Source organism: Bos mutus, chromosome 5 (assembly GCF_027580195.1).
Source record: "Bos mutus isolate GX-2022 chromosome 5, NWIPB_WYAK_1.1, whole genome shotgun sequence".
Taxonomy (NCBI): Eukaryota; Metazoa; Chordata; class Mammalia; order Artiodactyla; family Bovidae; genus Bos; species Bos mutus.
Genome location: NC_091621.1, coordinates 100219756 through 100355841, shown reverse-complemented (window position 1 = coordinate 100355841; position 136086 = coordinate 100219756). Strand labels below are relative to the sequence as shown.

General features: G+C 55.7%; 6 protein-coding genes, 1 long non-coding RNA gene and 1 other non-coding gene across 15 annotated transcripts; 4 read left to right on the top strand and 4 right to left on the bottom strand.

Moving 5' to 3' along the window:
- Positions 1-1176: 1176 nt before the first annotated feature.
- On the bottom strand, positions 1177-9558 carry CPT1B (carnitine palmitoyltransferase 1B). Its single transcript, XM_005903406.3, has 19 exons — positions 9315-9558; positions 8698-8857; positions 8227-8366; positions 7746-7920; positions 7433-7534; positions 7107-7244; positions 6932-7009; positions 5980-6087; positions 5822-5906; positions 5017-5212; positions 4529-4714; positions 4344-4449; positions 4138-4254; positions 3561-3725; positions 3350-3484; positions 3107-3259; positions 2500-2613; positions 1891-1983; positions 1177-1706 (listed from the first exon to the last, which is right to left on the bottom strand). The coding sequence occupies exons 2-19, from the start codon at positions 8836-8838 to the stop codon at positions 1623-1625; spliced, it is 2316 nt and encodes a 771-aa protein (XP_005903468.2). The 5' UTR covers positions 8839-8857; positions 9315-9558; the 3' UTR covers positions 1177-1622.
- Positions 9559-9929: 371 nt separating this feature from the next.
- Positions 9930-13514, bottom strand: CHKB (choline kinase beta). 2 transcript variants are annotated; one of them, XM_070371369.1, is made up of 11 exons: positions 13009-13514; positions 12729-12837; positions 12339-12452; positions 12015-12148; positions 11651-11746; positions 11395-11453; positions 11226-11307; positions 10989-11097; positions 10741-10844; positions 10373-10467; positions 9930-10226 (listed from the first exon to the last, which is right to left on the bottom strand). In XM_070371369.1, exons 1-11 carry the CDS (start codon positions 13230-13232, stop codon positions 10051-10053), a joined length of 1302 nt encoding a protein of 433 aa, XP_070227470.1. In that variant the 5' UTR covers positions 13233-13514; the 3' UTR covers positions 9930-10050. The 2 variants fall into 2 exon arrangements, with proteins under 2 accessions (XP_070227470.1, XP_070227471.1); XM_070371370.1 differs by having other exon boundaries at positions 10386-10467.
- A 6291-nt stretch (positions 13515-19805) lies between these two features.
- TRNAW-CCA (transfer RNA tryptophan (anticodon CCA)) lies at positions 19806-19877 on the top strand. Its single transcript has one exon. It is a non-coding gene; the product is annotated as a tRNA-Trp (tRNA).
- A 9793-nt stretch (positions 19878-29670) lies between these two features.
- Positions 29671-39733, top strand: MAPK8IP2 (mitogen-activated protein kinase 8 interacting protein 2). The gene is made up of 12 exons (XM_070370066.1): positions 29671-29919; positions 30884-30989; positions 32298-32582; positions 32709-32802; positions 32898-34112; positions 34422-34497; positions 34624-34796; positions 34878-34987; positions 35740-35844; positions 35968-36038; positions 38577-38675; positions 39070-39733. The coding sequence occupies exons 1-12, from the start codon at positions 29855-29857 to the stop codon at positions 39140-39142; spliced, it is 2472 nt and encodes an 823-aa protein (XP_070226167.1). The 5' UTR covers positions 29671-29854; the 3' UTR covers positions 39143-39733.
- Positions 39734-54922: 15189 nt separating this feature from the next.
- On the bottom strand, positions 54923-58134 carry ARSA (arylsulfatase A). Of its 2 annotated transcripts, none has more exons than XM_070370064.1 (9): positions 58017-58134; positions 57405-57642; positions 56977-57217; positions 56678-56896; positions 56434-56603; positions 56017-56141; positions 55797-55924; positions 55431-55533; positions 54923-55340 (listed from the first exon to the last, which is right to left on the bottom strand). In XM_070370064.1, exons 2-9 carry the CDS (start codon positions 57620-57622, stop codon positions 55021-55023), a joined length of 1524 nt encoding a protein of 507 aa, XP_070226165.1. In that variant the 5' UTR covers positions 57623-57642; positions 58017-58134; the 3' UTR covers positions 54923-55020. The 2 variants fall into 2 exon arrangements, with proteins under 2 accessions (XP_070226165.1, XP_070226166.1); XM_070370065.1 differs by having other exon boundaries at positions 57405-57656; positions 58017-58122.
- A 596-nt stretch (positions 58135-58730) lies between these two features.
- LOC138987853 (uncharacterized) lies at positions 58731-69302 on the bottom strand. Its single transcript, XR_011464134.1, has 4 exons — positions 68462-69302; positions 60729-60840; positions 59084-59271; positions 58731-58923 (listed from the first exon to the last, which is right to left on the bottom strand). It is a non-coding gene; the product is annotated as an uncharacterized lncRNA (long non-coding RNA).
- Positions 69303-69595: 293 nt separating this feature from the next.
- On the top strand, positions 69596-120712 carry SHANK3 (SH3 and multiple ankyrin repeat domains 3). 6 transcript variants are annotated; one of them, XM_070371364.1, is made up of 22 exons: positions 69596-69747; positions 70991-71659; positions 71980-72183; positions 72953-73024; positions 74955-75063; positions 75139-75290; positions 75383-75550; positions 75626-75742; positions 76102-76179; positions 76838-76904; positions 82571-82841; positions 85661-85860; positions 86868-86981; positions 91933-92008; positions 92245-92327; positions 92693-92817; positions 92909-93041; positions 93934-94014; positions 101351-101481; positions 102103-102187; positions 106550-108803; positions 118186-120712. In XM_070371364.1, exons 2-22 carry the CDS (start codon positions 71375-71377, stop codon positions 118778-118780), a joined length of 5400 nt encoding a protein of 1799 aa, XP_070227465.1. In that variant the 5' UTR covers positions 69596-69747; positions 70991-71374; the 3' UTR covers positions 118781-120712. The 6 variants fall into 6 exon arrangements, with proteins under 6 accessions (XP_070227465.1, XP_070227463.1, XP_070227466.1 ...); XM_070371362.1 differs by having other exon boundaries at positions 72911-73024; XM_070371365.1 differs by lacking the exon at positions 118186-120712 and adding an exon at positions 117156-117947 and having other exon boundaries at positions 72911-73024.
- Positions 120713-125762: 5050 nt separating this feature from the next.
- Positions 125763-133174, top strand: ACR (acrosin). Its single transcript, XM_070371368.1, has 5 exons — positions 125763-125833; positions 126803-127009; positions 127227-127510; positions 131847-131992; positions 132515-133174. Exons 1-5 carry the CDS (start codon positions 125766-125768, stop codon positions 133052-133054), a joined length of 1245 nt encoding a protein of 414 aa, XP_070227469.1. The 5' UTR covers positions 125763-125765; the 3' UTR covers positions 133055-133174.
- The last annotated feature ends 2912 nt before the right edge of the window (positions 133175-136086 follow it).

Genomic DNA, 136086 nt, shown 5'->3' with positions numbered 1-136086 from the left:
CCAATCTTTCCCAGCATCAGGGTCTTTTCCCATGAGTCAGTTCTTCTCATTAGGTGGCCAGAGTATTGTGCCCTACTTTGTTCTAATATTATTCTGGTTAGCCAAAATGATCCCATTAAAATTTACAACCGATTATATCATCCTCTGCTCAAACCCCAGTGGCTTCCCACATCATGACAAGAAGCTAGAGCCTGGCCTACGAGGCCCCCGCTGCCCCTCCCCTGACCTAACGCCAGCCACAGGCCTCGGGGACAGTTCCTCTACCCCAGCAGGCTCCTCCCACCATGAAGCATTGACTCTTGCCACCCTCTTGGCCTGAAATACTGTGCCCTCAGGTATATACATGGATTGCACCCTCCTCTCCTGCTGGTTTGAGTCAAATGGCCCCACTCGGGAAGGCCTGGCTCTGCCACGCTGTCTGAAATTGCCACCCATCCCTTCTTTGTTCCTCCCCTCACTTATTTTTCTCCTTAGCACTGATTACCATCCGACTTACTATGTAATTTGCTCATTCTTCTTGGTTATTGCCTTTCTCCCTCACTAGACTCTGAAGCCCCACAGGGAGGGATTGTTTTTGCTGGTTCTGCTCACTGCTGTGTCCCAGTGCTTAGCACACTGAGTGCTCAGTAAGCACTTGCTAAATGGATTACTCAAAAGCCTCCTGGTGTCCCTGCCAGCCGCTCCGTCCCCGGACCCATGCCTGCCTCACTGAGTGGTGACATGCTCGTGGGCACGTGGTGCCTTGCTCACCACGGAGTCTCCCGCATGGAGCCAAGGAGACGGTGGCTGCTCAGCAGAAACTGGCTAATAAGAGAAGGCCGAGGACTGTATCTAATGCACATTTGGTTCTCAGCACCTAGCGGAGCAATGAGATCTAGATTTGTTCAGGCTTGTGGTAATGGTAACTGAGTACCTCCTTATACTTTCATATTAATTTTTTTGTTTACTCGTAATATTATTTTAATAAAAAGCCGGCCTGAAGGAAGGAATGCCTGTTGCTCCAGATTATCCTATGCGCCCTCACAGACATGACTACCTGGCACCCAGACTCAGGCCTGGGACTGCAGCTCCTCCCTATGCTGAGGCCTCCACAGAGCTGTGCTCCCGCCCAGGGAGGTACAGAGGAGGCAGGTGGGCCCTAGCTCCAGCACACAAACAGCGGCACCAGCGAACGGGTGGAAGTTCTAAAGCAAGAATTTATTCCAAGTGCATGTGTGGGTGTGGACAGCAGAGACCCATATTTAAAGCAGGTCAGAAGCCTCTCACAGTCTCCAGCCCTAGCCCTTCCCTGGCCACCTTGCTGGCCTGAGCTAGAGCAAGGGAAGGGACTCCTAGTCCCCCACCCCCCAAAAAAACCTACAGGTACTTAAGGGCTAAAACAGAACCATACAGCCTTATTTTTATTAGCATCTAGCAAGAAAAAAAAAAATCAAGATTCCCTCTAGCCCTACTTCCGCCACCTGAGCCCTCAGGGAGCAGTGTCAGCTGGGGGAGCACTTGTTTCCGGAGATGTTCTTGGAGCCTGGGCACCTATGCGCTGCCACCCCTGTGCCTGCAGGCCGACCACAGGCCCCCTCCTCCACTCTGTGGGGACAGAAGGGCAGCTGGCATCTCTCCAGCCCTTAGCCATCAGCCTTGGGAACTTGGAAAAGATTGGCGATGTCTAGCAGAGCTTGGCGGATCTGGTTCCCAAAGCGCTGGGCATTCTGTGGAAGTCAAGAGTTCAGACCAACCTCCAGGCGAGCCCCTGCCCCCTGGCCCCACGAGCAAGGACCCTTCCAGACGTGCCCTGGGGGCGAGCCCCCGACCCCTGGCCCCAGGAGCAAGGGTCCTTCCAGACGCGCCCTGGGCCGACCCTCCTCAGGCAGAGTAGCAGCAGGGCAGACTCACTGTCTCTGAGCTGGAGAACTTGCTGGAGACGTGGAAGAAGATGGTGTTCTCACCCGCGATCATGTAGGAAACTCCATAGCCGTCATCTGCCACCTGAGGCAGTGTGGAGGGTAAAAAAGGAGAGGTGAGCTGACCTTGAAGATCTGAAAGCCAAGCTGATGTTATCCTTGTTCTGCGGACAAGATTCACAGGAAGGGGCCCACCCCCAGGAAACCGTGGGAAAACAGAGGAGCTCTGTGCCCCAGGGTTGCAGACCCCACCAGGGGACCCACAACCTTGCGTCCCCTCAGGAGGTTCAAGAGCACCGCCTCTCTCCACGGCGTCTCCAGCTCCCTGACCAACTAGCCTGTGTGAATCTCAGTGGCAGAGCTGGACTCTCTGTAAGCCCCCTTCAGAGAGCGCATCAGCTCCAGGCAGGGTCACTCCAGCAGGGGTGAGGTCCCATCCACTTTCCTCCCCACAGGTCGACAGGTACCCATTCTGTTCCCATGCCAGGCAGGTCCAGGCCTGTGCTCTTGCCTCTGGTCTGACCCCCTTTAGTCCCTGCACTCCCCAATGATACGCCCGTCCCCTAGTCCTGCCCACCTGCCCACCTTCAAGGGCACTTACAGGGCCAAAGCCACCGCCAGCACCAAGGTGTTTGGGGTACTTGTTTGGGTCGAACATACGGATCTGGAATTGAGCGATCTGGCTAGTGGAGAGGCGCCAGGGTTCTGAGAGCACCTGTGACAGGGAGGCCCTGCAGTCAGATGCTCTGCACACCTGCAGACAGTGGTACCTGAGCACCTGTCCCGGCTGAGGATGCAGAAGGGACGGATGCAGGGCCTTCCTGACTGTGGCCCTGGTCCCCGGTCTGTTCCCACTGTCACAGCATCTGCACAGAACCCTCCATCATGGGACCTGCCTGTCCCGCCCCTGCCTCTACCCGCACCCCGAGCTGTACCTCCTTATCCCACGCCACGGCCTTGGTGGCTGTCTGGGCACTGAAGGCTCCCTCCGCCCGGACACCCCAGTCCCCCTGAGCCTCTGCATTTCCCTCATGGGCGCTGCCACCCCCTGACATGTCACGTTTGTCCGTCCATCCCCACTCACGCCAACACCCACTCGCCAAGGGGAAGGCTGCTGCTTGGGGCCAGTCCACAGGCCTGGGCGGGGCATGGAGCAGGCAGAGCCACCGAGAGCGGGCCTGCGGACAGACATGCCCGTCCACACTGACCTCAGCCAGGAAAGGGGATTCGACTCCCAGGTACTTGGAGACCACGTAAAGGCAGAAGAGGTGCCTGTCAATCCCCGCCCCTGTCATGGCCAGGCGGTACATATTCTGGTGCTTCTCAGCAGCCTTCCGGAACAGACGTTGGAGGTCTTCGTTCTGGGGGCAGAAACAGGGCCGTGAAGAGTAGGTCTGACCCCGAACCCGCAGAGGCCGAGCGGTCGCCAGCACGAGGCCACGGGGGCTTACCAGGTGGTGCCCCTGCACCATGGCCTGGACAAAGGCTGTGGACTCGCGGGTGCAGGAGCGCACGGTCTCCGTCCGGCCCTCTCGGAACATTCTAGTCATTGAGGCTTCATAGGTCAGGCAGAACTTGCCCCTGTCCTGGGGAACACAGAAGGGTGAACCTTGGGGTGCACCCGGGTGCCACCCCGCCTGCTCGGCGGCCCGGGGCTCCTACCCGGAAGTGCGCCAGCTGCAGGGCGATCTGCACGAAGGCGTCAGGGCTGGTCCGGCACTTCTTGATGAGGCCTTTGCCAAAAGGCAGGAACTGGAAGCAGTACAGCTCCACATCGTCCGCCAGCGCCTTGGCCACCTGGTAGGAACTCTCGATGACCGCCTGGCACTGCCAAGACACGGAGGGGTCAGCTGGGGGCAGAGCTCTCCAGCAGGACTCTGGGGTCATGTCCAGAAGGCCTGAGGGCTGGTAACGGAGGAAGGCAAGGCTGGGCAGGCCTCAATGTCCTCAGGAGGAGATGCCACAGACAGGCCGGGGGCGTCAGCACAGAGGCCCCGCTGGGCTCTGGGGGGGAGGGAGCACTGACAGGTGCTTCCCAGACATGAGCTCACACCTCACGTATTTCTCCAACCCCCAGACGGTCCTGGGATCTTTGTTCTCCCTGGAGTCGGTCTGGACCATGAGAGACACTCGGACCTTTCCCCTGAGAGTGGGGCTGGGACAAAGGGGAGGCCTGCAGGGCATCTCAGGCCCTTGTCACTCTCACACAGCCACCCCTGCCCCTTCTCGGCCCGCACACCTGCTTAGGAATGTCCCACTGGAGTCGCTGAGGTGGGGGCAGCACAGGGTTGGGTTTGCCCAGACAGTGCCCCGTCTCTGTGTAGCCCAGATGGAAGGAGTCGGTGCCCAGGACAAACTGCAAGGGAAGGTCAGGCTGAGAGGCCGTCCTTGCCCTGCCACCCCGCCTCGAGCCTGCCCTGCAGGGCCCCTCCCGGGGCCTGTTACCTCCCAGAGGTGCCCTATGATAGGGGCGTCTGCCCACGCGTGCTCTGTGTTGAGTCCCAGCTGGCCGTTCTTGAAAGAGATGAGTGTGAAGGACTTGTCGAACCACCTGCAGCGGGAGGAGAAGGGCAGTTGGGGGAGGCGGGGGGAGTGCGGGGCCCGCGTGCGGGGGAGCCGGGGCGTGGTACCTGTTGTAGCAGTTGCCGTGCAACAGGGCCTTGCCGTAGAGGCTGAGGCTGGCCTCGTCCTCCGGGTCATAGTGGTGAGACTCCTCATCCAGAGCCACGAAGAACGCAGCGCGCTCGATGGCATCCAGGGCAGCCTTGTTCTTGCCAGAGCTGAAGAAGGCCTGGCGTGCCTGTGCCCACTCCACTCTGAGGGCACAAGGGCAGAATGAGGGGGGACCCCTGCAGGATGAGAGCCCTGCCCAGGACCTGTGTCTGCAGCCTCTGCAAAGCCGCATCCAGCCAGCAGCAGCTAGAGGTCACAGCAGCTAGAGGTCTCAGCAGCGACTCCCCGTTGCTGCCACCGGCGTTCCTGACGACGGCAGGTCCTGGTCAACACCGGGCACGCCGGGCCTACATCCCTCCCTCTGTCAGGCCTCCTGCCTGAGTTCCAGGGTGGCACGTGGGACCGAACTCCTCTCCTCCTGGCGCCCCAACTTGGGCCCCAATACCTTCCCCCTGCAGTGAGGGCTGCCAGTCTCTCCTCCCCGGGCTGGGGTGGGGAGGGGTCGTCCAGGATCCTCTGGAACTGCATCTCCAGGTCCCGAGGCTTGAGCAGGCAGGAGCCCTCATAGAGCCACACCTTGAAAAATCGGCCCTTGTGGTAGACAGCCACGTGCCTGCTGTCCGGGAGGTGCTGGAGCACATCTGTGGCAGAGGCCAGGGTGGACTCAGGCAGAAGCAGGGGTCCCCCGCCCCACATGCTTCCCCGAAGGCTCCAGCCCCACACCAGGTGGCCATGAGGACCTCCGCCTGGCCTGCCTTCCCCCAACCTTTGGGCATTGAGCCAGAATTTCCATGTCTCTCACTTAATGCCAACCACAATCCCCTGAGAGGCATTTCACAGAAGACGAATCTGAAGCTCTAGGAAATCACAGACTGTCCTGGAGCCAGAAATGCAGGTGCTGCTCCGGTGGCCCTGGGCAAGCCCGCCCCTCCTCCTCTACAGGCTCCTCAAGGCAGGAGCTCCATTAGGCTTTCTGTCGCTCTTGTGCAGGAGACTCTTCCCTTGCACCGGGAGCCCCTGCAGGGAGGGGCTCTGTCCTGGCCTCTCAGGGTCCCAGTAGTAGCATTGTGCCTGTAAGCAGTAGGTGTCTACTATCGGCCACAAACTATCTTTCGCAGTTTCACAACCCTAAGATGCTGAGGATGCTCAGGGAGCAGCATGCAGCAGGGCACTGGCGTGGTGAGCCCACGGCTGGCAGGGAGGGGCCTCCACCCACACCCCGGCACGCGTGCCCGGCTGCGACCCCGTACCTGTGTCCTTCCCTGGGATGCGAGTGGTGTTGAACATCCTCTCCATCTGGTAGGAGCACATGGGCACGAGGCCCAGCGCCATCACCTGGGAGGAAGGGCCGGCACGACTCAGATGCGGCCCCTCTTCCGGTCATGCCCTCACCCCCAACACAACTCACAGGCTTGATCTCTTCACGGTCCAGTTTACGGCGATACGTGATCATGGCGTGGACAGCATTTCCCAGGCGGGCAGCCTGCACGTCCGTGTTCTTGACGAGCACCAGGTCCTACAGGGAGACAGCAGAGCCTGCAGGGAGGCTGCGACACGTGTGCACGGTGGCCCCTCTGTCTGGGCGTCTCGTCCCCTTTCCCCAGTCCATCCTGCGTACTCTCTGAGGTGAAACGTGTGACCGGTCGTATCACCCCCTGCCCTGGCTTCGACCTGAGCTACTTTTCCAAACCCCTTGTAGCTGTTGACGTTTTGTTTATTTTTCTTGGAGGAAGAGGTTCCGCCACCACAGAACAGCTTAAACCCTCTGGCCTAGACAAGCTGCACATAGGTTTCTAGAAAGATAACTTTGTGGAGGAGGGGGATGGCAGCACCCTACTTGAAATGTGCTTTGGAAGAAGGAGAGGAGAAGGTGAGCAGGCCTGTGGCTGGGTGGCACCCCCAGCGGGTTGTGCAGCCGTGGCCTGGGAGCAGGAGGAGGGCCGCTCCCATGGGGTAGGAACCGACAGGTTAGGGACCTGAGCCCTAAGAGAAACAACTCTGGATCTACTTAAGACGCACTTAAGGAAGTTCCCTGCTGTCAGGACAGCTGGGAAGTCAAGGCTGGAAAGCCAGTGGGAGAACAAGGAAGGAAATGACAGAGCCTGAGCTGGGCAGGGCAGTGAGCCTGAGGAGCCCCGGGGGGACAGCATCAGGCTGCGGGGTCGACTCGGTTCTTCAGATCCGACGACAGTTGTAGGTCACGCACCCCCATCTTCCCTCTGCTTCAGGCCTCACTCCAGAACCTCCACTTGCTCGTGGAAACTACCGCCGCGGCTCTGAGCTGTCCTCCAGGTTCTGCCCCGAGACCAGGGTGGGGACAGAGCTGAACACAGAGCAGCCTGTGTGGCTCCAGCTCTCACCATGACGTAGTAGTTGCTGTTGACCACGATGGGGTTCCTGCCCCGGAGGTAGACGTACTCCTCCCACCAGTCGCTCACCTGGGGGTGGATGGGAGGTTAGAGTCGGGGCAGAGGGTGGTGTGTGAGCAGCCAGGACACAGGGAGGGTGAGGGTGAGCCCAGGAGGTAGAACTCACGTAGTTGGTTGCCCACCAGGACTTGAGTACCAGGTACTTCTGCAGCCTGGGGGCAGTCTTCTCCTCGAACTCCTTGGCCAGCGTCTCCATTCGATAATATTGCTCATCATCCAACAAGTGTTCCACGGATTCTAGGTACTGTCCAGGCAAGTCATCATCAGTGTGAGGGCCAGGCAGCAGGAGCCGCCTGTGTCCTGACCTTCCTCCAAGCCCAGCCTCACGGCTCCCTCTCAGGCTGACTCTTTGTAGGCGGCATTCTCACGTTTGAGTGAGTTCTTTGAGTGCAGCCTGCCCTGCACACTGGGATGCCTGACCCAGGCCCTCACCCGATGAACTGTGGCTGGCACGCTGGGCACCGGCAGCTTGGGCAGAGACGTCTGGAAGCTGTAGAGCATGGGCCGTCGGCCAGACAGAAGGCGGACACAGACCTGAGGATGCAGAGTGGAGAATGTTGAGGGGGAGGCTGGAGGAAAGAGCGGAAAGTAGCAAACACTGGAGGGGCTGCCCCAGACCCTCGGAACCGGGACACACCCCGCCAGGCACCAGTGCCCTGCCTGGCTGTCCCCTCCAGCTCAGAACCCAAGTGAGGCCCTGCGGTCTCAAACCAGATGCCTGGATCCCTCCACCGGCCCCACTCACAGCCCAGACTCTGGTCAGGTGGCTGGTCTGACCGTGCAACTCAAACATCCAACCGTGGTAGGAAAGCAGCAGTTTCAGGGTTTGGCGAAAGAAGAAGATGCCCATCATCCAGACCCCCGTGGAGAAGATGGCCATGCTGAAAAGCGTCCGGGTGTATGGGGTCCGGTAGGGACGCCTGTCAGAGAAGAGGAGAGGCCTGCAGGGGGTCCACTTGAGGCCAGCCTCAGGGTAATTCTGATTCTGCAGACCTGATGTATATAAAGCCATCTGGGGTAGGCACCAGAGGAGGAAAAACTCTCTGGATACACTCACATCTGAGCGCCTGAGAGCATCACACAAGAACTCACAGAAGCAGGGACTGAGCCGGCGGCCATCTCCAGGGAGGGCTGCCCTGTGACCTCCAGTGGCTAGTGTCCTGCACCTGCCCAGGAGTCTTGGCCTCAGAGCCCACCCAGCCCTCTCTCATGGCCTTACTTCTTACCCCTCAGGAAGCCATCTCTGGATATAATAGACCAGTCCCATGGAAATGTCCACGTTGTAGTAGGAGGAACCCGCTGTTGCCATAACCACGACCAGCCAGCTGGTGGGGCTGCCAGGGTACACGCCCCTGAGGATGCCATTCTGTGGGCAGAAACGGGCCATGCTCACAGAGCAGGAAGGACTGGGGTGAGCGGAGACCTGTGAGGTCTTTGCCCGCTTTTACTCCTCCAAATTCCCACGCCTGCACTGATTACTGTGTCCTAAGACCACCTCCTGCTCCCGTCTCCCCTCCCCACCTTGAGCACCCCTCTGGGCTCTGCAGGGCTGCAGCCTGTCACTCAGCAGAGCTGCCAGCCCAGATAGGGGAGGAGGACCTTGACAATAGGCAGCAGCTGACACCTGGCCTCTGCTTCCCTGGAAGGCTGGATTCTGCACCTGCTGGGAGATAGAGACCAGGACCACCTGCGCCCACCTTGATGCGAATCAGGCGTTTCTTCCAGGACCTGATCCCGGACAGGTAGATGTGTTTCAGCACCTCCCGACTGAGCTGGAAGTCGACCCCCTCTGGGGTCACAGTGAACTGGAAGGCCACAGCCTGGTGCGCTTCCGCCATCCTGGGGGTTGCTTGGCACCTGGGAGGCGGCAGGAGGGGGCGTGGGCAGGCTCAGCCGCCGAGCCGAGGCTCCGCCCCGCCATTGTCCGCGCTCCTGGCCCGCCCCCACCACCCTCCCTGGGCCAGCCCCCGTAGTGTCATGGTTTCCCCCAACCCCTGGCCGCAGGTCGGGTCCTTCAGCCTCGCCAACCGCCTCAGAACTTTCGCACAATGGTGCGGTGGTCGGCAAGGGGGTCAAGGCCTTGAAAAGTTCAGAAACCCCGAGGACAGCAAAGGGCGGCCTCGGGGGCGGGGGAGAGTGGCCTGGGAAGCGGAGTGTCTGGTTTGGAGTGAGGCGGGGTGGGCGCACCCCTAGCCGTATCACGTGGGACCTTGGCACCAGCCTCCACCCACCCCTTCCCCCCCAACCCACCCCTACGCGAGCTCAGAGCCCTGGGCCCGGTCGGCGGACCGAGCTAGCCCGCAACTCCACTCACAGCTAGGGTTTGCTCCTGTTCGATTGTGGGGCCAGTCGCTCTGGCCCGTGTCCGCACGTCCTTCAGGGCAGGCCACCTAAGTCCCGCCCTCGCCGGGAACCTGACACCCACTCCCAAATTTGGGTTGAGAACAGATGCGGGGCGGCAACGAGAATCTACCCCCACTTCACGACGAGAATCAGGAGAGGGGATGGGGAGCGGGTTTCTGCAAGCTGAAGATCGCTCAAAGTTCTGGGACCAACGGGGCTCACGTGAAGAGGGCGGCATTTGAACTAAAAATAGCTGAATGTAGGGAAAAGGTCACCCGGGTGTCAGCTGTGCCTCCTGTTCCCTGATGGCCAGTGCTGAGGGTGGGGCAGCCCCACCCCAGGGCCCTCTTTGCACCCATTACTCCCCAGTATGCGACCCAAGTCCCCCAGGTATTTATCACTTCTAAGCTGCAGTCAGGGCTGGGGGATGCAGAGGGCTCCCACTGGCAGAATAGCTCCTGACCAGCGTCAAGCCCAGATCACCCAACAGCTGTAAGCGAGGCTCCTTGCAGTAGTCCTTGGTCAATCTGTGTGCAATTCTTGGTGGGTACTTTCCGCAACACCCAAGGAGGACTAGGACAGGGCATGAGGGATGCAGCGAGTTTATTGTCTTATGGTACATACGCCAGGGCTTCTGCCCACTTGCCTGCGGTGGGAATCTGCTTGAACCTGGGGTCCGGGGGAGGTTAGCCTCCTTAACCCCAGTCTCAGTGGGGCTTAGCCCAGTCCCCAGGGCCTCCCCTGTGCCCCTCCCCCCAAGGTCCTGCCCTGGAGGCTCCAGGAGAAATGCAAAGAGTCGGAGGTGGAGTCAGGACGAGGGGTGGAAGCTGGTCATCTGGCCCTTCTGCTGGAAGTAGAACTGGAACCGAGACTGCGCATACTCCTAGGGAAAGAGTCCCCAGACGGTGAGAACGCTTGGGCCCAGCACCCCCAGCCCCTCAGTGTGCCCATGGCCACCTGACTACGCACAGATGTCCGAGAGGGCCCAAGGCGCCCGATGCGCTCCGTCCCCACATCTATCACACGTACCTGGGTTACTTACCAAGTAACCAAATTCTATAGTGGACATGGATGCCTGAAGGATGGACCAGAGACCCCAAAAGAAATGAGATGCCAGGGCATACCTAAGGGCAGGAGAAGCGTTCAGAGGACACCTGGCGCCGCCTGAACCCGGCCACCAGGACGGCCGAGCCTCAAGGCTCTGACTGCTCCCCGTCACCCTAAGCCACCCTGTCCTGACTCTTCCCCGTCTCAAACTGTTCTCTGCCAGCCTCAGACCTCACCGTCGCCTCCTGCCCCCACTCTACACTGACACCTCACCTGCAGCCCGGCGTCTACCCGCCGCTGCCTCCCTTTCCTCTGCATCCTGCTCTACCCTGCCACCTGTCTCCCCTCACCGATTAGCTTCCACCAGCAAATCTGCTTCCAGTTTCCTCTGCTCCTCTTGGGAGATGGTCTCATCTTTCTTTACCTCTGCCAGGTAGTGGCGAATAAAATGGAGCTGAGATCAAAAGACAAGAGTCAGGAAATGGGGAGCCTGGTGAGAATTTCCCAGTTAACACCCTTCCTCACCATTCCTTCCAGACTTTACCCTCCTTCTCCTGTACAGGCCAGGTCCTGTTCCCCCAGCTTCTGGCCCACATACCTGCTGTCCCTCAGTGGGGTAGTTTGCAGGCTGCGCTTTGTAGAAAGGCCACTCCTCGTGAGTATAATCGTAAACCCACTCACAAAAATGGTTCCCGATGTCAAAGCCCCTGAGGGAATAAGGTGGACACTAAGCCCCAAATACCCTAGGCAGCTAGGATGCAGAGATGAAGGCCTGGTCAGCCTTTCTAGGGCACTGTGGGAACAGGCCCACGGGAGGCCATCTGCTCACCCTCACCTGTAGTTATAACTGCTGTACTCGAAGTCCACCAGCATGAGGCTGTCGGTGTTTTTAGGCTCTGAGAGCAGTAAGATGTTCCCTGGAGGAAAGTGGTGAGATTCTGGTCACTCCAGGGCCCTCTGGCCCCCCTCACCTGAGGCTGGGAGACTCAGATGCCTTCTCTTACCTTCTTGGATATCATTGTGGCAAAAGACCACTGGTGATGGGGTAGTGTCTAGCAGCTTCCTGTAGGGGAACAGGGGCATGGGTCCTGAGCCAGAGTGACAAAGGAGGGTCAGAAGGATCCTCGTGGGCTAGACCTTGATTCCAGCCCTCAGCAAATCCTGGGGAGGACCCCACTAGGTGCCCACACCCCACACTTCCTGTGCTCCGTCCAGCCCCCTCCCGGACCCCTGCCCCTACCTTGTCCTGTCTGCCCCCACCTGAGGTTGCCCATCTCATCCTTCAAGCTGTACATCTCCAGCAGGTTCATCTGGGGAAGGCTGGTAGGGGGCAGGTCCTGGATCTGCTTTAAGTACCTGAAGCCCAAATAACAGGATACACTCAGTGTACTACCCCTCCCCTCTCCCCTCAGCCAGGCTGTCCTGCCCGTTCTGTCACTGAATGGCTTGTCTGGCAATCTTTGGAAGCCTGTTCTGTAAGAGGTCATGTTAGACAGTGGGACACTGGCTTCACTACTGGAGGGGAGGACAGAGCATCAGATACATTCAGTCGCAGCCCAGAGGAGTGACTGGCAGCTTGGGGGTTCAGTCATGTGCAGGAGCCCTGAGGAGGCTCCTGACTCACCGCTCCATGGTCCCGAATAGCCAGTGGGGCTCCTTAGTGAAAGGCATCTCCATGCCGTGGAACTTGGCCATCTTCGTGGCAATGGCTGCAGACAACACTGGATCTCGAAGCTCATGTGTCTTCAGTGGCCGGCTCTGCACCCAGGAACCTATCAGGGTGGTGAAGGGGCTGGGGCAGGTGGGGGAAGGGTGGGGGAACGGAGGTGGGGTGGAGTCAGGGCTTGGGGAAAACTCCCTACCTGGGGTGAGGGATGTGAAGGCAGACACTGGGAAGGGGGTGGGGGGGGAAGGAAGTGCTTCGGGTAGGTCAGGGCCGGGCTCGTACTGGGATGTACTGTTCCAGCCGGCCCTCTGGAAAGACTCCGTAGAGCTGGGGCCCCAGCGACCGCTCTGCAAGTATGGCGAACATCACACTTTCAAGGACCAAGGAGTCCACGCCCTGAAGGAAGATGGACAGTGAAGGGACCACAGTCACAAGGGGCCAAAGGCAGAGGGGCGCCAGCACACACGAGGGTCGACTCGCTCCTCCCACCACAGCTGGGACTCACCGCCGGGGGGTGGGGCGGGGCTCCAGAGCGCAGGCATTGGTATCATAATGGACAAAATACTCAACCCCTGGACTTTAGTGTCCTCCACTGCGCAGTGGGGACCACACCACCTGCCAGACTTGGGCGAGGGGTCCCCAAGGCCACGGCGGTCCTCACTCGCCCCTCACCTGCAGGATGGCCCCGTACAGCCGCAGCAGCACCTCCCGGGGCTCCTCGCCAACGCTGGGCAGGTGGTCGGGCAGCGAGCAGCGGAAGAGCAGGTTGCTGAGACCTCCGCTGCAGACCCACAGCAGGGCGCGCTCAGCCCGCCGTCCGTTCCACCGGCCCGGCGTCCAGCCCCCGCGCCCCGCGCCCCCGGCCCGCCCCCGGCCCAGGAACGCCGAGGGTCCCCAGGGCCCGAGCCCGACCCGGCGCGCGCACAGGAGGGGCTGACCCCTGACCTCCCACCTCACTGGGTCAACCCTCAGCTCCTCCGGCCGCGCCTGGCGCCAGGCCCCGCCCAAGTACTCTCGGCACCACTGGTAGGCGCGGCGCTCGGCGTCTCGTGAGCGCGCCGAGCCACGCCGCCGGCTCGGGGCCGCGTCGGGGCACTTAGCCTGCAGCAAGCTGCCCTTGGTCAGGCAGCCTCCGAGAGGCCCGCCTCCGACCACATCGGTCCCCTCGGCCTCCATGGCTCCAGCGCGGCCGGGCCAACGCCCCGTCGCCGCTCAGGTCCTTTGGGCGCGCTCGGCTCCTTCCGGCCGCGCTCGGCTCCGCTTCCGGCCAGCCTGCACGGCTCGGGTCGCACTCGGGTTGCCTGGTTCTAGTCGGCTCTCGGCGGGGCCCCTCGGCTCTCCTGGAGATCTTGATCCGGGCGCGCGTTCCGACGGCTGTGCCCCGGCCCTGCTCAGGGCGACGGCCAATGGCCTCTCTCTCCTGGCCCGGCCGCCGAGAGATAGGACGTTGTTTGGACCGCAACCCGGAAGCAGGAAATGGCGCGGGCCAATCAGAAGCGTTATGAGCGGTCGGGCCCTCGGCGCCCGGCCTGTCACGTGGACGAATCACGTGGGCCAGTGGCGCGTCCTAGGAGCCGGTCGGACTCTTCAGGGCGGCTACCCGGGAACGCTCCCGTGAGGCAAGGTGGGCCTTCGCCAGAGTGTGGGAGCGCACAGGGCAGCGTGGGCGGCGGCGGCCCCTCGGTGGACACATTTGGCCCCCGGGGCAGTCGGGCAAGGAAGTTCAGTTCAGTCGCTCTGTAGTGTCCGACTCTGCGACCCCATGAACTGTAGCAATCTATATGATTGCTGATATATATATATGATATGTATATATGATTGATATATATATATGTATATCATATATATGATTGAATCTATATGATACAGCAGTCTATAAGGATGGATATATCCCTGCTCCCTGGAGCATCTATACTAGTTGCGGTGGGAGGAGACAGATAATAAACATACAAGAAATTACACATTGTGAAAGGAGCTACGAAGGAAACAAGCAGCATGTATTGTGACAGAGAAATGAGGTAGGAAAGCCTTATTTTAGACCAGGTAACGGAGAAGGCAATGGCAACCCACTCCAATGTTCTTGCCTGGAGAATCCCAGGGATGGCGGAGCCTGGTGGGCTGCCGTCAGCGGGGTCGCACAGAGTCGGACACGACTGAAGTGACTTAGCAGCAGCAGCAGCAGCGGAGAAGGCAGTGGCGCCCCACTCCAGTACTCTTGCCTGGAAAATCCCATGGACGGAGGAGCCTGGTAGGCTGCAGTCCATGGGGTTGAGAAGAGTCCACACGACTGAGCGACTTCACATTCACTTTTCACATTCATGCATTGGAGAAGGAAATGGCAACCCACTCCAGTGTTCTTGGCCTGGAGAATGCCAAGGACTGGGGAGCCTGGTGGGCTGCCGTCTATGGTGTCACACAGAGTTGGACACAACTGAAGCAACTTAGCAGCAGCAGCAACAGCAGACCAGGTAGTGAGGGCTTTTGGTAAGGCCAGTGCAGTAGCAAAGCCAAGGTCCTATTTCTGGTTCAGTGTAGTCGCTCAGTTGTGTCCGGTTCTTTGCAGCCCCATGGACTGCAGCACGCCAGGCTTCCCTGCCCACCACCAACCCCCGGAGCTTGCTCAAACTCATGTCCATCCAGTCAGTGATGCCACCCAACCATCGCATCCTCTGTCCTCCCCTTCATGAGTCTGAGCAAGCTCCAGGAGATGGTGAAGGACAGAGAAGCCTGGCGTGCAGCAGTCCATGGGATCACAAAGAATTGAACAGGGTTAAGTAACTGAACAAGAACAACATGTATGGATGTGAGAGTTGGACCATAAAGAAGGCTGAGTGCCTTTTGAGCACTGAAGAAGTGATGCTTTTAAACTATGGTGTTGGAGAAGACTCTTGAGAGTCCCTTGGACTGCAAGGAGAGCAAACCAGTCGGTCCTAAACAAATCAACTCTGAATATTCTTTGGAAGGACTGATGCTGAAGCTGAAGTTCCAATACTTTGGCCATCTGATGCAAAGAGCTGACTCACTGGAAAAGACCCTGATGGTGGGAAAGGTTGAGGGCCAGAGAAGGGAGTGGCAGAGAATGAGATGGTTGGATGGCATCATCGACTGAATGAACATGAGTTTGAGCAAACTGCAGGGGATAGTGAAGGACAGGGACGCCTGGCGTGCTGCAGCGCATGGGATGACAGAGAGTCGGACATGACTAAGTGACTGAACGACAACAACAAACGTTCCACTTAAAAAAATTTTTCCCTTAAAACTTAAAAAGAAAAAGAAGCTCATTTAACAGTGAAAAATGTACGACAGCGTGTGAGTTGCCATTTGTTGCTCAGTCACTCAGTTGTGTCTGACTCTTGGCAACGCCATGGATTGCAGCACCACAGTCCAGGCATGAACTGCCCTGGGTCCAGCACTTCTGCAACATGCTGTATTACCTGTAAGCAGCCAGTCTAATGGAGAGAAGGAATGGCTTCTTAAAGACTTAGGGAAAGTCCCAGCTGTAGGGCAGTATCTTGAGGGTTTGGGGTGCATACACTGAGCGCCCTGGTAGATACACTGTGTGTATCCAGGAGCAGCGACACAGGCCCAAGAGCCCAGGGGCTTGGGCTCCCTACCGCTGACCATCACACTCAGTGACCCACTTGCAGAGTTAGCACCTTCTGTCTCTGTAGCATTAAGCTCTAATGGGTTAGACCCCTTGGTTCCCAGGTAGGGAACACTTCCAAAGGGAACTTCCTCTGCTTCCAGGGAAGGACGCCTCCACTGAACCAGGATCTGCAGATTCCACCAGCTCATTTTGATCTCCTCATGCTGGTGAACCAGCAGGCAAAGAAGGAGGGGATAATAGATCCAGATTACTAAGAGTAGGTAGGGTTGCTGCTACTTAATGGGGCAATCAGGAGTTGGTCTGAATGGAGACCAAAACATATTTAATACCTATTTATCTCAAACTATTCTAGAAAACTGAAGAGGTGGGACTGCATCATAACTCATTTTTAAGGCCAGCATCACCCAGATTACAAAACCAGATAACAGCACACGCACGGTACCATGTCTGATGAACACAGATTGAAAAATCCTCAACAAAACACTAGCAAACCAAATACAATACATTAAAAGGACCATGCACCATGCTCAAGTGGGACTTATCCCAGGGATTCAAAGATGGCTCAGTATCCCCAAATCAATATGATATACCGCATTAATAAAGGATGAAAACCTAATAGTTTTCTCAACAGACGAAGAAAAAGGATTTGATTCAACACCCATTTATGATTTTAAAAAGGTCAAGTGAGCATAGAAGGAATGTACCGCAACCTAATAAGGGCCATACGTGGTGAGATCCCTGGGTTGGGAAGATCCCTGGAAAAGAAAATGACAACCCACTCCAGTTTTCTTGCCTAAAAAATTCCATGGACCGAGGAACCTGGAGGGCTTACAGTCCATGGGGTCATGGAAGAGTCGGATACGACCTAGCAACCAAACAGCAACATATGAGCCCATAGCTAACATCATAATCAGTGGAGAAAAACGGAAAGTCACCTCTAAAATCAGAAGCAAGACAAAGATGCACACTCTCACCACTCTTGCTCAACGCAGTGTTGGAAAACCTAACAAGAGCAGTTAGGCAAGATAAAGAAAAGGCATCCAGATTGGAAAGGAAGAAGTAAAACTACCACTATTTGCAGATGACATGATTTTGCATATAGAAAACCCCAAAGACCCCACCAAAAATATTAGAAATAATAGATACGAAGAACAAGATACGGGTAGGGGATTAAGAAATACAATCTACCTCTTTATGTGTAAAGTAAATAATCTACAAGGATATATTGTACAGCACAGGGAATAGAGCCAATATTTTATAATAACTATAAATGGAGTATAAACTTTAAAATGATGAATCACTATGTTGTACACCTGGGATTTATATATATAAATCAATGTACCTCAATAAAAAGAAAATGGGGAAAATACATATTTCAGTGAAAACATTTCTGTGAAGCTATAAAGAGTTTCAACTTTAGCTTCCTGATAATAAATGGGATTTTTAAAATTTTCTGGGAAAAAAGAAATAATAAATATGGTAAAATTGTGGGGCACAAAATCACCATTAAAACATCTGTTGCATTTAGGGAATACCCTGGTTGACCAGTGATTAGGACTCCATGCTTTCACTGCCAAGGGCCCAGGTTTGATCCCTGGTCCCGGGACTAAGATTCCATGCCATGTGGCATGACCAAAAAAAAAAAAAAAAAATACTGTTACAGTTCTATTTGCTAACAATGAGCTAACATAAAGAGAAGCAAAATTCCAAAAAGATTTCTGTTCTAACTTGTTTCTCCTCCTCTGTTCCAGCCTTTTACATTTAGCTTATTTTTGTTTTTATTTTAGGGTTCATTTCTTGAGACAGCCAGTAGTTGGGTCTCATTTTTTATATGGTCTAACAGTCTTTGCATTGTAACTTAAGAGTTTAGAAGATTTCTATTTAATGAAATTGACATCTTGGCCTTAAAGTTACCATCTTGCCATTTGTTTTATATTTGTCCCATCTTTGTTTTATCTTTCTTTTTTTTTAATCTTTGCTTTATTATCTTTTTTTTAAAGGCTCCTTAATCTTTTTTTAAAAAACATAATTTTATTTATTTATTTTTGACTGTTCACCAAGGAAGCCCTGTTTATCTTAGTTTTGCTTTCTTATTAAACAAGTCTACTTCAAAATTCCATTTTATTTTCACTCAGCTAACTGGCTATATCTCTGTTAATTATTATTATTTTTTGTCATGCTGCACAACATGCAGGATCTTAGTTTCCTGGCTAAGGACTGAACCCATGCCCCCTGCATTGGAAGCGTGGAGTCTTAATCACTGGACCACCAGACAGGTCCCTCTGTGATTTTTAATGTGCAGTCTCTAGATTCTATAGTATGCCTTTTTAGATTATCACTGTCTACTCTCAAGTAATAATAATCTAACATATAAGAATCTCAGTCACTAAGTCATGGCCACTCTTTGCAACCCCATGAACTATATATAGCACCTCAGACTTCCCTTTTTCTTCACTGTCTCCCAGAGTTTGCTCAGACTCATGTCCATTGAGTCAGTGATGCCATCCAACTATCTTATCCTCGCTTCCACCTTCTCCTGCCCTCGATCTTTCCTAGCATCAGGATCTTTTACAATGAGTCGACTCTTCCCATCAGGTGGCCAAAGTATTGGAGCTTCAGTTTCAGCATCAGTCCTTCCAGTGAATATTCAGGGTTGATTTCCTTTGGGATAGACCGGTTTGTTCTCCTTGCAGTCCAAGGGACTCTCAAGACTCTTCTTTAGCACCACAGTTTGAAAGCATCAATTCTTCGGTGCTCAGCCTTCTTTTGGTCCAACTCTTACATCCATGCATGACTCCTGAAAAAACCATAGCTTTGGCTATACAGACCTTTGTTGGTAAAGTGATGTCTCTGCTTTGTTAATATGCTGTCTAGGTTGGTCATAGCTTTTCTTCCAAGGAGCAAGCGTCTTTTAATTTCATGGCTGCAGTCACCATCTGAAGTAATTTTGGAGCCCGAGAAAATAAAGTCTGTCACTGTTTCCATTGTTTCCCCATCTATTTGCCATGAAGTGATGGGACCGGATGCCATGATCTTAGTTTCTTGAATGTTGAGATTTAAGCTAGCTTTTTCACTCTGCTCTTTGTCAAGAGGCTCTTTAGTACCTCTTTGCTTTCTGCCATTAGAGTGGTGTCATCTGTGTGTATGTGCTCAGTCACTTGAGTTGTGTCCGACTCTTTGCGACCCAGTGGCCCGCCAGGCTCCTCTGTCCGTGGGATTCTCCAGGCATGAATACTGGAGTGAGTTGCTGTGCCCTCCTCCCGGGATCATTTGCATATCTGAGATTATTGATATTTCTCCTGGCAATCTTGATTCTGGCTTGTGATTCATCCAGCCTGGCATTTCTCATGATGTACTCTGCATAGAAGTTGACTAAGCAGGTTGAAACATACAGCCTTGATATATTCCTTTCCCAATTTTGAAGCAATGAGTTGTTCCATGTAAGGTTATAACTATTCCTTCTTGCCCTGAATACAGGTTTCTCAGGAGACAGGTAAGGTTGTCCAGTATTCCTATCTGTAACAATTTTCCAGTTTGTTGTGATCCACACAATCAAAGGCCTTAGCATAGTTAATGAAGCAGAAGTAGAGTTTTTTTGGAATTCCTTTGCTTCTTCTATGATCCAGTGGATGTTGGCAATTTGATCTCTGGTTCCTGCGCCTTTTCTTTTTTAAAATTTTATTTATGTATGCATTTTTGTCTGTGCTCGGCTTTTGTTGCTGTGTGCACACCGGCTTTCTCTAGTTGGGATGAGCGAGGCTACTCTCTGGTTGCGGTGTTCAGGCTTCTCATTGTGGTGGCTTCTCTTGCTGCAAAGCACAGGCTCCAGGGCACGTGAGCTTCAGTGCTCGCGGCTCAGTTGTAGTGGTGCGCGGGCTTAGTTGCTCTGTAGCATGTGAAATCTTCTCAGGCCAGGGATTGAACTTGTGTCCCCTGCATTGGCTGGCGGACTCTGAGCCACTGAGCCACCAAGGAAGTCCTCCTCTATCTTCTGTAAATCCAGTTTGTACATCTGGAAGTTCTCAGTTCACATACTGATGAAACTTAGCTTTAAAGATTTTGAGCATTACCTTGCTAGCATGTGAAATGAGTGCAATTGTATGGTAGTTTGAACAGTCTTTGACATTGCTTTTCTTTGGGATTCCCTGGTGGCTCAGAGGTTAAAGCGTCTGCCTCCAATGCAGGAGACCTGGGTTCGATCCCTGGGTTGGGAAGATCCCCTGGAGAAGGAAATGGTAACCCACTCCAGTACTTTTGCCTGGAGAATCCCATGGACGCAGAAGCCTGGCAGCCTACAGTCCACGGGGTCACAAGGAGTCGGACACAACTGAGCGACTTCACTTTCACTTTCTTTGGGATTAGAATGAAAATTGACCTTTTCCAGTCTTGTGACCACTGCTGAGTTTTCCAAATTTTCTGGCATAGTGAGTGCAGCACTTGCACAACATCATCATTTAGGATTTGAAATAGCTCAGCTGGAATTCTGTCACCTCCACTAACTTTGTTTCTGGTAATGCTTCCTAAGGCCCATTTGACTTCACATTCCAGGCTGTAGGTGAATGACCACACCATCAAGGTTGTCTGGGTAATTAAGACCTTTTTTGTATAGTTCTTCTGTGTATTCTTGCCACCTCTTCTTAATCTCTTCTGCTTCTGTTAGGTTCTTGCCATTTCTCTCCTTTATTGTGCCCATCTTTGCATCAGATGTTCCCTTGGTATCTCCAGTTTTCTTTGTGTTTCTTTTTGAACAGTTTTATTTACTTAATTTTGGCCGTGCTGTGTTTGTTGCTGCACAGCCTTTTCTCTGACTGAGGCAGGCAGGGGCACCTCTCTGGTTGCAGTGTGCGGGATGCTCACTGGTGTGACTCCTCTTGTGGAGCTTGAACCTTAGGGTGCATGGTCTTCACTAGTTCAGTTTCATTGCCACAGCAGCTCCCAGGCTCGAGGGCACAGGCCCAATAGTTGTGGTACACGGGCTTAGTTGCTCTGCAGCACGTGGGATCTTAAAGATCAGGGATCGAACCCATGTCTCCTGCATTGGTGAAAGTGAAAGTGAAGTCGCTGTGTCTGATTCTTTGCTACCCTATGGTCTGTACCCCGCCAGGCTCCTCTGTCCATGGGATTTTCCAGGCCATAATACTAGAGTGGGTTGCCATTTCCTACTCCGGGGGATCTTCCTGACCCAGGGATCGAACTCAGGTCTCCTGCATTGCAGGCAGACTCTTTACCGTCTGAGCCACCAGGAAATTCCTGCATTGGTGGGTGGATGCTTTACCACTGAGCTCCCAGGGAAGCCCTCTCCAGTTTTCTTGAAGAGATCTCTAGTCTTTCCCATTCTGTTGTCTTCCTCTACTTCTTTTCATTGTTCACTTGCAAAGGCTTTGTTGTCTCCTTGCTATTCTTTGGAACTCTGCATTCAGTTGCATATATCTTTCCCTTTCTCCTTTGCCTTTGGGGCATAGACTTGGATTACTCTGTTGTTGAATGGTTTGCCCTGGAAACAGATCATTTTGTCATTTTTGAGATTGCACCCAAGTACTGCATTTCAGACTTGCTGACTATTAGCTCTACCTGGTTTCTTCTAAGGTTAGAATCTTACAACAGTGTATTCCGAGTCTTCCTCACTTCCCTTGTGCTGCTGGTGTATGTTTTACTCACGCGTATGTTTAAACTCTACATTGCCAGTTTAACAAATGTGTACAGTCCATTGTACTGTGAAGAAATTCAAGCACAAAAGAAGGCTCACCCTCAGTCCTCTTTGCTCCTTTGCACAGACCCAGGCTCTCCTCTGTTGTGCTTTATTCATTCTACAGAACTTCCTTTAATATTCTTTGTATTGTGGATATGCTAGTGGAAAGTCATCTCAGATTTTGTCTGTCTGTAGTTTTTAATTTCGCTGTTACTTTTTGGAGGATATTTTCACTGCATGTAGGATACTAAGTTGACAATTGTTTTGCTTTTAGCAATTTAAGGATGTCATTCCATTTATTACGGTTTACATTGTTTCTTATGAGAAACCAGCAAAAAATCTTGTCTTTATTTCCTGATATGCATGTGTCTTTTTTTTTTTTTTCTGGCTGTTTTTTAATACTTTCTTGATATTATTAATTTTTAGCAACTAGATTATTATATGTTTTCAAGTAGTTTATTTTGTGTTTATCCTCCTTGAGATTTGTTGAATATTTGGGACCTGTGGGTTTATAGTTTGCAAAACCTCTGGAAAACTTCAGCCGTTATTTCTTTCAGTACGCCTGTGTGTGTACCTGCTTTGTGTCTCTAACTACACTGTTCTTAGACGGCCTGCTATTTTCCCAGAGGTCAATGAGGCTTGGTTAATTAAAAAAATTTTTTTCTTTCTGCTTCAATTTGGATGGTTTCATTTTATATACTGAATTTTCATTTCCCGAAGTTCCATTTGATTCTTTTTTATGTCTTCCCTTTCTTTGCCTATTGTGTTTATGTTTCCTATAAATTCTTGAGTGTATTTGTAACAGTTCTAAAGTCCATGGCTGTTAATTCCATCATTTCTGTCCTTTCCAAGTCTGTTTTGACTGATATTTTTCTCTCCAGATTTTTCCTGCTTCATTGTAGGTCTGGGATTTTTTTTTTTTTTTTTTAATTGGATGCAGGACAAAGGTGCTTGGATTTCATAATCTTCCTCTAAACAGAGTTGAAGTTGGTTTTGGAAGTCAGTTAAGTGTCTTGCGAGTCAGCCTGATTCTTCTTAGGTTTGTTTTAAAACTGTCAGCATCAGTCTACAGTGGTCTCTGCTCAGCGGCTAGTGTCACACGTGCTTTCGGAATTTCTGCCTTATGGTTTCCCAAAAGGTTTTCTTTAAACAACCTTATAGAATTTTATTCTATGTAAGCATGATTGAGCATTTACTAAAACTTAGAAGTGAAGCCACTCAGTTGTGTCTGACTCTTTGTGACCCCATGGACTGTAGCCTACCAGGCTCCTCTGTCCATGGGATTTTCAAGGCAAGAGTACTGGAGTGGGTTGCCATGTCCTTCTCCAGGAGATCTTCCCGACCCAGGGATCGAACCCATGTCTCCTGCATTGTAGGCAGACGCTTTTACTGTCTGAGCCACCAGGGAAGTCCCTACAAAAACTTATGGGGATCCTATTTTAGCTTTCTGGAATTTTTTCTCTGAATTGATCCCTTTTCTTTATTATTTTTATCTGAAAGTTCCAAATACCTCAGCCTCCCCAAACTCTGACTTCTGTCTCTCAATTCATCAAGACCCCCTTAAACTGGGCCTCTTGCCTGCACTGCAACCTGTAAATGCCTCCGTGGCAATCGTAGGGTTTGTGTAATTTGCTTCCTTTGTGTCCGTGATCACAGTCCTGTATTGTCCTTTATCCAGTATCTGAAAATCATTGCTTTTAATATTTTGTTCATTTTTCTGGATTTTACCCCTTTGGCAAGTGGGCAAGTCCAATGCTGTTATTCTGTAATGACTAGAAGCCATTTTTTAAAATCACAATTAATTGCTGAATGTTATAAAAATCACATCTGTTGATATAATCATGCAATGTTCCTTTCTTTATCCATGAATGTGTTGGATTACCATTAAAAATGAAAGTAAGATGTTGAGCCATCCTTGAATTTCTGGGTTAAACCTATGTGATCAAAATGCATTTACAAAAATAAACTGTTGCATTTCACTAGCTGATACTTTGTTGGGACTTTTGCACATGCTTATTAATGAAATAGACATATAACCCATTAATTTTCTTGAGCTATTCTTACCACATTGTAGCTTCATCAAATGAGTGGAGATGTAATGTGGCAAGCTAGATTCCTAAATGGAACTTCCTGCTGAAAATGGTTAAAAATCCAGTATAAACTATTTTTCTTAAGAACTGTTTTCTAAGAACACTGATGAAGTGAGAAAACAGTGACTAAATAAGACAAGAAACCCAGAGGGATGTGTGGATTACTGCATATTACTTTTGATCAGAGGCATTTGGTGAACAAAGAAAATTTGGATTGGGGATTTATAGCCTATGCCTTGTTGAATAGTGTCCATCCCCTCCCCTCACCCCACAATTCATAACTACTCAGAACCTCAGAATGTGACTTTGTTTAGAAATAGGGTCTTTGCAGATGAAATTAGTTAAGATAGGATCTCACAAGCTGGAATCAAGATTGCTGGGAGAAATATCAACAACCTCAGATATGTAGATGATATCATTTTAATGGCAGAAAGTGAAGAGGAACTAAAAAAGCCTCTTGATGAAGGTGAAAGAAGGGAGTGAAAAATCTGGCTTAAAACTCAACATTCAAAAAGTGAATATCATGGCATCTGATCCCATCACTTTATGGCAAATAGATGAGGGAAAAGTGAAAACAGTGTCAGATTTAATTTCCTGGGCTCCAGAATCACTGATGACAGTGACTACAGCCATGAAATTAAAAGACACTTGCTCCTTGGAAGAAAAGCTAAGACAAACCTAAACAGCATATGAAAAAGCAGAAACATCACTTTGCCAACAAAGGTCTGTCTAGTCAAAGCTATGGTTTTTCCAGTAGTCATATATGGATGTGAGATTTGGACCATAAAGGAGGCTGAGTGCTGAAGAATTGATGCTTTCGAACCATGGTGTTGAAGAAGACTCCTGAGAGTCCCTTGGACAGCAAGGAGAATAAACCAGTCAATCCTAAAAGACATCAACCCTGAATATTCATTGGAAGGACTAGTGCTGAGGCTGAAGCTCCAGTATTTGGCCACCTGATGTGAAGAGCTGACTCACTGGAAAAGACCCTGATGCTGGGAAAGATTGAGGGCAAGAGGAGAAGTGGGTGACAGGGGATGAGGTGGTTGATGGCATCAGTGACTCAATGGACATGAGTTTTAGCAAACCCAGGAAGATAGTGAAGGATAGGAAAGCCTGGTGTGCTGCAGACTTGACTTAGTGATTGGGCTTCCCATATGGCTCAATGGTAATGAATTTGCCTGACAATGCAGGGGATGCCAGAGACTTGGGTTCCATCCCTGGGTTGGGAAGATCCCTTGGAGGAGGAAATGGATATCCACTCCAATATTTCTGCCTAGATAATCCCATGGACAGAGGAGCCTGGTGGGCTACAGCTCTTGGGGTTGCAAAGAGTCAGACACCACTGAGTGAGTAGCACTTTCACTTGTTAATCCAATGACTGGTGTCCTTAAAAGAAGAGGGAAATTTGGATACAAGCACAGAAAAAGGAGAGAAGATCATGTGACAATGCAAGCAGACACTAAAGTGATGCCTCCACAAGCCAAGGAGTCTTGGCAACCACTGGAAGCCAGGAAGAGGCAAGAAAAAACCCTTTCTTAGCATCTTTTGAAAGAGCATGCCTTGCTGGCTGTTAAGGGACCAGTCTGCCTGATTTTGAGCTTCTAGACCTCCAAAATTGTGAGAGAATAAATTTCTGTGTTTTTTTTTCCTAATTTTATTTTATTAATTTCTGTTGTTTTAAGCCACTGAGTTTGTGGTATTTTTTTTATGGCAGCCCTGATGGCTCAGCAGTAAAGAATCTGCCTGCCAGTACAGCTGTGGGTTGGATTCCTGGGTCAGGAATATCCCCTGAAGAAGGAAATGGAAGCCCATTCCAGTATTCTTGCCTGGGAAATCCCAGAGATAGAGGAGCCTGGCAAGCTACAGTTCTTGGAGTTGGCAAAGAGTCGGACATAACTTAGTGACTAAACAACAACAATAATAGGGAATTAATATGCCTTTGGGATATAGAGAGCAGAGATAAAGCACAGAGCCTGCTCAAGAGGAGACTCCTAATATAAGGCCAACCCTCTACAAAGCTTAGACATCAAAAGGTTAAGCCCCCTGAGTAGGGGTGAATCCTGTCCTTTGAGGATTGGGAAGAAAATTGACAGTTTCAGGGACTTCCCTGGTGGTCCAGTGGCTAAGATTCCATGCTCTCAAAGCAGGGGGCCCTGGTTCAATCCCTGATCAGGGAACTAGATCCCCACATGCTACAACGTAAGAGTTCACATGCTGTAATGAAGACCAAAAATACCATGAGCCTCAACTAATCAGGTTTTTATTATTCAAATAAATACTTTTTTTAAAAAGTAAATTGACAGCTTCAAATTTGGGGGCAAAGTGTGTGTGTGTTTGAGAAAGAGAGACAGACAGAGAAAAAAGAGGCGCTGAAAATTTAGAACAAGAAGCTGGCCTTTACATGGGTTGCAGCTCAAATTCTTATGGTCAAGGTAGTCTAAGAAAGCTCAGTGGTCATTAAATACCAACCTGAAATCAGGTTGGTAATTCTATAGGTGCCTGGGAGAAGCAAACACAAGTTCTTTCTGCACATACTCTCTTTCTAGGCCTCAGAGTATTCCATAAATACAATGCCAAGGCTAGCAAATACCTCTAAGTTAAAAAAAAGGTAATTAAACAGAAAGATAATGAGAAATCATGTCAGCTAGTCAGCAGTAAGCACAGACAGCATGTTTCAGATAATGAAGTTATCAATGCCTGTGTTCAGTATAATTAAAGTAATAAAAGGCAAATTTGGAAATATGCACAGAAACTAAAAAACTATAATGAATAATCAAGCAATTTGAAAAGAACTTCCAAATGGAAGTTCTAAAACAAAAGTTTTAATTTAGTAAAAATTTTACTTGAATTTTAATTTTAACTAAATTTAAAATTCAGCATCCTTCACGTACTAGCAGAAACACGAGCGGCACATCTTGAGGCTGTATTTCTGGATCAGACTGTGCCAGTCTGAGCAGATATGGCAAGAGTGAGAATCCTAGCTGAATTTTCTTAGGTGGCCCCAGTGGAGCTGCGGGTTACCCATCTTGCTTTTTTGGCTGAAACTAGACATTTAGATTTCAGAGACTTCGGTTCAGTTGCTCAGTTGTGTCCAACTCCACTCTCATTCACTGTCATAATTTCCTCATTGGTATAAATCTATTTGCTGAAAGGCATAACTATTTGTGACAATGCTCTCTTAAACCAAAAGGACGCTTTTACTGTCCTTTCCTTTAAGGCATAACAATATTGAAAACCCCATTGCATTGGATCCTTTATATGTACAGAGATGAGAATATATCATTTATTTTTAACACTAGATTATGCTTGTTTGCTGATGGAAATGATCCTGAAGAGAAGTTGACAGTTCCATAAAGGAGGTTAATTTCAAGCAAGGAACTTGAGTTGGCAGTAAGAAAAGTAGGAGCATCAAGGGACTGGAGATCCGTGATGGTTTTATACCGTGCCCCCCCACCCCCCCAGTTCTTTGACATTCCTACCATTGAGAAGCCAGGTCTATGACTGCTCTCTTGAATTTGGATGGGACTGTGACTGCTTTGGCCAATGGGGAGCCATATGACTTCCAAAGCTAATTCAGAAGAGGTCATGCAAGCTTTCTCCGGCCCTCCAAGGGCAGTCACTCTGGGAGAAGCTTGCCATTATATCAGAAGCACAACTACCCTGAGACTTCCATGCAGAGAGGCCAGGTGTGGGTGCTGGCTGATAGCCTCAGCCGAGCCCCCAGTCAACAGTATCAACTGTAATCTTGAGAGTGAACCATCTTCAAAATCCAGCTCAGTTTACCTCCAGCTGTAACCAAACTGCTTGAGAAACCCCAGGCAAGAGCTTCCCACTGGAGTCCTTCCTGAGTTTACAACCCCAAACTGTAAGCAGAATAAAGTGGCTGTTTAAACCCTCTAAATTTGATGGTAATTTGCTACACACCAATAGTACCTGGAATAAGTTTCTCCCCCCACCCCTTGGTCATGTTGCATGGCTTGTGAGATCTTAGTTCCCTGATCAGGGATGGAACCCTGGCCCTTGATAGTAAGAGCATGGAGCCCTACCCCTGGACTGCCAGGGAATTCCCTGGAGTAAGTTTTTATGGGGTCAAAGAATTGTGTCATGGTAATACCATAAGAAAGTGAGAAAAATAGGCAATGGTCAGAGAATTAGGGGCTTAAAATCAAGATTCAAGAGGTGAAATGACCGGTTATGAGAGTATTCCCAACAAGGCACAGCTCTTAAGCTTTTCATTTTTCAGTTTTACTACTGGTGTTTTTATTTTGTGTTTGTGATAGCTATGCTATATGAATAGAGCAAAAGGCAGAAGGTTTGACTTTGTTTATTTTCTAATCTATGAGAAAATTGTCAGAAAGCATCCTCCGACTTTCTAGGATTCATCTGTGATCAGGATTGCTGAGACCGTGTTGCTCTCCCAGTTTCCCATGTAAGTCCAGTCAACTTCATGTTTGTGCTAGGCTTACCATTAGTGGATCATACACCATTAGACTTGATTAGAAGCCACGGGTGTTAGATGCGTCATTTATGTGGATGTCCAAGTTCGTCAGTTTGATGACAAGACTCAAGATCAAAAGGGAATCTGGGAACTGTAGGTCAAAGTCCTTTGAGAATTCTGAGACGAGATCTGGGGTTTCCTGGGGAAAGCAGAGTAGTTAATGCATCCAGAGTCCTTGAACTTCAGAAATGGGGAATGTTCTTAGCGCTCCTAAAGTCAAAAAGACAGCGTGATGACAAGGATTTAGTGCCCCAGATGTGGTAGAGTCCACGAGCCCCATTTCTTCATTCACGTATTTGTTGAGCACTTACTGTGTGCCAGGCACTGTGCTTGAAGCTGCGAGGTTCAGAGAGAGAGAAAATAGTGTCTCTGCTCTCCTGTGGCTCTCAGCCACTGGGGAGGGAAAAACGTATAAATGCCTTTCTTAGAAAAACACTGTAATTGAGATAAAATGTAAATTGGGGTTGGGCCACAAATGAGGGCACCATCTGCCTCTTCTCTCTGGGCTGGAATGATTGCCATCCAAAGGACAATGTCACCTTTCCCACCTTGCATGAGCTCCTTTGCCCTGTGGTTTGCAGGCATCAGTCACTCAAGTGGCTAGTCCTTTCCTCAGAAATAATTTTCCACAGAAAAAATTTAGACAAAGAATGTCAGGACACATAATTTCCATCAAGGAAAAAAAAAGAACGATTTCATTGCAACCTTGTTGAAACTCCAGCCTCTTTCTATAGCCAAATCTCCATAAAGTCTCCCTAACCTGGTCCTCCAACCTGTCTTTGATAACCATTCTCACAACTCTGACCTGTCCTTCCCCCATTGCAACACCGGCTGATCCTCACCTCTTGAGCTGAGTGTCGACCATTTCTCTCCACACACAGCCCCACAAAGGCCAGAACGTGCTGGCACCCTAAAGAGTGCTGGTTACCTAGTTGGTGCTCAAGGAAGGTTTCCTAATTGAATGAAGAGAGCCTCAGCGTTATAACTTCACCTGATGTCCATCAATACCTGTATCCAGCCTGCGCAATCTGTACTGTGTACTGAAATTCCGTGTGGGCCCCAGTCAACATCCTGTGTGGTAAACTCTGTCCAGACGGGATCAGCGCCCCTTGGGCAGGTGCCTCTGTCCAGCACTGCTCAGCACCCTCTGGGGGAACAGCTCCTCCAGCTCTGATCAGCACTCGGCGGGGAAACAGCTCCTGCAGCCCCAGTCCTCACGTTTTAGGGAGACATCTCCGTGGGCCAATCAGCACCCCTCGTGGGACAGCTCCGACCAGCCCTGGTCAGCACCCAGACGTGGACAGCTCCTCCAGCCCCGTTCGCGCACAGCCCACACTCTGTCTGAACCACTCGGATCCCGGCTTGGGAACCCCAGGCTTCTGCTCTGATTCCCTGGAAGTCGGCGCAGCTCCCGGGGCCGCACCCACCCCTCCATGAGGCCCCGTCCCCCCCGCCCCCGCACCAGCTAACCAGGGGTCTGCAAATCGACTTTCCCATCGCCAGTTCCTCGCTGAAGCTCTCACCACGCGAACTGATGCCCCATCCCCACCAATCTGCTTCCCACCTGCCCCCACCCCAAAGAACCAAGCCACACACGCGCCTCTCCAACCCGAGCCTCAGTCAAACCATCTCGCCTCCTCCAACCAGCTTCCCCGCCGTCCCCTCCGCCCTCCCCCGGCCCGCCCTCCTCCCCTCCCCCGGCCCGCCCTGCTGCCGGTCCCCCCGCCCCCGGCTCGCGCTGCCGCGGTGTCCTGGCGTCGAGGTGTGCTGGCGGCGGGGTGTCGCAGGGCGTGTCACGAGGTGACCGGGGGCGGGCTGAGGACGGGCGGGCGGGAGCGACGGAGGGCGCGCGGGGCTGGCGCTCCGGGCACCCCTCCCCCGCCGCGGTCGGCAGGCCTTTCCCCGGAGAAGATGGCGGATCGGGCGGAGATGTTTTCTCTTTCCACCTTTCACTCGCTGTCGCCGCCAGGCTGCAGGTACGCACTCGGGCGCCCGGGCCCTTCCCTGCCCACCGCTCCCCCTCTGACCCCGTCCCCAGACTCCGCCGGCCCGACCCTGCCACCCCACCCCCAACGCCTTTGGGGGCCCGAGCCCCAGACCCTCTCTGGTCCCGAGGCCCACTTGCTCCCCATCCCCCACCTCTGGTTCCAGGCCTCTCCACTTTGTCCTCCCCTTACGACCCTCCTCCAGCCCCAGTGACCGTCCCCCACCCCCACCCCAGATTCCTGCCGGGACCGATGCTGCACCCAACCTGAGCGCCTCCTCTGAAGGCGGAGGTCGTGGGCCGAGCCTGAGGGGCAGCCTGCCTGCGGGGTGCTGAGCACACACTCTGTGCCTGGCACTGTCCTTTTGGCCTTGCTGGGCCTCTGTGGTGGAGGCCTGGCCTGGTCTGCAGGGCTCAGGGAAGAGAGTTGCAATCAAGCCTGGAGCCTGGGGGAAGGGACTAGGGTGGGGAGAGGGCTGGACCTCGGGATGTAGGCCGGTCTTGGGCAGGAATAGCTGACCGAGGGGCTGAATTCTGCTCCGGAGCAGGCTCGACCCCTCCCCCTCCTCTGGCTGCTGCAGCTTCAGCCCCCATCCCCCTTCGCGGCTCAGCCTGACTCCCCCGAGGCTGAGGCTGTGACCCAGAGGGGCCTGGAGCTGAGCGCAGTGGGAGGAGAGGCTGCTGGCTCTGATGAGAGGACTGGGAGGAGGGCTGGGGGGCAAGTGCTTCCTCTGGGCAGGTGGTGGCTCCGATTGTGGGGGAGATACCCTGGAGAGCAGGGCTTAAGCTTCAGGATAATGGCAGGATGTGGGTGTGGGGGTTGGGGGCTCTGGAGATCGTGGGGCCGAGGAGCTGGGGTGGGGGTCTCCCTTGGCCCCTCCTTAGGACCAGCTCTCAGGCAGGGAGTCCAGGACTGACGGCTCTCTCAGGAGCCCTGTCCTTGCTCTCCTCTCCAGGCCTCCACAGGACATAAGCCTGGAGGAATTTGACGATGAAGATCTGTCTGAGATCACTGATGACTGCGGTCTGGGCCTCAGCTATGACTCGGACCACTGCGAGAAGGTGGGGAGAGGGCTGGGGCAGAGAACTCTCTCACAGGAGAGCCTTGCTTAGCTTCTGCTCAGCAGTCTCTGGGGCAGGTCTAAGCTCAGCCTTGAGACAGGATCCTCTCGGTGCCCCATCTCCCTTGACCTCTTGACTTGCGGGCCTCTTGATACCTGACACCTCTCTTCCTAAAAGCGGCCCACTGAGAACCTTCCCCAGCAGTCCCTGCCTGGCCTCCTCCATGGGCTGGACGGGGGGAGGGAAGATGTGCCTCTGCTTTGGGGCCTCTGGCCTCGGATCTACCCCCTTCCAGCTGCCATCTCATCTCCTTCTCAGCCCTGTCCCCACCTCTCTAGCCTCTCTTAGCCTCCTGTCTCCTCCCCTGAAGTTCGCCTTCCCCCATCTCCTCCTCCTCCCTGTCTCTTCACATTTTTGTTTTCATTCAAGAACATTTCTGAACAACTCCCGTGTGGCAAGTGCTAGAGGCTTCCAGGTGCCTGGGAAGACAGCAGGACAGGTGTGGCTCTTGCCCTTGGGAGCTTATAACCTAGTAGGGGAGGAAGACAGGTGAGGGACAGTGGCTGCCTGAGTCTCGGCATCTGGGTCCCAGTGAGGGACACACGGTGCAGTGAGGGGAGCCCACCCGAGACTGAGGCCATTAGGGAGATTTTCTAGTGGAAACGCACGGCCATCCCTGAGGAAAGACGAGCAGGAGCTGGCAGATGAGGGCGGCTACCGGAGGGGATGGAGCAGAGGAATTGCTGGCAAGGGATTAGTGGATCCGAGGCCCTGAGGTTGGTGCAGGTTTGGTGAAACCTGGTTCTGGGCCTCTTTGCTTCACGCATTCATTTGATCTTTGCTGAGCTTTTCTGTGGGCCAGGGCCCGTTCTCGGTGGGGGTCGGGTACCCAGTGTACAATATGCACATGGCCCTGACCTGGTGGGGCTTGCAGCTTGCTGCGGAGACAGATGCAAACTCTACTGTAGTTATGAGTTGTGTTAAAATGCTTTGAAGGAAAAAGTACTGGTGTTAAATGTGATGGGGTTTGAGGGTGGGATGAGGCTGGCAGGTGGGTTGGGGCCACTTTGAGAATCTGTCACTGGGACTTAGGAGTTTGGGCTCTTATTTACCAAGGTCCTTATGTATCTTAAGCTGATTTTTAAAAAAGCAAAAAACAAAAACTGCTCTGTTGGTGGAGAGCAGAGTGGTCTGGAGGGAGGTTTCCTCCCTTTTCTTGTGGCTTCCTGCTTTCACCTTTCCTGGCACCTGGGACCCCAGGTCGCTGTCCCGCTGCGGCCCAGCTCTGCCCTGTCCTTCTTCCTGCAGGACAGCCTTGCCTTGGGGCGTTCGGAGCAGCCGCACCCCATCTGCTCCTTCCAGGATGACTTCCAGGAGTTCGAGATGATTGACGACAATGAAGAGGAGGAGGAAGAAGAGGAGGAGGAGGACGAGGAGGAGGAGGACGAGGAGGAAGGAGAGGGGGAGGGCAAGGAGGGAGGCGGCCCTGGCTCAGAGACCCCTGCCCGGGAGCCCCTGATCCCCTCCCCTTCCCTAGAGGAGCCTCACAAGCATCGACCTACCACCCTCCACCTGACAACACTGGGAGCCCAGGTGAGCTCCAGGCCCAGAGCTCCCCCTGGTTCCCTGCATAGGGGGCTCTGGTGCCCACGGCCACCTGCCCCCTCCTGCCCGCGAGGACCGGGCGCTCAGTGCCGCTCTCCCCCCGCCCCTCCACAGGACTCGCTGAACAACAATGGAGGGTTTGCTCCAGGGCCTCTGGCCTCCAGGCAGGAAACAGCGCTGTGCCCAGCGGTGCAGGAGCCTGTCCGAGGTGAGCAGGGCAGCAGGGCAGCGGTGAGTGTGGGGGAGTGGCACAGGAGGCGGGGGAGGCCGGGGGGGGCGCTGACCTGAGCCTCTGTCCCGCAGAGCCGCCCGCCCCTCTCCCGCCCACCGACACGGGCCCCTGCGGGGCACAGCCACCTGTGCGCCCAGGCTGCGACTCGGAAGGAAACCAACCCGCAGGGCCCGTGGCGCCCGGTGGGGCCTCCCCGTCCTCAGATCCGGGTATCGAGGCCGACCTGGGCAGCGGCTCCAGCGGAGGCCGCGGAGGCCGGCGCAGCAGCCAGGACCTGTCGTCCCCCGGCTCCGACTACGAGGACGTCGGGGGCGCGCGCCTGGGGCGCATGATCTCGTCTATCTCGGAGACTGAGCTGGAGCGGAGCAGTGACGACGGCAGCAGCAGCAGCGGCCGCTCCTCGCACCTCACCAACTCCATCGAGGAGGCCTCGTCGCCAGCCTCGGAGCCCGAGCCGGAGCCCGAGCCGCCCCGCGAGCCCCCGCGCCGCCCCGCCTTCCTGCCCGTGGGCCCCGAGGACACCAACAGCGAGTACGAGTCCGGGTCCGAGTCGGAGCCGGACCTCAGCGAGGACGCCGACTCGCCCTGGCTGCTCAGCAACCTCGTGAGCCGCATGATCTCCGAGGGCTCCTCGCCCATCCGCTGCCCCGGCCAGTGCCTGTCCCCCTCGCCGCGCTCTGCCGGGGAGCCTGCCTCGCCCGCTGGCGAGGCCCTGGCGGCGGCGGCGGCGGCGCCAGGCGGCGTGGAGCTGGTGGACATGGAGACGCTGTGTGGGCCGCCGCCGCCCGCGCCCCCCGCCCCTAGGCCCGGCCCCGCGCAGCCGGGGCCCTGCCTCTTCCTCAGCAACCCCACACGCGACACCATCACCCCGCTGTGGGCCGCCCCGGGTCGCCCCGCCCGCCCGGGCCGCGCTTGCTCCGCCGCCTGCTCGGATGAGGACGACGACGAGGACGAAGAGGAGGAAGATGAAGCTGAGGCTAAGGCGGCGCCCCCCGGGGGCCGGGGAGCGGGCCCCGCGGCGCTGGACGCCTCGCTAGTGTACGATGCGGTCAAGTACACGCTGGTGGTGGACGAGCACACGCAGCTGGAGCTGGTGAGCCTGCGGCGCTGCGCCGGCCTGGGTGAGGACAGCGAGGACAGCGGTGGCGAGGCCAGCGAGGAGGAGGCGGGAGCCGTGCTGCTGGGCGGGGATCAGGGCCCCGGGGACGCCTCCCCGGACAGCCCGGACCTCACCTTCTCCAAGAAGTTCCTCAACGTCTTTGTCAACAGCACCTCTCGATCTTCCAGTGAGTGGGAAGGGGGAAGGGGATGGTTCCAGGGGAGCAGGCTGGCTCCTTGCCCGGGGCTCGCAGATCCATCCCCAAGGGCCAGGACAGCCTCAGGGTCTGCGGGTGGTTAGCGCTGGGCACTGCCCTCTTAACCCAGCGCCTGGGTGGGGGCTTTCCCGGGCTCCCCCCGCGAGGGAATGGCGAGAGGAGGCTGCTCTGTCTCCAGCTCCAGACGGGGGCCACCCACACCAGGGGCCCATGGGGAGGGGAGCCTGGCTGGGCCTTCTAGCGCCTCCCTGAGTCTTCCTCTCTGTCTCTCTCTCTCAGGCACTGAGTCTTTCGGCCTTTTCTCATGCCTGGTCAACGGGGAGGAGAGAGAGCAGACGCATAGGGCTGTCTTCAGGTACGGCAGTCCCCCTTGCTGGCCTTGACCCTCCCCCCGAGTCTCAGACCCTCCGCGACCCTGATGGGCACAGCGCAGCCCTCCTCCCCCTGCCCTAGTGGCCTCCCCTCTCTGACCGTCCCTCAGGTTCATTCCCCGCCATCCCGATGAGCTGGAGCTGGACGTGGACGACCCGGTGCTGGTGGAGGCTGAGGAGGACGACTTCTGGTTCCGTGGCTTCAACATGCGTACGGGCGAGCGCGGAGTCTTCCCTGCCTTCTATGCCCACGCGGTGCCCGGGCCTGCCAAGGACCTGCTGGGTGAGGCCCCTTCCCTAAGGGTCATTTTGTCACCCAGACCCTCTCTTGCTCGCCTAACCCAGGCCCCTTGTGACCCCATAGGGAGCAAGCGGGGTCCCTGCTGGGTGGAGCGCTTTGACGTCCAGTTCCTGGGCTCCGTGGAGGTGCCTTGTCACCAGGGCAATGGCATCCTGTGTGCAGCCATGCAGAAGGTCAGTCTGGGGTTGGGGGTGGGGCGAGCCCTGCAGGCCGGCTCAGCCCTTGGAGGCTCGAGCCCGGGATCCCTGGTGCTAATGGAGGGGCCTGGCAGACAGGCCGAGGGCAGCGCCGTGGCTGTTCCCCGGCCCCATCCGGCTGGCCTCCCCCCGCAGCCCGTCCTGTTCGTGTCTGGAAATCAAGACGAGCTCTCTCAGACCCTTCTCTGGGGTCTCATGTGATAATCCCTCAGTGGTGTCCAACTCTTTGCGACCCCATGGACTCTAGTCCGTCTGATTCCTCTGCCCATGGAATTCTCCAGGCAAGAATACTGGAGTGGGTTGCCATCTCCTTCTCCAGGGGATCTACCTGATCCAGGGATTGAACCCAGGTCTTCTGCATCGCAGGTGGATTCTTTACCATCTGAGCCACCGAGAACGCAACTTGCTCGTTCATTATTCACTCAGTGGACGCTTAGGAGGGCCTGCCTGTCTGCTGGTCCCGAGACTTAGCTGGAGAGGAGCAGGGGAGCAGGGCAGCCCTGCCCCCATCCTCTCACGGGACGGGCGCTGAGGAGCTCTGGGCTGCCGTCCTGCAAAGGGCTGGGGAGAAGACGGGGCAGGCCATCCTGAGACCGCGGAGCAGCCGAGACCACTCTCACATCTTCCTGAATCAGGGCCAGGGCTCTTCAGACCTAATCGAGAATGTTCCCCCAGGGGGAAGTTGATGCTTTTAGGCCCCTGAGACCTTCTTCTCCTTGACTCTGCAGATCGCCACGGCCCGAAAACTGACCGTCCACCTGCGTCCTCCTGCCTCTTGTGACCTTGAGATCTCTCTCCGGGGTGTCAAGCTGAGTCTCAGCGGAGGCCCTGAGGTGGGGTGTGGGCCCTGAGCCACTGAGGCGGCTGGGAAGGGCGGAGCAGGCGGATCAGATGAGGCGTGTCCGGCAGGCTGGGCCACCTGTTAGCTTGGCTCTCTTCTGCCATCTCTCTTCTAGTTCCAACGCTGCAGCCACTTCTTCCAGATGAAGAACATCTCGTTCTGCGGCTGCCACCCCCGCAACAGCTGGTAAGAGACTTCCCCTTCCCGTAGTCCCCTCGAACCCCAAGGGCCGCCCACTTGCAGGCCCGCTGTCCAGCAGCCCCGCCCACTTGGCTCCATGAGGTGAGCCCCCACATGGCACCCGCTCTGTTCTGGGCCTGGGAGACAAGGATCAGACAGGCTCCCGTCTGGTCTGGGTGGGAAGACAGACACACAGACAAGTAAGTGCTTGAAGCATCTGTGGGGATCTGGTGGACATCTCTCTGGGGCTCCAGTGAGCAGAGAGGTGGCTGAACTCTCCTGGGACTTGGGGGCAATCGGAGACCACTCTGTAAACCTTGAAAGACAAGTGGGTGACAGGGTGGGCCTTCTTGGCATGGAGCCAGCTGAGACAGGGCTGGGGTCGAGAGGTGCTGAGGGTCTCTAGGGGGCCGGATGAGGCAGGAGGGACACAGCGTGCCTGTGCCCTGCGACCCTGCCAAGGAGCTGGTAGTTAATCCCATTGGCAGTGGGGTGGTGGGTGACGCCGTCAGGCTGACCAGCTGGCTCTGCCTGTTGTGCCAGTGGAAGGACCCAAGTGCCGCTGGCCAGAGCCAGGAGGTGCAGGGCCCTCCAGGTGCCGTGTCTGGGCGGGCTTTGGGAGGTGGGGCAGGCAGGACTGAGCTGACTGGATGTAGAGGCCGATCTGGAGGGAGAATCGGGTGACCTGGGCGTTGAGCGGTTGGTGACCCACACACCAGGAGAAGGGGCGTGGCGCGAATGGGCCTGAGAGGCCGGCCGTGCAGTCTTCAGTTGCAGACATGGTGAGCTTGCGGTGTCCGTTGTTACTGGGAGCGTGGAAGAGAGACCTCGGGGCAGGTATGTTTTGGAGCAGGCGGATAACTTCGGCCATGAGGCAGACAAGATGGCCAGGCCGAGAGAGGAGGTGGGAATGAGCGGCGGCGTACCCGGCGGGTGGAGGCGGCTGTCCTGCCCAGCTGGATGCTGTGCAGTGCCAGTGAGGCATTCCGCATGGCACAGTGCTGTGCGCCCCAGAGGAGGCGATGGGGCTGAGCCTTGAGGCACACGGAGCCCTGCAGGGACCCAGAGGTGCCGCAGGTCCTCAAGGGAGGCAGAGCGTGGGAAGCACACTCTGTTCCCGGGGCTGAGGGCAGACGTGTGCCATTTGCACGCTTGTGGTGAGACTGGGGGTGCTCTGCCTGCTGGCTGGGCAACGGTTTCCACCCTTACCAGGGCAGAGCCCCGTTTGGCTGCTTCTCCATTGAGAGGGAGCTAGTTTGACGGGCAGGAGATCTGGGTAGGGGGCTGGGGCTCAGACCAGGCCACGGGGTGGACTGTGCCGTGAGGACTGGCGTGCACGGCAGCCACATGGATCGTGGCCTTGAGAGAGAAGGACCGCAGAGGGAGACGGGGCACCACAGGCTCGGGCCCCTGGGCCACACTCTGACCATGTGCAGCTCCGAGGTTCAGCGGCCGGGAGGGGGCCGAGGAGCTGCTGTCCCGGCCCAGAGCTTCCTGATATTCGCTGCTCCAGAACCCAGCCCAGGCCCCTCAGGGAGGAGGCACAGGGAGACGGTGCCAGACGGCTCAGGTGAAGCAGGGGCTGGGTCGGCCTCTGCTGGGTGCCCGGGGTCTGGACAAGGTAGGAGTGAGTGGTGATTGAGATCGCAGGCGGCAGAGAGTGTGCCCAGGGTGCCGCAGGCTTGCTGTCTGTCTGCAGCGTGTCTGACCCTCTCTGGGCCTTGGTGCCATCACCTTGAGACCGGCCTCACCGCGCTGTTGTGAGGTTTGTGCCAGTTATTAATAAAAGAGCTTGCTTAGGAGGGTGCATGGCACTTGCTCTGAACGCAGTCATCTGAACGTGATGCTCGAGACCAGGTGGTGACGTGTTTGTGGTCAACACGCACATGCTGTGCTGGTGACGATGCTGTCCTGTGGATTCCCATCTGGTGGAACCACAAAGCCCTGACCCCCCGGCGTGGACTGGATAGGCCACAGCTGGGTGAGGGTCCCGAGCCTCCTGCTGCGGGACGCTGACAGTCCCTCCCTCTGGACAGTAATTTTTGTTAATGTCTTGCTGAGAAGAAGGGCAGGTTCAGGAAAGCCGCACAGGGAACAGAGCTGGGGCCACGGAGCTGGGGTACAAGCTTCTCCAGGAAGACGCTTTTGCACATCAGGGCCCATGTCAAGCCCACAGCGGAGCCTGAAAATACTGTGGGTGTGCAGGACCAGAGGTGGAGCTGGGCAGGCTCCAGGTGTCAGGGGAAGGACGGGGAGGGGTCACCCGGGATGACCAGCAGACCAGGGAGAGACCGCATCGCCTGTGGCCTGGGGGCAGGCTCCGGGCGCTGGCTCGGGAGAGGAGGAAGATGCAGCTGGATACCCTTGTGGACAGATTAACACAGATCACCAACTCCTCACGGTGCCCAGCGCTGTGCTCCTGGACACAAATCATGTGACCCACACACTCCCCAGCCCTGCCTGCCCCGCACCCCACGCTCTGACCCCTGGGGCCGGTGCTCCACGCCCTGACGTCCCTGTGCGCTCGCTGCCCCACCCCCACAGCTATTTTGGCTTCATCACCAAACACCCGCTGCTGAGCCGCTTTGCCTGCCACGTCTTTGTCTCCCAGGAGTCGATGAGGCCCGTGGCCCAGAGTGTGGGGTGAGTGGGTCTGGAGGGCGGGCCAGTGCACATGATGGCTGGGACCGGGGCGGGGTGCTGACCTGGTGCCCGGGGCGCGCAGCTGGGGGGAGGGTGGGGATGAGGTCTGGGGGGCGTGGGGGAGGGTCAGATGGCAGGGGAGGGTGTCGAGGGGCATGGGGGGGCACGGGGGGGTCAGATGACAGGGGAGGGTGTCGAGGAGCATGGGGGGGTGGTCCTCAGTGTGGGAGCGGCATCCCATGGGGTGGGGCGGGTGGGGGTAGGGAAGGCCGCACTGGACCTGGACAGTAAGGAGCCAGGTCCGGGCCAGGAGGCTGAGGGGTGAAGCTGGGGTGGTGTGGCAGGCCCAGGTGGGGCTGTGGGGCCCGGGCCTGAGGACGGTCTCCCCCCGAAGCCGCGCCTTCCTGGAGTACTACCAGCAGCATCTGGAGTACGCCTGCCCCACAGAGGACATCTACCTGGAGTAGCTGCCCCGCTCTCCTGCTCCGGGAGCAGCCAGGGCTGGGGCCGCCTCGGGAGGCCGCCTCAGCTTCGGCAAGGACTGGACTGGGGGCCCATGGGGCCTGACGCCTGGGGGGCTGCGGGCTGTGGGGATCGCGCGTCCTCGCCCGAGGGGGCCCTGCGCCTCTGCCCCCCACGCGTCCCCCTGCCGCCCGGGGCTGCCCGTGGCCCCCCCACCCCGTCTGTCTCTGCTCCTCTGTGCTGCGAACTCTCACCCTCTGCTCTTCACTGTGGGGTCGGAACTGGGAGGGGTGTGGGGAGGAAGCTCCCAGGTGACCCCTCTTGCTCGTCCCCCGTGATTTATAAAGGAGTTTTAATTTTTATAGTGAATATCAAGGGATCGTCCCGTCCTCATCATGGGGACAAAGAGAGGGCCCCCATACTGTCCCACTTGGCGCTCGGGGGACACAGGGAGGGTCCCCAGGAGGGCCTTGGTGGGGACTAGGAGTCGTCCCTGTTGCTCACCCTGAGTCCCAGACGCTGCTAGGAGGAGGGGGCCCTGGCCTGGGCCCCAGCCACACCAGCATCTGCTTTTGCCGCTGCAAACACTCCCCGCAGTCCAGCACCTCAATAAACTTTCTGCTTGGTGTGACCCTGGCTATTTCTGGGGTGAGGGAAGCAGATACGGGGCTGGGGACCAGGTGCTGCCCACAGTGGCGGGGGCCGAGGTGCCAGGGTGCCGGAACTGCTGTCTGAAGCCCCGCCGGGCTCCCGGTGCAGCACATGGCGGCTGCCCTCCACCGCCACTCACTGGGTCAGTGAGGAAGCCGAGGCCCGAGAGAAGGTCACGAGATGCGTGTGCTGTCCGCCTGCACTGGAGCGCCAGGCTGGGAGTGTGTGCAGGCTCGTGAGTGTGCCCGCATGCTTGTGAATGCGTGTATGAGACACAGCAGGCGTCACTCTGCTTATATCCAAAGACTGGTGTTTTAAAAATTCTCCACAGAGAGCCAGAAGGCAAGAGGTGACTCTTTGTCACATGCCCTGCCTGCTGGAGAAAGGGCTTCCGTTGCTTCTGGCTCCGCGAGCACCCACTGTCAGGCGCTGAGGTCAGCGTGGCAGGCAGTGCTTTCCCGATGCCCCACCCGCCCCCCAAACCCAGGACAAGAGCAGCCCGAGGAAGACCACGGGCGCAGGGGATGGAAGGAGGAGGGCTAGGGAGACAGTCACGCGTGAAGGTCAGAGACGCCTGTCTGTAAAACCATGTGCCTCTGCTCACCACCTACAGAGGACACTCACACCCCAGGCGTCATCAGTGACCCCTCAGCATCTGGGCAACCGCTGCGCAGACCAGGGCCCTGACCCTGCAGAACAGGGAGACCCAGAGGAGCACCTGTGAGCAAACTTCTTACCAGTTGCTGCTGAAAGAGGCGGAGCCCTGAGCGGCAGCCTGCCCTTGAGCCGACGCCCACACCCGGGAGGCTCCATTTGCCCAGCAGCCCCCGCCCCGCCACTGGGCTCAGTCCCCTCCTCCAGCTCACCTCCCCACCTCTGTCTCAGAGGCTCTGTCTACCTGCCGGCCTTTGGTCAGTGGCCAGGCATGCTTGGGTGGCCGTCATGGGGCACAGCTTCCTGTGGGGGCCCTTCCCACGCCTGCCCGGCTCTCCGCCCCGGCCTCCTCTCCTGACCTCTCAGGCACCTTCCTTCACGCCCCCAGCTTCTGGGGGCTTCTCAGCCCGTGTTCCCTCCCCGGGTTCGCAGTCTCCAGCTCCGCTGCGCTCCCTCTCACCGGCGCCCTCCCCGAGCTGGGCCGCGCCCGTGCTGCCCAGTGAGGCACAGGCCCAGCTGTCCTCCAGGAGCGCCCTCTGCCGGCCCCGGGGCAGCGGCCTCGAGGGATTCTGTCAACGGGACCCTGAGCAGGGCACGGAGGTGCGCAGGAGCACACGCCCGGTGGCTGCCGCAGACACTTGGAACTCAGGAGCTTCCCCCCACGTGCCCGTGTCCTCTTGGGTTGGCCGAAAAGTTCGTTCAGGTGTTTCATAAGCTGGTTTGGAGAACAACTTTTCAGCCGCTCCAATAGATTCTGTGCTTAATCGTTTTTCCAGTTTCCTGAGCTGGAGCCAGCCTAGACTCCCCTGCTGTCAGCTTCGCCCCCACCCATCACCCCTAACTCTGCCCCCTCACCTCCCACCTCTGCCTGGATCAAACCACCTGGATCTTTGGGCATCAGGCAGCTCCCTGCAGGCTCCCAGCCCCCACCTGCCTCTGCAAGTCCACCAGCGCCTGCAACAAGAGCAGAGTCTTTAAACAGAAAGCTGAGCAAGCCGCTCGCCCTCCTAATTCTGTGGCCGTAATTCTGGTGGCTCCCAGCTGAACCTCCACCTGCCCTGTTGCTGCCCTCCAGCCCTTCTTCCCTCCACCCTTGGAAACAGCTTCCTGTGGGCATCTGCTGTCCTCTGCGTGTGGCTGGGTGATCTCCTACCCTCCCGGATGCGGGAGCCCTGGGCTCTGGGCCCTGTCCCTCCCATGGCAGAGCATGCCAACTGTGAGTCTAAGAGAATGTGTGTGTGCCAAGTCGCTTCAGCCGTGTCCAACTCTTTGCGACACCATGGACTGTGTGCATCGGATTCTCCAGGCAAGAATACTGGAGTGGGTTGCCCTGCCTTCCTCCAGGGGACCTTCCCGACCCAGGGATCAAACCCATGTCTCTTATGTCTCCTGCATTGGCAGGCAGGTTCCTTACCACTAGCGTCACCTGGTAAGCCAGAGAGCAGGACGTGGCTAATGCTCCCTGTCCTCCCAGAGCCTGGTGCAGCGCCTGGCACGCACGCTGGGGGACCTTCGGAGCCCGGAGTGGGGAGTGAGTAAGCCTCCCCTGCCAGGACTCTGCCTTCTGGAAATCCAGCCAAGGGCAACATCCTACATGAAAAGCTTTATACACGCTCCTGTCTAAAATGTTGAAAGCAGGGACTTCCCTGGTGGTCCAGTGGTTAAGAATCCGCCTGCCGATGCAGGGGACACAGGTTTGATTCTTGGTCCAGGAAGACGCCACGTGCCGTGGAGCAGTTAAGCCCGTGCGCCACAGCTCCTGAGGCCACAGGCTCTAGGGTCCGTGCTCGCAACAGGAGAGGCCACCGTGAGATGGCTGTGCACCCTGGGGGGAGCCCTGCTCCCCCCAGCTAAGAAAGCCTGCACACAGCAACCAAGACCTAGTGCGGCCAGAAATAAGTAAATTTAAAAAAAGTTGAAAGCATAAAAATCATCTAAATATTGCCCAATAGGGTTAACTGATTTAGGCTATAAATAAATAATTGGAATATTGGGCTGCTTTGAAAAAAAGTGTGCTTACAGATAATACAGAAAATGTTATGTTGTTAAGAAAAAATAAATATGCAGAGTCTATGCTAGAAACTACACTGAAAAAGACTGAAAGGAGACACGAAGATCGCAGTCGCCACTGGAGGTGAGGCGGACGGCTTCTCCTTCTTTTTTCCCTGCAGTGAACGTGTCCTAATTGTTTATTAGGGACCCCCAAAGGCAAATAGAAACACTCACAGAAAAACTAAAAATAAAAAAGCTAACATAAAAAGCTATTTTGGCCACAATGAAAGTACCCATCTCAGAGGATTCGGTGAGCTTGGCTAAGAGGCTGAGCGCAGCACTAGAGCAAGTCAGGGCCAGTCCCGTTTATCAACACCGCATGAAGCAGAATGTTTTTATTTTATTTTTTTAAGCAGTATTTTTCCATTATAAAGAGTAGTACATGATTATTATAGAAAATGTGGATACTGTAGAAAATAAAAGGAATATTAAAAAATCCTTATATCTTTCCAACTTAAAAACGATTGCTAAAATTTTGGTGTTTTTATCCCCCCCAGTTTCATTCCTGTATGTGAGTTTTATTTGAAGCTAGAAGGAGACTGAGAGAATCAAGGTATAATTTAAGGCAAAAAAAATTAAGGCAGAGTAGGCAAGATCATTATAAAGTGAAGAATGGTGGTCTCGGCTCAGAGTCTAGTTATGAAATACTGACCGAGAAGTTCATGATTCAAAATGTTAAGAAAAGGAGAAAAACATAATCAGATCTAAAAATACAATCTATAAGGTAAAGAAAAAACTACATGTACAACTGGGACTCTATATTCTTCATGTCACTGGCAACATTCTTTTTGGATGTTAATGGGAATATTTCAACAGGGGGTTAGGTGTGATGCAAGTATTGAGCTCTAAGAGAAAACCCCAGGAAGACAGTCTAATAAGTCAGGGCATTTCTTGTGCCCCATGAAGTCTGGAGGCTGATGTGGAGGGCATCAGGCTCCTCTTGGTCCTGGGTCCCTAGTGTGTGGTCTCTGTCCTCATGGCTCCCCGAGGCTGCTGTATCTCTGCACACTGTGGTCGGTTCCAGGCAGGAGGACATGAAAGGGCAGAGGGGCAGGCAGCTGGTTTGGTAAAGGCCCCATTGTGTGCTGTAGTGAGGAGTGGGCAAGAGCGAGGCAGAGAGGGAGCAAAAGCAGCGTAAGGCCCATCCTTAAGGCTGGGTGCCCTTCCCTGATGCATCTCCCGAAAGTGGGGAGCCAGAACATTTACCTGCTGGCTCCGGGCCCTAGCTGATTGAGGGCCACCCCAGGAGGGCTCACCCCTTGCCCTTCAGAGCATCTCACACGAGGGCTGAGGGCAGAGTGAAGAAGCAACTCCCCTCGGGATCACCCAGCAGGCCACAGCCAAGCTCAGGACCCCTGCCTGGGCTTCTGATCCTTCACAGCTAAGCAGCCATCCTGACATTCTCAAAAGAAGCACAGAGAGCAAAACCCCCTGAGGGGCCTCCAGGTACCACCTTGCCCCCAGGCTGAGGGTGGCTGAGAGGCAAATGGCACCCCTAAGGACAGGCCATTAGGGGGCACAGCCTTGGTGCTGAGTGGAGCAGTGGTACCAGGACCCCGTTCCTGAGACAATGCCCTGAGCTGGCCTCACCTGGTGTTCAGGTGTGAGGTGAGTGTGAACCGGGAGTTGCTGCCCAGCGTAGGTCTCTCCTCCGATGTGTCCCCACTCCGGCTTGGGTCTCGTGTTCCGGAATTAGCACAGGACCGGCACACAGGCCCGTCTCCTGCCCTGGCTCTGCCCTGTGGCAGCATCCGGAGTCCACAGTCAGCGGCACCGAGTCCCTCACCCTCTCCCCGCGAGTGAAGTGCAGCTTTGCAGGGAGGAGGACAGAACAATCGAGCCCTGAAAGCTGCCTCAGCCATCACTGGGCTTGATGACAAGACAACTTTGCCTTTGTTTATTTCCTTTGTGCAAATTTAGAGCAGACAAGAGCAGCAGCTCCCGGCATCCGCCTGGCAGGAAGGGGCCTGGCTCCCACCCTGCGTAGACTCCCACCTGGTGTAGACGCCCCCCTTGGCGGAAGCACACTCACACTCCACCTCCCGCAGAGAACCCGAACCCCGAGAGCAGGAGCCCCTGTGCTCCCCCACTCCTGCCCCGGGCTGGTTCTGCTGGTGGTGAGCTGACCCCTTTCCTTGCTCTCTGGGCCCCAACCACCTGGAGATCCACTTCTGGGCAAGACAGGAGGCTGGACTGATGGTCCCTCCAGGCTGGAGGGGGCTGTGACCTCCAGAGACCTGGGTGCCCCCTGGGGAGGGCGGGCTCTGGACACCCAGCTGGTGAGGCCGCTCACGCCACAGCATTGTAGGGTGTGCAAGACGGGGGGAATTTGCACCCTTGCCGAGGACCCTGGGCCCAGCCAGAGATTGCCCCCCAGGGCCCTGTCATCTCGGACCCTCCCCAGCCCCGTGTCCCTCTGCCTCTGCTCCCCCTCCTGGGTCTGTTCCTCTGAGCAGAGGGACTCCACTTGTCCCCCTGGCGGGGTGGGTGGGATGGCGGTGGGGCAGGCTTGTGCCTCGGCCCCCCGGGGCTGTGACCACCTCAGGGGGGTCTCCACGGAAAAGAGCCCAGGAGGCTGGGGGCACAAATGCATGCCTCCTCCCTCTGCTATCACTGCCCCTTCAGCAGGCCAGGGGTCGGGGGGCTGACAGGACTCTCCAGACATCCCAGGCTGTGTGCAGGTGTGACGAAGGTCAGGGTCGGATGCAGGAGTCACGGTGAGTACAGACCCCAGCAGGGGCAGGCACACCCACCTGGTCATCAGGCCCCCCTCAGAGTGAGCTGCAGGCCCTGCCTGGGTACCCTAACAGGATGCATGACTTCCGGGACAACATTCAGGGAAGAGGCGGAATTCATTTATTCCATGGAGATGCCCCCTTTTGCTTCCCCTTCTGGCCACTTGGGGGACAAGCAAGCACCTGAGCAAAGAGGGACAATGGGAAGGCGATGGGAGGGTGGTCTCCCTGCGGTCACGTCAAGGTCAAGGTCACAGGGTCGGGGGAGGGGGGTGGTATTGGGACCCCTCCTTTCCTTCCCACTGCCTGAGGGGAAACCGTGGCACCCACAGCCTGCTGTTCTGTTCATCCCAACAAAGTAGCTCCTGGCAGAGGGGCCTGGGCTCCCGAGGAAGCCGCTTAGGGGCGTGGATGGTCTTAGGCTCACAGGGAAAGGGCTGTTGCTTTATTTTTTTAAATTATATTTAGTTTTTTGACCGTGTCGAGGCTTCGTTGCTCTGAAGGCTTTTTCTCTAGTTGTGGCAAGTGGGGGCTCCTCTATCGCCGTGGTGCCCGGTTTCCCGTTGCTGTGGCTTCTCTTGCAGAGCGCAGGCGGGAGGGCGCGGGCTCAGTAGTCGTGGCTCAGCTGCCCTGGGGCATGTGGGATCTTCCTGGACCAGGGATTGAACTCATGTCTTCCACACTGCCTGGCGCATTCTTTACCACTGAGCCAGCAAGGAAGCCCAGAGCTGCTTTTCAAATCAACAGCAGCAGAGCGGGGACATTTTGGACAGCATCTGGGGCCATTAAATGCGTGTGTAACGTGTGAGTGTGTGTCTGTGTCAGGGGTGCATGCCTGTTTGTGGGTGCATGCCTGCATACCGGTGTCTGTATGAAGAGGGTGCATGGCGCTAACACAGCTACAATGATGAGAAACAAGCTTTTCTGCTCTCAAAGCATCATAGCAAACGCTGTGTGGAGGGGAGGGGAGGGGAGAGCCTCACGCACACATGTGAGTGCCCTGCCTTAGGGCTCGGCAGACAGGGAGGCAGCCCTGACCGCTTCAGTCATTACCTCAGCCCACAGTTATGCTTCCGTGGGGCCAAGGACTCTTCCTTTGTGGCATTTATAACGGGTAAGTTTTTTAATGATATAACTGACACAGTCATGATTAAATTTTCATTTCCATTGAACTATAAAATCTTTTGTTTTGCTCAGCCGCTCAGTTATGTCTGACTCTGCAGCCCCATGGACTGCAGCACACAGGCCTCCCTGTCCATCACCAACTCCCGGAACTTGCTCAAACTCATGTCCATTGAGTTGGTGATGCCATCCAACCATGTTGTCTTCTGTTGTCCCCTTCTCCTCCTGCCTTCAATCTTTCCCAGCATCAGGGTCTTTTCTGATGGGTCAGCTCTTTGCATCAGGTGGCCAAAGTATTGGAGCTTCAGCCTCAGCATGAGTCCTTCCAATGAATATTCAGGACTGATTTCCTTTAGGATGAACTAGTTGGATCTCCTTGCTGTCTAAGGGACTCTCAAGAATCTTCTCCAACACCACACTTCAAAAGCATCAATTCTTTGATGCTCAACTTTCTTTATGGTTCAATACTCACATCCATACATGACTACTGGAAAAACCAGAGCTTTGATTATACGAACCTTTGTCAGCAAAGTAATGTCTCTGCTTTTAATATGCTGACTAGGTTTGTCATAGCTTTTCTTCCAAGGAACAAGTGTCTTAATTTCATGGCTGCAGTCACCATCTGAAGTGATTTTGGAGCTCCCCAAAATAAAGTCTGTCACTGTTTCCATTGTTTCCCCATCTATTTGCCATGAAGTGATGGGACCAGAGGCTATGATCTTCTTTTTTTGAACGTTGAGTCTTAAGCCAACTTTTCACTCTCCTTTCACTTTCATCAAGAGGCTCTTTACTTCCTCTTTCTGATATAGGGTGGTGTCATCTGCATATTTGAGGTTACTGATATTTCTGTCTGCAGTCTTGACTCCAGCTTATGCTTCATCCAGCCCGGGATTTCACATGACGTACTCTGCATAGAAGTTAAACAAGCAGGTTGATAATATACAGCTTTGACGTACTCCTTTCCCAATTTGGAACCAGTCTGTTGTTCCATGTTCGGTTCTAACTGTTGCTTCTTGACCTGCATACGGATTTCTCAGGAGGCAGGTAAAGTGGTCTGGTATTCCCAACTTGCCGAGGTCCAGCCCCGGCTGATCCAGGGTATTTGAAGGGGAGATGGCGTCGGCGACTATTTATTTATTTATCAAAGATATAAAGAGTAATAGAATGAGGATAGCTCACTAGGAAAATTCAGTGGAGAAAAGAAGCTGAGTAGCTTGGTTTACGCGGGAGACCAATAAAACTTCAAGACAACAAGTTTGCACCACTTACGTAGGCATGGGCGCCCTTCCGTTCTCTCCGAAGGAGAGGAGACACTGAGGCCTCCCCGGTCGGATCTTAGAAGCCCAGGCATAATTAGTACGCGTGGTGGGTTCCGCGCTCCAGATGGAGACTCAGCTGGACGTTAAAGGGAAGAATGACATGGGGAGACCAAGCGTTGGTGAGCAAGGCCCGTAGCTTTATTTTCAACAGGGGCTTTTATACCCTAAGTTACACATAGAGGATAATAGGGGATGCAAAGTCAGCAGTTTTTGATCCTTATCAAAAACCAGGGTTTCTTTCCTGCAAATTTATCGTATACAAATGGTTTAGGTGATTTACATCATCTTCTGGCCAGAAGGCCTATTAACATTTTATGACTCTTGACAAAGACTTATCAACAAAGACTTGTTTTCTCTAAGAGTAATTATTTTAAGGTTTGGCACCATCTTCCGAAGATAAAATTGCATTCCTATAGGGCGGATGTGTAATGGGTTTACAACAAAGGAAAGAATTTATTACCTTAAGGGTCTAAAGTTACTAACACCAAGGCCACTACTTATTTTTTCTACATACCAACTGTATTAATTAATACACATTCAAGGATACAATTCAGGGGATGTGGAAACTTGGCAACAAGCATTGGCTCATCAATGAAATCCTTTACTAGTTTATTCTGACAGTTTCTAACTCTCTGAGAGGTTCTAAGCTATTTGAATATCTTAAGCTTCCTGTGCCTCTCGAGGCTGGGAGACTGTAAACAATCGTATGCATAGCTGTAGGAGTCCGGGTGAACTTGTCAGGTGAGTTAGAGAGCCACCTGAGGGGTTTGGATTTAAACACTCCTAATTGCCCAGGAACTTTATGAATTGGAGCTGTAAGTTAACTCTTTGACAGAGAGAGCGAGATGGTGGTGGGGGACAGCCCCCAGTAAAGTCAGAGGTGAGAGCACAAAGCAATAAAGTAGGCAGACTCTGGTTTTTGGGGGGTAGATGCTCGAGAATATCCGGGGGGACTCCTGAGGCTCGATCCCGCCTTTGCGTATGCCGAGCCTCCTTCCTCATGACCTTTGTCACGAGTGGAATGCCTCACAGGCTCCCGGCACCAACTCTTTAAGAATTTTACACAGTTTGTCGTGATCCACACAGTCAAAGGCTTTAGTGTACTTTTCTCGAATTCTTTTGCCTTTTCTATGCTTTTTTTTATGATCCAATGGATGTTGGCAATTTGATCTCCAGTTCCTCTGCTTTTTCTAAAGCCAGCTTGAATATTTGGAAGTTCTCGGTTCAGGTACTGTTGAAGTCTAGCTTGGCAAATTTTGAGCATTACTTTGCTAGCATGTGAGATGAGTGCAATTGTGCAGTAGTTTGAACATTCTTTGGCATTGCCCTTCATTGGAATTAGAATGAAGACTGATCTTTTCTAGTCCTGTGACCACTGCTGAGTTTTCCAAATTTAATGGCATATAGAGTGCAGCACTTTCTCAGCATCATCTTTCAGGATTTGAAATACCTCAAACGGAACTCCATCACCTCCACTACCTTTGTTTGCAGTGATGCTTCCTAAGGCCCGCTTGACTGCGCTCCAAGTTGTCTGGCTCTAGGTGAGTGATCACACCACCATGGTTATCTGGGTCATTAAGATCTGTTTTGTACAGTTCTTCTGTGTATTCTTGCCACTTATTAATATCTTCTGCTTCTGTTAGGTCCATACCATTTCTGTCCTTTATTGTGCCCATCTTTGCATGAAATGTTCCTTTGGTATCTCTAATTTTCTTGAAGGGGACTCTAGTCTTTTTCCCATTGTTTACTTAGGAAGGCTTTCTTATCTCTCCTTGTTGTTCTTTGGAACTCTGCATTCAGATGGGTATATCTTTCCTTTTCTCCTTTGCCTTTCACTTCTCTTCTTTTCTCAGCTATTTGTAAGACCTCCTCAGACAACCATTTTGCCTTTTTGCATTTTTTTTCCCTAGGGGATTGTTTTGATCAACACCTCCTGTACAATATTATGAACATCCATCCAGAGTTCTTCGGGCACTGCATCAGATCTAATCCCTTGGATGTATTTGTCACTTCCACTGTATCATCATAAGGGATTTGATTTACACAACTAGTAAATCATCTGCCTGCAACGCAGGTGACCCCGGTTCAATTTCTGGGTCGGGAAGATCTGCTGGAGAAGGGATAGGCCACCCACTCCAATATTCTTGGGCTTCCCTGGTGGCTCAGTTGGTAAAGAATCTGCCTGCAATGCAGGAGACCCGGGTTTGATCCCTGGGTTGTGAAGATCCCCTGGAGAAGGGAACAGTTACCCACTCCAGTAGTCTGGCCTGGAGATTTCCAGGGACTATACAGGCAACGGGGTCGCAGAGAATCAGACACGACTGAGCAATTTGCACTTTCATAACTGAATGGTCTAGTGGTTTTCCCTATTTTCTTCAAGTCTGAATTTTGCAATAAGAAGTTCATGATCTGAGCCACAGTCAGCTCCTGGTCTTGTTTTTGCTGACTGTATAGAGCTTCTGTTGGAGAAGGCAATGGCAACCTTCGGGGAGCCAGCGTGAGGACCTCCGCCCATGGCAAAGGTCACGAGGAAGGAAGCTCGACATACGCAAAGGCGGGATCGGGCCTCAGGAGTCCCCCCGGAAATTCTGGAGCATCTACCCCCAAAACCAGAGCCTGCCTACTTTACTGCTTTGTGCTCTCACCTACACCTCTGACTTTACGGGGGGCTGTCCCCCACCACCTCTTTTGGAGAAGGAGTTAACTTAGAGCTCCAGTTAATAATAATTCCTGGGTGTGACAGGAGTGTTTTAACCTACAAACTCCTCTGAAGGTTCTCTAGCCTGCCTGACAGGCTTGTCCGGCCACATGTGATTGTTCACAGCCTCCCAACCATGAGAGGCACGAGATGCTTTAAACCTTCTAAAAACAGGTGCTTTAGAGAAGTTAGAAAACTATTAGTATAGTATAGTGGGCTGATTAGAAATTGTATTGGTGAAGGGTTTTTCATTTGTTGAGCCAATGTTTACGGCTACATCTCCATATCCCTTGCCCCTTATACACATTAATGAATATAACTAACATATAAGAGAAATAAGTGTTAACCTTTGATATTAATCACGTTAGACCTTAAGCTAAGTAAATTCTTAATTAAAATCCACTACACCCCCACCCTATAGGAATGTAACTTTATCTGGTGCCTTCGGAAGGTGGCGTCTGTTTTAAGAATAATTACCCCTGGAGAAATAAGTGTTCTGGTGCACTGACCGCTGTCACAAGGAGAGGGTCATAAATCGTCAGCAGGCCCCCTGGCCAGAAGATGATGTAACACCCCTAAGACCTCTGTATATATTTGTATGGAGCATCCGACTTTAATAAAATCGTGACTTTTGTGTAACATCTCAGTGTATAAAAACAGACCCTGGACAAATAAAAAATGGGATCAGTTCCTCAAAAGACTTTCTCTCACCTTCTGGCTGAATTCCCATCTGGGGCGTGAAGGCTTGTCAAGCCTACTAATTATGCCTGGGCTTCTAAGATCTGACCGGGGAGGCCTTAGTGTCTCCTCTCCTTCGGGAGAACGGGAGGATGCCTGCGGCCTACGTAGGTGACGCAAATTCCTTGCCTTGGAATTTTACTAGTTTTCCACGTAAACCAAATTATTCAGCCTCTTTTCTCCACTGAATTTTCCTACTGAGCTATCCTCATTCTATTACTCTTTATATCTCTAATTAATATTTAATTAAAGCTATCATATCCTGATCACCAAAGCCATCTCTCCTTCAAATTTCCCTGGGTCCACCGGGGCTGGACCCCGGCAGCAACCCACTCCAGTACTCTTGCCTGGAAAGTCCCATGGGTGGAGGAGCCTGGTGGGCTGCAGTCCATGGGGTTGCTGGGGGTCGGACACGACTGAGCAACTTCACTTTCACTTTTCACTTTCATGCATTGGAGAAGGAAATGACAACCCACTCCAGTGTTCTTGCCTGGAGAGTCCCAGGGACTGGGAGCCTGGTGGGCTGCCGTCTGTGGGGTCGCACAGAGTCAGACACGAACTGAAGTGACTTAGCAGCAGCATAGAGCGTCTCCATCTTCAGCTGCAACATTATCAGTCAGTTCAGCCACTCAGTCATGTCTGACTCTTTGCAGCCCCATAGACCCCAGCACGCCAGGCCTCCCTATCCATCACCAACTCCCAGAGCTTGCTCAAACTCATGTCCATTGAGTCTGTGATGCCATCCAAGCATCTCGTCCTCTGTCGTCCCCTTCTCCTCCTGCCGTAAGTCTTTCCCAGCATCAGGGTCTTTTCCAATGAGTCAGTTCTTCGCATCAGGTGGATTGGAGCTTCAGCTTCACCATTAGTCCTTCCAGTGAATAGTCAGGACTGATTTCCTTTAGGATGGACTGGTTTGATCTCCTTGCAGTCCAAGGGACTCTCAAGAGTCTTCTCAAACACCACAGTTCAAAAGCATCAATTCTTTGGCACACAGCCTTCTTTATAGTCCAACTCTCACATCCATACATGACTACTGGAAAAACCATAGCTTTGACTAGATGGACCTTTGTCAGTAAAATAATGTCTATGCTTTTTAATACACTGTCTAGGTTGGATCATGGGATTCCCTGGTGGCTTAGACGGTAAAGCGTCTGCCCGCAATGCGGGAGACCTGGGTTCGATCCTTGGGTTGGGAAGATCCCCTGGAGAAGGAAATGGCAACCCACTCCAGTATTCTTGCCTAGAAAATCCCATGGAGGGAGGAGCCTCGTGGGCTACAGTTCATGGGGTCGCAAAGAGTCGGACACGACTTCACTTTCACTTTCTACTTCACTTTCACTTTCTTTAGGTTGGTAATAGCTGTTCTTCCAAGGAGCAAGCGTCTTTTAATTTCATGGCTGCAGTCACCATCTGAAGTGATTTTGGAGCCAAGAAAATAAAGTCTGTCACTGTTTCTGTCGTTTCCCCATCTCTTTGCCATGAAGTGATGGGACTGGATGCCATGATCTTCGTTTTTTTTTAATGTTTTTAAGCCAGCTTTTTCACCCTCCTCTTTCACTTTCATCAAGAGGCTCTTTAGTTCCTTTTCGCTTTCTGCCATAAGGGTGGTGTCATAAGGACAGAAATCTCCAGTGTGTAGCTTCAGTGCTTTATGCATGAGTACACACCACATTTCTAGCCCTTAGTCGAGGAGGGAACTTCAGTAGCATCTGATGGCTCCCTCCTGTTGTACCCAGTCAATTCTGACACACCAAAACCTGGGGAGTCTAGGCGTCTTTGCACTGAACTCCACCCTGTCTGGGTGCTCAGGATTGATGCTCATCACCTTGCTAGTCATTAAACACCACAGGAGCGGGACTTTCCCTGGTGGTCCAGTGGCTAAGCCTTCACACTCCTACAGCAGGAGTCCTGGGCTCGATCCCTGGTGCAGGAACTAGATGTGCGTGGTACAACTAAGAGTTCAAACGACATAAAGACCCCACATACAATGAAAATCCTGTGTGCTGCAACTACAACCCAGTGCAACCAAGTAAATATCTATTTAATTTAAAAACCCCACAGGAGCAGAGATGAGTCCCCTCTATTGATCCGTGCCCCAGCCCTATGCCAGTAAAGGCTTGTGGAACTAGTGAGGTGATGCTCACAACCCAGCTGGGCAACCAGGTGCCTGCAGGTTGTGCCTGAGGGTTGGCATTCCTTCAGTCTTGCTGGAGTTTGGATGTGATACAGAGATCGTGCACCTGCTTCCATTCCTGTCTGTCCTCATCCTGAAACCAAGGCACCCTGAGGTGCCTGCAGGCCCCCTGGAGGAGGGTGCAGGGGGCAGGGGGTGGGCACGTCCAGAGCACTTGTGCACGTGTGTCCTCCCTATGCCAGCCTCAGAGGGGCAGTTCCAGGATGCAGTGGGATTTGGGCATGGCTAGTGCAGCACCCAAGCCAGACAAGAAGTGACGGGTCACATGGAGAACACAGAAGGGGCCCCTGCACCTAGACACATGCCCTCCACACGTCCCGTTCACATGTCCAACCAGCAAGACTGCTTCTGGCTGCAAGTAACAGACAAGCCAGTAGCCGCGGTTTAGGAGGCTGGTTTGTCTTCTCACACTATGAGCTCCGGAGGGACATGGCTGGGGATGCTGATTAGCAGCTGCACAGTGTCTGGTCAGGGCCAGCAATGACACAGCATCGTCCTCACCATCTCCAGGGATGATGCTGAACAAGACCCTGGGCTCCAGCAGATGCCCTGAGCTTTCTCTGACAAGGATCCTTGGTTACACACCCTTCTCAGGCCAATCACTGGATTGCGAGTGGCTAAGACTGGCTTCCACTCTCCTGGGACCGGGAGAGACTGCATCTGAGAGGTCAAGAGGTCTCAGCCCACCAACAAAAGGGTGGACTCCATCAGTAGAAGGGGATGGCTGTTTGGTCCACATGAAGACAGCACAGCCACTCCTCTCACTGAACCATGAGTGAGCAGGGGGCCCTGATATCAGTACACACACAGGTGACCCGTGAGGGCTACATGCTGCTGTGCAGATGCATGCAGTGGGCAGTCAGGGGGCACTTTCTTCAGAGAAGGTGCCAGACAGCGTCAAGGATGGGCATCTTGGCCAGCTGCCAGGGCTAAGGGACGAGGGCATGGGTGAGGCATGGCAGGCCACCCGAGGAGTCTGGGTTCTGAGCACAATGGGAAGCCTGCAGTTCTGAGCAGATGGAGCCAAACCGGCACATCTCTTAAGCGATTACTTTGGTGGAGAATGGCTCCTGTGAGGGCAGAGGTGAAGCCAGGAGACTGCAAACGTGTGCGCAGGCAGGAAGCTCGGAGCTTTGGAGGAGGCGCCAGGGGCCGAGGGCAGCCTCTGGAGCTGCTCCTGTGCCTTCTGGGAGCGGGGCCCCCAGCCCACGTCACCACGCCGGCTGACCACTCCACCACGCAGGATGCGCGGCTCCTCACCCAACTGCAGACAGGCTTCTCAGAGCCAGGCAGGTCTGGCTCCTGTGCTTCTCCGCCGGGGAAAACCTGGCTCTTTCGGGCACTGTGTTCTCAGGGTCTGGTCTCTGCCACTCTCTCGCCCCCTCCCCACCCTCCCCTGGCACACAGAAGCCCCTAGTGCTGCTCCGGCGAACGCTGTGCTGCACTCGCCGCCACGCTTGTGTGCACTGACACAAGCGATCACCAGGGGGAGGAAGGTGGCCCTCTCTCAGGCTGGGCAACCTCAGGCAAGTCGCTGGACTCTCCATGCCTCAGGCTCCTCACATGTAACAGGGAGAAAAACACCTAGCTCAGGGCTCTCACAAGGATCACACAAATTATCACACAAGTGTCAGCTGGTGTTATTAGAGTTCTCGGGTACAAACCACCTCCACACCCCCACAGCACAGCCAGGAACCCCAGACGGCCTCCGTCTGCACCCTCAGGGCTGGAACTCGGGGCAGTGGCAGCAGGACGGCCGGGGGGTGCAGCTGGGCTGGCAGCAGACCTGCAGGGTGGGGTCCTCACCCTGCGCCATCTGGCTGGGTCCGAAGGTCATGGCAGCATCAAACTGGGCCTTGAGCAGCTCAAGTTGCTTCATTGCCTGCAGCGCCTCTGGGGCAACCTCATCCACACTGTCCAGAAGGTTGTAGTTCTCACCAGGGTCCTCAGACAGGTCAAAGAGCAGCGGGGGCTCATGGGCAGTCAGAGGATTAGAGGCGTGGCAGGCAGGGTCTGCAGTGGTGTCGCTGTGGACAGAGCCTGGGGAGGGGCGCACATCTGTGCACAGGGCAGGGGGGCTGGGCTCGGGGGCTGGGAGGGGTGGGCGGGGCTGGGGGGAGAGGAGGTTACCCTGGGTAAAGAAGTGTGCCTTGTACTTCCCGCTCCGCACAGCAAAGACCCCTCGGACCTCATCCGGGTAGGCCGAGTAGAAGAAGAGGGTGTGCCGGGGGCTCTGGAGGCAGAGTCGGGGGGTCTGCATGTGCCCAGCACTGTCTGCTCCGTGCTGGGCCCTGGGCGTGCACTGGCTCCCTGTCCACCCAGAAGCCCTTGGCTGGCACCTGTAGGATGCAGCTCAACAGAGTGTCCACCTGGCCCCAGGGACTTCAGGAGCTGCCCACACCCACTTCTGGGAGGGTGAGTGGCTGGTGGGGGTGGGGGGAAGGGAGGTCAGGATGGGGGTCGGGGGAGCTGTGGCTATGTGCTCACGGGCCCTACCTTGCCTGTGCCCAACAGCAGGGGGCTGAGGTCAACGCCATCCAAGGTGATATTGGGCAGTTGGGCCCCCGCCAGGGCTGCCAGGGTGGGCAGCAGGTCCAGGGAGCTGGCCAGCTCATGGGTCACACCTGGGAGTAGAGGGCTGTACAGTCACTCCATTTGTGATCAGGGCCGGGAAGATGGGACCAGGAGTCCAGGAGCAGAAGGCCTGAAAACTGACCGGGAGCGATGTGACCTGGCCAGAAGGCCAAGGCAGGCTCTCGGACGCCCCCTTCAAAAGTGGTTCCTTTTCCGCATCGCAGGAGGCCAGAGCAGCCACCATGGGACATCCGCATCGTCTCAGGCCTGGGACACACAGGGAGGACGTCAGCAGTGAGGAGCCCAGGGTTTCCAGCCGGCCTCAGGGACCCCAGCCCCAGACCGATAAGTCACACATTTTGCACATAAATGGCCAGCACGTGTCTGTCCACTCCCTGTCTTCCCAAGACCAGCACCTCCATGTACTCACAGCTGCCAGGCTCCCACATGCACCCGGGTGTCACCATATATGGCCAACAACTCCCAAGACCCCCTTAGCCCACTAGGTTCTTGGCCAGCGTCAACATGGGAAGAGCAGCCCCCTGCCCCTGCTGAGTACCCGTTGTCCGCAGTGAAGAAGACGAGCGTCTCTCCAAGCAGCCCCAGGTCCCCCACAGCTGTCATCAGGGCCCCCACAGCTGCGTCCAGCTCCATCAGGGAGTCCCCAAATGGCCCTCGGCCTGAGTGCCCTGGGAAGCTCTGCCCACTGAACTGGGGGTAGTGGGTGTGCTGAGGATGGAGACTGGAGTTAGCACCAGGTAGGCGTCACGGGGAGCCCGGGCGGGGGGGCCACGGCCACTCACGTGGGAGGCGTAGTACAGGAAGAACGGGCGGCCTTGGTGTTGGGCGTCAGTCATGAGGTCGCGGGCAAAGGCCACGTAGCGGGCCTCGAGTCCAGGCAGCCAAGGGGGCTGTGCCTCCACCGACAGGTTGGCCAACAGTGGGATAGGGACCAGGCCCTGGTCGCAGATGCCTTCGCAGGGGGTGGCCGGGGGGAAGCAGGTCAGGTTCTGGCAAGGGCCCTGAGGGAGCAGCTCCTTCAGTGGTCTAGACTGCGGGGTGGGGCTCTGGGGTCAAGGGGAAGGACCCTGGTGGTTCCTACCTGGTCATGGGAGTATGGGATGCCCAGGAATCGATGGAAGCCGTGGTGGGGGGGCAGAAAGGCCCCCTCAGGCCCCACCCCAAGGTGCCACTTGCCAGCTATCCCTGTGAGGTAGCCTTGGGCAGCCAGGACCTCAGCCAAGGTCACCTCATCCAGGGGCAGGCCCCCTCGGGAGCTGGGCTCCAGAACTCCAGGGTACAAGCCCATCCGAACTGGGAGTCGGCCGGTCAGGAGGGCAGCCCTGCAGGGCAAGTCAGAGTCCATGTGACAGGGCAAAACCAAGATGCAGATAAGAAGGGGAGAGAGGAGAAAACAGAGACGTGAATTTCTCTATAGAGACAGAGACCCTGCTCCTCCCTCTGCACTCCGGAGTGAATCTGGGAGGAACCTAACAGTCAGGGGTGAGGGCTCCCGGTTCCCTTCCTCACCGGGAGGGTGTGCACAGAGACACAGGCACGTAGAAGTCTGTGAACCGCAGACCCCCTGCGGCCAACTGGTCCAGATTGGGAGTGGTGGAGCTGGGGTGCCCATAGGAGCCCAGGTCCCCGTAGCCCAGGTCATCAGCAAAGATCAGCAGGATGTTAGGTGGGCTGGCAGCAGCCAGACCTGCGGCCAAGGCCAGAGTGAGGGTCCACAGAGCCTCCATGGCTCACCGCACAGACAGGCCTGTAACAGAGACCCTTGGGAGAGAAGGCAAACTGGCTTCCGCAAGCTCTAACTCGGAGACCCCAGATTTGAGCGCTACCCACTCCCCAGACCCGGACATTAACCTCCCCCAAGAACCCAGGCTCAGGCACTACCCTCCGCTGAAACCCCAGACCCAAATACTCCCTCGACGGAGACAACCCCTTTCCAGATGCCTCGGCACCCGGAGACCCTCCACCCCAACAAAACCCAGGAGCCTGTAGCCCGGGATCTAACTCCCTGGAGACCCTAAAGGGCCAGGACACGTTCAGACTCTCAGGTGGAGATCTGACCATCTTCTGCTAAAGGTCCCGCCTAGGCTCGTGGTCAGGGGGCAGAAGTCCCAGAACACTGACCCGCGGGGGCCCACGAAGCGGGACAAAAGCAGTTCAGGACCGAAGAGGTGGAAAGCGCAGGACACCAGCCAGCCGGGCCCTTCGGGAGCTTCCGCCTCGGCCCGGCCTGGCCCGCCCCGCCCGCCCCGCCCCGCCCCGCCCCCTGACCCGTGACTCCCGCGCGGCCCGCCCCGGGGCGGGGCACGGCGCTGGGAGGGAGGAGCACGCCGCTTGGGGGGCGGGGCCCCTTCCGACAGGGGGCGGGGCGGGGCGGGTCCGCCCGGGTTTGCGCCCCGAGGCCTTCGGCGCTGGAGGCGGGCGGCGCGTGAGACGCGCGCAGGAGGGATCCTAGTGTTGGCGCTCGGCGCGCTAGTGTTCCTTAAAGGCCCTGAGCCTGGAGAGTGTGGAATGAGCAAATCGGAACGGAAACCGTGGAGTCCGCGGGCTGCTGGCTTTTCCTTCAACGCTATGTTTGGTGTTTTATTGAAACAGATCAAAAATTCTTTCCAACCTTTCCCCCTCCGTTTGTGTGTATGTGGGTGTGGTGGGGGTGTGGTGGGCCGTATGTGTGTCTGTGTGTGTGGTGTGTGTGGTGGGTGGGTTTGTGTGTGTGTGGTGTATTTGTGATGTGTGTGTGTGTGTGTGTGTGTGTGTGTGGTGCAGGTGTGATGGGGCGTGTGTGTGTGTGTGTGTGTGTGTGTGTGTGTGTGTGTGTGTGTGGTGGGGGTGTGGTGTATTTGTGATGTGTGTGTGTGTGTGTGTGTGTGTGTGTCGGGCAGGGGGGTGGTGGGGCATCTGGAGGGCGGTGTCTTCTCTGCATCCGGGTCACACCAATGGGAAGGGCTCATCCACAGAGATGCCGGTCCTGGCCCATCACTGGACAGCCTTGTATGAGTGACTTCACGGTTTTGGTCCCCAGATTGTTTAGCTGTTTCAAAGTAAGAGAGCGCCCCACGAGGCGGTTAGGCGGGTATCTTACGCAGTGTAACTAAACACCCCAAGGTCAGTGCCTCCCGGAGAGTGCCTCCCCACAGCAGCTCCGGTAGGACATCTTTTCCCTGGAACCCTCCCCGGGGCAGCTCTCTGACCTCAGGCTCCCCAACAGGGTCGGACCTCAGGACCAGCAGGATGTGGGCTGCTGTTGCAGAGGGTTTCTCATAGTTCCTGTCCCTGGTGCCAGCGGGAGCATGGACAGGGTCCTTGTAAGGCCTCTGGTCACTGGGGTGGGGCCAAGACACAGCTTCCACTGAAGCCCAGCTGTGGAGCTGGCATTTTCCTGGTGAAAGATGAAAGCTAAGACTAGAGGCAGTACTAAGGAGCAAAATTTGAGGGCAGGGATCTCCCTGAGACGGGGCTGGGCTCCAGGCTTCTGCTGGCCTCATTGGGAATGGAAGGGGCTCCTGTGAACCATCCCCTTGGTGTCACACTCCAGCATGGGTTCTGTGCCTGTGCGTGGGAGCAGTATGGGGTGGGTGGCCAGGACAGAAAGTTTTTCCATGGCCCAGAAATCTTTGAACCTGTAATTGGAACTATCACAGCTGGTTGGCGCTGTGAATTGGAGTTTAAAAGGAATAAGCCAAAGGCTCTTTCTTCCCTTTCTGCTGCAAGCTGGGAACTACCCTTATTCTTCGGGAGAGCCGGCCTGCTGCTGTAATGTTATGCAAATGGCTGGCACTTTCCCCTGCAGACTCTGGAGGTTGCTCAGGCGTGTGCCCACGGCAGGCAGCCCTGACCTCTGGGTGGGGAGAGGACGTGTGTGCCTCCATCTATGTTTGTTCAAAGCTGAGCTCTGTGGGCATCCGAGTCTTTCCGCGATTGTGGGCCTTTCTTGGCATTGCTGTGGGAACCGGCAGGAGGGTCAGTTTGGGACAGAGCCCCAGTGGGAGGCAGCCTGCCAGGGTGCGGGAAGTGGCTCTGGACATTGTTAATTTGGAACTAACACCCACAGTTAAGAGAGGGGCCTTGTGAGCGGTGCCGGTCTGGTCTTTCTACACCTGGAACAAGGGAGGGGCCTCTATTTCCTGGGCCTGCCGGGGGCTGGTGCAGCACTTGGCCCATATGAAGGTATTCTGTGGTGATTCCTGGGAATGGCTGATGTCAGGGATCCAGGATGCCAAGGGCCCTGAGTGCAGGCCTCCACTTCCCCCCTTGGGTCTGCTCCCTCCTCTTTGGCCTCAACAACCATTATTCCTAACCCCAGGATATTGGAGGCAAAAGATCAGTCAGATCTAACAGGGAGCAGGTTCTGGATTCAGATCCAGGGCCTCGGATGATGCTGAGTGTGCTCTGGTTTTTAAAACCAGGGCTCACAACAGCCCAAGTGAACGAGGCCAAGCTGCTGGAAACCTCTTTGGTTTAATAGAGAAAAAGGCACCCATAGACAGAGAGAAAGAAGTGTACTGTGCGTGACCTGGTCAGGTGTCCCCCCGCTGTCCTCCGTGAGGGTCTGGAGACAGCGAGCTGCGCTCCGGAGTCGAGGGGGGAGCAGCAGTACGCTTTACACTCCGGGGAGCTGGCTACTGCAGGGCAGCAGGGGCCACAGGGCCAGGCGGGATGGCATGGCCTCAGAGATTTTTGGCTCCCTGGCCATCGAGTCATACTCCGGGACAAACACAGAGGGTAGCACCAGTGGCCACAGGGCTGGGGGTGGAAAGACCCTAGGTTTCGGGCACGTGGCCCAGACTTGACTCACAATGCAGCTCCACATCCAATTCCTGGACATGAGTCACTCACCGGCCTGGAGCTGCCAGAGGGAAAGACCTGGTGGAAACACCCAAGGCGGTACTGAGTCTTCTCCCTGGCCTCCCTGGAGGGAGGTATGGCCTTCAGCCAGGATGGCCATGCTCTAGGGGAAGGGACAGTCAGGTTCTCAGCGGTTGCTGGCCACTAATTCTGAGTGAATACCACTTCCCAGACATTCTCATGCCCCCATAGTCCACTGATCAGAGAGGGCTTTGGAGGTCACACAAGACAAGCGTATGGGGCCACAGTCCATCTCACCGTGGATGCGGTGATTATGTGAATTTATTTTGTATTAATTTCCCTGGTTCTTAAGCATATCATTCTAATACATGTATTGAGCAGCAGGCCAACACAATACTACCTGCTGATTTAGACAAGGACTCAAGGTTGTAGGCCCAAATCGAGGCTCCTGGGGTTCCCCTCCTGTAACAGTTGAGGAAACACTAGCTACCTTAACAGATAAAACCCCCAAATCTCAGTGACTTACCACAACAGATATTTGCTTCTTGGTCACAGAAAATCCAGTTTGCAACATAAGCAGAAATAGGGGTGGGTGAGTCTCTGCTCCATGTAGGAATTTAGGGACCCATAGAAGAGGAAGTAGGGGCTTCCCTGGTAGCTGAGGAACTGCTGCCATTTTTGACTCATGGATTTAAGATCATCCTGGATGCAGAAGGCTAAATAGAGAGCAGGCAGGATAAGAAGGAGGTATTTACTGATTAGGCCTAGGAGTGGCCGCGATTCCAGAACTCTTGACTTGGCCCTCCCTACCTAGATGCAAAAGGGGCTGGGAAATACAGACTCAGAGGGGTGGTCTGTTGGAGTCAGCAGGTGGGATATCAGCTTTCGGACATCTCAGTTTGCTGAATGTGGCAAAAAGTAAATCCCTGGGGACTAGTTCTGTGGCGCTGCTGAGGGAGAGTGTATTTCTAGGAGCTCAGGCTAGATGCTTCTTTCAGGACTTCCGATGACTTTGCAGGCACCAACTCCATGTACCAAATCCCTTTCAGCTCAAAGCAGTCGTACATGGGTCCGTGCTCTATACCTAAACCCTGACTTTTACAGTTAGTGAGATGAGAGGTCGAGGAACTGGGAGGCCATAGTGTGAGGGATCCCTTGGAGAGACATGGGCGATGTCAGAACACGGGGTGAGAGACAGCCCGTAGCCACAGTTCCCAGTGAGGGGGAGGACGTGGTTGGCCAAGGGGGGCTGTTTGGTGACTGCTTTATTCCTAGTGCCTCACCCGCATGTTTTGGTGTGTGTGTTTATGAGTTTGGTCACTGCTCTACTCCTAGTGCCTCACCCTCATATTTTGGTGTGTGTGTTTGTGAGTAATCAACATTTTAAATGCAGGATGTCCTTTTGTTCAGTTACCCATCATTAAGCATTTCTATGTGCTGACTACTGTGACTGAATACAAAAAACAGATTTCCAACAACACAATCAAAAACACCTCTATTGTAAAACATTTGGAAATGCTGTTGTTGTTGTTCAGCCGCTCAGTTGTGTCTGACTCTTTGCGACCCCATGGACTGCAGCACACCAGGCTTCCCTGTCCTTCACTGTCTCCCAGAGTTTGCTCAAACTCATGTCCATTGAGTCAATGATGCATCCAACCCTCATCCTCTGACTCCGCCTTCTCCTCCTGCCCTCAATCTTTCCCAGCATCAGGGTCTTCTCCAGTGTCAGCTCTACGCATTAGGTGGCCGAAATACTGGAGCTTCAACTTGAGCATCAGTCCTTCCTGTGAGTACTCAGGGTTGATTTCTTTTAGGATTAACTGATTTGATCTCCTTGCTGTCCAAGGGACTCTCTTCTCCAGCACCACAGTTCGAAAACATCTATTCTCTGGTGCTCAGCCTTCTTTACGGTCCAACTCTCACACCTGTACACTGGAAAAACCATAGCTCTGACTATATGGACCTTTGTCAGCAAAGTGATGTCTCTACTTTTTTTTTTTTTTAAGGCTTCCCCCAGCGGTTCAGACAGTTAAGAATCTGCCTGCAACGCAGGAGACCCGGGTTTGATCCATGGGTGGGGAAGATCCCCTGGAGAAGGGAATGGCAGCCCACTTGAGTATTCTTGCTTGAAGAAGTCCATGGACAGAGAAGCCTGGTGGGCTATAGTTCATGGTGTTGCAAAGAGTTGGACATGGCTGAGTGACTAATACTTTCACTTTCACCACTTTTTAATACTCTGTCTAGGTTTGTCATAGCTTTTTTTCCCAAGGAGCAAGCATCTTTAATTTCATGGCTACAGTCACCATCTGACATGACTTTGGAGCCCAACAAAATAAAATCTGTCACTGTTTCCATTTTTTCCCCACGTATTTGTCATGAAGTGATGGAAAGGGATGCCATGATCTTAGTTTTTTGAATGTTGAATATCAAACTAGCTTTTTCACTCTTCTCTTTCACCTTTTCTCTTTAGTTCCTCTTTGCTTTCTGCCATTAGGGTGGTATTGTTTGCATATCTGAGGTCATTGATATTTCTCCCGGCAATCTTGATGTCAGCTTGTGGCTCATCCAGCCGGGCATTTCGCATGATGTACTCTACATAGAAGTTAAATAAGCAGGGTGACAATATACAGCCTTGACATGCTCCTTTCCCAGTTTGGAACCAGTCTGTTGTTCCATGTCCGGTTCTAACTGTTGCTTCTTGATCTGCATATAGGTTTCTCAGGAGGCAGGTCAGGTGCCTTTCCCAGCTCTTTCAGAATTTTCCAGTTTGTCGTGATCTACACACTCAAAGGCTTTAGCATAGTCAACGAAGCAGAAGTTGATATTTTTCTGGAATTCTCTTGCTTTTTGTATGATCCAATGGATGTTGGCAATTTGATCTCTGGTTCCTCTGCCTTCTCTAAATCCAGCGTGTATACTGGAAGTTCTCGATTCCCATACTGTTGAAGCCTAGCTTGAAGGATTTTGAGTATTACTTTGCTAGCATGTGAAATTGCAATAAGGAGTTCATGACCTGAGCCACGGTCAGCTCCAGGTCTTGTTTATGCTGACTGTACAGAGCTTCTCCATCTTTGGCTGCAAAGAATATGAACAATCTGATTTCAGTGTTGACATCTGGTGACGTCCATGTGTACAGTCCTCTCTTGTGTTGCTGGCAGACCAGCGTGCTCTGTCCTGTGCATTCTCTTGGCAAAACTGTTGGCCTTTGCCCTGTTTCATTTTGTGCTCAAAGGCCAAACTTGCCTGTTATTCCAGGTATCTCTCTTTTTTTCTTTTTAAAATTATATTTTATTCAAGTATAATTAATTCATGTTTTAGGTATACAGCAGATTGATTCAGTTATAATACATAAAGACATATATATATATATATATATATATATGTGTGTGTGTGTGTCTGTTGTTGTTATGTAGTCATTCAGTCATATCCAGCTCTTTTGTGACCCCATGGACTGAAGCCCGCCGGGCTCCTCTGTCCATGGGATTTCCCAGGCAAGAATACGGGAGTGGGTTGCCATGCCCTCTTCCATCCAGGTATCTCTTGACATCCTACTTTTGTACTCCCATGCCCTGTGATGAAAAGGACTTCTTTTTTTGGTGTTAGTTCTAGACAGTCTTGGAGGTCTTCACAGAACTAGCTTTATGGTTATATTAGAATGTGTTCACTAGGCACCAGGTACATGGTGAGCATGTCACACCCACGCGCTCTCCTAACCTGCACCAGGGCCCAGGGGGAGCTGGAGCCACCTCGTCAGCCCCAGAGCAGGTGCCTGGCATGTGGCCTGAATGAGGGAGGGAATGAATCAAGTCCTACCATTATCCCTAACACACCAGAGCTCACAGGGAGGCAGAGTGAAGCCAGGAAGCTTTCCCAGGCCACCAGGGTATCTGGTGGCTGAGCTGGGATGCCAGCTCAGCCCAAGGCCAGCCCTTCCACCTCTCTTACAGTCACGTTCCCTTTTAGAGAGGCCTTTCCCCTCTCCTTTGTGTGGACTTTCAGGTACCCTTGGCTCTCGGAGCCAAAAGAGAGAAAAGCAGATTTCAGGGACTAAGTTTGGAGATTCAAAGCCTCTTCAGAACCTTCCTTGTCTCCCGTGTCTATATTCCTCCCAGGGCTGCTTTTTCCCAAGCCTGCAATCTTGGTCACTAGTGTCTATTGAGCTTCATTTCTCCCATGTGTCCCAAGCGTGGAGAAAGGGTTTCTTCCCTCAGCTACGAGCCTGAGCCTCCAGAACAGGATTCTCATCGGCCCTGTTGGGTCACATGCCCACTGTGGTGTTCCAAGTCCTGGTTTCTCCACTGACTCACCACATGCGACTTCGGACAAGGTGAGTTGTTTCTAATTTGCTCTGTTTCCTCATCTGTTACATGAGGACAGTAACGGGTTGGCTCAGTGATTTAGTGATGACTGAATGAGTTCATACACGTCATACACTTGGGATGACATGTAGTGCTCAAAAATCTGGGGAGTAATCCATTTCATAATTATTACTATATATTTCTCTCTTATTTAAGCAGTTTTCATAAAGCCTGTGGTGACCTCTCTGCGAAGAAGTCTCCATGTTAAGTTGTACCCACTGTTGGCCCCCAGGTTTGGAGTCCTCATTATATTACCCTTTGGAGTCCCCAGGACCACCAAGCCAAGAAACTAACATGAAACAGCTCCTGGGTTAGTTGTACTCCTCCGAGGGACACATCTAGGCCTCCCAGGCCCAGCTGAGTTCATAACCCCAAGTCACAAAACTGTCACAGAAAGAACCCACAGTCCCCCTGCAGTGAGTGAGTTGGTAGATACTACAAGTGAGATTAGACCACCAAAACTTTCACATATGTGAACTACTGACTAGAACTTTAAAGTAAATGTTTTAAAAATAACTAAAGACAAAAGAAATCTTTTGTCTTTAAAAAATTGCATTAAATAAAAAGAAAAAGTCAATGTAAAGAAGGAACAAGCAGATTTGATAATGTACTGAGTACGGCTTACAGAAATAAAATTTATGGTCTCTGAAATTTAAAACTCTATGGGGTGGGGGGAATAAAACCTATGGATGAGAGCTTCCCTGGTGGCTCAGAGGTTAAAGCATCTGTCTGCAATGCGGGAGACCTGGGTTCGATCCCTGGGTCGGAAAGATCCCCTGGAGAAGGAAATGGCAACCCACTCCAGTATTCTTGCCTGGAGAATGCCATGGACACAGGAGCCTGGTGGGCTATAGTCCACGGGGTCGCAAAGAGTCGGACACGACTGAGTGACTTAATAACAGATGAAACTCAAACAGAATCAGTGAGATGGAAGCCAGAAGTAGAAAAATTATCCAGAATACAGCACACACAGAGAAAAATCTTCGAAGTATTGAGAAAAAAATATTTTGTCAATTTAGCATTCTACACTGGCTAAACTATCACTCAAAATAAGGGTGAAATAAGACATTTCAAAGTCACTACTTTGTCACTACTTTCAGGAAGAAGAAAATTCAAGTCAGAAGGAAAGTGAGTAAAGAGTGGGTTGCATATGACGATGTGGACAAAGGCCTGAGGCTAAGGCTGAGCCCCTCTAGTGCAGGAAAGGGGGAGGGGGACAGCCTTTACTTTGGGCTTTGTTAATCCCACATGTTACAAATCTAAGTGTATTTATGAAAATGATAGAAAGAATGTTTAACTCCAAAAACAAAGGGAGTTGAGGGAAAGAGGAATAAAGATAACGTGATCAATCAAAGGAAGAGCCCAAAGGGAGAAAAAAGCAGCATAGACAAAAAACCAAAAAAATACTGACTGACAACACAAAATAAGAAGGCAAAAATCAGGTAAAACACATCAATAATCATCATAAAACACCATTAAAGTTAATTTAAAAAATGGCCACACACACTACTTACCAGAAGCACGTCTAAGAGTATAAAATGTAGAAAGAATAAAAGGAGAATGAGGGGAAAAGATATATGAGGTCAACACTCACAGAACAGTGCTGTGCCTAGGCTAAATACTGAAAAAAAATTAAGGCAAAAAGCATCATTAAGAACAAATAAGGTACCATATAATGATAAAAGGAATAATTTATCAGAAAGCTATAATAATTCTAAATCTGTTAGCATTAAAAGCAAAGCCTGAAAAGACATATAAATCCCAAAATGGCAAAGACATATAAATCCCAAAATTTCGTGGAGAGGCTGCTAAAGTGGAATTTTATCCCACTTCTTTTAGTAATTTATAAATCAGGCAAAGGGAACATTAGAAAAGACATAGAATATTTGAATAATACAATTAACAAACTTGATACAATGGAGGTATGATTTTATGTGTGTGTATATTGTTGGAGATATATATGGAGATATATGTATATACACACACACAAACACACACACACATACATACCTCCTTGCATCCAACAATTCCTATTGAACCACATACATGGCAACCAGAAAGTCTTTATAAAGTCAGTATTATTCAAATATACTCAAATATATTTATATTTGTATTTTTTTATATTTATTTTTATTTTTTAACAAATAAATTATATTTGTATTTGTAGTCAAATATACTCAAAGATCAGTATTATGCAGATCATCTTCTCTGATCATAACACAACAAAAAAGAAATCAGTAGCTAAGGGCGAGTCCTTCCTCAAAAAGAAATAAATAAAAAGAAGGAAACCTACTATACATTTGAAAGCTTAAAGTAGCATACTTTTCAGTAATCCCTAAAGCAAACAATACAATGGATATTAGAAAATCAACAAGGTGAAATTAAAAGTGCTACTTATTAAGACTTGATGGAGGACTTCCCTGCTGGGCCACTGGCCAAGACTCCGAGTTCCCAATGCAGGGGCCTGGGTTCAATCCCTTCAGGGAACTGGATCCCACATGCCAAAACTAAGACCCGACTTAATGGACATAACTAAAGTGGAACTTGGAAATTTATAACCTTAAACACTCATTGTCAGAGAAAAGAAAGACTAAAAATTGAATTCGGTACCCAGCTGAAGAAATTAGAAGAAGGATCCTAACAACAATCAAAGCGGTAGAAAGAAAGAAACAGAAGAAAACAAAATAGAAATAGATTAGCAGAATGAAAAGTTGATTCTTCAGCAGAAGATTTGTATTCCTAGAAAAATAAAACTTATCAGACTTAGGATGAAATTGGACCTAAATATACTGACAGATGTTAAATAACTTGAAGCAAACAAAACAAAACAGAAACCTAACCAGAAGCATTGCACCAGGTCCAGACAGAATACTCAGGCATTCTGCCCCTACAACCTGCTCTGAGTTTGGAGAGGCTCTGCCCTGAACAGAAAGAGTTGGGTGTGAACAGTTTGAAGATGAAAGTTCAGCAAATGTCCACTGAGCTCGGACTAAGCCCAGGGCCTCGGACACAGGGGTGTACCAAATCAGGAAAGCTCCCGCCCCACGGGGAGCCCGCATCCTGGGGGGAAAGACAGGTCCTAGACCATAAGCAACAAGTGATTTCAGGGCAGGCAGACACTAGGGTGCTGTGGAGGGAAGACCAGAGTCGGGGCAGAGGAATAGCACAGGAGGGGAGACAGGCCCCTGGGGAGGGTCAGACGGCAGGACGCCCCCTGCCCCCCACTCCAGCCCCATCATGGAAACCGGGCGTGAGGCCAGGCCTGCAGGGCTCGCAGTAAGAGGGGGCTGTGGGCCAGGCCTCTGTAGGCCACCGCGAGAGGGAGGGAAAAGCTGGGATTTGGGTGAGGAAGCGGCCCAGGAGTGTGAAAGGAGGGCGTGGTGAGGGAGGGGGACACAGCCTCACCAGGAAGGCCAACAGGACGCCGCAGGTGGGGTGCTCTGCCCGCCTGCGGGGCGGGGCTGCTTAGGACCTTGAGGGTGCGGGCACAGACGGCCTCTGCAGTGGCTGGGGGCCTGGGGGGCCACGGAGTGGTGGGCAGTGTTCCACTGGAGAGGTCTGACCCTGTGCCAGGCACGTTCCGGATGCTTTGCCCACATGAGCTTCCACAGGCCCTGGGCTTCCGAACCTGTGTTGGGAGGAAGTGGGGTTGGGAGAACCATGAGTCTTTCTGGAATCTTAGCCCTGATGGAAGGGCCATGGGGTCTGGGGACTCCTTGCCTTCAAGGACTAAGATAGGAGGGCGGAGAGGCAGGGCTGGGCTGGGAGGTGCTGAGGAGGCTGGGGTCTTTTATTCTCAACAAAATAGCCTGTCCCTGGGCTTCCTGCTCCATCAACCCACCAGGCTTCAGGGCCAGGAGGACATTCTGTGGGAAAGGTGCTTCTGGGGGTTGGGATTTTTGCCGTTTGCCAGGGTGGCGGTGGGTTGGGGAGTGGTGCCAGCTTGGAATTTGTTCATTATGTGCCCATTCTTTGGGCCAGGTGCTCTGTGGACCTGGCCCTGACACAGCAGGCCCAGTTGAGCCTGGAGACCAGGGATGTGTTGGTTGCTTCTCAGATGTGAGGTTTTCTCCTGAAAGCGCGGCATTCATGGTACTGGGTGTATCAAGTCCAATGGGCCCCTGGGGAGGCTGAAGGGGTCCCCATGAGGTCGTCTCGGTGGACAGGTGGGTGTCTGGCCACCCAGGTCAAGGGCTGGGTTGCAGGGAGAGCCTGGAGGCCTGGGGCTGCTCTGAGGCTGGTTGTGGGGAGATACAGCCTCCTTCTTCAGTCTCATCGCAACTCTGGTGAATGTGGCCATGGCCATACAGCTGCCACAGCGGGAGGGGGAGGGACACAGGGAGGGGCAGCTCTGGGTGACTCAGGGAGGGGAGACCAGGGGCAGGAAGACAGTGGAGACAGGGGGGCCGGGAAGCACTCGTTTCCTCTCTCCAGGGCTGGGCCACATGCTTCCCAAGGTGCTTCCTGCAGATAAGTGGGCTTCCGGCAGCCCCTTCCTGCTCCCCCTTCCCCTATCCCTCCCATCCGCTCTAGCCTCTGGGGACCCTCAGCTCCTCCACTCAGGCCAGGCCAGTGGCCTTGGGAAGAGCCTGAACATCCTGGGGTCATACTCCTAGGCAGGGAGGGTCCACCCAGGCCTGGGAAGAAAGCAGCAGCAGACTGCAGACAGCGCTGGACACACGCTCGGTGGGGTCAGTGGAGTTCCTAGGAGGCAGAGATTTTTCCTGGAGGGGTGGTGGCTGGGGAGGGAGAGAGCCCGGTTTCCCTCAGGGGTCAGGGCTGGTCCTGGGGAAGTGGGTCTTGCTCTGGGGGGACCAGAGGCTGTTCCAGGGGCGGAGTGGCGGGTACTGTGGGGCTTTTTGGGGTGGGGACTGTTCTCCAACAGGGTGTCAAGAACTGGTCTGTGTGGAGGTAGGATGCTTCCAGGATGTCGGGGAAGGGTAGGGAGGTTTTCTGTGTGTCTGTGTGTGGGGGGGCGGTTCATTCAAGTTTATTCCTGGGAGGCTCAGGGGATCCAGGGCTGCTCTTGGAGAAGGTGGGTGAGGCTGGGGTATTTTCTACCAGGACCAGAAGGTGTCCCCAGGCTGGGTTGTTCTGTGAAGGTTAGCAAGTGTGTCTTGTGAGAAGGGGAGTGGCCATGGGGGTCAGGGCCTGTTCTCTGGGGAGGAGTCCAGCACGGTGGGGGAGCTTTGTGGGAGTCAGAAGCTGTTTCTCAGGAAATCAGGGCTATTTCAACGTGAAGGGGCTGCTCGTTGCTTTTAAGAACCTTGAGGGCTCGGGTTTCCCAGCTCGGGGGTAGTTCTGTGAGGCTGACGAGTATTGGGGTGGTGGGGGGGGAGCTGGCGCGCTCCAATGGGGCGGTGGTGCCTGAGCTAGTTTCTTTACTGTGCTCCCCTCTCCTCCGCCTACTCATCACCCCCTCCCGCGTTGCCACGACAACGCGTAAAACTAAAATTCACTTCCCGGGTGCAGGTGGAGACTAGTAGCGCCCCCTCCCCTAAGCCCTGCGTCTTAGGTCGCGGCCCCATCCTGTTGTCGCTAAGGTGACCGGGGCGGGGGGGGGGGTGACAGGCGTCGGAGCTAGGCGAACCAGGGGACCTGGGGAGGGGGCTGGAGGAGCGGCGGGCCTCAGAGTCCAGAGCGAACTCCCCAAACTCGGCTAGGGATGCGGGAGCCGCGAGCCGCGCTGAACACAGTTCGGCGAGGTCCTAAGGGTTAAGTTGGAGGGTTAAATGGTTCCGGTGGTGGGAGAGACCCCGGGGCTCTGAGGTCCCTGCCGTCCTACCCCCAGGACTGGGACCGGGTTGGTCCCTGTCATCCCCGGGTCTTGAGTAGGGTGGGGAGAGGGGGTCGGCAGAGTGGGGAGAAGCTGCCACCCCTGGAAATTAATTCTCCAGTTTTTCTCTCCCCTTCCTTCCCTGTCTCTGGTCCCAGTGCCCAAAGCGGCCCCCATCCCAGCTCCAAGACCCCCCGCCTCGCCGCATCTTCCCCGGTGGTCCACGGATGCTCTTCCGCAGCCGAAAGGCGGCGCGGTCCTCGCTGCTCAGCCACTCCCCCCACACCGAGGCCTAGGAGTCCCCACACCCCCAGCACAGCCCCCAGGGTCCCCACCCTGCAGCGAGGCCCTCGCCCTTAGCACGGACCTCCCTCCCCACCCCGGGACCCCAGACAATCCCCTTCGCCCTCGCCGGCCCTGAGCGTCCCGGCCCCCGCCTCCGGCTCAGCCCCCTGCCACCCCCGCTTCCCTCCCGGCTCAGGCCCCCTCCCCCCGCCGCCCCCGCCCCCGGGGAAGGCAGGCGCCGAGCGGAGCCGGGGCCGATGCAGCTGAGCCGCGCCGCCGCCGCCGCCGCCGCCGCCGCCCCTGCGGAGCCCTCGGAGCCGCTGTCCCCGGCGCCGGCCCCGGCCCCGGCTCCCCCCGGCCCCCTCCCGCGCAGCGCGGCCGACGGGGCTCCGGTGGGGGGCCGGGGGGGGCCGGGGCGCGGCGAGGAGCCCCGGGGCGCCCAGCTCCCGGCCGCTAGCGGCCCCGGCCCGGGCGCGGGGATGGACGGCCCCGGGGCCAGCGCCGTGATCGTGCGCGTCGGCATCCCAGACCTGCAGCAGACGGTGAGCCTCGCCGCCCGGGTCCTGGCGTCACCCTCGCCCCGCTCTCGCGGCCCCCTACCCGCGCGTCGCGAGCGGTGCGCGGGAGACCCCGGCCCCGGCCACTCGCCCCTCCCCCGCCGCCTCCACCCGGACCCTCCCCGCAGCCGGGCGGGGGCGGGGCCCAGGGAAGCACCGCCCCCGGGGCGAGGCCTAGCGAGCTGGGCGCGGAGGCGGGGGTCCGCGGCCTCCGCTCCCGCGCCGGGACTCGGGCGGCGCCCCGGGCCTCCGTGCCCCGCGCTGGCCGGGAGGCCCGATCGGCTCACGACCGCGCTCCGCTACAGAAGTGCCTGCGCCTGGACCCGGCCGCGCCCGTTTGGGCCGCCAAGCAGCGCGTGCTCTGCGCCCTCAATCACAGCCTCCAGGACGCGCTCAACTACGGGCTCTTCCAGCCGCCCTCCCGGGGCCGCGCCGGGAAGTTCCTGGACGAGGAGCGGCTTCTGCAGGAATACCCGCCCAACCTGGACACGCCCCTGCCCTACCTGGAGGTGAGCAGCGGCCGGGAACGGGCAGAGCCCCGAGCTCCAGAGGGCGCGGCAGCGAGGGGCACGGACGCGGGGAGTTAAGTGTGTACGGGGCGAGTGAGGAGTGAGCCGCGTTCAGGCACGCGGTCAGCAGCACGTGCGACGGGGTGTGAGCGGGCGTGAGTGCCCAGAGCGCCGCGTGGAGTGCGCCCGCCGCGGGCTGTGTGCACATCTGTGTCTTGTCTTCCTGCCACCGCCCGTGCAGTCGTCCTAAGGACGGTCTAAGTCTTCCTCGTTTGCTCACCTGTTCATGATGTAAAGGCCGTTGAGCACCCTGTGAGCAAGGGGACCAGATCCGGTTTGAAGGTGGGGGTGGCAAGTGCAATGGGCTTTGGAACAAGCGTTATGGTCGCTGAGCTCAGCTGACTGGGCCTCCCTGGTGGCACAGGCAGATAGGCACAGTTCTGTCCAGAGAGGGGTGTCTAGGAAGGTAGGCCTGGAACCTGGTCTTGGAAGAGGACTGAGGGTTTCCAGGGAATCCTGGGGGTGGGGGTGAGACAGGAAGGGCACAGCAGGCAGAGGGACCGCTGGGCGTGCAGCACACCTGCCCTCCGTGCAGGTCGTGTCCATGGCGTGTGCATGGGCTGGTGAGGTCGGTGGCAGGAGCTTTGTTATGGGGCGATGAGCAGTGGGGCCCTGGCCACACAGCAGTGGGCAGGACTCCATTGTGTGTCTGCTTTCACTTACTCAGTCCAGGTGGGTGCCTTTTTCTGCCTTGTCTTTACCTGAGCAGTTTCGATACAAGAGGCGAGTTTATGCCCAGAACCTCATTGATGATAAGCAGTTTGCAAAGCTTCACACAAAGGTAAGGAGGCAGCCACAGCAAGGGTACTCGAAGGTGATCTTCTGCACTCCCTCCAGTCCCCTCCCCGCCATGGCCAGTGCTCCCCTAGCTCAGCCTTAGCTGGATTTTGTGATGTCAAAAATGTCCTTGAAAAATTCCCTTCTTGAGGCCTTCCCCCTGTCCCCAGAACGGCCATCCCAGCTTGGTTGGGCTGGCCCGCTTTGGCTCAGTCTGCTTTCTCCTGTCATCAGGGACCCAGAGTGGGTGTTGGGGGCGGCTAGAGGGCCGGATGCAGACTCCGGGCACCATGACTTTGGGGTGGTCGGTCTGGTGATGGGTTCAACTCAGGTCAGACTCGCTGAGCCCTCTGGTGGGCCCCTGGTTAAGGGGTGGAGTGCAGTAGGGTACAGTGTCTTTGTGGGGGTGACGTGAGGAGATGGGGTTGTTGAGGGGAGCTGGGTTGGGGTGGGGAGAACAGGGCATCCGGGACTTAGTGGTCATCCAGTGTGAGGCAATTGAAATTAGGCATCTCATTATTTTTTTTTGTTCTGAGAGGAACTGTTATTATCCCATTTCGTAGATGAAGATACTGAATCCAGGAGAATCTAAGTGACTTGCCTACAGCTCTGCATTCAGTGATGTTGGGGTTGAACCCAGATCTTCTGACTCCCAGGCCCTATCCCTAGGCCTACCTGTGGGGTCTTTACTCCTGGGTACTGTTGCTAGGAGGGTCTGACGCCACATGCTCTTTGGGGGGCACCTCCCTGCCTCCTCTGAATGTAGGAGGGGCAGGGTGGGTACCCTGGCCCTTTCCATAGGCAGACTCCCTGAGTTCCCATCCCAGGCTCCTGTGGGCCAGTGGACATTTGCTTGCTGGACACTTCCTTGGCAGTCTCTGGGGCCTAAGAGAGGGATCTGCACGTTCACCCCTGTGCCCCAGTCACCCCCTTGTGACCCTGGTGTCTCCGTGCCAGAGTCTTCTGCTGCTTTGGTTCCGTGGCTGGGCAGAGACTCCCTCATTGGTGTTGGTATAACCCATCACCTCCTCTAAAGTTGACCTCAGTGACCCGCAGGACACCGATGACTCTTGACCTTCAGTGAGTCTCAGTTGATTTTAGGATGAGTTTCAACTCCGTGCCACAGTCCCGTGTTTCTGCCTGCCTGGTCTCCAGCCGGCCCCCAGCACCACACTAAGCCTCCTGCCCCCCACGCCGGTGGGGCCGAGATCTTTCCTCTCAGCTCTGACCGTGCTTCCTCTTGGCCTGTTGTCCTAACCCTCCAGAGGGTACCCCCTCATGTGGAGCTGCCCCTATGGCACCTTGTCCTATTTCTGATGCGTTTTGTCTCTGGAGGGCCTGGGGCCTCAGGCCAGGGCACCTTGCCCGCTGCAGGCAGTGCTGTAGCACCAGCGGGAGCTTAGTGAGGCTCTGCTGAGTGAATTGGTGCGTGACCGGGTGAGTGAAGGAAAAGCAGTCAGAGTCACGCCGCAGGAGGGGGCACCCGGCAAGAGAGGAGGGCCCCGGAGCTGGGATCTGTCGTGGGGTGAGCTCGTGAGAAAGGTGCACCAGAGAAGGAGCAGGCTACCTGGGGAGCGGGGTGCGTGCTGCCCCTGGCTGGCTCCTGCCCACGTGGCTTCAGGCTTTTCCAGGCTGGACAGGTTGGGGCATCAGGGCCAGGGAAAGAAGCCAGGGCAGAGGCTAAGGCTGAGGGAGGGAACTCACTTAGCTGGGCTTGGAAGGCGAGGAAGGACCTGGAGCAGCATGCGGATCCAGTGGAGCTGGGATTGGGGCCACAGTGGGAGTGCATGGTCAGGGTACCACGGGAAAGGGAGAAGGTCGTGGTGTAGGCTGGCGGGTCCAACTGAGGGGTACGGCAGTTCCCTGGGTGATGTGGGCGATGGTCAGAGGACGGTTGTCAAGTGTGGGCTGATCCGGATGGCTGGCTGTTCCAGGCGAACCTGAAGAAGTTTATGGAATATGTCCAGCTGCACAGCACGGAAAAGGTGGCCCGCCTGCTGGACAAGGGGCTGGACCCCAATTTCCACGATCCTGACTCAGGAGGTGAGAAGCAGATCAGGGAGGGGCACGGTCTGGGAATGGCCAGGACTGTGACCTCTGCCTGTCCGTTGAACCCAGAGTGTCCACTGAGCCTGGCTGCCCAGCTGGACGATGCCACCGACCTGCTGAAGGTGCTGAAGAACGGTGGCGCCCACCTGGACTTCCGCACAAGAGACGGGCTCACTGCCGTGCACTGCGCCACGCGCCAGCGGAATGCGGCCGCCCTGACGGTCAGTTCAGGCCCAGCCCTCGCCGGAGCGTTGTGTGACCCAGGAGCGGAAAGAGGCTGGCCTGGCATGAATATTGGGGTTCTTGCCCTCAGACCCTGCTGGACCTGGGCGCTTCACCGGACTACAAGGACAGCCGTGGTCTGACACCCTTGTACCACAGCGCCCTGGGCGGGGGGGATGCCCTCTGCTGCGAGCTGCTCCTGCACGACCATGCTCAGCTGGGGACCACCGACGAGAACGGCTGGCAGGAAGTCCACCAGGTAGGCGGGGGCACAGGGGCGGGCCCGGGGTCGGCCTGAGGGTCTGGGCTCCAGCAGTGACGCCCCCTCCCCCAGGCCTGCCGCTTCGGGCATGTACAGCACTTGGAGCACCTCCTGTTCTACGGAGCTGACATGGGGGCTCAGAACGCCTCTGGGAACACAGCCTTGCACATCTGTGCCCTCTACAACCAGGTCGGTCTGCACGTCTGCACACGTATGCACACGGGTGGTGCTGTGCAGTGACTCCATGTGTGTGCATGTCTGACCCTGTGATCACACCACAGTTGCGTGTTCTGCCTCCTGCACTGAGCTGGGTGGCCTTGCGGTCCATGTGTGCCTGTCGTTTCCCTGAACACGTGTCACGCGTGTGTGTTCTGAACAATCACGTGTGCACTGTGTGCATCTGGACCCTCTGAGCTAGCTAGGACCTGCACACTTACACCTGCCCTGCTCGTCCCCATGCTACACGTGTGTGTGCTGAACACGCAGCCGTGGGCCCTGTGTGTGCAGGTGCTGCCCCAGCTGTGACCCCTCCTCCCATCTTCCCGCAGGAGAGCTGTGCCCGTGTCCTGCTTTTCCGCGGAGCCAACAAGGATGTCCGCAATTACAATAGCCAGACAGCCTTCCAGGTACGTGAATGTCTGCAGGAGTGTGGGGCTCCCTGGGGCGCGTCTCTCCATCTCTGTGTGGCTTGGTCTTTCTGGACCTTGGTCTATTCCCTGTAAAGCGTGAGGGAGCTTTGGGCCCAGGGTCGTCCCAGGGTGAGGTGGAGGAAGGGTGTGAGCCAGGGCAGTGCCTCGCTCTTATGAGGGGTGCTCACTGAGGACGACTCCCTCGGCCCCCCTTCCAGGGAGAGGAGAGGAGGGTGACAGGGCTCTGGGGCCAGGGGAGAACAGGTGTGGGCTGTGACTGTCCATTCAGGGGCCTTCACAGGTCACGTGGGCAGACCAGGCCTGGCCCATGACTCTCCATTCAGGGGCCTTCACAGGTCACGTGGGGAGACCAGGCCTGGCTCGTGACTGTCCATTCAGGGGCCTTCACAGGTCATGTGGGGAGACCAGGCGTGTGGAGGGGCTGTTCCGAGAATGGGCAGGGTGCCCAGTGTGTTCCAGCTTTAGCTCCAAGAGTCTTGTGTCCCAGGAGACCCCTCAGTCCCACACAGACTGGGGTGGTGGGTCAAACAGGGGCCAAGGTCTGAGCCTGCTTGGGCATTCAGGGAACCCCAAGGGCTGAGAGAAGGCAAGTCTGTGCTGCTAAGCCTCCCTCCATCTCCCTCCCACCCCCCAGGTGGCCATCATAGCGGGGAACTTTGAGCTCGCGGAGGTCATCAAGACCCACAAAGATTCGGACGTTGGTGAGTTCTGCCCACCAAGGGCCCTGCCGATGTGGATTTGTGGGGGTTGTCGGGGCCCAACAGGGCCAGAGTGAGTGGGGTTGTTACAAGGGAGCCCCTAACCCGGAGCCTTTTCCTCCAACTCTCCCAGTGCAACTGGGAGTGGTCCCAGTGGTCCCATTAGTGGGCCCCGCAGGGATAGGGAGTGCAGGTGACAGAGGGTCAGGTTAGGGTCACGGTTAGGTGAAGGCTGTGGATCTGTTAGTCAGGTCAGCGTTAAGGGTATGGTTGTGGTTGTTCAGTTCAGCTCAGTCGCTCAGTCGTGTCCGACTCTTTGTGACCCCATGGACTGCAGCACGCCAGGCCTCCCTGTCCATCACCAACTCCCGGAGTTTACCCAAACTCATGTCCGTTGAGTTGGTGGTGCCATCCAACCATCTCATCCTCTGTCGTCCCCTTCCCCTCCTGCCCCCAGTCGTAATTGTTACCACTGTGGATTTAGGGATCAGCTTAGGTTGGAAGCAGGGTTGGAGTTAGGTCAGGGTGTTTTCCTGTGAGGTCGTGTGAAGGGCCAGCAGGAGACAAGTGGAAATGGAGCGCCACCGCAGACGCTCGGTGTTTCACTTCAGCTGGAAACAACGCACTTTAAGTGGCCCACGGCAAGCTTCATACACAACAAGGCCACCTGTATGCATGTGTGAAGAAATCAGAGCGCAGTGGTAGGCATGCGTGTGGGGAAGGCGGCAGCCGTCTCGGGACAAGGGGCTCTAAGCCCTCAGCAGCCAGTGCTTCGGGGGGCCCGGCACGCGCCCGAGGGAGCCCAGGAGCTGCTGCCTAGTCTGAACCTCAGGCCTCAGGGGCCACCCTCTCCCAGGGCAGTGTTGCCTGTGGGGCTGGCTGGGAAGCTGTCCTGCAAATCCTGAGTCTCCCCTCCCCATGTGGAGTGGCTGGAGGTGGGCCTCTCCTCCTGAAAAGAGTATTTTCTGGCCAGCGGCTGCCCCTTCCAGCCACCTGGCCACAGAGCGAGCCCTGTCTCTGCTCCCTCTGTCCTGGGTGGACAAGGCTTTCTGCCCACGGCTCTCCTGGGAGCGTAGACTCCCAGGCTTCCCTCTCTGCTGGGACTGCAGTATCTGGTGCCTCCAGTTTTACAAAGTTTAAAGTGGCAGTGGACAGCAGAGGGCTAAGGCTGGTCCCAGGGTCTGAGTCCTTGTTGCTTCTCATGTGAGGTTAGGGTAGGTTACGGTTAGGATAAGGTCAAGTCCACGATTAAGGAGTCTTCGTATATAGGCTCCCCTGAGCAGACCTGCCGGCAGTGAGGCTTGGTTGTGAGCCCCTCGTTTCCAGGCAGGTCAGGGGTCTGTGACAGTGGGCAGACCCTGAACCCTCCAGCAGCAGCAGCTGATGCATGTTGAGCACGTGACTGAGCCAACGAAACGGTGCCGACTTGCGGTCCGGGTTCTGCTTGGGAGAGAACTGTGGTGAAGCCTGAGGTCTGAACTGGGGTGAGAGGCAGAGCAAGGCTCCAGTGATGGCCTGGCTGCGGCTGCTGCTTATTTTGGAGGAGGCCGTCAGCCTGGGACGAGCTTGGTTTCTGGACGTGTGGGGCTCGGTCTGCTGCTTGTGAGGTCACCTTGGGAAAGCAGCTTGGGACTTCTGTGCCTCAGTTTCCTTAGGTAAAATAAAGTCTTTTATGGTTCTTTACTCCTTCCCCCGCTGACCTTATGCAGTGTTCGATTCCACGGGTCTGGACTCTGGCAGGTAGCCTTGGTCCAGCTGGTGGGAGGGAGGGTGGGGGCTTCTCTGTGGTCCAGGCTGAGAGTCAGGAAGGCCTCAGCTGCCCCTCGTCTTTGGACAGAGATGCTGGGGCTCCTGTGGTCACCATTATCAGCTTCTGTCTGGCTGATCCAGGGTGCGCTCACCTGGCTGGGGTCAGGCATTTGTGGCTGAGCTGAGAGGTCACATCAGTTAGTCCCACAGTTGGCATCAGCTCTGCTGGCCACGCACCCCTACATGCTCAGATGTCACACATATACTCAGATGACACAGCCAGATGCGCCTGAGTCACAGGGGAGTATATTCTGAGCATTTATGACAACTCTCAACAAGCCCCCAGTGAGTGAGTGCTGTTAGTCCATTTTTACAGAGGAGGAAACCCCAGACACAGAGGGATTAATAGCAGAGCCTGTCTTCAGACTGGAGTCATCCAGAGATCCACACTTGGTCCCCCCCTCCCCTCGGCACACGCTCCCTCTGGGAGTCAGAGGTCCTGTCTCGCCTCAGCTTGGGGACCCAGGTGGGACCTGCAACAGGAGGAGCAGCAGGGAGCCTCTGCCCAGCCAGCCTTCCTTTTCCTCCAGCATGAAGCCGCCTGGAGGGATCTTGCAGGCTGAGCCCTGTCGTCACCCTTCAGGGGACAGGTCACCTGGAAGCCTCTTGGCAGCTGCCCTGCCCTGACCCGCAGGAAGCAGGGACCCTGCCTGGGAGCAGCCGCCTCTGTTTCCTTCCCTGCTGCCTCGGGCTGCCTCTGGGTCCTCAGGCCCTCCTTCCAGCTCTGGTGTACACACTCTGAGGCACACTTCTTACTGACTTGTCCCAGAGTGCTTTTGAAGAGTGCCCTAGGAAAGTGCTTCTCACTTCGTAGTGTGCATTTGAGTCACCCAGGGATCTAGTTAAATGTAGATTCCAACTCAGAGGGTCTGGGTGGAGCCTGAGATTTCCTAAGGAGCTGGAGGTGAGGCTGCTGGTCTGCATGACCAGAGTCTAGATAGGGCTTGGCAAACTGCACCCAGGCCAAATCCAGCCTTCCGTCTGTTGTTTATTTTAATCGAGGCTTTAAAATCAAAGATTTAAATTTCAGTTAAAATCAAATTCATGTAACATAAAATTAACTATTTTAAATTGAATAATTTAGTGGTGTTTAAGACATTCACAACCAACTCTATTGAATTCCATAACATTTTCATCATCACAAATGGAAACTCTGTGTATATTAAGCAATTATTCCACATTCCCCCTCCCTCAGCCCCTGCCAACCATTAACGTACTTTCTGTTTGTATAGATTTGCCTGTTCTGGATATTTCATGTAAGTGGAATGACGCTTGGTATTTGGCTTCCTTCAACAAACTGAAGCATGTTTTCCAACGTAATCCATATTGTAGGATGTATCACTACTTCGTTAGTTTTTATGGCTGAATATTATTCCACTCTTTGTATCTGTGACCTGTCGTTTATTCGTTTATCCTTTGGCAGACATTGAGTGGTTTCCACCCTTTGGCTATTGTGAATATTGCTGTATGGACGTGTGTGAAATGTATTTGTTTGAATACTGCTTTCAGTTATTTTGGGTACATACTTAGAGTAGAATTGCTGTGTCATATGATGATTCTATATTTAATTTTTTGAGGAACTGCGAAATTGTTTTTCACCATTTTACATTCCCACCAGAAATGCATGATGGTTCCAAATTGTTCAAATCCTCACCAATACTTGTTATTACCTTAAAAAAAAATTATAGCCATTCTAGTCCAAGTGAAGAGGTATCTCACTGAGGTTTTGATTTGCATTTTCTTAACAGCTATTGGTGCATCTTTTCATGTGCTTATTGGGTGTTTGTATATCTTCTTTGGAGAAATGTCAAGTTCTTTGATCATTTTTAAATTGCTCATAGAATACATTAGAAAGTGTTCCTTCCTCTTTTATTTTTTTTGGGAAGAATTTCAGAAGGATTTTGTTAATTCCTCTTTAAATGTTTGGTGGTATTCATTAGTGATGCCATCTGATGCTGGACTTTTCTTTGTTGGGAGATTTGTGATTACTGATCCAATCTCCTTGCTTTTTATAGGTCTGTTTAGATTTTCTATTTCTTCTTGAGTCAGTTTTGGTAATTTGCGTTTTCCTAAAAATGTGTCCACCTTATCTAGTTTATTTAATTTGTTGGCATACAATTATTCATAGTATTCTCTTATATTCCTTTTTAATTGTATAGCATCAGGTAGTAACATATCAATTTTCATTTCTGTTTTCAGTTATTTGTGTCCCCCTTCTCTAATTTTTTTCCCTAGTCTAGTTAAAGGTTTGTCAACTTTATTGATATTTTTGAAGAAACAAATTTTGGTGTCATTGATTCCCTCTGTATTTCTAATCTCTATTTGGTTCATCTCATGTAGTCTTTACTGTTTCCTTCCTTTGGGTTTGGTTTGCTTCTCTTTTTCTAGTTCCTTAAGTAGGTTATTGATTTGAGACTCCCCCCCACTCCTTTTTTTTTTTTTTTTTTGAGACTTCCCTTTTTAATGTAGGTGTTACAGCTATAAATTTCCCTTTTAGTACCGCTTTTGCTGCGTCTCATGAGTTTTGGTATGTTGTATTTTTGTTTTTATTTTCTCAAAGTGTTTTCAATTTTTCTTATGATTTCTATTTTGACATATTGGTTGTTTAAGAGTGTTGTTTAAGTTTTCACATATTTGGGAATTTTCCAGGTTTTTTTCCCCCGGCTATTTATTTTGAGCTTCATTCCATCCTCTCTGCAGAAGATACTTTGTATAATTTCAGTCTTTTTAAATTTATTGAGACTTTTTTTGGTGACCTCACAAATGATCTATCCTGGAGAATGTTTCACATGCCCTTGAGAATAATGTGTATTCTGCTTTTGTTTTGTGGAGTGTCCTGTATATATTTGTTAGGTCCAAGTGGTTGAAGTCTTCTGTGTTCTTACTGATCTTCTCTCTAGATGCTCTGTCCATTATTGAAAGCAGGGTGTTGAAGTCTTAAATATTACTGTAGAACTGTCTATTTCTCCAAATATATCAATGTTTGTTTCTATATATTTTGATGCTTTGTTGTTTGTTACATATATGCTAATAATTGTTAATCTAGTTGACAAATTGACACTTTTAGCAAATATAATGTCCTCTGTCTCCTTAATACTTTTTAAGTCTGTTTTGTCTGATATTAATGAAGGTACTTAGATCTCTTTTGGTTACTATTTACATGAAATATTTTCTTTTATCCTTTTATTTTAAGCCTACTTGTGTCTTTGGATCTAAAGTGACTCTTTTGTAAAAGCATATAGTTGGATCATGTTTTAATCACCATCTGCTATTTAAATAAAGTTTTATTGGAACTCAGCCACACCCATTTGCTCATATATATTATCTGAGGCTGTTTTCACACTGCAGTGGCTGGGCTGAGTCCTTGCAACAGAGACTGAACGGCTTGCAAAGCCTGAACTGTTTACTATCGGATTCTTTACAGATGTTTGCCAACCCCTGGTCTAGAATATCTCTTTTACAGTTTCTCTGGTGATAGTCAACTGCAAATAGCTCCATACAGTGGTCGGCTGGTGAGGTGTGTCACATGTGGCCGGTTTTTTGTCTCTCTGGAAGCCTGTGAGATGGGCAGTTCCAAGAGCAGATCTAAGGAGTCCCGAGACTCATCTGGCTGACAGGAAGGGCAGGCGTTTACCTCTGAAGCTAGAGTTAGAGGCAGCTTGGTATGTGACCCTGCCCTCTCCCACCCATCCCAGCTTCAGTCATGGGGTGATCACCTGACCTGTTCTGCCTGGGACTGAGGCAGCCCCTGGGACAGAGGATCTTACTTTTGAAATTTAGAGACACCAGGCAAAACTGGAGAAGCTGGTTCCCTAATCTGGCCGCCCGGAGTCTCACCTGTTCCCCTCCCCCCACCCCAGTGCCATTCAGGGAAACCCCCAGCTACGCGAAGCGGCGGCGGCTGGCGGGCCCCAGCGCCCTGGCCTCGCCTCGGCCCCTGCAGCGCTCAGCCAGTGACATCAACCTGAAGGGCGAGGTGCAGCCGGCAGCTTCTCCTGGGCCTTCACTGCGAAGCCTCCCCCACCAGCTGCTGCTCCAGCGACTGCAGGAGGAGAAAGACCGGGACCGGGATGGGGACCAGCAGAACGACAGCGGCCCTGCCACAGGCAGGGGCAGCCAGAGCAAGATCAGGTAGGAGGAGGCGGGCCTGAGCCAGGAAGGGTTGGCATGGGCGGGCGGGCGAGTGGCAGGGAGAGGCCCGCTCTCTGCAGAGGCCTGGCTCTGCAGGGATGAGCCAAGGTTTGGGTGGGGGCCTCCCAGGGTGGGGAAGGGAAAACGGTGAGGTCTCCTGGCCTGGGGCAGGCTCCCCCACACTGAGCTCTGTTTGCAGTCAGACTTGTGCTGAGGGCAGTGGGCAGCTGCGGGAGGGCGCTGGGAGGAGAGGGTCTTGTGGTTTAGAAAACTTCGTGCCAGGGAGGAGGACGAGGGCTGGGTGAGCTGTGCTAAGAGTTTAGGGACTGGTGCGTCCTCTCCCTGAGGGCTCCAGATGCATAGGTGGACCCCAACCCTGTTCCCAGAGGAGAGTCTTGGTGTTTCCCCAACCCCTCTGGCCTCCATGGTTCTCCTCTTTACCCTTCAGCACGAGTGCTGGGATCCTGAGAACCAAGGATTTGTCATTCCCAGAATTTACAGCAAAAAGCCTGGGCAGGAGCCCCACTAGACTCTTGGGCTGGAAGCCCAATGAGCCGAGCAGTGGGAGTGAAAGGTGGTTACTGGCTTTACAGACGGTCGGAGTCCAGTGCACTCCTTGCACCCACAGCCACTCTGTGCCTGGGTCTCTCATCAGTTAGGCGTGACCGATGCTACCCAAAACACTGCCTTTGGGAAGCCATCTGGAGCCTGGCAGTGAAGGCTCCCTACTTGGACCCCTGGCCACAGCACTAGCCAGTGCTGCCGATTAAGGCCTCTCGCCTCCCCACACCTTCAGGGCAGGAGTTGCAGTTGCCCCGGAGCCAGTCACATAGAAGGTGCTCTGGAGACATGCTGGCTCACCCAAGTAGCGCTTTGTTTCCACAGTGACAGCTGGGCTGAGCAGCGTAGTGCGTGTCATCTCACTTAACCTTGACCTTGTACGAGGCTGTGCTCCATTTTACAGATGAGGGTCCTCACACTCAGGTGGGGTAAATGACTTGGCCAAGGCCACAGAGCTAGGAAGCAGCTTAACTTGCCCCCAGGTAGACCTGATTCCCAGACTTGCTAAGTGTGAGCGTTCAGCAGAGGGCCTGGGGTGCGACAGGAGCTTATAAAAGCCGTTCTTCCTCTGCTGTTGCCCCTGCTCATACAGCCTTGACCTGTGGTGTCCTCTCTGTCTTTCTGTGTCCCTACCCAGACTGCAAGGCTATTTGTCCTGCCCCAGGTCACTTCAATTCTCCCCCCAAATTTTGCATAGCCCTGTAGCTAAAATAACAAACTCTGGGATGGTTCAGTTCTGCAGAGGCTGCTCCTGAGTTGGAGCTGTGGAAGCCCTGCTTTGATTTGGTTTTTGTATATTCACTCATCCTTTTAGCAAACACAAACTAAGCCTTGCTGGTGGGGCTCCAGCTCACTGCTCTGTGGGGAGAATAGAATTTTTATTACTCTTTCCAACAAACATTGAGTAGGTGCCTAGGCTGCCAACTGTGGTGGGGGCTGATAGCCGGGAGTTCTAAGAGTCTCAGGACACCTGACAGCTGGGGCCCAGGGCTCAGAAGCAATTAAGTGGGGAGTGATCCAGGCAAGGGGGCCTCCCAGTGAGCGGCCAGGACTGGGCTGAGGAAGTTTGGTGCACTCTGGAGGGAGAGGGCCTCAGTGGGGGATCACCTTTGGTTGCAGGAGAGGAAGTGTTTTGAGTTTGAGCTGCTGTCGGAGGGGGTGGCATAGAGGTGGGGGAGGTGGCGCCCCCTCTTGGCAAAGCCTGGCCTGCAATGTCAGAGTCCCCACCCGCATCACAGAGCAGGGCAGAGAAGGCTGTGTTGGAAGCTGAGCGGTAACTTCACAGTTGGCCACAGTTGGCCAGACTAGCAGGAGTGGGATAGTTGAGGTGCTGGGAACGGCCAGGGCCGAGAAAAGAAGGCACCAGCTGTATTACTGAAGTGCAGCTAATTCTCGCCTCCGAGAGCCTGGCTGTTGGCGAAGACTGTGGACGTGGTCCGCCCAGGTGCTAGGGAGCCGGTGCAGGCCCCTGAGCAGGCGAAGGCTGAGGGCTGAGGCCTCGGGCTTGGTGCCCAGGCGGTCAGCGTGGAGAGGGCATGAGCATCCGAGGCGGATGTCCGGGAGGAGAGGACCCAGGTCCAGAGGGGAATTCGGGCGCCCAGCACTCGCGGCGGCCACGGTGTGAGGTGGCCGAGGCCCTGGCTGGAGGGGGACGCGGACCCGCCGGGGGAGCCCCTCCTGGAGGCTAGGCGAACCCCGAACCGGTTCTGAGACGCTCTTCTCCAGTCCGAAGCCCCTTCGGACTTCCTCTCCTGGCCGGCCTCGCCTCCCGGTGTCCCCGCGCTCCTCCGTCGGACCGACCCCTCCCCAGCCTTCCCCTCCGCGCACCGTAGTCCTCCTCGGCCCGGTGGCCTCTCCCGCGTCCGGGCCGCGGCGACCGGGCCGCAGGGGGAAAGGAGGGAGCCCGGCCCGCCGCCCGCAGAGGGAGGAGCCGGGCCGCGGAGGAGGCGGGGCGCGCGGAGCGGCCGCGGCATGGAGCGAGCCCGGCGCGCCCGGGAGCGCAGCCCCGCGGCCCCGGAGCCCTGAGCGGGCGCGGCTCGTGCGCTGGCGGGAGCGGGCCGGGCGCGGCGGCGCGGCCCATGGAGCGGCCCCGGGCCGGGCCCCGGCGGGCGGGCGGCGGCGGGCGGCGGCGGCGGCGCTGCGCGGCGGGCTGCGGTGAGGCCGGCGGCGGGGCCGGGCCGCGCGCCATGGAGGCCCCGGCGCCGGCGCGTGCCCGCTGCCCCCGGCATCGCGTCCGTCACCTACGTGTTCGTCTACAGCCCGAGCGGGCCCGGCGGCCCCGGCGGCCCCGGCCCCGCGCCCGGCCCCGGCCCGGCGCCCCCGCGCCCCCGCGCCGCCGCCCGGGGCCCGAAGCGGAAACTTTACAGCGCAGTCCCCGGCCGCAAGTTCATCGCCGTGAAGGCGCACAGCCCGCAGGGCGAGGGCGAGATCCCGCTGCACCGCGGCGAGGCCGTGAAGGGTGAGGGGGCGCGGGGGGCGGGGTCGCGGGGGGCGCGGCGCCGGGCCTCCTGGGGCCCGCGGGCGTTCGCGGCGGCGTGGAGGGGCTGTCACCAGGGGTGTCCCCGGGAGCTCTGGGCCGCCGCGGTCATTATGGGATGTCCATGCCCCTGGGGATGCCTTGTGTCACCGTGGAGGGAGGGCTGCTCGTCTTCACGGGGCTCCTGTCATGCGGGTTTCTCTCCATCCTCTGTCATCTTGGGCTCCCCAAAATGTCACCACGGGGGCTCCTCTCCTCACGGGGGTGTTTCTGTGTCGTTCTGGGGGCTGGTGGTGGTGGGGTTCTCATGTTCGTAGGACCCTATCCGGTTACAGAGCTTCCTTGAATTATGGGGTTCCTGTGTCACTTCTGGGACTTTCTTCATTGGAAACGCTTGTGATATGTGGAATTCTCTGCCAGTTCTGTGGGTGTCTATAATGAGGGGATCCTGTGCCATGACAAGCTCCTCCCATTATGGGGTCTCTGTTGTCACTGGGGTCCGCCCCTCATGAGTGCCCTCTGTCCAGGGAGCCTGAGGAAGAAGCAGTTGTGTTGGTCAGCTCCCCATGGTCCATCATGGGGCCCAATCTCCTGGCCACAGCACAGTGACCCTCAGCTCTTGGCAGTGACCCCTGGGATGGGAGAGTTGGTTCAAGAGCAGGGAGGAGAGCGGGCAGGAGCAGGACTGTGGCCCCTGCCTCTGCCGCCTGTCCCCCCTCGAGTGTGTCCATCTGTGCATCTCTTTGTCCCCCACATGCCCATCCTGTGCTGTGCCCATCTGTTCTTTTCTCTCTTCCGTGTGGATCCCAAAATTTTCCCAGGGAAAAAGCCAGGAGGATGAAGGGAGGGAAGAGAAGAGAAGGAGAGAGACGGGAAGGTTGGGTGGTGATGGTGGAGATGGTGGTCGGGGGCGGGGGGCGGAGTGCGGCCAGGTGGGCTCCGGCTGCGCCCCTCTGCCCTGACAGCCTGTCTGGCTTCTGTCCCCCCAGTGCTCAGCATTGGGGAGGGCGGTTTTTGGGAGGGGACCGTGAAAGGCCGCACGGGCTGGTTCCCGGCTGACTGCGTGGAGGAGGTGCAGATGAGACAGTATGACGCCCGCCACGGTGAGTGACCCCCGCTTCCCTGGGCAGCTCCTGAGGGCACCTCCTCTTCCAGCTTCCCCTTGCTCTTGCTTGGAGGCAAATCCAGATTATATTCACAGAGAAAAGACTAGAAGAAATTCAAACACACAGAAGTAGATGCAAACTCATGTACATGACAGACACGCCACATGCCCCACACTTACCAGCACACATGTGTACATCTGGACCCTGGACAGCTGTGGAGACACTTGTGACATGCCCACAGGATGGACTCGTGTGAGTGTGCACCAGTCTGGGATCCCCCATGTGGCTCTCGTGACCACAGTCCTTCCCAGACAAGGTTCTCCCATCAGTGCTGGGTACTTGGAGTGTGTGACTGCTGTGTGGCTGGCAAGCAAGTAAAGAGGTCAGTGTGAGAAAAGAGGCGTCATTCCAAAGTGGACAGATTGTCCAAGTGGGCAGCGCAGGGAGGCCTGGGCCAGCCAAGAGGAAACGAGGCCAGCTGGGCCCAGAGGGGCTGTCATGGGTACCCCGGGGCCAGGATGGTCTAAAGGCAGCAGGTGGGGGACGACTGCATCCTTAGCCGGCAGGGAGGAAGTGGGGGCAAAGGCCGTGGCTCCTGGGGCTGGTCAGCAGCCTCCGTGTCACCCTGGGGCTGGTCACCTGCACCTCCAGGAAGGAGCCCTCTGGGTGCTGGGATCTGAGGCGGTCCTGCCAGTAGAAAGGAGAGACTGGTCCTTTCAAACCCCAGCCAGAGCTGACTGCAAGCCCTGGAGGCCTCTCGACCCACAGTGGGACAGGGGAGCCCCCTCCTGAGTGGTGGCTCGTGGTGGTCACTAATGGTGTGTCTGGACCCGGGGTGCACACATCTGTCTTTCTGCACATGAGGGGCTCAGACCCAGTGTTGCCGTGCTTCCTTATCCTGGGTTGAGAATTTCCCCAGGGCAGCCCACCCCGTGTGGCCTGGGCCCCTGCCCTGGGTAGAACGTGGCCGCTGATCCCTTCCTGGGCAGGATTCTTTACTCTTATCCTTGGCTGTTCACCACCTTGCTCTGATGGCTCTCCTTGTGGCTAGGAGCCTGGAAGGGACATGACCCCCTCTGGTCTGCCCAGGGTGGGCAGGTGGGGTGGTATGTTGAGGTGGAAAATGATTTCAGCGGTTTGGGCGCTGGTGCCAACTGTGGATAGGAGAGGCGGGAGGAAGCCTCCAGACCTGCCTAGGGTGGAGCCGTCTGCTGCCCCGTAGTGTGGGGAATAAAGGTTGTGGTTTGAGAGCTGTGTGGGTCCAGGGGCAGCTGGAGCTGAGTCTGAAGCTGGGGAGGAAGGGAGAGAGGTCTGGACTGGACTCAGAATTTGAGAACAGCTAATGTTTCTTGGGTGGTTGGCATGTGCTGGATGCTGTGCTGGGAGCTGGGATCACAGGGGCTGGCTCTTTGCCGAACGAGGAGCAGGTGTGCGCCGTGCTCCAGCAGGCACGTTGTGGTGTGACTGTGATGGCGTGAGCCCAGGGAGGCTCCCTGAGTTGGTTGAAGGAGTCAGAGAGGGCTTTTAAGCAGAGGGGTTGTTTGAACTGAGCCTTGAAGGGTGGCTGGGGCCCGCCAGGGGGTCAGCTGACGGGGTGAGGCAGAGCCTGTTGGCCAGAGTGTGGCATGGCCTGCTGCATCTGCACGTGCTGGCACCTAGCGTGCTCCGAGCAGTGTCGGGATGCCTGGCTTGGTTTTTCCCTCTTTCACATCTAAGAATTCATTGGTTCATCCCAGCAGGCCTGGGAGGTGGGGACAGTTGTTGTTAGTCCATCTCTAGGAGGATGGGTTCCACAGTCCAAGGAGCAGAGTCCTTGTTGCAGTGTAGGCGGTGGGCTGCAGGGTCTGTGCTGTCACCGCCACACTTCACGGGCTCTGGTGTGAGTGAACCTGAATGGGGCAGGGGCTGGGCTGGAGGCAGGGGTCCTGGGACGAGGGGCGTTAGTTCATGGCGGTATCATAGGAGGCGGAGTCTGGGGGAGGGGGTTGCTGTCCTGATTGTGCTGTTCATTTAGGATCGGGTGACGGTCCAGGCAGGACAAAGTGAGGAGATGGAGCAGGGGCGGGGGGCAGGGCTGGGCCAGGGTCGTGGAGTGGGAGAGGACACAGAATACCCTGCTGAGGGGGCTGTAGGCTTCTGGGCAATGATGGGGCCCTGGACGAGGGCTGGGGCTTTGGTCTGTGCAATCAGAAGGTGTCAGAAGGTACTGGGTAGGTGGGAGCGTTTCATAGGTTGGCAGGGAGACAGGCCTGCCAGGCTGCCTGCTGGTGGGTGGGAATCACCTCTGTCCTCACCTGCAGGCCTGGCCCAGCTGCTCTGGACAGAGCCTCTGGTCTGGGACCCAAGGGCTGAGTTCTGCCAGAGGTGAGAGGGCGGCCCAGGAACACAAACCTGCTTCCAACAGGCCCAGATCCAAAGAAGGATCTGTTTCTGAGACTGGAGCAGGGACTTCGAGGCCAAGGAGGGGACATTGCCAACATGTGTGGGCCAGGCGACACCCGTGGTCTGCAGAGCGCGGCTCCCATGGTGCCCGTCTGGGTGCAGGGAGCAGGTGCAGCAGGGAGGGTGAGCCGGTGGGGGCGGGGCGGGCGGCCTGGGAGTTCTGGTGGCAGGTGTGGGGCCCCGGGCCGTGGCTCTGCCGCTCCTCCCTCCCCCGTCTCCTTCCAGTACTTGGGCGACCATGTGTGTGTTTGCATTTTAGCTGGCTTTTACGTGTCTGATTAATAAAACTGGAAAATGAATTTGCGTTATGTAATAAATACACTGTGTTTGGTCGATAAATATAAAAACAGGAGGCCAGTGATCTGCAGAAGCTCTTTTTTTTGGGGGTGGGGGCGGTCCTTCTGCAGGCAGGCACTGTGAACATTTCCAGAGTTGGGTCCGTGTGGAGAACGGTGCAGTGGAGGGGAGAGCGGTCTGGGCCCCGCCCCCAGGGCTGGGCGAGGCTTGGCTTTGGGGACTGCAGGGTGGTGGGAGCAGGTGTGCTGCAGAGGGGAGAGAGACTCTAGTACTTGGGAGGGAGCCAGTGAGGTAAAACTACAGGCTGTCAGAACCTAGGGGGCCTCCAAGGTGAACTGTCCTGCTCTGTAAGGAGAGGGCCAAGAGGGACTGTCGACGTGCAGAGAATCACACAAGTTAGCGGTAGGGTGCTGAAATCCAGACCAGTGCTTTTCCCGACATCTGTGCGTTCTGAAATCCAGACCAGTGCTTTTCCCGATATCTGTCTTCTGACGATAACACGAACGCTTCTTCCTGTCTTGCCGCTGCTCCTTCTGTCCTTTGACTCACCACCCATCCTGCCCTCCGCCTGCTCTCCAGCAACCCCCCAGCAAGCCCCCACCCACGCTCTCCCTCCATCCACTTATGTATGTGTTTACCGTTTGACTTGGCCTGTCTGTCCCTTGTGCCATCCAGCCATCCACCAGCCAGCCAGTCAGCTGTCTACCGCTTTGCCCTCCCAGTTAGCACTCGGAACGCCTGGTATGGATCACAGAAATAAACACGGCACAGCTCCTGCCTGCAGGGAGCTCACCGTCAGTGGAGGAGACCAGCCGTCAGAACCGTGGTTCCCTCTTGGCTCTCCTTCCCCGCTGCTGTCTCTTACTCCTCTGCCCCAGCTGCCTAGGCTGCTCACTGTTCCTTGAAAACCCCGAGCTGGCACCTGGCATGTGACTCTGCCCTGAACACCCCCACCCCGGAAGGCCCTTTACCCACATAAAGAGATGCTCCCTTATGCCCTCTTTCCTTTGTTCAACTCTCCCTTCACGGTGAGGCCTTCATGTGACCACCTAGAGCTGCCGTGTCCCCATCTGCTTACTTTTTCTTACTGCTTGCCAGCATTCGACGTGTTCTGTGTATGCCTGGTTCTTGACTCCTCTGTCTCTTCAGCTGTACGGTTTAGACTGTACACTGCGCAGCGTAGAGGCTTCTTTCTGTTCTCTGCTGTATTCGCAGAGCCTGGTGCATAGTAGGAGCTCAGTACATACTTCTTTAACGAATAAGTTAATCTTGCGAAATGTTAAGCTGGTAGAGAAGGAGGGAGGAGCTGAGGGATGAAATCTGAGGTGGTGGTGGAGCTGCAGAGCTGGAACAGAGGTCCTGGGAAGCCGGAGGCAGGAGTGGGTGCAAGGGTACTGGAGAGCCCAGCGCACAGGCCGCGGGAGAAGTCCGTCTGGAGCAGGGCGGTTATGGCTAGAGGTGTGGCCTGGGACCTGCTGGCTTGCAGGACGTCAGCAAGGCCGAGCTGGGGTAGCAGGCAGCTGGCCAGCTCTGCAGGGAGAGCACGATGGGTAACGCTCTGTGGGAAGCAGTGAGAGCAGGCAGGGGGACCCGCCCCCCAAACCTGAACCCCTCCCTGCCCGCTCAGAGAAACGATCTGGAGCAAAAGCCCGTGAGGGCGAGCATCCCTGTGGTGAGGGACACGCTGGCCACACAAGGCTGCCTCCATGCCAGAGCTTGAGAGTATGTAGCGTGACGCCTGCACTTGCACACACAGACACGCACACGTACAGCCACGTGTGTGAGCACAACAGCTGCACGTGATTGCAGGTCACACAGACACATGCCTGTTTGAACACAGCGCTTGCACACGGCTCCAGGCCACACACGTGTGTGTGCTCACCTTCTCTGCCCTGAGTTTCGGGGCTCGTGGGCTCTCCCTGTGGTTGCCCTGGCCTTGTTTGGTCTGCTCTGTGCAGCTGCTCAGGAGCAGGGTGAGCCACAGCCCCTGCCCATTCTGGACCCTGGACCCTTTCCTGCATGGTCCCCTCAGCCTTCTCACCTTAGGACTGCTGGGCCCAGTACCCCAGGCTTTGGACCCCTATTTCCATGTGGGCACAGCCAGGCCAGGGGCATGTGTGTGGGCAGAGGCTGGCGGCCCACACAGGTGAGGGGGGTTCAGGCCAGTTGGAGGGTGAGACCCTCCGTCAGCTCCTCAACCTCCCTTCAGAAACCCGTGAGGACCGGACAAAGCGACTTTTCCGCCACTACACGGTGGGCTCCTACGACAGCCTCTCTGCACACAGGTACAGAAGGGGCAGGTGGGCCGGTGGGCAAGGGGGTCAGATGGGGGAGGCTGAGGGGGAAGCAGTCAGCGGGGCGGGGTGGTGCCCAACCCGCACGTCTGCTGCCTCCCCGGCCAGTCCAGGGACGACTCCTAGGGCGGGCGCTGCCCATGGACCCTGTCTGGGGCATGTGGGGGGTCAGCCTGATCCGGGTGCTTCAGCAGGGTTCTTCTCACCTCTCCATTTTCCTTCATCAGTGACTATGTCATTGACGACAAGGTGGCTGTCCTGCAGAAACGGGACCACGAAGGCTTTGGTTTTGTGCTCCGGGGGGCCAAAGGTAATGACCAGGGGGTGTCCCACTGGCGATGCTCGCCTCCTGCCTGGCCTCTGCCCCCTTTCTCCCCCACTGCCCGCTCCCTTCCTGTCTCCCCACCGTGACTGTCTATTCTGGGTTTGGGATGTTGGTAGGAGGCAGCAGTTGTGTTCCCTCCCTGATTGTCGGGGCCTCTGCTGAGGGTGTCTAATGGAGTAGGGGCCTTTCTGGTGGGATGTGGGGTGGGCCTCTCAGAGGCGTGCGTCCCGGATTGCTGGGCCGGCTCTTCTTGCCCTGGGCAGCCCTGTGTGCGGCCTTCCGGCCCAGGCCGGGCACGGGAGGACCGCCCTGGCGGCGCCCCAGTTGATCGCCCCCACCCCGCCCCACAGCAGAGACTCCCATCGAGGAGTTCACGCCCACGCCGGCCTTCCCTGCGCTCCAATACCTCGAGTCGGTGGATGTGGAGGGCGTGGCCTGGAGGGCAGGGCTGCGCACGGGAGACTTCCTCATCGAGGTGAGGCTGGGCCTTCCGCGCGCGCCCGTGGGTACTGGCCTCCACGCCCGGGAGGCCTCACTGGACCCCACCCCGGCCCTGGCCGTCGCAGGTGAACGGCGTGAACGTGGTGAAAGTCGGACACAAGCAGGTCGTGGCTCTGATCCGCCAGGGCGGGAACCGCCTCGTCATGAAGGTGGTGTCAGTGACCAGGAAGCCCGAAGAGGATGGGGCTCGACGCAGAGGTGAGTGTTGGGTTCCCCTTCTGTCCCCTGACCTTAGACCTTTGACCCCGGGCCCACGCTCCTCTCCTCGCTGCAGCCTAGACTGCTGACCTCAGGGGCCTGAACCTAGGCGAACACCCACGTGCGTGGCCTGGGCACCCATCCCTGACGTCAGTCAGCCAGCCCTTCCCCAGCTTCTGACCCCTGACTCCAGGTTGCCCTCCTAAGATTCCTGCCCCGTCCTTCCCGGTGCCCCCCAGCCCCTGGCATGGAAGAGCCCTCCTTCCCAACGCTGCCAGCAGCTGCCTGGAGGCCGGGGTTGCCATGGCAACTGTGAGGTTGACGCTGCCGCCGCCGCCGCCGCTTATTGTCGGAGGGAAGGGGGAGGCGGCACCTGCGGGAACAGGAAAAGCGTCTTCTCCCCGCGCCGGCGCCGCCCGGGCTGTGTCGCTCGCCGCCCCTGCCCAGGCCCCGGCCTGGCTGCCCACACCCCGGCCCCCAGCGGGGCAGTGGCCTCCGGGGCCTGGGGGAGCCCTGGAGCGGCAGGAGCCCGGCTCGCGGGAGACCCCTCCCAGCCCCCACCCCATGGCTCTGGGGTCCCCTGCTCAGCCCTGGAAACTGCAGCCTGGGTCCCGGGCCGGGGCCCGCCGGCCTGTGAGCTCCCTGGGGCCCTGACCGCCTCCTGAGGCCCCAGTGGCCCTGGCCCAGCCTGACCTTCAGCCCCGCCGAGCTCCCAGCACCATGAAGAAGTTTGCATCCAGCCGCAGCCTCAACAAGATCCTGGCTCAGTGTGACTCGTCCTCCCGGGAGTACGAGGAGGTCCAGGCGGTGGGGCACAGGTGGCACCTGCGCCTGGCCACGCCACGCTGCCTGCTGCTGGGCAGGAGGTCCAAGGCCCCCCTCTTCTTTGCAGCCCCGCCACCCCCTAAGAGAGCCCCCAGCACGACGCTGACCCTGCGCTCCAAGTCCATGACAGCAGAGCTTGAGGAGCTTGGTGAGCAGCCGGGCAGGTGGGGGCAGACAGCCCGGGTGGGGGGCCGGGTGGGGGAGCCGGCCAAACTCAGGCAGAGACAGAAGGGAGGACGAATGGACAGACGGATGTATGGATAGGTCAGAGGTAGATGCGTGGGTGCTGGAGCGGTCGGGGAGTTGGGCTGAAGAGGGAGGAGGTATGGGGCGGGGGGCAGGGCTGGGGACGGACAGTGGGGTGCCGGGGTCTGGGGGACAGGAGCAGGGCCTGGCCGCCAGGGTGCTGGCCTGCATGTGCACGTGCTGCCCCGGTGCCCCTGCCTCCAGTGTGCCTTTGCTCCTTCATTTCATGCAAGTGAGAAGAGGGGCCCTGAGCTTTGCTCCAGGCACTAACTGTGCGGTCTGTGCCTCCCTAACCCTCTTAGCACCTACGTACGCATCCGCTAAGCAGGGTAATTACAGTGACCTGCTGACCTCAGGGCTGCGTGAACATTGCTGGTACAGTGATGGAACAGGCCCTCAGGAGTGGCCGGAGGCAAAGAAGAGTGTGTTGGGGCTTGGATGGACATGTGGGGGCCACAGTCCCAGGATGGCCACCAGTAGCCTCATCATTGGCGTGTTCAGATATACTTGACCGTGTCCTGACATATGGACAGTTAGTAGTGGTCATGCCCCAACTTATATGACCATGAATATCTTCATCATGGCATGTTCCAATATACATGACTGCTAACATGCTCTATCCTTCTATAATCTGGACTCAATCCTAGTCTGGTTCCAGCCATAGAAGGACCCTGACTCTGGTCCTAAGATGAGCTGTGACCCAGTGCTGGGCACAGGAAGGGCCTTGATCATGGTTCTAGACTGAGCCCCAACCCTGGTTTCAGGCTTGGTTCTGCCCCAGCCATAGAAAGAGCCCTTACCTGTTCCCTAAAATTACTTCTGATTTTCCTCATGGACTGACCCCTGACCCAGTCCTTTGCTGAGCCACTCCCTTCCAAGCAGGTGTTGTTGACTGCAGTTTGGTTCAGTGGGGAGGACAGCCACCAAGACAGATTGAGCTGACGTGGCCAGGACTGTCTTCCCATAAATATTCTGAATAAAGCAAAACTTTAAAAAAATATACAGCCAATTCAAAATGAAGGGAGAGGAATTTCTCAGTTCTCAAAAATGAAGAGAGAAATCAGAGCCAAGAGTGTGCGAGGAAGCTAATGCTTCCATAATCCATGAGGTCTTGGGACAGATACAGATCCTGAGGGCAAGGGATCAGGGCTCTGATGCCCCTACAAAACCCAAGAGATGTGGAGAAGCTAAAACCAAGCCCCAAACTGGAATTAGCATCAGAAGAGCTAGGAATCCTAGAATAATGTGAAAGAGACAAGTCAAGGTGTTTAAACACCAAGTTTAACAGAACTCATAAGGCAAGGACAGGACAGTGAGAAAAATAAGCAGATTTTAAGAGGATTCCTAAAGAACTGTTACTGAAACAAAGTTTAGCCACTGAGATTTTAAAAATCTATGCCTGGGGAACAGTATACTGACCTAAATGATAAATCTGAGATTACCCAAAATTCAGCACAGAAAGATAAGGAGATGGAAATTATCAAAGAGCAGAAAAGAGAGATGGAGGGCAAACCAGACAGCCTAAATAAAGCCCCAGAAGGAAAGGGTAAAAGAATTGAGGAAGAGGCAGTATTTGAAGAGTAAATGACAGACTTTTCTAAAATTGAACAAGGACGTGAGGATCCAGGATGCAGGAGTCTAAGTCTGAAGCAGTGAAGTGGAAACAAAGCTACCTCTGGTAGTAAGAGTTCACAGCACCACAGGTGAAAGGGAGACTCTTAACTGCCAGAGAACGATGACTTAGAAAGAACAGGGGTCAGACCGACAGCAGAGTCATCGTCAGCAGCAGCAGATTCTTGAAGACAACGGGACAGTAACTTCAAAGTCTTGAGTCAGAATGCTTTTCCACCTGGAATTCTGTGTCCAGTAAACTCCTCAGTCAAGAGTATGGGAGAGAAGTGGGCGGACTCTGGGCCCCAGGGTCACAGGGGTCTGAGACTAGTCAGGGGGAGCTGATCCATCACACTGATTGAGGCTCCAAACCGATTGATAGACAGATGCCAGTCAGCAGTGGATGTGGCTAGGCCCCACACTAGGCTCTGGTGGGTGGTTCCCAGAAGTCTCCTGCCAGAGGCCCTGTTCAGCTGCACGTTCAGAAGGGATCCTCCCCGCTTTGCACAAAGAGGTGCTTGGACAGCCTGTCATCCAGGGACTCAGGGACTCTGCCCTGCAGAAACAGAACTGCCTTTTGCTTTCTGGGCTGCTTCTGTCTGCAGAGACCAGTGCGTGGAAGAAGAGGCTTCTTCCTCTCAGGTCTGGGTGTTTCCTCTGCTGCCTTCTGACAGGGTTGCTCCGCTGGCCCGTCTTCCAGAGGGAAGGGGCTCACTCTTGCGGCCTGAGGTCAGATCCTTCCACCAGCTTTTCCTGAACAGAGTCTGGGGAAGGGGAAGGGACAGCTTCGCACAGAGCCTCTGTGCACACTGCTGAGTGAGGGGTCGCAGTTTTAACTGAACTGGACCCAAGCCCTTCCTGTGGCTCTGTTGTGAGAAGGGCCTCGGTGGCCAGGAGCACAGGAAGACCACTCCTGCCCCCGAAGACAGTTGTTCTGGGGAGCCAGCCCACTTGCTGACCTTCTCCTGACATATGGTTTGAGAAAGCCAGGCTGGCATCAGGGTCTTCTCAGGTGCCTAAGCAATCATTCCATGATTCACTGTGCTTTTAAAAGGTGGAAATAAGACCCATGGGTTCCTTGCCAGCATAAACACATTACTTTTATGTCACAACATCAAGGGCAGATAGGGCCCTCAGGTGTCCTGCAATCTATTGAGACGAGGACCTGAACATGTGGAAAAAAAAAAGAAAATATGAGGCCACAGAAGAAGCAGGTGGCAAGGAAGGGGCTCAGGCCAGATGGTGCCTTGCTGTTCAGAGGGTCCTCAGGAGGAAGGGGAAGGGAGGTGTGTCCGGGGGGTGGTGTCCCAGCAGAGGGGGCCGAGCAGGCTGGCGGAAGTTGGGTTAGAGGAAGGGGTTGGGTAGGGACTCTCCCTGTGAGAAGAATCGAGGAGGGGGAGGAGGGGGGCGGGCAGGACGTCTCAGTCACCAAGTGCTCAGCCCATAGCTTGGCCCGGGCATCCTGGGGCAGCAGAAGCCAGCGGGGGCCAAGGCCGAGGGGCCCTGAGGGGCCGGAGCACCTCCGGCTCATCCTGTTTCTCATAAGAACCCTGGGACTGCTGGGCTCCTTTCACTTAGGGGTGAGAACGTCAGGGCAGTGGCCGTGCTGGGGGTGCTCCCTGACTGGCCATGGTCCGGCAGACACACTGACCTGCCTGTTTTGGAAGCATACTTCCGGAACGCTCATGGGCGACCATCGCACCATTGATGGTCTCTGAAGTGGGTTTTTATGAGGTTTGGCCTTTTTTCTGAACAAACATTTGATTCAACCAAGTATGATTTAGCCATGCATTCACGTGTGCATGTCTGCATGTGTGTGTGAGCGTGTGTGTGTGTGCATGCACACAGCATTGTCCCTGCTTGGGTTCCCACCTTGAATTTACTGTACCAACTTGGCATTCGGGTAGATGTGCCACTTACAACCTGCCGGGGTACAGGCTGGGAGGGAGGGGGTGGGGGAGGGGGGTGGGAGCGGGCGTGGAGCCCAGGTGCCGAGGGACAAAGTCTGCCTCTCACCCCGTTTACTCTTTCTTGATTCCAAGCCTCCATTCGGAGAAGGAAAGGGGGTGAGTCATCTGCTGTGCCCCAGGCCCAGCTTTGCCTGACCCCTGGCGAGGGAAGGTGTGTCAAGTCAGGGGGTCTGGAGGCCTGCGCTGTACCCTCCTGTTTAGGGGCACAGTAGAAAGACCTGGGAAGGGTCAGACGGGCTGGGCTGGGCTGGTGAGTGTAGCCACAGGCCTTGGGGGCTCGGGCGGGCTGGGCGGTGGTGTGAGGGCGTGGGAGTCTGAGATAGAGCTAGAAGAGCCCCCCAGGGGAAGCCACGGCCTGTGCCAGGCCTGGAGCGGAGGAGGGCTTCCAGGGGGCCCAGCCGAGGAGCTCCCTGGGGCGACAGAGTGGCTGGGCCGGTGGGGGCGGGGGCCCGGGTGCTCAGCCCGAGCTTGGATTGTTTTCTGGGACTCCTGTGCCTGGTGTGTGGGTTCTGTTTCTGCCCTGGTCTGTTGTGGGGTTCAGGCGAGTGCTGACATCCTTTCAGGGCAGGGATCAGGGCCCCGCAGCTGGGTGGCCTTCAGCACCCCGTTCCTCCCATCAGGCTGCCCCCTCCATCCTTTGAGCCTCCTTCCTGCACATCCATGTGTCTGGCCTGGCTGCACCGGGCGCAGCATCCACGGGAGGAGAGAGGCTGGGCCTGGGTGCTGAGTTCCCGCGTCTGCAGGCTCCACCTGTCCGGTGGCCGTGAGCCTCTGTCTGCCATGCGGCCGTCCATGCCAGAGGGGAGCCTGCGAGGGCTCGGTTGTGTGTCCCGACCTCTTTGTGCCTGGTGCCTCCCCAGTCCTGGTCTGCTGGGCGTTCCCTGTGCGTGGGGCACACTCACCTGTCTCAGCCCGGGTTCCGCATGTGACCAGCGATCTTGCCTCTGAGTTTTCCCAGTCCTTGCCCCAGTCCCAGGTGAAAGGCTTTCCCCAGGGTCTTTTCAGGTAGAAAACAGATGACTGGGTCTCCTCTGGGGACACTTTTCTTCGCACCTTTGAGGCAGACAAAGACGCTATCTTAGGAATGTTTTGGTTCTGCCCTCAGCTCATTAGCGGGGCTTCCAGGGTGCTCTGCTGTGGCCTGTGTGCTGCTTCCGGTTGTAGGGGACGTGGTGGCGATTCGTCGCCCCTGAAGGCCCCTCATCCCCTCTTGGGTCCTGGTCCAGAGAGGTGCGTCCCCAGCTGCATCCCTGCCGTGTCTGGTCCCCACACCCAGCGTGGCTGCGGGCAGTGGGACTGAGCAGTTCCAGGGCCCCAGGCCTGGTTCCTAATGGCCTTCATTTCTTCTTTCTTTAAGAATCTAAAGTAATTTATTTAAGAATATATTTTTTCTCGTTTTGTTGGGGATTGTGGTCAACCTCACCAGCTTGTAGTTTGCAGAATTCTTGGTTCTTTTCCTTTTGAAAATAAGTCTTGTCTGGCCTCGGGCCCCCTTGCTGGTGGCCAGTGGTGGTTTTGCTTTGCTAACTTGCTTTGTGTCTCTGGAACTGAGTTCTTCTGGACCTAGAGATGCAGCATGTAAATACCCAGCTCAGGTGAGCATGTACCCTGTGTGGCACATGGAAATATTTTCTCTCTGCTCATGTCGTTATGTCTGCGATTTCTGGATAATCTGGTTGTGAAGCCTGATCTCTCATTGGATCTGTGATTTGGGGCAGCTCCTCTCCCCAGAGCTTCAGATTCTTGCTGGTGAAGTGGAGACAGTAGCTGTGTCCTCTGCCTGTGGCTGTTGCGGGATGAGAGGAATCGTGGTCTCTTCTCACGCTGGAAGTCACCAAGTGAAAAGTGAAAGTGAAAGTCGTTCTGTCGTGTCCGTCTCTTTGCGACCCATGGACTGTACAGTCCATGGGATTCTCCAGGCCAGAATACTGGAGTGGGTAGCCGTTTGCTTGTCCAGGGGATCTTCCCAACCCAGGGATCGAACCCAGGTCTCCCACATTGCAGCTGGATTCTTTCCCAGCTGAGCCACAAGGGACTTAGCAAATGGTGGTGATGGGGATTCAGCTTCTGAAAGGAAATCACTCACCTCATTCCAGAAGCAAAAGGAAGGCCCCTCTGACCCCCACTGCCCCTGGGGGTGCTGAGAGCTGTGCACAGGCCAAGTGGGCTGGTCTGCAGATAAAAGTGTGTTTTGCTGGTGACTCCAGCATTTGCTGAACTTCCATGTATTTGGGGCCTGGGTTGGATGCTCAGGACACGAAGGCACGGACGGCCGTTTGCTCTCTCCTCCTCACGGGCTGTCTGGGGAGGTGAGGTGCAGAGACAAGAAGGGCTGTAGAAAGTGTATCCTTAGTGCCTGCCTTGAGCCAGACGCAGCTGCAGCCCTTGGGCCGAATGTGCTGATTCTCACAACAGACGCTGAAGCGGGCACCTTTTTATGCCTGTTTTATCAGATCAGGAAATCAAGGCACAAAGAGACTAGGTCAGGACAGTCAGCATACAGGATGGGACTGGAGATCTCAGAGGAGTTTGTTTCCGCCCCTGTGGCAGTCGCCGAGCAGTGCTGGGAGGAGGTGTCATGCTGACCGCCGCGCTCCCGCTGGGGCACTTGGGGCGTCAGGTGGCTAGTTGTAGCAGATGTGTGGGGGGTGGGGCTCGGGGGGTTGGTGGCTGAGTGACAGGTGGGTCGCAGTGGGGCTACGGACAGCCAGGCCAGGGGGCAGCCAGGCAGACAGTGGGGCTGCCTCCCTCTCTGCTGTGTCCCGCGTGCTGGCCCTAAGTGGACCCTCCCCCAGTCATCCAGACACACTTGTTTAACAGAATCTCCAAGTCATGTTGTTCATTAAAACTACTGCTTTCCAAAACATTAAATAGCTTTAAGAGAAACGAGCAAGCAAAGCTTTTCTTTCATAACAGATTTGCAAAGAGTGCCTCCCGAGGGCACCTGGTTTAGGCCTCAGCCCCAGGCTGGTCCTTCTCCCTCCTAGCTTCTGGGGCAGCTTTCTGAGGGGCTGCTGGAAGCCCCTCAGCATTGCCTCTCCCAATAGCCTCATCTTAGCACTTCCCACCTAGATGGAGCTGCCTTTCGAGCTGTAGGTTCTGGGGCCTCCTCATCTGCATAGAGCTGTGCTTTAGGTCTCTAGCTGGGGCAGTGAACCGCTCGCTACCCCCTCCCTGGTTTTGGTTTACGCACATTCTTTATGGACCTGGCTGTGCACCAGGGTCTGTTCTGGAGCTGCTGCTTGCCTCGGTGCAGTGAGGGTGCAGATGGGAATAACAGAAGGGCAGCGGGAAACTGGGAAACTCAGGAAGTCTCTGGCTCTGAACAGTCTTGCCCCTGCCCTGGTCCTCCCCTTCATGGCCAGCCAGGCTTTCCTGGAGCCGCGATCATGGATTTACCTGGAGCATCCCTGAGAGGAGAGGCCAGGCTGGAGTGGGGGCTGGTTCTGGCGGGTGCGGGGCTTGGATGGGACACAAGTCCCAGGCCTCCTCTCTTGGGTCAGGAGCGCATGCCTTGGGGAGGGAAGGCCGGGCCGGGCGGCCTCTGTCAGCAGCCCTGGGAGGACCAGCTTTGCGGGAGGGTGTGTCTGGGGCTGCAGAGGGCTGTCGCAGGTTCAGGGGCCCCGTGGCTGAGGCAGCACCTCTCTGGCTGTGCAGAGAAGCTGGACGAGATCCTGGCGGCCGCCGCGGAGCCGGCACTGAGGCCCGACATCGCGGATGCGGACTCGAGAGCGGCCACCGTCAAGCAGCGGCCCACCAGCCGGAGGATCACCCCCGCTGAGATCAGCGTAAGCCCGCCTGAGCTGGGGGCAGGGCCGTGGGCGGGACACGGGGCCACGGGGCCGCGTCCCCTCCCCCCGCTCGTGCATGTGGAGGGTGAGGGTCCCTCATTTGGACTCCACTCTTCAGGGGTGGGGGTGAAGGACCCCAAAGCCTCTTCCGAAGACGCTGGGGGCCATCTGAGTTCCCCGAACAGCCACAGTTAAAGCGTGCTGAGTGCTCACCCTTCTGGCTGTGGTGCTCGATGCCTCCTGCCTTAGGCAGGCTCTCTGCCCCCTGGAGCAAGGACCCTAGCCCAGCTGAGGCCACAGCATGGTGTGCCTCTGTCCCCCACCGCCCACTTCTGGGCTGTTTCCACCCGCCCCCCACCCCCCCCAGCCTCACCGAGGCCCCTGTCTGCAAGAACCCTGCCCAGGGCTGCCTGGGTCCCACAGCTCTGCCCCTGCTCCTCGGAGGCAGGACCTGGGTCTGGCTTCTGTGTCAGCACCATGGGCACCAGGGCTGCTGGAATTAGCACATGGAGGGTCTGATCTCAGGCTTAGGAGGAGGATGGGTGGGGCTGGATGGGGAACTAGGGACCCTGGTGCTCTAGAACCTCCATATACCCCTGCCCCCTCCAACTCTCACAGTCACTGTTTGAGCGCCAGGGCCTCCCAGGCCCGGAGAAGCTGCCAGGCTCCCTGCGGAAGGGGATTCCACGGACCAAGTCTGTAGGTACGGCTGGGCTGGGGGCTGCATGGGGCTGGAGGACTGGGTGGGTCTGGAGTGGGTGCCGGGCTGGAGGCCCCTGTCTCTTCCCACCCTTCAACTGAGGTTGACAGTTTCTCTCCGGGTCCTGCCTCTGCCTGGCGGCGGCCCAGGAATCTCATTTGTTTGTGGACATAGATGGGGGCGAGGGGATGTCAGTCCTTCACCCAACCAAGAAATACTTTGCTGAAAGATACCCCTGAGGCTTCTCCCCATCCCTCCCCACCAGCGGGCACCCCGGTCCCGCCGTCCCACAGACACCGGCGTCCCCGTCCCTGGCTCTCCTGTACCCTGCCTGGCTGTGCCCCTGCAGCCCGAGCTCATGTCACACTTCTGATGCTAAAGCTACTCTCCCCTTGAACCGCCTCCTCCCCTCTCCAGCACTCCAGCTACGTCTCTACGTCCCTCCTCTCCTTCACAGGCAGTTTTCTGCAGAAGTCTCCCTATTTGCTGTCTCCCCACCTGCCTCTTGGCCTGGGGCAGGCCAGCTTTGTCCATACTTAACACTGAAATTGTTCCCACCAGGGAATCCCTCCCAGGGGACACACTTGACTTTCCTGCTCCCTCCTCCTTGAAGTCTTCCTCTCTAGGACTTCAAGGACAGTTGCCGTTTCCCCCTCGGTTCTTAGTCTCCATCTCTCACCTGCGGGATGTGGGTCTTTCTCAAGGCTGTGTCGGCCTCTTTGCCTTCAGCACCTGTCCCCATGGGGCCTCGTTTCCCCTCACCCTTGGCCACCTCCTCCCCTGACCCTGGGCTGGATCATCTAAGAAGCCCTCCCCACCATGCCTCCCTCTAGGCATCGGGGCCCCCTTACCTCCCCACCTGTCCATCCATCCACCCACAGACACGTCCAGTTTTCTGTCCATCTGTTCACCCGCTGACCCCTCTGCCTGTCCACCCCTTTATTCCTGTGTGCCCGATGCCCAGCAGAGTACATGCCAGTGCTTACTCGAGCATGTGTTTACATGTGCTGGTTCATTTACTACTTACAGTAGCCTTCCTTAGACAACACTGTCAGTACCTCTAGATTGCAGATGAGGAAACTGAGGCAAAGAGGAAAAATGACTTGCTCCAGGTCACACAGCTGCCTTGCCTGTCTTCTGTCCACTCATCTGGCCAATCAGCTGCAAACTGATGGCAAACCCAATCCCTTATTCACCCCAGGGCCCTGCTGCTTAATACACACTCTAAACTGATGCTGGGCAGGGTCTGGGGACTCAGTTGGGGGAGGTGACATGTTTGCAGACAGCTCAGCTCAGCAGTTGCATGGTGGGTATGCAGGCATATTTACTAGGGAGGACCAGTCATGCTTGGGTGTCAAGGAAGGCTGGGGAGTGTGTGTTTGGGTTCAGACATGCAGGGCGCCTGGGGGTTTCTGGGAGATAAGGGGGTGAGTTGCTGAGCAGTGGTCCTTCAGAGACTGCTAGGGTCATTTCTGTAGGTGGAAGGTTGGGGAAGAGGGCATAGGAGAGTGCAGCTATTTTGGAGCCAAGAAGCACGTCCCCCTCACCTCCCTGGCCTAAGCCCTGGGCATCTGTGTTTCCTCCTCATGCTCTGGCTGCCCCACCTAATAGGAGTGGTGCGCTCCCTCACACACCTGGCAGCCCTGCCTGGCCAGGCCTCGCTGTCTCGTGCCTCAGTCTCTGAAGCCCCAGCTTGGGTCTCCCTGTGACCGCCGCCCGGGCTTCACCCTCTGTTTACCCTCCAGTCCACCTCCTTGGCCAAAGGGGGCTTCTGCAGTGCAGAGATCACCTTGCATCCCTGGAGTTACTCCTCTGTGGGCTTCTGCAGTGCAGAGATCACCTTGCATCCCTGGAGTTACTCCTCTGTGGGCTCCGCGTTGCCTCGGGGCCCTAGGCCATCCTCTGCCGCTTCATCTGGGGATGTTTGTCTCTGTCTCCTTCTGACTTGGCTCCGCATGCACTGTTATCCCCCCACCCTCACTCTCTCTGGATGACCTGTCCCTCAGCCCCTCCCAGTCCCAGTACTGAGCCCCGCAGGTCCAGATCTAAGTGCCTGTCCTTCAGGCTGTGAACCGCTTGGTGGAGATTGCCAGGGTTTCCCTTCCTGGACGCTCCTGGGCTCAGTCCACAGGGAGCTCGTCTTTAATCCTCCGTGCCCTAGCCTGCCACCTGTCACTCACTTGAACGTTGATGGAGGTATCAAGACTCTGGGGCTCCTCACCCCTTGTCCTGTCTATGTGACCCTGGCCACACATCTCAATCCTTGAAATTCAGGGTCCTGACCCATAAACCTGAGGACCATCTAGTACCTACCTCCTAAGGCCACTCTGAGGTTCACTCAGAGGGCTGTACTCATGCTGATAGTAGCTGTAGTCCTGCATCTTGAGGCTGGTGCACAGAAAGTGCTGGAGAAATGCCCAGGTTTATTATTTGGGCAGAGGGCCCCACCTGCTCTGCATCAGAACAGAGTCCCATTTTCACCCCAAGGCAAGTGGCTTGTCTTCACCCTGCCTTAGAACGCGGTGTGCCAAACCTCCTGCATCCTCCAGGAGCGCTAGCTGGTCCCGCGTGGCTCCAGCTCGTGCACAAGCTGGTGGGTGTTGAGCTGCGTTTATATGCCGCGCAAGAAATGTGGCGGGGAGGAGACCCAGGCCAAACCTGGCCCAGAATCTGTGTCCAGCAGTGGGGGTGGAAGGCAGACCTAAAAATGATGATGGTGATGACGACTGTAGCTGCCTTCCTGGGGTGCTTCTGGGTGCTCAGCCCTGTGCTCTAAGCTTTAAACGGCTCCACGTCACACTTCCGTGGGAGGGGGCAGGTCTCCAGAAATGAGGAAGCTGAGGTGTCAGGAGGCGAAGAAACATCAGACAGTAACTGGCAGAACTGGAATTCAAGCCTTATCGCACACCAAAGGCCCCCAGCCCCACCACACGCCCCTTGCGGTGCTGTTACGCAGACACGGGCGGGCAGTGCTGTGTGGGTGGACTGGTAGAGTGCCACGGCGGCGGGGGGCGGTGGGTGGGGACAGGCGGTCTGCACGGGAATGCGGCCAAGCCCTGAGCCAGGCCAGGTGTAGATCCACAAGCAGTCTTCCCAGAGCCCTGTGCGTCAGCTCCGAGGAGCCGCTCGTCCACTCTCCTTGGCCTGGGCTGTTTGTCGCCTGCAGCCTGACTGAGCGCGTGGGCGGCCCAGCTGTCCGCACTGCACACGGGCACCCGGGAGGCCCCGCCAGGTTCTAGCGAGGTGGCAGGACAGTGGGGGCCCTGCGTGTTCCAGCCCTGCTCTTGCACAGACCCTAATGACATTGGAGTGAGGCAGGAGGTAGGGTTCATTTTAACTCTGTGTTGTCCACGAGAGAACTGGGGCGTCGAGGGGCTCAGGGCCTGGCGTAGGCTTACACAGCCAGTAAGGAGTCAAGCTGAAATGTGGGTCACGTGCTCAGCCTGCCATCCCTCCTCTGCCCAGCCTTCCCGAATTTCTGCCACTAGGGCTACGGCAGTTCATGGGGTTGCAAAGAAAATGCCTTAGTGACTGAACAGCAACAAGGGCTATGGTATGACCTCCTGGCAGCCTCCCCCAGCCCAGTGCCCACGGGTCGCTAGGATGGAGCCTCTCTGGACCTGTCTCTTCACAGAGCACCACTCACCCGGGCCTCAGCTCTCTCTTCCTGGCCACAGTCCTGTTGCCCCCTTGCCTACAGTGAATCACTCCTGCTTGAGAGAGTTCCCCCTTATATCTGACTGTCTCCCTTCCTCCAACCCCGGTTGCCACCAGGGCCTCCCAGTGACACCTGCTTATTCCGCTGCTGGTGGCTCAAGAGGAGGCCTTGCTCAATCTTGGGCGGGAAGGCCTGCTCCGACCACCCCTCGCCCTTCTCTGCAGTTCCGTCCCCACTGCTGGGGTAGGGGTGGGTGGGGGCTGCTGTCTTTGGGCCCTCTCCATGGGTCAGAGTTGGAGTCTTCTCTCAAAAGTCTCTGCTGCTGGGCCCTCCTCTCCCCTGTATTTGAACCCATCCCTCTCCCCAGTCCGCAGGAGCCCTACCAACCTGACGCCCGGCTTGAGGTGCAGAGCCTGGCCTTCCGGGACCAGTCCAGCCTGAGGACCTTGCTCAGACCCCCTGCCCTGGGCTCTCCGTGTCTCCCCGTGTCTCCCTCTGCTCTGTAACCCTAGTGCCCACACCCACCCTGACTCCATCCTCCGGCGGGCAGGCCAGCAGCCCTAGCAGATTTTGAAGATGCCTTTGCGCCTGGGACCTGGGCTGCCCCCGGGGGTGGGGAGAGGGCAGGCGTCCAGGTCCGGAGGGGCCTCCTCGCAGGCCCTGGCCCTCGGTGCCACGGCTGGGCTCACCAGGGCCTCTGTCTGCAGGGGAGGACGAGAAGCTGGCGTCCCTGCTGGAGGGGCGCTTCCCGAGGAGCACGTCGATGCAGGACTCGGTGCGCGAGGGCCGTGGCATCCCGCCCCCTCCGCAGACCGCGCCGCCGCCCCCTCCTGCCCCCTACTACTTCGACTCTGGGCCACCCCCCACCTTCTCGCCACCGCCGCCTCCGGGCCGCGCCTACGACACTGTGCGCTCCAGCTTCAAACCCGGCCTGGAGGCGCGCCTGGGCGCGGGCGCCCCGGGCCTGTATGATTCCGGCGCGGCCCTGGGTCCGCTGCCTTACCCGGAGCGGCAGAAGCGTGCGCGCTCCATGATCATCCTGCAGGACTCGGCGCCCGAGGCGGCCGACGCCTCTCGGCCCCCGCCAGCGGCCACCCCGCCGGAACGCCCCAAGCGGCGGCCGCGGCCGCCGGGCCCCGACAGCCCCTACGCCAACCTGGGCGCCTTCAGCGCCAGCCTCTTCGCGCCGTCCAAACCTCAGCGCCGCAAGAGCCCGCTGGTGAAGCAGCTGCAGGTGGAGGATGCGCAGGAGCGCGCGGCCCTGGCCGTGGGCAGCCCAGGCCCGGTCGTCGGCAGCTTCGCCAGGGAGCCCTCCCCGACGCACCGCGGTCCTCGGCCCAGCGGCCTCGACTACGGCCCCGGAGACGGCCCCGGGCTGGCGTTTGGCGGCCCGGCCCCAAGCAAGGACCGGCGGCTGGAGGAGCGGCGGCGCTCCACCGTGTTCCTGTCTGTGGGCGCCATCGAGGGCGCCTCTCCGAGCGCGGACATGCCTTCCCTGCAGCCCTCGCGCTCCATCGACGAGCGCCTTCTGGGAGCCGGCGCCACCACTACCGGCCGCGACCTGCTGCTGCCCTCCCCAGTCTCTGCTCTGAAGCCATTGGTCAGCGGCCCGAGCCTTGGGCCTTCCGGCTCCACTTTCATCCACCCGCTCACCGGGAAACCCCTGGACCCTAGCTCTCCCTTGGCCCTGGCCCTGGCGGCTCGCGAGCGAGCTCTGGCCTCCCAGGCGCCCTCCCGGTCCCCGACACCTGTGCACAGCCCCGACACCGACCGGCCCGGGCCCTTGTTTGTGGATGTGCAGGCCCGGGACTCAGAGCGAGGGCCTCTGGCTTCGCCAGCCTTCTCCCCCAGGAGCCCAGCCTGGGTTCCCGTGCCTGCGCGGAGGGAGCCCGAGAAGGTGCCCCGGGAGGAGCGCAAGTCTCCGGAGGACAAGAAGTCCATGATCCTCAGCGTCCTGGACACGTCCCTGCAGCGGCCCGCTGGCCTCATCGTTGTGCACGCCACCAGCAACGGGCACGAGCCCAGTGGGCTGGGGGCCGAAGAGCAGCGCCCTGGCACTCCGGAGCTGGCCCCGGCCCCCACTCAGTCAGCTGTGGTCGCAGAGCCCCTGCCGAGCCCCCGGGCCCAGCCCCCCGGCAGTGCCCCCACCGACCCCGGGCCCGGCCAGGGCAGCTCCGAGGAGGAGCCGGAGCTGGTATTCGCTGTGAACCTGCCGCCAGCCCAGCTGTCCTCCAGCGACGAGGAGACCAGAGAGGAGCTGGCCCGCATCGGACTCGTGCCGCCTCCCGAAGAGTTTGCCAACGGGGTCCTGCTGGCCACGCCACTCCCCGGCCCCGGCCCCTCGCCCACCACGGTGCCAGGCCCGGCCTCAGGGAAGCCGAGCAGCGAGCCGCCGCCCGCCCCAGAGTCCGCAGCGGATTCGGGGGTGGAGGAGGCCGACACGCGCAGCTCCAGCGACCCCCACCTGGAGACCACGAGCACCATCTCCACCGTGTCCAGCATGTCCACCCTGAGCTCGGAGAGCGGGGAACTCACGGACACCCACACCTCCTTCGCTGACGGACATACTTTTCTACTCGAGAAGCCACCAGTGCCTCCCAAGCCCAAGCTCAAGTCCCCGCTGGGGAAGGGGCCGGTGACCTTCAGGGACCCGCTGCTGAAGCAGTCCTCCGACAGTGAGCTCATGGCCCAGCAGCACCACGCCGCCACCGCCGGGCTGGCCTCTGCTGCCGGGCCTGCTCGCCCTCGCTACCTCTTCCAGAGAAGGTCCAAGCTGTGGGGGGACCCCGTCGAGAGCCGGGGGCTCCCTGGGCCTGAAGACGACAAGCCAACTGTGATCACCGAGCTCAGCTCCCGCCTGCAGCAGCTGAACAAAGACACCCGCTCCCTGGGGGAGGAGCCGGCCGGCGGCCTGGGCGGCCTGCTGGACCCCGCCAAGAAGTCTCCCATCGCGGCAGCTCGGTGAGCAGGGCAGTGGGGAGGGTCGGGTCCCGTCTGCCCCGCCCCGTGCTCCTCCCCCGTGGCTCCGTCCCCCAGCCGCCCATCCCATCCCCTCTGTCACCTGTCCGTGCTACCCCGCCCTGCGCTCTCCTGTCCACCCCTCTGTCCTTTACCTGGCCTCGTCTGTCTGAGACCCAAGGCTCTTTCAGGGACCTGAGATGTCAGAGGTGCTCTTCTCTGCATCCCTGTTGGTGCTGGCCGTGAAGGCTGGGCGTGAGCACCTCTGCACCCTGCTGAGGCTCTGTGCCCCTGGGAATCCCCGAGGACTCTCTCTTAACCATAGGTGCCTCTACCATTAAGGGTCCTTCTGTGGTCCACTCTAAAGTTGCCGCTGCCCCCCGCCCCCAGCTGCTGGACTTCTCGGTGCCCTGTGCAAACCGCTACCCACCCCACCGTCCTCTTTGTGGCCATGTGGCTGTCCCATGTGGTTGGTACCATCTTTCCTCACTTCCTTTTGAAGCTTAGAGTACACTGGATCCTTTTCCTCCTAAGACCCACCACCAATTTCCTGTTTTCTGCCCCAGAAACATTTCTGTCACTCAGCACTGCCTTAGAGCCCCTCAAATACTGATTCCTGTGCGTGATTTTCAGAGTACATTAAGGAGCTATTAGATGGAAAGCATCCTCTCTCTCTGCACCTCCATCTGCTTCTTCCCCGTACCTTCCCCATTCCTCTGGCCTCCCCGCCCATCGCCTGCACAAGGTGGGGACTTAGAGAGGCCATGTGGTGCTCTGGACGTGGGAGAGGGACTGGGGGGCTGCTCTGGCTCAGAGTCTGCTGCCACAGCCTCTGGGCTCATCCCTTGGCTCTTCCTTTGAGGACCTCATTCCCAAGAGTGTGCCCCAGAGAGGACCTCCTTGGGCCTGTGGGCTCCATGGATGCTGGTAGGAGAGCTGGTCTGAGTCAGAGCTGGTCACCGCCGGTCAGTCCTTGTCTGCTTTTGCCTTCTGCACCCTGGCGGCTCTCCCCCACTTCTAGCTTTGTGGTATCACGTGGGGCTCCACCTCCTGACTCCTCCTCTCTACCATGTGACCAACCTAGTGAGTCTTTCCTGCCAGCCTTGGAACGCAGAGTTCACAAAGCAGTGAGGAGATCCAGGTTCACAAGGGCTTGTCCAATCTACTTTTTTCCCAGCTAAGGACTCAAAAGATAGGTGGGGGCTTGGGAAACTGGTGATGCCTCTCCTAAGGGGTTTGGGGAGCTACCCTCCAGCTCCTGTCATCCCGGGCTGGCTCTGGCGCCCTCCCCACTTTTCACCTCTTCCAACTCCCAGTTGAACGTGAAGGCCTTATTCCTACCAGGACAATGTTTAAAGTGCCCTTAGAGACGGTGTTAGGGGTGTGGCCAGGGGAGTCCAGTTGGAGTGAGCAGCCCAGGCCTCTCAGGAACAGAGCCCTGAAGGCGGGGTTTCCTGATGCAGCCTGGACCAGCCCCCGTCTTCAGTCTCTGCTTCTCCTGCCTCCACCAGCCCCTGCACCCCTTTGTGCCCCTCCTGATGAAAATTAGGGCCGTTGACAGTGGGTAGCACCACGCCTGGCACAGTGCAGGCCTTAATAAAACATCTACCAAATGCAAGTGCTGTCTTTTGTGATCTGAGGCCTAGGCAGGCAGCTTAAGACAGATGCCACAGAAGGACAGACACTTGGTTGAGGTTTGCTGGCTGTCGAGACCCAGAGCCGCGCTCAGGGCAGCCCAGGCCCCGTCTTCGCTCCAGGGGTTCCCGTGGGGCTGAAGCAGGTGGTCTATCAGCTGAGCCTCCTGCGGCATCTCCCGGGGTCTCTCCTGAGCCTCCTGCCGCGTCTCCCTGGGTCTCTCAGGAGCCTCCTGCTGCGTCTCCTGTGGTCATCTTCAGCATTTCCCATTTGTCGTGGCAAGGCTCTCTCGTCCAGTGGCTCTGGGTTGCATCAGGACCTGCGTGTGTTTCCTTTCTTGGATGTGGGGGTCGGGGCAAAGCCAGCAGTTCCAGCTTTTATATTGTATCTGCTCTGCAGGCCCACGGCAGAGTGAGTCTCTTTCCCTCAGGAGTTCCTGCAAAATCCGAGGCTCCGATTGGCTTCATCTGGGTCCCCTGTGTCCCCTGAAATGGTCGCCTGAGTCAGGGAGACCCAGGGCTGCTGTTGGCCAGGCCTGTGTAATATGCTGTTTTAGGGATCAGGGCTTGTGGTCAGCCCAGCAACTGGACAGGTGCTAAAGTGGGGGTGGGGGTGGTATCCAAAGGGGACTCGGATGATATTCCCAGAGGTACCAGGTGCTAGCGAGCCTAAAACAGGAGACTCCTTTGTGCCATGGCATTCATCAGCTTTAGCAACTCACTTTGTTCCCTGACATTGGCCTGGGTCAGATGGTCCTGGATATCAACCCTCAGCAGGTTGCATCTGAGTTTGTAGTCTTGGACAAACTACTTAGCCTCAGTGAACTGCAGTCCCTCGCTTGCGGAATAGTGAGGGTGGCCAGGTGCTCCGCCAGGGCAGCGGGTGGACTCTTAGCGTCCTTATGGGAAAATAAGCACGCTCTGCACTGGACCAGACCGAGTCACGTCACTTGGTCTTCACTGCCTTTCTGTTGGATGGATACATGAATGTAACCTCCACTTTCCAGACAGTACAGCTGAGGTTCTGAGGAGGGCCATTCCAGCCAGTAAATGGTGGCAGCTGACCTCAAACCCTGCTCTTTGTCCACTGTAATCTGGAGTCTCTGTCATTAAGCCCCTTCTGGTGACACACACAGGGTTAGTGTGCAGTAACTGCCCTCACATTCCCGGATGTCTGACTCTAGGTGAGAGACCACATAATCGTGGTTATCTGGGTCACTAAGGCCTTTTTTATACAGTTCTTTGTATTCTTGCCTTGTCATCTAGAACCAGACATCCTGGAGTGTGAAGTCAAGTAGGCCTTAGGAAGCATTAGTATAAACAAAGCTAGTGGAGGTGATGGAATTCCAGCTGAGCTATTTCACATCCTAAAGGATGATACTGTGAAAGTGCTGCACTCAGTATGCCAGCAAATTTGGAAAACTCAGCAGTGGCCATCAGACTGGAAGAGGTCAGTTTTCATTCCAGTCCCAAAGAAAGGCAACGCCAAAGAACGCTCAAAGTACGGTACAGTGGCATGCATCTCACATGCTAGCAAGGTAACGCTCAAAGTCATCCAGGCCAGGCTTCAACAGTACGTGGACCAAGAACTTCTAGATGTTCAAACTGGATTTAGAAAAGGCGGAGGAACCAGAGATCAAATTGTAAACATCCATTGGATCATAGAGAAAGCAAGGGAATTCCAGAAAACCATCTACTTCTGCTTCATTGTCTATGCTAAAGCCTTTGACCGTGTGGCTCAAAACAAACCATGGTAAATTCTTAAAAGAGATGGGAATATCAGATTACCTTACTTGTCTCCTGAGAAACCTGTATGCAGGTCAAGAAGCAACAGTTAGAATCAGACATGGAACAACAGACTGGTTCCAGATTGGGAAAGAAGTAAGTCAAGGCTGTATATTGTCACCCTGCTTATTTAACTTATATGCAGAGTACATCATGTGAATTGCTGGCTGGAGTCAAGCTGGAATCAAGATTGCTGGGAGAACTATCAACAACCTCAGATATGCAGATGACACCACCCTAATGGCAGAAAGCAAAGAGGCGATAAAGAGCCTGTTGATGAAAGTGAAAGAGAAGAGTGAAAAAGCGTCATTAAAACGCAACATTCAAAAAATGAAGATCATGGCATCCAGTCCCATCACTTCATGGCAAATAGATACAGAAAAATGGAAACAGTGATAGATTTTCTGTTCTTGGGCTTCAAAATCACTGCGGACGATGACCACAGCCATGAAATTAAAAGACACTTGCTCCTTGGAAGGAATGCTATGACCAGCCTAGATAGGGTATTAAAAAGCAGAAACATCACTTGGCCGACAAAGGTCCATATAATTAAAGCTATGGTTTTTCCAGTAGTCATATATGGATGCAAGAGTTGGATCATAAAGAAGGCTGAGCACCAAATAATTGATGCTTTCAAACTGTGTTGCTGGAGAACATTCTTGAGAGTCCCTTGGACAGCAAGGACATCAAACCAGTCAGTCCTAAAGGAAATCAACCCTGAATATTCATTGCAAGGACTGATGCTGAGGCTGAAGCTCCAATACTTTGGCCACCAGATGTGAAGAGCTAACTCACTGGAAAGACCCTGATGCTGGGAAAGATCGAGGACAGGAGAATAAGGGGGTGAGAGAGAATGAGATGGTTGGATGGCATCACAAACTCAATGGCCATGAGTTTGAGCCAACTCCAGGATGGTGGAGGACAGGGAAGCCTGGCGTGCTGCGGTCCACGGGCTCACAACTGAGCAGTGATTTCCCTCACGCAGAAATGCGTGTGTGTTCGTTCTTTAGACCAGCACCTACGTTTATCAACCGGAGTACAACAAACAGCTAGTGGATTCTGAAGTCACTACAGTTGAGCCCAGTCAGTGCCCTCGGCAGGCCCAGCCGCCTTAACCCCTGTGTGCCCCGCCCTTCCTTCGCCACTCCCCTCTGCGTCCCGTCGGCTCGTGCTCACATTTCGTCCTTCCTCCTCCTTGGCCTCAGCCCCGGGTGAAAGCACAGGCAGTCAGCGCCCCGTGCAGTCAGCGCCCCGTGCGGCCACACGTGTTGCCGGCTGGGGCTGCTGGGCGGCTCTTTGCAGCCAGCAGTGGCTAGAGTTTGGCCCTCACTTCTCACGTCGTGACCACAGCTGCTGCGGACACTGTCTGCTGGAGACATGTCCCGAATGTAGGAAGTTCTGGGGCCCAGGTGGGGCTGTTTCCTTCTGGGACTGACCCCAGCTGAAGCTTGAGGGCAGTTGCCACGGCCACTCGGTGGGTCACACCCCCGAGCCTTGTCGCCTGGACCCAGGCCTGCCCGCCTCCTCACCACAGAGACACCATGAGGGAAGAAGTACTTGCTCTGCCCACCTTCTCCACTGATAGCTCAGTCCAGGCTCTGTGTCCCTTTAGCTGCAAGACACTCTGTGGCCTGGAGATCTAAAAAGATCTCAGACGGGGAAGGAGAGGTTACCGCTTACGTCAAGGACTTGAAGCTTGGTAACTTGTGGAAATGTATCTGGAAGGCCCATGGACTTGGCTGCTTGCAACTTTGATCCCAGACCAGCTCTCTCTCTGCTTCCAGCTTTCAGTCTAGCCTGACAAGCAGAACATCTTCTCAGAGCCCCACGCCCGCTCTAAACTCCCTCTGTCTTCCAGACCCCGTGCTTGGATCTGAATCCTGCGTGTGGCCTGAGGGCTGCCTGTCTCTGAGCCCCACAGCAACGCTCGGCTCTGCTCTGGCTCTCGGTTTTATTCCCGTCTGAGCAGCATATCTGATTTTACCTAAAAAGATTCTTGGACACAAAGTTGGCGAGGTTTCTTCTCAGCGGTGCTTCTCAGAGCTTCTGATGTGCGGCATGTTGTGGTCTGACCATCTCCTTAGGGGGTCACCAGGTATCATCCCACAGAAGAGGCACATTTCTGCGGGGATGGAGAACCCTGCCCGGGGGACCCCTGTGGGCCCTGTCCTGCTCGCATCCGGGAGTCTGGCTGGAGCCTGACGTGACTGCAGGTGCCTCAAGGCCCATAGGAGTTGCTCTTTGGAAACTGGACCTGTCGTGTGCTGGCCAGGGCAGGACACAAGGGCCAGCACGTGTTCCTTGTTTGAGGAGGTCCTCACAGGTGGGGGACCTGTGAGGTGGGTTTGCAGGAGCCGTGATCAGGGCCTCAGGGGCCACGAATTCCACTGGAGGAGTGGGAAGGGGTCACAGGGGGCGCCCAGGGGTGTCTGGAGTGTTGGAGGTTGGAGCTGTGAGCTGGTGCGGGCAGTGAGAAGTCAGGGCTTGGGTGAGACGCTGACGCCAAAGGGGGCCTCGTGGTGCTCCCAGCCCGAGTTGTTTGAGCTCCTCTTGAGGGCTACTTCCCTCTATGAGCCTCTCAAGTTGCAGGAGGCCACAGGCCTAGACCTGCCCTGCATGAGTGTAGTGGCAGAAAGTTCCAGGCAGAGGCCGGGGCCGGGCTGGGCTGCTTCTTGCCTGTTGGCGCCGCTGGGCTGACAGGCAGTCAGGCCTGAGAGTGACACATCACGTGGCTCTTGTCTTATAGCATTTTTCCCCCATGCATATTGTGTTCCTGGCTTTAAGCTAGGTACCAGGAGTCAAGGCTAACAATTAGGAAGCCAGGCAAGAGGTCCTGAGCGAGCCCATGAAAGGTCTGGGATCAGAGGTAGCTGGGGGATGAGGAGAAAGGCCTGGGTTCATGAACCATGCGGGTGAAGAGACGGGGCAGCTGATGGGGGCTCCAAGGCCTCTGGTGCAGGAGGGACCAGGGGAGGAGAGCATGTGTGGGGACCCCAGCAGAGGTCTGGGGCTCAGGAGAGACTGGCTCGGCCTGACATGCGGCGTTCGTGGACACTGGTTACAGCAAAGGGTGGAGGTGGATGACATGGCCTGGGAGAAAGTGCGAACTAATGGGGGATCGATCTAGAAGGGAAGTGGAAGGGCACCTAAGAGGGGAACTGGTGGACAGGTCAGCAAGGGGACTCTGCTGACATCCTCGGTAGCTGCAGGGGCTGGGGAAGGGGAGGGGAGGCGCGATAGCCGACCTCACTGGTCCAGGCGCCAGGAGTGAGCCAGATAGTACAAGACTCAGACATCGGTGGGAAGGGTGCCGAGGACTGTGGAGCCTGGCTAAGCTGTCTGCAGAAAGACCAGGAGGTGTCCAGGGTGCAGGTGCCTAGTGAGGTACACGTGTTAGAGACTGTTCCCGGAAGCCCTCTGGGAGGCTGGCGGGGCTGTGCCCGGGCCGTGCCATGGTCAGGGCCTGGTGGGGAGGCCACCGGAGCGTGGAGAGCGGTGACAGACAGTGGCGGCTGTGCAGAGGTGGCGTGGAAACGTGGACCCAACCAGGGACGCCCTGGGGGTCCTGGCCCGGGACAATGTGGGCAGTTCCCTGTTCCCGAGGGGAAGGGGAGGAGGAGCAGACACCCAGCTGTGGCATCCCTGGACACTTCCTGCCAGGCCCTGGGGCCTCGGGGGGACAGCCGTGGGAGCATGATGAGCCCTCTCCCCCCTGAGGCCCCAGGGGATCGTGGCCCTTCAATCCCTCTCTCACACGCCTCCTGGCACCAGCCCTAGCCTCTGGCAGGCACCCTGCTCCACACCCAGGATCTCCCCTTGGCAGGGTCTCCCTGGCGCTTCTGAGCCAGTGCACCCTCATCCTTGGCCTTCAGCTCACCTCCTGCCAGGGCTCCTGACCCCGCTCCAGGAGACGCCTGGGGTGGGCACACAGGACTCCATCCTGAGACGCAGGTCCCCGGGCCTGGGAGGGATGTGCGGGGGCCTGGGCGCGCGGACAGAAGCGCTGACCCCAGCTCCGCTCCCTTGCCCTCCCTAGCAATCTCTACGACTTGGGCTCCCTTCAGCCCTTTGGGGTCCTCCCCACCCTCCACTGCTGCCCTACTTTGCCCCGAAATCCAGGTGGTACCACGGAGGCCAGATGTGGGGGAGAAGAGGGTTTCTTCTAATGATCGGTGCCTGTTCCCTGAGCCCGTCGCCCAGGTGCTCTTGGAGCCCCTCTCTGCTGGGGTGGGGAGAACACGGTCTGGCCTCTTCAAGAGGCTCTGCTCTGGATCTGAGCAACTGGGCGAGGCAGCGGGGACAGAGGCTGAGGAGAGGGAGCCAGGCAGCGGAAACCAGGTCGAGTAGGACAGAGCTGGATCTCCTGGGAGACGCTGACCTTGCACCGGTGAGAGAGGAGAAGACAAGACCTGCTTTCAGGGGACGACTGGTGCTCAGGATGCCCTCCACAATGTGGGGCAGGCACCAGTCAGGATGGCACAAAAGTTGGGGAACCCAGGGGAGGGGTCCTTAGCCCAGTTCAGGCAAGGGCAGAGAAAGGGAGGCGGGCCGGCAGCTGGAGGGAAGCTCTTGGGCCAGCAGCAGCACAAGGTCACAAAGCACCCCAGAGCCAGGTGTCGGCTGAGCATCTGGCACACAGGGCTCTGCGTGAAGCCTGTGGATGAGGGCCACAGAGCAGAGAACAGGCCACAGGCTGGCCAGAGGCCCACCCAGACCCACCTCGTCTGGCCTGCACTTCTCCTCGCCCTGCAGCTCCAGTGTGCTCCTTCCCATTGCACCGGCCCACTGCCTCCGAGCCTCCTCCCGGGGTGTCTGGCCAGCGGGTCCCCACCTGGCTGCGCACTGTGGTTCTGCCCGGCGCGCCCGCTCAGGGCCGGCGCTAACTCTCTCTCTCATTGCTCTCTCCTGCCCATCTGCATGTGGCTGCTCTGTCTAGCTGCGCAGTGGTCCCGAGCGCCGGCTGTGTAAGTGAGCATGCCCATCCCATGCCTCTCTGTGCACTGCCCGCCTGGATCTCTGCTGTGCTTGGTCTCGTGGGGCTCCGGTGCCACGGCCCGTCCCCCGAGGCTTCCCTTGGCCACAGCAGGGGTATAGGGAGACAAACTGGGCGGGGGCGATGTGGGATACAGGAGGGGGTTTTCTCTGGAGGAGGCCTCCCATCGGGCCTCCCACCACGGCCATGCTGGGGGGTGGAGGGGCTGAAGGCCGGATCCATCAGGTGACGCTGGGGAGTGCAGACCATCTGCGCACGCGTGTGTCTGTGAGTGTGTGCTGTTTCTGCACATATGCTGCTTGTCGCTGTCGTGGGCAGGCCATGCCGCTCCTGCCGCTGCTGCTGCATGTATGTGACAGACGTGGCTGCCGCTGCGCAGCGAGACCGCATGGCACGTGCCCCGCGGCCTCACGCCTGTCCTGCACGCGCTGCTCTCTGTGTGGATGTGAACGCCGCCTGGTGTCCGTCTCAGACCTCATGGACTGTTCCGTCTTGTGCTGCCACCAGCCTTGATCACGGCTCAGCCAGCCCTGCGGCCGGCCCAGGTCTCTCTGGGTCTCATGATAACAGAGGGGCAGTGCTGAGGGGTACTGCCAGCCCTACTCTCTAGGGTCTGGGTGGATGGGCGGTGTCCAGAGCCGGTGTCGCAGGCTGTCAGAAATGTCGGGTCAGCCCTTTGCCCCAGAGGCTGTCCTTGCTCAGGCAGCCTGCTCTCGGAGCCCCCGTGGAGTAGAGGGGCCTGGGCTCTTACTCCATTCAGTCTAGGGCTCCCCTTCCCCCAGCAGGGCACTGACTCTGGGGGCCGGGCCAGAGGAACCACGGGATCCTATCCTCCGGTCTCCCTCCAGCCCCAAGGCTACCCCGCCCCCGGCCCCGCCCCCAGCGTCCTCCTGGCCTCTGGCCCCGCCCCCTCCGCCCGGCCCCACCTTGCCTGGTACCCCTCACCTGGCCTTGACCCCCTCTCCCTCCGCAGGCTCTTCAGCAGCCTCGGTGAGCTGAGCACCATCTCAGCGCAGCAGCGCAGCCCTGGGGGCCCGGGCGGCGGGGCCTCCTACCCGGTGCGGCCCGGCGGCCGCTACCCTGTGGCGCGGCGCGCCCCGAGCCCAGTGAAGCCCGCGTCGCTGGAGCGGGTGGAGGGGCTGGGGGCGGGGGCGGGGGGCGCGGGGCGGCCCTTCGGCCTCACGCCCCCCACCATCCTCAAGTCGTCCAGCCTCTCCATCCCGCATGAGCCGAAGGAGGTGCGCTTCGTGGTGCGCAGCGTGAGCGCGCGCAGCCGCTCGCCCTCGCCTTCGCCGCTGCCCTCGCCAGCGCCCGGCCCGGGCCCCGGGGCCCCCAGCCCGCGCCGGCCCTTCCAACAAAAGCCCCTGCAACTCTGGAGCAAGTTCGACGTGGGCGACTGGCTGGAGAGCATCCACTTGGGCGAACACCGCGACCGCTTCGAGGACCACGAGATCGAGGGCGCGCACCTGCCGGCGCTCACCAAGGACGACTTCGTGGAGCTGGGCGTCACGCGCGTGGGCCACCGCATGAACATCGAGCGCGCGCTCAGGCAGCTGGAAGGCAGCTGACGCCCCCCGCTCCCTCCCCACGCCCCGGCCGCGCCCTGCGGGCAGGGCCCCCCTCCGCCCCCGGGCTGCGGGCTCGGCCCACTCCCCAGCCCCCACCCTACCGGCGCCCGGGCCAGGAATGTTGCATGAATCGTCCTGTTCGCTGTCGCTCGGAGACTTGCCCTGTACATTGCTTAGCGCCCTCCCAGGCCGTCGAGCCCCACCCAGCACACGGTCAGGAAGGGCGCGGGCCGTGGGGGGCTGGAGCGGGAGGGGGTCGGGGGCGGGGTGCTCCAGCCTGACCATCTCCCGCTGAGCTCCTGGTGGCTACTTTCCCAGAGGGGGTAACCTAGTCCAGCATGCGAGGTCAAGACACACCTTGGTGACTCGGGGGGAGGGGGGAAGACATTGGGGTTCTCGGTTGGGGGCCAAGGAGCCCCCTGTTTTGCATATTTTAATCCACTCTATATTTGGAACAAGAAAAGGAACAAATATCTCTGTCCTTAATAGCTTCCCTTCCCCTCCCCTCCAGCCCCCGGTTCCGCTGCGGCTGCCCAGTCTTCCATCTCTGGCCCCTCAACTGCCACTGCCACCCCACATGGGGCAGGGGACGCTCCAGCTGGTCTGGGGTTGGCCAGGGTCCTCGCACCCGCCCCGGGGCCCAGCTGGGCCCCCTCCCCTCGCTGAGCTATGGTGTTCCCCACCGACCCTTCAGGTGCTGCGTGGAGGAGGGGCGGCAGGCGGCGACTCCTGTGGGCCCTCGCACGGTCACGCGGCCTGGGAGAGCCGCCCAGGGCGGGTGTGGGCGCAGGGCCCTGGCACCTGCCCCCGGCCGTCTCCCTCACAGGGTCCCCCCCCAGCAGGGGTCTAGCTTCCTCTCCGCGCTGCTGGGCGACTACAGCAGAGAAGCCTCCCTGCCTCAGACCTGAAGTCGCCAGTTCCGCCCTGTGTGTGTGTGCGCACATGTGCGAGTGTGTGAAACTCGGGGTGCGACTGAGTGCATTGGAGCCCCTTGTGTGCCTGACTGGAGGGTGGTCCCAAGGGGCCACTCTGGACTAGTGTGGGGGCTTCGGAAGCTTGCACAGGGTGCGTGCATGGGTGTGTGCCTGTGAAAGCACCCCGTCTCCACTTCCAAAGAAAGTCAGAGGTCGTCTTGCACCCCGGGACCTGCTGTTTGCCCAGCCTGTCCCTCCAGAGCCTCGCGGAGCCTGAGTGGGCCTTCTTGGTGAAGCCTTGCTGCTTGGGAGAGGCCCCCAAGGGCCCTTGGAGGCAGTGCTCCGCCCTCTCTGGGCTTCTAGGGGGGATCATAGGGGCACCCCTAGAGTCAGGCCACTGCGAGCCTTGGGGAGAGGCAAAGACCCCAGTGGGCACCCCAGCCCCCCTTACTGTGACTCCTCACACTCAGCAATGACCTGTGGGGTGGGGGGCCCGGGACGTTTTTAAACCTAGGGTTTGGAGTCTGGACTAAGCTCCATCCACGTCACTCACGAGTTTCTGTTTATATTTCTAGCTTTTTTTAATAAAAATGAAAAAACCCAGAAAACAGAAGTTTTCACAGCCCAGGGGCTTGGCACGCCGGTCTGTGCCCACCCGCCCTGCCCCGGCCCACCGGCCCCATGCCCTGGGCAGATTCACACCCAGTAACCCTTTCACCAACAGACCAGGTCACACACACGGCAGCAGTCACTGTAACAGACTGCCACATACACACTCGTCTCACTCACCTGTGGGTTTTGGTTCCGTTCAGTTTGGGTTTTTAACTTTACAGGGTCAGTTCCGCTTCGCCCCTCCTTTTGTACGGAGCTCCACCTGGGGGGTTTCTCCCCCTGCTCCAGCTCCGAGGCCTCCTGACCCTGACGTTGTGATACACCCCACAGAGATCTATGTTTCTTATATTATTATTATTGATAATAATTATAATATTATTATGTAATAAATTTATAAGAAATGAAACCATTTCTCAGCTGCCTACTTGAGGAGATACTGGAAGCGCAGACTCTGCCCTCATTTGGGCAGGTCACACAAACCTCCCTGGCCCTCAGCAGTCGTCTGGCCGCTTACACCGATGACCCACGGATCCTGTCTCTGACCTGGTCTCTTTGCTGACCTCCATACCCACGGGCCTGGCTTCTTTGTGCCTCGCTCTCTCCGAGTTGTGCTGGGCCTGAGCCCGTGCTTCCTGAACTGGAAGCTTCTCTTTCTGCTCACCAGCCCAGCGAATGACCCCTCCTGAGCTAGAAGTCCGGGTATCCTCCGTAGCCTCTGTCCACTTTTCCCGCCAGTGTCCAGGTGTCCCTAGATTCTGCTGCTCCTGTCTTTGAGCCCTCTCCTGTCTGCCTGTGCTCTCCTGCCCCAACAGCTCCTGCCCAAGTTCAGATCTCCCCTTGAGCCAGCTGCCACCAGCCATTGATGGGGCCAAGCCTGTGTGGTAGCTGGTGGGGAGGGTGGTAGCTCCCAGGAAGGGCAGGGGCACCTCAAAGAGTGAAGGGGGTGGTATAGTGGGGCGAGTGGACAGAAGAGACCCACAGGGAGCTGTGGGAGGTGGAGGCTGCGTGGCTGAGGTCTGACAGAGGGCCAGAAACCGTGGAGGCGGGCCATCAGACCGGCTGGGCACCTGGTGGGGTTCTAGGAGGGCAGTGCGTGCAGAGCCACGCCACACTGGGTCAAGGTGGAGTGTGAACATCACACATGGCAACTGTAGACCTCGACTCAGGATGGGGCCTGGGTGATGCCTCCAGGGGAGCGAGAAGATGCCGGGAAGGATAAGAACGTGGATGGAATGACGCCTTGTGTGCAGAGGGGAGTGGGCTCAGGTGTCTTTACCCAGGGCTGGCAGGAAGGCAGAGCAGCTCTGAGAAGCAGGTGGATGTCTGGAAGGCCTGCTCGGGAAGGCAAAGGCCCTTGTGAGGCTGAGATGGTGACCACTGGCAGTGGGTCCTTGAGAGAGGCTTGCAATCTGTCTAGAAAACCCCACAATTTCTAATTTTCATATTTTCACATTTTTGGCTTCATTTTCAAGTTGGAAACTGTGGTCGTCCACAGAAGTGGCCTAGAAGGAAGTGGGGACCTGGGAGGGTCTGAATGTGGAGGCACAGGGGGGGGTCTCTGAATTCCCTGAGCCCAAGCACTGTGGCAGCTGCGGGTCAGCCTCCTCTGAGCCGCATGTGGGACCCTGCGTCTGGCTGGAACTGGGCTCGGACCTGGGGGCCAGTCCAGCAGGCATGGCAGTGGGATCATGGCGTGGAAATGGCATTACCATACTGACCCTGGGTCCTGGGGAGAAGACAGATATCCCACGGGTCAGAAGACACCTCAGTGCCTCAGAAAATGAGTCAGAAACTTCAAGACCGGGACTTGGCGAGAGAAGCCTTGATCAGAGGAGCAGGTGGTGGGATGGCAGAGGGTCGTGGTGCTGAGTGAGCTGCAGCCTCCCAGCACCTCTGGGCAGACACTTTCTCACTCAGGATGGTGGACTCCCTGCCTCCTCCTGCCCCCTCACGACCTCAGAATGTCCCAGCTTTATCCCCTCAGGGGCCCTAAGCGTCTCACCAGCACGCTGTCTGCAGCCTGGAGCAGAGAGCACTTTGTGGGTGGCCCTCACCGCTGACCACCCTACAGGTCCTGTGGGCAGCTCTGGGCACTGAGGCTGAACAGATGAGGAAGGTCCTGCTCTTCCTCAGGGAGAAAGAGGGAGTATCATATGCTGGAGAATAACCGGGTGGGTGGGAGTTAGCAGGCTGGGAGAAGTGAGGCAGGATCTGCGGGAGCTGGCTGGGGCTGGGCTGGGGGTGGGCACAGGACGGCCCAGGTTGGGGCGTGCAGAGGAGGCCAGGGCGGGAAGGAGGCTGGGGAAGCGAGGGGCTCGCGGGGCTGGGGAGGGTGGGCCTCGAGAACGGGGAGAAGGAGCCTCAGGAGGGGGGACCCCTTGTCCTGACCCCGCCCCGTACTGGGAGCTCCACCTTGGCCTGAGTCAAGCCACCAGGAGCCATTGAGACCCCATCCTGTGTTCCCAGAAGCCTAACTGTCGTGTACCTTCCCGTCTCTCCCTTGCTCTTCAGAACAGTGTGAAGGAGGCAAACGGAGTCCCTCTTCCGTTAGATTTAATGACACAGCTGAAGCTGCAGGTCTGTATGTGAGACACTCAGCATACGACTGTGTCTGGGAGCAGGGACTAGAGCCTGTTTAAGAGTCAGAAGGGGCTGCTGCTCTGCAGAGTCACACAAGAGTTTTCTTCTAAAATCTAGACACTGGGTCTTCAAACTTTTTTATTGCATAACCCCTAAATGTTTTGAAAATCTGGGTACCCCTTTCCATTTTGAAACTTTTGTTTTACATTTTCATCTTATATTTTAAAAAGCTTGCAAACAAGCTTGCAAACATTATGATTTTTGTACATATTATGTACATACAGAAAATTGTACATATTAACATTTAAAATAAATGGTTACATCATTCTGTTACAGGATTCACGTGAATCTAAATACCATTTCAATTTTATGCCCATCAAAATCCTGTAAAAACACCTGGATAATCTTTAACAGTCAAAACTGTAACATCACTTATCGAATTCCTGCTGCCATTTCTTGAACTATATTTTCAGTCTTTTTTGATTACTTTATTAGGCACAATCTGTTACTGAGTTAAAATAAGCAAGTTCTCAGGTAGGTGAAATAGAACCTTGCAGATCTTCAGATAGAGGAGGTGAGGCCACCTGCGATGAGAGAGAGACAGAAAGACACCTTGGAAACTTACGTATGGGGCAAGAGTCCTCCTGAAACTCAAGTAGCAGAAACAAGACCTGTGACACTCAGGCATGGGGAGTTAGAGACCCCTAACAGACACGGTACCTAAGAGCCCTGAAACCGATGGAGGGGAGACAAATGCCCCTCACGCTCAGGGTGAGGAGAAGGAGACCTCGACATGCAGCAGCAGGGATTAAAACCTTTTGCCACTCAAATAGCTGATACTCTTGAGATCCGATTGCATTTTTATCAGGAAAATAAAACCTCTTGCCTGACAGGAAGGGAACTAATGAATACTGAACTCAAGTAAGGAAATTAAATCATCCTGCTTCTCACCAGGGGGATAAGTCCTTGTCACTTCCTAGTAAATAAAGATGAAAGGTGTGTTCTGGCTTTGTAATAAGAGAGACAAGACCTTCTGACCTGCAGGGAGAGTAGATTTAGGGACAGTCATGTAGAGAAAATGGTAACTTCCTGACAACGAAGTGCATGAGAGGATGTCTCTGGACTCTGGAGAGGAAATGAGATGTCCTGACGATTAGACAGGAGAGACGGAGATGCCTGATGCCCAGGGATGAGGAGGCTCACAGAGGGAAGACGAGACGTGCGTGTGCTACAGCGGGAGAGAGGAGACCCCTTGGTCACTCAGAGAGAAGAGGCAGGGTCTCCAGATACAGAGCAGAAGAGATGAGGCGTGTCAGGTGGAGACAGGACCCCCCGACACTCAGGGCCTGTAAGACCTGCTTGTGCTCAGATGGGAGATACAAGATTTCATGGCCCGCAGATAGTGGAGATGAGACCTCAAGACACTCAGGAAGGGTAGGAAAGACTTCAGACAGGCGGTTGAGATGGAAGATTCGGACACTTACGTAGGAGAGGAGACCTCGTGGTGCTCAGGTAGAGAATATGACAGCTCAGGATTCCGACAGGGAGACCAGGACCTCCTCCAGCAGGAGCCGGGAGACTGCCTGGCGGTCAAGTGGGGACACGGGAACCCCAGCATTTCTGTGTGTCGGTTGAAGCTGCAGAGCACTCACAGCGGTGAGACGCAACCTCCTGACACTCCGAGGCTGTGAGACCTTTTGGTTCTCAGGTAGAGAAGATGGGACAAAGTCACGCTCCTGTCTGAGGTCTTAGGTCCTGAGCTGGAAGAAAGGAGAGATCCTCACAGTCAGGGGGAGGAGATGATAGCTTCCATCAGCAAGTAAGATATGTGCGACCTACTGGATGTTCAGTTGAGGAGGATGTGATGTGAAAGTTACATGAGATGAGAAATTCAGTCAGTTCAGTCGTCCAGTCCTGTCTGACTCTTTGCGACCCCGTGGACTGCAGCACAGCAGGCCTCCTTGTCCATCACCAACTCCCAGAGCTTGCTCAAACTCATGTCCCTCAGGTTGGTGATGCCATCCACCCACCTCGCAAGTAGAACATTCAGTTAGAGAAGATGCTCAGGTAGAAGAAGTAAGGTCATCTGACTATCTGAAACGCTTTGTACCTGGAAAGAGGACAGGAGGTGTCCTGACACTTGGGTAGGAGAGGTAGGTGGTGCCTCGTGACTGTCACGTAGGTGAGGAGTGACTCCTTGACGTTCAGATAGGCCAGCTGAGACCTTGTGCCCAGGTACAGGCGCTGAGACTGCTCCTCCAGCAGGTAGAGATGTGACCTCATCACGCTCTTGCAGGGAAGGTAGAACTTTAACATCCAGGTAGGTGAGTTGAGCATTTTTCTGTTCTGGGATATGAGATGCTGTCTCCTGACAAGCAGAAGAAGCATTATTTCATGACATTCAGGTAACTGTGCTGAGAATTCCTGACACTCAGGTACAGAAGACAATTTTCTGCTTCGCGTAGTTCCCAGAAAGGAGACCTGGAGAGATCCAGGTAGAAGATATGAGACTTTGTGGACAGAAAAGTGGGCTTCATAGTTCTAAGCTAGGGAAAGTCAAAATGGTCTTCAGAAAATGTCCTGAGGGCACAGCCTTGGCAGAGGGAAAGAGTTTGCTGCCTACGGGGTTAAGGCCTGTTGGTCTGTAGAGCCTGACTCCCTTGAGCTGCTGACGTGCTGGAGGTCTCACAGGGGGCTGACCGTGGTTACAGTTTGCATGAGGCTGTGCAAGACCTCGGGAAGTCTCTCCAGCATGAACCGCCAGGCCTGGTTTCTGGAGGGTGGGGGTGGGACGTCACCCTGCTGATTGGTCGGAAGGCCATGAAGCTTTGTGAGGTCACTGGGCTTCCAGGCCTGGCTGGGGCAGGACTTTGGCAGAGATGCTGCCAACTGCCGTTCTGCTGGTCTTGGCAGTATCTGTGGTCGCCAGAGATAACACCACGTGTGAGTAAGTGTCAGACAACTTGGGTGGGGGGAGGGTGTCTTCTGAGTAACGGACCCGGTCCAGACTCCCTCTGTCTGCGGCTCTGCAGAAAGCCAAGCTGGGGCCTTAGCATTCCCCCGGGTCTCACAGCGCTTTTGCCCCACATCACCAATTCGGACCTTCCCTGCTCCCACCATCCTCAGCCCGGAGCCCCCAGGGCCCTGGCATCTAGAGCGTTCTCCTGAGAGGAACTCTGGGGCTTCCGCAAAGCACAGGCCGGTTTCCACGGCGCCCCTGTCCCCGCCAGTCACTGGCTTCACTGCCTCTTGAACACTGAGTCCTGCAGACCCAGGGAAGCACCTCCCCCCAGCCCTGCACTGACCCCAGAGATCCCAGGGCGTCCTCATGCAGCACCTCGGGGACCCCCCACTCCATGTGTAGACTCCCAAGCCCCCAGGGTATCCTGAAATCCCAGAAACTCCCTCCTTCTCACCGGTGACACAGAGCCCTGAACGTTCACCTCCGCCCCGCCCCGCACGCCTCCCCCGGGTCACTTCCACCTGCGCAGCTGTCCTCCTGCTGCCACCCAGCCCAGCCCTGCAGCTCCGAGCCCCTCTGGCTCCTTCCTGAGCCTCCACCGGGGTCGCCCGCTTCACGCCCACGCTAGCTCCCTCCCCCCCCCGCCATCTCCCGCACTGCTAGGGCCCCTGGTCTGTCCCAGCTGCCTGTGGCCACTCTGAACCCACCTTGTGACCTCAAGACCGGAGAAAACTCCCCCCCACCGAACATTTCCCGGAGCCCCTGGCCGCCTGTCCCGGCACGGCCCCCAGCACCGCTGCTCAGCTGCACCCCCTGGACCCCCACCCTGGGGCTACCCCAGCTGGCCCGGGACCCCATGGCTGCTCCCCTGTGACCAGCCTCAGGCCCTCCTCCCCCCGCTGCAGAGGCGCCGGGATGGCCTTGACTTGGACAGTGCCTGTGGTCTCTCCTCAGTGGCCCCTGTGGGATACGGTTCCGGCAGAACCGGCAGGGGGGCATGCGGATCATCGGCGGGCAAGACGCTGCCCACGGGTCCTGGCCCTGGATGGTCAGCCTCCAGATCTTCACATACCACAACAACCGGCGGTACCACGTGTGTGGGGGCTCCCTGCTGAACGCCCACTGGCTGCTCACTGCCGCTCACTGCTTCAGGATCAAAAAGTATGTGCGGGAACTCGCAGCAGGGGTCTTCAGAAAGGCTCTTCTTAGAACTGGGCATTCTCCAAGGGTCTCAGTGCCAAAGGTCCCTGAGGCTCTGGGCCTAGTGGCAACCAGATTGCGGGGTTGACCCGGACCTGCTGGGGATGGGGCCCTCCGAGGGTCATGGTCATCAGCCAGTCTGCAGCCAGTGTGACCTGGCTTACCTCTGTGCCCACAGAAAAGTGACCGACTGGAGGCTGATCTTTGGAGCTAAGGAAGTTGAGTGGGGGAGCAATAAGCCAGTGAAGCCGCCTCTGCAGGAGAGATATGTTGAGAAAATCATCATTCATGAGAAATACTCGGCGAGCTCAGAGGCCAATGACATTGCTCTCATAAAGATCACCCCTCCTGTTATCTGTGGGCACTTCATTGGACCAGGCTGCCTGCCTCAGTTTAGGGCAGGCCCACCCAGAGTTCCCCAGACATGCTGGGTGGCTGGCTGGGGATTCTTACGTGAGAATGGTGAGTACGGGCGGGGCAAACCCCGCTGACGTGGTCTTAGGTGAAGGGGAAATCTGTTGATGCCTGCCTGAGCCCCACCCAGTCCCTAGCCCTGTGCTGTGAGTGGATCCTGTCACCGTCCCCTTTCACAGCCAGAGAAACTGAGAGTGAAGCTCCGTGTCCAGGGCCCCTTGCCAGTGGCTGGTGTGGCCACCAGGGGTGGCTGGGCGGCACGCACAGAAGAGCGCCTCGGCATCTTTGGAATGGGGTCAAGGCTGGGCCTGGAGCTCCAGGGCTGCCTCTGGAGGTGGGGGTCGTGCCTTGAGGCAGGCAGCAGGTGGAGAAGGGCTCTGGATGGGATTTCCCTCTCCATGCCTCAGTTTCCCCAGCTGTAAAGGGAAGGGCCGGGTCACATGGTCTCCAAGCTCTGCAACTCCTGCGCGTGGCCCCTCCTGGCCATCTCTGCCCCCGACCCTCGGCCGTCAGTCCCACCCAGCTGTTACTGCGAGCGTCCTCTGTAGTCGGCGAAAGGGGCTGCTGCTGGGCGTGACTTTGTGTGGGTCAGCAGCCTGGGCAGCATGTTTCTGCCAGTGGGGCAAGACCGAGTAGAACAGGCCTCTGTGCGTGAGCTGTGCTTTCAGCTTCCCGTAGGTGGGCATGTGAATTTTCACCAGTCGTGTCACGGGTGTGAACGTATGATTGAAACTGAATTGGCGCTCAGTCTCCTTTCTTCACTGATGGAACATCTGTTCATTGGTGGAAAATCTGGGCCTCCTGGGGTTTAAACCTCAGTGTGTTTTGTGTCTTCTATCTTCTCCTCCCTTAAAGTTGATTTTGGCTTTTGGTAGGACCGCTGTCTGTGCCGCCTTGCGGGGAGAGTGTCTCACAGTCTCTTCCCTGGCCTGGGGTGTCAGCCTCTGTCTGGCTGCTGGTGTCCGAGGCTCTGCCGCGGCTCCCAGAGCAAGCGCACACTTTCTTCTTGCTCCACCCCCTTCCCTGCTCTGTCCACCTCTCCAACCTTGTCCTCAGCTTTCGGGGGTTCTTGCAGTCCCTGGGAGGCTGATCTCAGGGTTTCCATTCAACAACCCTCAACCCCACCTCTGCTCTCCTTTTGCTCAGGAGAATTGTAGGCTCCCGTCTATATCCTGGACGTCACACAAGGCCTCTTTGTTCTATAATCACCTTGAATTTAATGCAGTTTCTATTCCTTTTTGTTTGTTTGTTTTTGCAAACCCATCCCTTAAAAAGTGAAAGTGTTTAGTTGCTCAGTTGTGTCTGACTCTTTGGGACCCCCCCTGGACTGTAACTCGCCAGGCTCCTCTGTCCCTGGAATTCTCCAGGCAAGAATACTGGAGTGAGTAGTCATTCCCTTCTCCAGGGGGTCTTCCCAACCCAGCGATTGAACCTGGGTCTTCCAGGGCCAAGTCTTAAAGAAACCCCTAGGCTCCTGTGATACTCCTTCTGACCTTTCCTTATCTGGACCTACCACTTCCTTGAACTCAGATGCTTTGGGGCTGGAAGAGTACTTTTGGGAATTGGTCTCTTTTTCCATCAGACTTTTAGTTTCTGCAGGCTTTTTGGCATTTGATATTTAAAACCAAGGTGCTGAGATTGAGAAAGCTCTTTTGTGTCTCAGGACACCTGTCTCTTAACAAGGCATTGCATGGCTTCCAAGGCTGTAGGCTCTGCCATAGGTTTAAAGGGTCACTTTAATGGCCAACAAGCCAGGCTTGTGCTTGTTAGTTCCATGTCACCTGTACCTAAAGGGCAGTGAATGTGTGAAACCCTCCATGCTGCTTAGGTGGGAAGGAAAAGTGGGGGCTAAGGAAGTTGGGAACATAACCGAAGCCTTGCAGACACGCGTTCAGCAGCCATCCACCGAATGCTTGCTGGTGCCCTCCCCAGCCACGGTGCTCCATGGGCTTCCCTGCTGGCCTTACACTCCGAGTCTGCCCCTTCCCACCTGTACCGCACATGGTGTTCAAACCCTCTGGGCGGTGACTGGCTGTGGGTGCTGCTATGGCAGGGCTGTTGGGATTCTCCTGCCTGTGGGACCACGTGATTCAGAGGGTACAGTCACCTTGGCTCTTGGGCTCCAGTTCAGTTCAGTTCAGTGGCTCAGCTGTGTCTGACTCTTTGTGACCCCACGGACTGCAGCACGCCAGGCCTCCCTGTCCATGACCAACTTCTGGAGCTTGCTCAAACTCATGTGCATCGAGTCGGTGATGCCATCCAACCATCTCATCCTTTGTTGTCCCCTTCTCCTCCTGCCTTCAGCCTTTCCCAGCATCAGGGTCTTTTCCAATGCGTCAGTTCTTCTCATCATGTGGCCAAAGTATTGGAGTTTCAGCTTCAGCATCAGTCCTTCCAATGAATATTCAGGACTGATTTTCTTTAGGATGGACTGGTTTGATCTTGCAGTCCAAGGGACTCTCAAGAGTCTTTCCCAACACCACAGTTCAAAAGCATCAATTCTTTAGCATTCAGCTTTCCTTATGGTCTACCTCTCACGTCCATACATGACCACTGGAAAACCATAGCTTTGACTAGATGGACCTTTGTTGGCCAAGCAATGTCTCTGCTTTTTAATGTTCTGTCTAGATTTGTCATAGTTTTTCTTCCAAGGAGCAATTGTCTTAATTTCATGGCTGCAGTCACCATCTGCAGTGATTTTGGAGCCCAAGAAAATAGTCTGTCACTGTTTCCATTGTTTCCCCATCTATTTGCCATGAAGTGATGGGACCAGATGCCATGATCTTCTGTTTTTGAATCTTGAATTTCAAGCCAACTTTTTCACTCCCATCAAGAGGCTCTTTAGTTCTTCTACACTTTCTGCCATAAGGGTGTTGTCATCTGCATATCTGAGGTTACTGATATGTCTCCTGGAAATCTTAATTCCAGCTTGTGCTTCATCCAGCCTGGCATTTCACATGATGTACTCTGTATATAAGTTAAATAAGCAGGGTGACAATATATAGGCTTAACATACTCCTTTCCCAATTTGGAACCAGTCTGTTGTTCCATGTCCAGTTCTAACTGTTGCTTCTTGACCTGCATATCTTGACCTTGATTTCTCAGGAAGCAAATGAGGTGGTCTGGTATTCCCATCTCTTGAAGACTTTTCCATAGTTTGTTGTGATCCACAAAGTCAACAGCTTTGGCATAGTCAATAAAACAGATGTTTTTCTGGAATTCTCTCGCTTCTTGTATGATCCAACGGATGTTGGCAATTTGATTTCTGGTTCCTCTGCCTTTTCTAAATCCGGCTTGAACATCTGAAAGTTCATGGTTCGTGTACTGTTGAAGCCTGGCTTGGAGAATTTTGAGCATTACTTTGCTAGCATGTGAGACGAATGCAATTGTGCGGTAGTTTGAGCATTCTTTGGCTTTGCCTTTCTTTGGGATTGGAATGAGAACTGACCTTTTCCAGTCCTGTGGCCACTGCTGAGTTTTCCCAATTTGCTGGCATATTGAGTGCAGCACTTTCACAGCATCATCTTCCAGTACCTGGCCTTCGGTTTGGGCTCCAGGCAGGATGCAATGTTGGCTGCTCCAGCCACAGTGCAGGCTGGGGTTTTCCTAACCCCTGGTCATGGCCAAGCATCTGAGGCTATAAAGGAAGTTCTGACCTGGCCTCAATGGTCATTTCAACCGCCTGTGCCCCTGACAGGTCTGCTGTGTGTGGAGGCACCACCGTAGGTCTGTTGCCTCCAGATCTGAATAAAGATTTGAGGCACATGGGAGGGAGTCATCAGCCCAAGTCCTGCGGGTCCTGTCCATGGCTGGATGGAGGCTAGAATGCAGGGGATGACCTACAGCCAGAGTGAACGGTGTGTCCTGGACTTGAGTCTAGAGACGAAAATCCTTGGTGTGAGTCCAGGGTTCCCTACTGTGACCTTGGGAAGTGGCATTCCAATCTCCTGATTGGAGAAAAGGGGAATAACTGTTTCTAACTCATGAAGTGCCTGTGAGGAGTGAATGAGATGAAGCCTGTGTGACTCAAAGTAAGTGCTCAGCATGTCCTTGTTATAATTGTTAATGTCATAGCAAACTTCCATAAGCCAGCATCCACCCTTCGTATATGACTCTTCAGCTGCCTCCACCGCCCTCCTTCTGTCTTCTGTCCACAGCCCCCTCCTTCCTTCTCCTCCAGTTCCATCTCCCAAGTCTCGTTGGCTCTTCCAGCTGTGCTTTCTTCCCTTCAGGAGTGGATAAGGAGAGGCCGGGGGCATAGGCTTGCTTGGCCCTTAGGTTCAAGTGGAGCATTTGAGGCCATTGGGGGCTCAGTGGCGGGAGGAAGGCAGGGCTTTCCCAGACGTCTTCTATGCTTACTGACCACTGAGTCACCTGGCTGTAGCCCGCAGGACATCACCTGTGCTGCAGGAGGCGCATGTGGACCTTATCGACCTCGACTTGTGTAACTCGACCAGATGGTACAATGGGCGCATTCGTTCAACCAATGTGTGCGCAGGGTACCCTGAAGGCAAGATTGACACCTGCCAGGTAACTCTCCACCGGGTGCGCTCGTGGACACTTCCTTTCTGGATCCCTGAGCAAACCTCCCTGGTCCTGTCTTCCACTGCCTGTAGTCACTATGTGCTTGGGTGGTGACACCCATACGCTGCCCAACAAAGACTCAGTCACCGTAGGTAGAGCTTTCTTCCACCCTCACACAGAGATCATATCCTCCGAACACTGCCCAGAAGAGAACATTTACCTCTCTTCACCAGAACGCAAAAGGGTCCAATCCACTTGCACACACACGTTCATGTCTCCACGTAAAACCGTGCACAGACACATGGGTTTGTCTGTCCTCCCCATCAGCGCAAGAAAACCCATGGAATCCCTCCCCTTCTCACAGCCCCAGAGAAGTTGTTGGCACCACCTCAAACTCTGCCATAACTGCCTGTGTTCATGGCAGCAGGAGGCCATGTGACTGCAGAAATGACCTGCCCAGAGGCCACGGCCCTTCTGGGCAGGGAGCGTGGCTCAGGCAGAGCGTGACTTCTGTATCCTTCTGGGCAGGGGGACAGCGGCGGGCCTCTCATGTGCAAAGACAGCGTGGAAAACAGCTATGTGGTCGTGGGAATCACAAGCTGGGGGGTAGGCTGTGCCCGAGCTAAGCGCCCTGGAGTCTACACGTCTACCTGGTCCTATCTGAACTGGATTGCCTCCAAGATAGGCTCTAACACGGTGCACATGATTCAGTTGCCCACCGCTCCCCCTGCTTCTACTCCAGCAGCCCAAGTGAGCCCTGGCTCCGTTCAGCCTTCCATTCGCCCACCTTGGTTCTTCCAACACGTTCCTCAACCACCTCCCTCTCAGCAAGCTATTGCCGTGGCCCAACCCTCACGTCCCTCAAGCCCCCGACCCTCAGTCCCACCTGCCCCCCGACCCCCACGACCACCCCCACCGCAGCCTTCCACTAGGCCTCCCCAGGCACTCTCCTTTGCCAAGCGACTGCAGCAGCTCATAGAGGTCTTGAAGGGAAAGACCTTTCTTAACGAAAAGAGCAATTATGAAATGGAAACCACAGGCCTTCCAGGACAACATGCCTCCTCCTGATCTGAACCCATTCTCAACGGACCCAGTGAAGCCCTCACTCCTGAGGGAAAAAAAGATGAAATAAATGGATATAAATACAAATATAAATATATATACACTAAGAGACGCTTTCTGGACTTCTTCCTATATGCCCTCCCAACTTAATCCCTCATCAAGTCTACCCTGCCTCCATTCACCCTTGTATTGTACAAATGATGTTGACTTAAAAAAAAAAAATGCACAACGTGAGTTGTGAGTTAAGTTTTATTTGGGGCAAAATGAAGACTAGCATGAGAAATGGCACTTGAGATAGCTCTGAGAAACTGCTCCAAAGAGGCAGTGGGGGAAGGGCAGTAGCTGTGGGATTTTTGGTGAAGGGGGAGTGCATGCAATCAAGCACATTTTATTTAGAGGTTTCTGCTGGCCTCCTGAAGATTACTGCTGGTCATGAGGAGCAGACATCATCCTGAAGGATTTTAGTGCTTTTCTAGATATGAGGAGATTGAAGAGTTGGCTTTGTAAAGCCAGCTCCTGAAAATATCTAACTGTTTGAAGACCAGTCCTGTTAGTTTTCCTGGAGCGCCAAGAGCCTCATTTCTGCCCTCCACCCTGAACGCTGCTCAGAGGGTGTTGAAGGTCAGCGGCTGGAGCGGCGCCTGAGTTCATTCTTGTGGAGGTGGATGGCAAGTGCCAGCTTGTAGTTGCCAAAGTCAGCTGTGGTTTTTAACTAGAACAAGAGGACCTGGGGTCATAGTCCAGGTAATTATTAAATGCTGGTGTCTCTGCATATTAAATCAAGGGGCCGCACACTCCCTTGAGGTAAGCTGACTGAAAATGAAGGATGTGCGTCCAAGTCTGCTGGAGGCCACGCTCTCCTGGTGCAGAGACAGACCCACGAGACGACTCTGTCTTTAGTTGTGTCTTCTCTCCTCCTTGAGGTGGAAAATTTCCCCCTGGGCCTGTGATCTGCAGCTGACACTTGGGTCTCCTTCCTGGAGGGACAGGGCTAAGCTCAAGAAGCACTCTGCCGGGAGCCTGCACAGAACAGGCAGTGGGTTCTCCGGTGGCTTGTGCAAGCTTTTCATGCACGTGAATAGAACCTAATCCCCTTCTTCTATTTCCTTGTCCGTATTACTCTTTGACTTCCTGTTCCACTTATCAAATGCAGACATTTCCACATTAGCACACGCAGACCCCTGTCTCTAACTGTGCTCCACAGCAGGGGCATTTATGAGCCCGTGGTGTCCCAGAAGGGGACTTCTCGTCTTTCAACACATTTCCCCACATCTAAGACAACACTGGTTCACAGCAAATTCATCAATCCTTGCCAACCTAACTGATGCTTACATTTTCATTTTTAAATTATGAATGAGGCTGTTTGTAAGTGAAGTGAGACTCTCTGATCTGCCTTCGTGTTCCTGCGGACGCTCTAGCCCTGAGAACGGCTCACAGATTCTGGAGCAGAAGCCTCTGCATGGGGACAGGAGGAGCAGGGACGAAATGGAACAGCTGTGTGCAGAACCCCCAAAAGGGGTCGGGCATCTGAGGAATACGCTTACTTCCTTACAGGATTGTCAGGCATGACCAGTATTCTCAAAACTTAGAATTCGTAATGAAACTTATTGCTAGGAAGAATAGCAGAAAATGATTCAACAGTGGCTAAACTTGCACATGGTGAAACTCAGACACTGGAAAACCAGGCATGTTAGGATAACAGGTAAAGGGGCGGAAGCTCTAACTGTGCATTCGATCGGTACATGACATCTAATATTCACAAAGAAAAGCTGAATGAACCAATGAATATAATTGTAGTACATTTTAAATGGAAGGTAAAAAATGGAGGTAGTTCATTTTTAATATGAGCAAGAAACAGAAGCTAGCTTATTGATGTTTTCTGAAGAAACTACATTCTTGGTAAAGAATCATCACTGACCCTCTCTGGTTACGGATGAGTCTGCGTGGAGACGTGCTTTCAGAGTGGAATGGCTGGGTGGTACAAGAGGGGTAAGCTTTGCTCTGTGACTGCACCCCAAAGGTGTCAGTGCAGTCAATGTAGTGAGCATATCCACCACTCCCCAGAGTTTCCTTGTGGGACCTTGTAATCCCTCCAGCCCTTTCCTCCCTGGCTCCAGACAGTCTCCAATTTGCTTTTTCTCATTATGTATTAAGTTGGATTTCTGAAGATTTTATACAAACGGAATCACACATCAAGCAGTTCTTTTTGTCTCGCTTCATTCAGCATCATCATTTTGAGGTTCATCTATATGGCAGTGTGTTCAGCAGTCATTCCTTTTTACTGCTGACCCTTTCATCACACAGCTATCCCACGGTTTTTCTGTTCATTGTTGGTGGATGTTTGGCCATGTGAAGTAGAGCAGCGATGTGCATTTGTATACAAGTCCTTGTATGGACATGTGCTTTCATAGCTCTTGGCTGAGTGTGTGTGGAATGGCTGCATCCTATGGTAGGTGTATGCTTAGCATTTTTTAAAACTGCCAAAGTGGTTTTTCAAAATGGTTTAAACATTTCACATTCCACCAGCAGTGGGAGAGAGTTTCAGTTCTTGAGCTCCTCACCAACACCTGGTCTTGATAGCTTAGTGGTGAATGGTGAACCATGTCACCGGATTTGTGGTCTCTGAAAGAGAGGACTTAACTCTGGGACCAAAGACCTTCTCGGTCACTCAGAGTTTTTTTGGTAGATTTTATTTAAAGTGAAAGTGACAGAAAAAGCTTTTGACATGGACGTCAGAAGGGGACAGGACAGTCCCCGCCTCACTGGCTCAAGTGGTTTATACTTGTCAACTAGCTGCTGAGAACAGATGAAAAATATTTTAAGGTGGTGAGAATTTTGTTCAAACCCTTTACTGTAACATACATCCTGGGATGACATCAGCATGAGATTAGTCAGAAGGAACAGGTAAACCCCGAGCTCAAGGCTGTGGAAGTTTTTACCCAGAGCTTTTCCCATAACATATATAAAGTTCAAAAAAAGGCATGCCTTTGAACAAGAGATACCGTTGCCTACAAGGCTACCTGTCTAAGGCAAAGAAT

What these genes read in the sequence shown, in the direction of transcription:
- CPT1B (XM_005903406.3), bottom strand. Translation starts at nt 8,838, where the DNA reads ATGGCGGAAGCGCACCAGGCTGTGGCCTTCCAGTTCACTGTGACCCCA. An exon ending in ACAGCAACTACTACGTCATG is followed by an intron (nt 6,088 to 6,931) that starts GTGAGAGCTGGA and finishes GTCTCCCTGTAG; the next exon opens with GACCTGGTGCTCGTCAAGAA. An exon ending in CATCCCAGGGAAGGACACAG is followed by an intron (nt 5,213 to 5,821) that starts GTACGGGGTCGC and finishes CCTCTGCCACAG; the next exon opens with ATGTGCTCCAGCACCTCCCG.
- CHKB (XM_070371369.1), bottom strand. Translation starts at nt 13,232, where the DNA reads ATGGAGGCCGAGGGGACCGATGTGGTCGGAGGCGGGCCTCTCGGAGGC. An exon ending in TTGCTGGTGGAAGCTAATCG is followed by an intron (nt 10,468 to 10,740) that starts GTGAGGGGAGAC and finishes TCCTGCCCTTAG; the next exon opens with GTATGCCCTGGCATCTCATT. An exon ending in TTACTTGGTAAGTAACCCAG is followed by an intron (nt 10,227 to 10,372) that starts GTACGTGTGATA and finishes CTCTTTCCCTAG; the next exon opens with GAGTATGCGCAGTCTCGGTT.
- MAPK8IP2 (XM_070370066.1), top strand. Translation starts at nt 29,855, where the DNA reads ATGGCGGATCGGGCGGAGATGTTTTCTCTTTCCACCTTTCACTCGCTG. An exon ending in CAGCACCTCTCGATCTTCCA is followed by an intron (nt 34,113 to 34,421) that starts GTGAGTGGGAAG and finishes TCTCTCTCTCAG; the next exon opens with GCACTGAGTCTTTCGGCCTT. An exon ending in CCCGTGGCCCAGAGTGTGGG is followed by an intron (nt 38,676 to 39,069) that starts GTGAGTGGGTCT and finishes CTCCCCCCGAAG; the next exon opens with CCGCGCCTTCCTGGAGTACT.
- ARSA (XM_070370064.1), bottom strand. Translation starts at nt 57,622, where the DNA reads ATGGAGGCTCTGTGGACCCTCACTCTGGCCTTGGCCGCAGGTCTGGCT. An exon ending in TCTCTGTGCACACCCTCCCG is followed by an intron (nt 57,218 to 57,404) that starts GTGAGGAAGGGA and finishes CTTGCCCTGCAG; the next exon opens with GGCTGCCCTCCTGACCGGCC. An exon ending in TCCCATACTCCCATGACCAG is followed by an intron (nt 56,897 to 56,976) that starts GTAGGAACCACC and finishes CTGCTCCCTCAG; the next exon opens with GGCCCTTGCCAGAACCTGAC.
- SHANK3 (XM_070371362.1), top strand. Translation starts at nt 71,375, where the DNA reads ATGCAGCTGAGCCGCGCCGCCGCCGCCGCCGCCGCCGCCGCCCCTGCG. An exon ending in TGTGCTCCGGGGGGCCAAAG is followed by an intron (nt 92,328 to 92,692) that starts GTAATGACCAGG and finishes CCCGCCCCACAG; the next exon opens with CAGAGACTCCCATCGAGGAG. An exon ending in CGGGAGACTTCCTCATCGAG is followed by an intron (nt 92,818 to 92,908) that starts GTGAGGCTGGGC and finishes TGGCCGTCGCAG; the next exon opens with GTGAACGGCGTGAACGTGGT.
- ACR (XM_070371368.1), top strand. Translation starts at nt 125,766, where the DNA reads ATGCTGCCAACTGCCGTTCTGCTGGTCTTGGCAGTATCTGTGGTCGCC. An exon ending in CACTGCTTCAGGATCAAAAA is followed by an intron (nt 127,010 to 127,226) that starts GTATGTGCGGGA and finishes CTGTGCCCACAG; the next exon opens with AAAAGTGACCGACTGGAGGC. An exon ending in GGGATTCTTACGTGAGAATG is followed by an intron (nt 127,511 to 131,846) that starts GTGAGTACGGGC and finishes ACCTGGCTGTAG; the next exon opens with CCCGCAGGACATCACCTGTG.